General features: G+C 40.2%; 3 protein-coding genes and 1 long non-coding RNA gene across 4 annotated transcripts in view; 2 read left to right on the top strand and 2 right to left on the bottom strand.

The window, feature by feature from the left end:
- RAB22A (RAB22A, member RAS oncogene family) overlaps window positions 1–16,649 on the top strand; it is a 16,977-nt gene extending 328 nt beyond the window's left edge. The window contains exons 1-7 of the mRNA XM_063297010.1: window positions 1–6; window positions 2,437–2,516; window positions 8,203–8,284; window positions 11,280–11,351; window positions 11,428–11,534; window positions 12,387–12,496; window positions 14,039–16,649. The exon at window positions 1–6 is cut by the window's left edge and continues 328 nt beyond it. Of these exons, the coding sequence (XP_063153080.1) occupies window positions 1–6; window positions 2,437–2,516; window positions 8,203–8,284; window positions 11,280–11,351; window positions 11,428–11,534; window positions 12,387–12,496; window positions 14,039–14,136 (555 nt within the window). The 3' untranslated portion in view covers window positions 14,137–16,649. The remainder of the gene's footprint in view (window positions 7–2,436; window positions 2,517–8,202; window positions 8,285–11,279; window positions 11,352–11,427; window positions 11,535–12,386; window positions 12,497–14,038) is intronic.
- An 11,396-nt stretch (window positions 16,650–28,045) lies between these two features.
- Window positions 28,046–37,261, bottom strand: LOC134494795 (uncharacterized). Its single transcript, XR_010067692.1, has 3 exons — window positions 36,875–37,261; window positions 36,394–36,507; window positions 28,046–28,233 (listed from the first exon to the last, which is right to left on the bottom strand). It is a non-coding gene; the product is annotated as an uncharacterized LOC134494795 (long non-coding RNA).
- A 1,142-nt stretch (window positions 37,262–38,403) lies between these two features.
- Window positions 38,404–92,884, top strand: VAPB (VAMP associated protein B and C). Its single transcript, XM_063297012.1, has 6 exons — window positions 38,404–38,613; window positions 65,147–65,299; window positions 78,576–78,679; window positions 83,923–84,003; window positions 86,627–86,800; window positions 90,478–92,884. Exons 1-6 carry the CDS (start codon window positions 38,556–38,558, stop codon window positions 90,634–90,636), a joined length of 729 nt encoding a protein of 242 aa, XP_063153082.1. The 5' UTR covers window positions 38,404–38,555; the 3' UTR covers window positions 90,637–92,884.
- A 5,433-nt stretch (window positions 92,885–98,317) lies between these two features.
- APCDD1L (APC down-regulated 1 like) lies at window positions 98,318–142,327 on the bottom strand. The gene is made up of 4 exons (XM_063297004.1): window positions 142,066–142,327; window positions 106,551–106,725; window positions 104,565–105,126; window positions 98,318–99,174 (listed from the first exon to the last, which is right to left on the bottom strand). Exons 1-4 carry the CDS (start codon window positions 142,100–142,102, stop codon window positions 98,410–98,412), a joined length of 1,539 nt encoding a protein of 512 aa, XP_063153074.1. The 5' UTR covers window positions 142,103–142,327; the 3' UTR covers window positions 98,318–98,409.
- Between the last annotated feature and the right edge of the window lie 1,852 nt (window positions 142,328–144,179).

Here is a 144,179-nt window from a genome sequence, read left to right as displayed (position 1 = left end):
CTTGGGGTGAGTGGTGGGGGCGGGAGGGCAAGCGCGGCTTCTCGTTAAAGCCCCAAAGTGGTAGGGGCACAGGGCAGCTTTAAAAGTTGATTTTTTATTTCAGAGGCGCCTTCCTCTGAAGAAGGAAGGGTGTTTGCTCTCCAAGGCGCTCGGCGATGGCTTTCCCTGGTAATCATTTCCTTAGTTGGGGGCGGCGGAGTGTCACACCTTAGAACTGGGGTCGTCTGCCTCCCCCCACGAGAAGTGCTTTAACAATTTCACCCCAATTCTCGGCAGGTCTCAAAGAGGCAAATTCCAGGTCAGCCTTTTTAGGATTATTCTCTGACAATCCTTTGATTTCTGGAACTATCGATATGGATTTGGGCTGTGACGCTCCTTTTCTTTCTCTCTTTTAACTTGAAGTTGCTCCTCATAATGCATATTTATTGAGAGTCCAGCCTCAGCTTCCTCTGTAGGATTTTTTTCCAAATGTGCTCAAGGCTGCAACTTTTAAGAGGGTCTTGCCCTTTCTTGGAAAGGAAAGTTATTTCGTTGTCTGTTCTCCGACCTCTTCCAGAATCATTCAAAACACTTCTGTAAAAAAAAAATGTGTTTAAAATGTATGTGCTAACTCCTGGTTGACATATTTTGTGAGATGCCTGCTGGGAAGTTTTTAAGATTGATTTAAGGAGTATGCAACAAAATCCTTTATCTTAAAATAAAGGGGGCAATGGTTAAGACTGCAGTCCCATTTAATTGAATGAATCTTATTTCTGAGGAGATAATCATAGGATTTCGCTGTAAAATATTAATATCTAAATAATGTAATTTGAATTAAAATCCAATTCTGAAAGGTGTTTATACAGTATTTTGTTTAGTGGAATTGTTCTGCATATGAAAGAGTTAGTGAGGCAATAATTTTGTCCATTCACTCTGTCCTATGATTTGTATAAAATAATACAAAGGCAGAATATTTCATATACCTTGCATTTAAATGCAGAAGAACATGTATGTCTTTAAGAATGTTGAAAGAAACAGAAAGATACCTTTCTTTTTTCTTTTAAAAATATCAGCATTACTAAATCCCCGGATCTTCAGCTAAACATTATTATTATTATTATTATTTTTATCCTGTCTTTTCTATATATAACTCAAGGTGGCAAACATACCTAATACTCCTTTCTCCTCCTATTTTCCCCACAACAACCCTGTGAGGTGAGTTGGGCTGAGAGAGTGACTGGGCCAAAGTCACCCAGCCAGCTTTCAGGCCTAAGGGAGGCCTAGAACTCAGTCTCCTGGTTTCTAGCTCACCACCTTAACCACTACACCAGCCTGACTCTTTAGTTAAAAATATATTTAGATTAACATATAAATTTTGACCACAGGCTCAAACCATTTCCTCCAAAGGTATGACATTGCTGTTAGTGAAGTCATAGTTGCAGCATGACCATTGGATAGTCAGTTGTGAAAAAAGATAGTTGTGATGCTTTGAAGCATGGCTTTTTGTCCAGTTTAGGTTGTCTATATTTGTACACAAAAAGAAATAATTACAGAAGCATCACTATATTTTCTGAAATACTTAGTTCATACCTGCTTAATGTTTCCCCCCCCAGGTCTATTCCTGAATGCATACATAACCTTTCATTAAATAGGGAGGGGTTGAATGAATAACAAGTATTACTAACACTCTTGAACCAGTTAAACACTGTATTTCCAATCCAGATTGTTTACTATGCATATTTTTAGGGTGGATCATTATATAGCTGTTGGAAATGAGTCTTTGGCAAGGTATGCGTTGTAATGTTTATTTGGGAAAGCACAGAAGTACTGTGTTATCTAAAATAACTCTTTACTGACATGCACTGCTGTATGACAACCGTTTAACTCCTTGTTGCTATTATTTGGAGTTTTGTAGCACCAATCAAATAGCCCTAGTGTTACATGACCCAGAAAGTTGGGTTCACTGAGTAAAGTTAATCATGGGTGCATATATTATGAAAACATACCCCACATTTTGTTCACTCTTGGATAGACTACTTAATAAGATATCAATTTAATGCATATTTACTCTGAAATAAATCCCAGTGTTTCATTGGGGTTAACTTTGAAGTAATTGCATAGTATCATAGCTTTACTCTACTATTACCTAACAATATTTAGACTGATGATTACAGTAGATTCAAATAAGGTAATATCCCTGGCTCAGATATTAAGAAGTTGCTAGGTGAGATTTTAAGAATCCTTCCTTATCTCTTTAATAGTTTCAAATGAATTCAGGCATGTTCATTGGATAATGTTTAGATAAGGATATTTTTTGGAAAGAGAAATTGACTTGTCCAAATTCAGGGAAGTTGGATGGAAAGTGCAGACACTGGTGCTGCTCTTAGAAGTACAGGTAGCAGGGAGATGGATATTGTTTGAATGAGCTTAAAATTACCTTTTTCATTTCTCTTTCAGGACACAGGTGTGGGCAAATCAAGCATTGTATGGCGCTTTGTAGAAGACAGCTTCGATCCAAACATCAATCCAACTATTGGGTAAGTGTCTAAACCAATGAGCTAGAAAGCTCCAAGTTGTATGAAGTGTGAGTTTTCTTTTTTTTTCCATAATTTTTATTAAAGATTTATAAGACAAGAGCAATTACAAACTAAACTCAGAAAAGAAGGAAAAATGGAAAGAATAGAAAGTGCTAAGTAAGAAAAAGAAAAAAAGTAAGAAAAAGAAAAGAAATATGTAAAGAAGTGACTTCCAACTTCCATCACAACACGTAAAAACAAATTTGATAACTCTTCACCCCTATAAGGTTACAAACAAATATCTTTTCTTCCCATAACCCATTCCTTATCTATATGCAAATCCATAAATCATTGACGTCAGTCCTGATATCAGGGAAAAAGTTCGTAAAGGGTTACCAGAGCTTTATAATACCATGTCTTATTTTAACCTTGATCAAACAAACCAATTTTTTTATTCCTTCTAACAGTCTTGATCTTTGATTCATTCAGATGTTGTTTTAGGATTTGGTCTCTCATCAATTTTTCTTCTTCCCATTGCGGAGGCTTCTTCAAGGCTTTAGCAAACCTCTTGTGTAAGTCCAGTAAAAAGTCATTATCCAGGTCATTATCTTGGTCTGTCATTTGTATTTCCACTTTGATTTTCAAAACTTTAACCAAGGCTTCCATTAGTCCTGCCTTAGGTGTGAAAGCTTGCTGGGTGACCTTGGGCCAGTCTCTCTCTCTCAGCCCAACTCACCTCACAGGGTTGTTGTTGTGGGGAAAATAGGAGGAGGAAGGAGTATTAGGTATGTTTGCTGCCTTGAGTTATTTATAAAAATAATAAAGGCAGGATAAAAAATAAATAAATTTGTAATTCCTGAGTGCCTTCTCTATCTTAGAATCCACACTTTTTATTATTAATTAACCAGTATTTCTGGTTCTGGTATTTCTGCATCAGATTTGACTCTTTTGGACATAATCTATCCATGGAAGCAGACATCATTGCTGACATTTCTGATATTGTGGCTGCTAATATCTGGCCCCATTCTTTGAAAATTTTCTGCACTATTTCAAATGTTAAAGTGTTTTGTGTCATTTTATAAATCGTCATAGTAACCAAAAACCAAAGGCAAGTTTCCACTTTTTTTTCCTTCTCTGCCTGGAATCTTTAGTCCCCTCTAGTGCCCAATTTCTGAAATCATAAAGTCTCAAGTTTTTGTTATGAAAAAGTATACAACTAACTGGAAGACAGAACCAAAAAAACCAAAGGGCTTAACCACCATCCTTGCCCAAGATGCAGGAGAACAGCCATGTCTTTAACAATTTGCACAAAGTCAACATGGTAGAAGCAGTACAGATCTCTGGATCGAGCGGGGGATATCATTCCCCAGGGCAGAAGCCATCGCCAAGAATGCACACTTCTGGCATCCCACAAGGTGGCATTGCTTAATTGATGGGACCTAGAGCATGCCCACTCTCACTGACCCGATGTTTCCATGGGCAGAAACATGTGTAGACAGGTAGTCAGTCCCTCTTCAGCAAAGGATCGTTACCTTGTGGTGCTGGAGCTTGAGCACCTCAGTGATGCCATGAGCTAAACCGTGAAGGACCACCCAAGACGGGAAGGTCATGACAGAGAGGTCAGACTAAATGCGATCCCTGGGGAAGGTAATGGCAACCCACCCCAGTATTCTTGCTGTGAAAACTCAATGGATCAGTACAACCAGAGATATGTCGGTATACCATCGGAAGATGAGACCCCCAGGTCGGAAGATGGTCAAAATGCTACTGGGGAGGAACAGAGGATGAGTTCAACTAGCCCCAGACGTGATGACGCAGCTAGCTCAAAGCCGAAAGGATGGCTAGCGGCCAACGGTGCTGGTGGTGAACGGTGAATCCGATGTTCTAAGGATCAACACACCATTGGAACCTGGAATGTAAGACCTATGAGCCAGGGCAAATTGGATGTGGTTATTGGTGAGATGTCAAGATTAAAGATAGACATTCTGGGCGTCAGTGAACTGAAATGGACTGGAATGGGCCACTTCACATCAAATGACCACCAGATCTACTACTGTGGACAAGAGGACCACAGACGAAATGAGTAGCCTTCATAATTAATAATAAAGTGGCTAAAGCAGTGCTTGGATACAATCCAAAAAACGATAGAATGATCTCAATTCGAATTCAGGGCAAGCCATCTAACATCACAGTGATCCAAATATCCGCCCCAACCACAGATGCTGAAGAAGCTGAAGTAGAGCAGTTCTATGAGGATCTGCAGCACCTACTGGACAACACGCCTAAAAGAGATGTTATTTTCATCACGGGAGACTGGAATGCTAAGGTGGGCAGTCAAATGACACCTGGAATTACAGGTAAGCATGGCCTGGAAGAACAAAACAAAGCAGGACATAGACTGATAGAATTTTGCCAAGACAACTCACTCTGCATAACAAACACTCTCTTCCAACAACCTAAGAGACGGCTTTATACATGGACTTCCCCAGATGGACAACACCGAAATCAGATTGACTACATCCTTTGCAGCCAAAGGTGGCAGACATCCATACAGTCAGTAAAAACAAGACCTGGAGCTGACTGTAGTTCCGATCACGAACTTCTTCTTGCACAATTTAGGATCAGACTAAAGAAATTAGGGAAGACCCACAGATCAGCTAGATTTGAGCTCACTAATATTCCTAAGCAATATGCAGTGGAGGTGAAGAATCGATTTAAGGGACTGGACTTAGTAGATAGGGTCCTGGAAGAACTCTGGACAGAAGTTCGCAACATTGTTCAGGAGGCAGCAACAAAATACATCCCAAAGAAAGAGAAAACCAAGAAGACAAAAGGACTGGCTGCTGAGACACTGTTGATGTCCTGCCCTACTAATACATCTACTTGGTGTCTAATTGGTTACTGTTTTACAGGATTCTGCTTTTTAAATCTTCTTTTGTCATGCTAGGGATGTGTTCACATGTTGAAAGAACAAAATGGACTCCTTATAAATTTTACTTTTTGTAGGAATGATGTAAAAAATACTTACAAATCTTCCTGGAGAGAATAATTTCATTACTGATAAGATTATTGCTTGTTAAAAATGATTAAGCCATAACATAACTATAAGCTAATATACTTGACTATTTGGTCATGGATCTTGCCACCTCCTGTTTTGGATAATTTTGGAGATAATTGTTGCAGGCCAGCAGAGCCTAGATGTGTTTGTTCATTCTGCTTTTAAGTGACTTGTACCATAGATATGTCATTCTACTTCAATAAATGTTCTCCAAAACATGCTTGACTCCAAAGGAAATCAAGAGCCATATTTCATTCATTTAAAAAAACATGGAAATAGGATTTATAAATATTTCTCTAATTGCTTATGATTTGTCACTTGATCTACAATTATCTTAAATTTATTCCTGATCTTAAAATATAAGGTTCGAAGAGCAAACTTTGTGGAGTTGCCTAATTTTCATAGATAACTACTGAATACATTAAATAGGGCCAGATTATTTGCAGGACCACCCATCTCCTGTTGTTTCTATGTGTCCCATGAGACCCAATAGGATGGGCATGGTGCAGGTCCCTTCTATGAACAATGGCACTTAGTAGAACCCAGAACGCAGGCCTTCTCTTTCATTATGCTTGCCCTTTGGAACAAAATACCCCCACCCCCACCCCCAAGTAAGATGGCTCCAACTCTGTTGGGTTTCCATAAAAAACCTGGGTTATCCCCCAAGCATTGGGACAGAGCATTGAATAAGCCCATCCTGAATGTTAATATGTTTATGGTTCGGCCTTGATTGTTTTTATTGTGTTGTGCTTCTTGTGGTTTTTATGTTTACTGGTTATTTTGTTTTGTGTTTTTAATTCTATGTGAGTCACCCTGTGTTGAAATTTACTAGTTGGGCAGCCATGTAAATCATTTCAATAAACCAAAGTGAATATTTATTAAACCTTATTTTGAGAGCAGTACAGAAAATTATTTGGGAAAATGGATTGCTGTATGAAAAATAAAAAGTTAATGGCTTACAAGCATTGCCATAAAAAGATCTCAGAAAATTTTAAATCTCAAATTTGGATCCTACATAATGCCAGTTGTATTGCTTAATTTCATTTTGTTTAAAGTAGACTGCTAATTTTAACATAAAGTTATAGTTGGAATACTTCCGTTTTTCTCAGTAACATCCTGTACTTTAGTGCCATTGATGTAAGCTGGATTTCCATTTCATAGCTTATATGAAGGCTTAGAGGCTTCCTATATGGTAAACCACAAGTGCCTATTTCTCCAGTACCCACCCACCCCCATCCCATTTTATTTCCACACACAGTCACAGTATGCATAGATACATGGAGAATCTGAATCCTGTAGAATCAGTATATTTTTTACCTGCTTTCAAAAATCCATATAGCTAGTTTTTATCATTTTTTCCAAATGCCTTTTAAACAATAGGCAATCCTTCACATTTATTCTCCTTGATTGAAAACATCAGAGACTTTGAAAACTGAGGTTAGAGATTTTTTTCCTTCCAAACTCATATCAGTTCATAGATCATGAATTTAGTTCAACATATGAAAATCTGTGGTTTAGTGATTCTGCAATTGAAACCAGCTAATGGTACAATTGAAGCTATTATTCCTTAGGATGATTGCCCACATTTTAATAATGCAAAGAAGCAATCTTTCATTTCACAAAACATATCCAAGAATAAACATATTGTTCTGATTAATAATACACACAACTATTTTTATGTTTAGGGTTTTTAATGTTGCTATTTGCTAAAGAAAATAAAAAGAATTTATATGAATATTGCTCAAAGACAATTTAAATAGTCTTATCACTATGTTTTGATATTATACTATGGAATTAATTGTTTAGTTAAATCAGTTAATCTAACTCTAAAAGAAAAAAATAGGTGAACATTTTAATATACAGAGTAGTATACTCAGACAAAATTACTCAACAATCCTCCACTCTAGACTCTGAGTAATTGAATGGTTTCTCAAATATGCAACGAGAAGCAATCCAAACCATTATATAATTGGTAGAGTGGGAGCCCTTCCATTCTTGTAGTATAAATTGCAACACTAAGAGTATGCAGTATCAATTTATTTTGCCCTCTTGTTCCAGTTTTAGTTTTGTGTTAGTTGCATGTGTATGACTGTACTGAAGTTTTGATTGGGTGATGTTTGTCTCTTACATAATAAATTGAGATCTTTCTGTTTTACTAAATAAAGCATCTGGATGTATTGTGTCTTTGGCTTAATAAGCCCAGTAGGAAGTGAAATGGAGTAAATAGAGGGGCTCTTAAGAAAATGAACAAGCCTCAATTCCCAGTGCCCAATTTTAGTAAAATCTAGCCCCATGTAGCTTTTTCTAGTAAAGAAAATAAAGGAGCCAACATCAACTTATTTTGTGATATAAACACTAATGAAACACCTGGACCTTTGTGTGTTTCCCTCCCTATTTAAGATCTGTTATAAAAACAAAATAGAATGTGATGGCATCAATCGATTTTAGTTGTCCAAAGTATTTTTATTGTCTTTTTAATTATTCTCCTTACTTCTAGATAAAGAAAACATGAAATATACAATTTTTCCTTCCCATTTTTAAAGTTATAAAATTAATCAGAACCTTAATATTTTTTATGGGAAATATGTTGACTTTTAGTTGATGGCCTCCTTTGTTTTATGGTATATTCACACATAACATTCTTTTCAGAGCATCTTTTATGACCAAGACAGTACAGTATCAGAATGAATTACATAAATTCCTAATATGGGATACAGCAGGACAAGAACGAGTAAGTAGATAAACCATTTTTTAAATGGGGCTTGATGAAATCTTTCTCTCTGACCTACTTATAGATGGCTATATCCTTATCATAAGGGATTTTTATAAAGCTCTTTTTAATTGGCAGGAGTCACTTAGATGTGGAGATTTCCTTATCAGTTAATTTCAGAATCATTGTCCTTGTTCTTTGAAATGGTGCACTGAGATAAAGGATAGATAAGCACCTTTGTGGGTATATTACATCCCACCTAAATTTACCTTACGGTACGTTTAATGAAATTCTAGAGATAGCCTTATTCTAATACGCCCATGAATTAAGAGAAAATGAAATGATGAATCTAAAAACAATCTAAATGCATAGTAGAAAATGCACAGGAAATAGTGCTACATAACCTTATCATTTAAATGTATATTAGTAATCACTCTATGGTGTATGGACCCACATTAGGCTCTATGTTTTCTGGGCCAGTTATCCTTTGTATTTCAGTAAGTTTAGTAAGGCTTTGATGATAAGATAGCTTGGGAGTGGTATAGCATGTGAGTTTAGACTCACAGCGGAAGAATGAATACTTTTCCTCTTAAGATTGCTACTTGTAAAATCATTAGAATTTTCACTTCCCTGTTCTTGGAAATGTTCACTGTTTTAAGTAAGTTGAATTAATACTTGCCAGTAAAAGACAGGCCCAAAATCTCAGCCTTACCCCCTTGGTGACGTAATTATATATGTCAGAAAAATACTAAAAAATAAAGCCTCCAGTTGTGGAAAGATGGCTCACTTCTGCCTTAAATGATGTCCTGCTTGAGGCAGCCTTTTTCCATGCTTCATTAATATTTGCCCATTTAGGGCTTTTCCCCCCGTTTATGGATCTACGCCTGTGACTTTCTTGGAAGCTGCATATCAAGCTACGCAAAGCATTTGAAGAGGCACTTCATAAAACCTACTGGCTCATCTTGAATGTAGAGCTGCTTTGGGGCCTTTCCTTGGTCATCTGCATCTGCATGCGTAGACAGTGCTTCCACTGGGGCTGCCAGCAAAGCAACTATGCACTTTGGGTAACCCCTTGCTAGAGGCAGATCCAGCCTTCTGGAGGACAGTGTCATGTCAACATTTTGATGAGATATATTTCGCTTGTGCCAACACACTTTAAGAAATGCCCCTTCGAGTGTTTTACACAGCCCTAATATATGATTGTCAGTGCTTGGTATGTCTTCCATTTTGTTTTTGTGTTTTCTCATGAATCCTTTCCACACAGGGAATTTAATAAACAACTAAATAATCACTTGCCCCTAAAATTTAGGAGTGTCCTTGCCTCTAAGCTTCTGAAATGTCTTGTGGTTTTGAAGTATGAAACACTGGGTAGAATACAGCTTTTTGCATAAGACCAGTAGCTGATTGTCTCAGCGTCCTTAACAATCTTCAGGTTTGTCTTTGAATAAGAGAATAACATAACCTTTAGAATCCATTTTCTTTAGATCTGTCTATATGTTGCTGATTTTGCAGTACTTGAAGAAAAGAGGATCTTCTATTTTTACTTCTGAATAAAACTTGCAGCTCTTGCAACAGAAATAACATGATATATTGTCAGCTTTGTGACTCAGAATTGTGGTCTTCTCCCCTTTTGTAGCAACTATAGAAAAGGTCATTTTAGACAGCAGGCATGGTATGACTAAGAATGAAAAACATCCAGGTTCATCTCCCCACTCAGCTCTGAAGCAAGTTGCTTTGAAAAATTATTTGCATTGATTTTCTTGTGTAGTATGGCATCATCGGTAACAAAACTATATCCTTACAAGCAGCTAATATACTAGTCAGCTGCTTCAATTGCTCACTAAATTTAAACAGGATTGAAATTTACATTCAGTTATGATATCTGTTTTCTCTCCTTTCACTGCATCATCTAGTTCAGAGCTTCCCAAACCTGGTAAATTACCCAAAATTGAGTAAAAGTGGTTTTTCTTTGGGTAATGACCCATGAATTCATTAAATTGACTTAAAGTGTTTCAGCTACATTGGGTGAAAAGGACTTTCTGATAAGCGGTTTTGGGTAATGAAGGAAAAAGGTTGGGAAGCACCGATCTAGTTAAGTAATGCATTCTAGAGCTTATTTGGCTAAAGTTTTAAATTGCTCAGAACACAAATGGAAGCAAGCTTTTTTCCATGTCTTATGTAGTATGATATGCCATTTTTGTATTTCTGTTCACTTTATGTATATATCTTCCTTCTCGCAATTATATGGATATATCATTAATGAGGGGGAGCTGGGGGTGTTGACGACCGACAGGAAGCTCTGGCGTGGGCTGGTCCATGAAGTCACGAAGAGTCGGAAGCGACTAAACGAATAAACAACAAAAATCATTAATGAATTCATCATATACCATTAGTATATGCAAAATGCCCATTAGTATACTGGACACTATGCAGTCTTGCGTTAGACATGTACAATAGATTATGGCAATTTATTTATTTATTTATTCAAATTTTTATCACTGCCCATCTCTCCTGAAAAGGGGACTCTGGGCAGTTTATTACTTTATTAAAGAAAGAAAGAATAAAAACATATTCTGTATAACATAATATGGCAATTGAAACGAAGTATAATCTGCACTGTCTCCTTGCACCTTCCTCAGTTTATGAATGCTGGCTAAAACATCTGCTGTAGAGCATCAAGATGTTTTGTATTGGTTAAAGGGTTGGAGTATAGAGTTTAGAGTGCTCTAGGTATATATAATCCACTGAACTGTGAAGCTTGCTAAGCAATCAGGGCCAATCACTTTCTTTTTGTCTAAATTGCTTTTCAGAATTGTTATACCTTGGTTCTCTTTTAGTTGTGTTACTAGTTTATTAGGAGGAAATATGATAAAAAAGACTCTGATAGATGACAAGGGTGTCTTATAATGAATGTTATTTTATCTGTCTTACTCATATTTTAGCCCCCTTTTCCTTTAATATTTGATATGATTAATATGGCACAGAAGCCATTTTCATGTGCTCTTTCTCTTTACAGTTCCGTGCTCTGGCACCGATGTACTATCGAGGGTCCGCAGCAGCTATTATAGTCTATGATATTACAAAAGAGGTAAACTTAATACATTTGCAAAATCTATAGATTGGCTATTTTATTTAATTTACTGATTTTGTTGCTTCCATTTTAGGAAACATTTTCAACATTAAAAAACTGGGTAAAAGAACTTCGCCAGCATGGACCTCCCAATATTGTTGTAGCAATTGCTGGGAATAAGTGTGATCTTAATGATGTAAGGTAAATTAAACAGGATCTTATCCAGCTGTTGGTAACATTTTAATACAAATCTGCCAGTACAAGCTCTTTCTCTACTTAGTTTCCAAAAATATATGGATATTCTAATCCTTAATTAATTTTAATAGATTGAAGAAGGGGCAAGAAATAACTAGGCTGCCTCAAAACAAAGTTTATTATGTTTTTAATATTCATGGAAGTAATTTACTTCCATTTTAATTACCATTCACTATTTTAATCAGCCCATTGAATAGAAAGTTGGGCCATGTGTTAAATAACGAAGAATGGAAGGGATGCAGTATGAACCGTATTTGGGAAAAGTTAACTACAGAAAGAGTCCTGCATTGGATTAAATCCTGTTGGGAAAGGGAGAGAACAGAGCATAGCTCCTGAGCTCCTCGATAATTAGTTGGGTGGAAGGTAGAATGCCAGGAAACAAATGTAGGAAGTGATGGAATTGAGCTTAATTTAAATATCTAATTGCCATCCATGCTTTCCTGGACATACATTACAAAAATTACTGTCTTTTAACTAGCAGTAAATCATTGTGGAATCAGAATTTTATATTTTATGAAATCCAGAATCGGCCACACCCTTTTTGTTGCTTTATTTTGCCTATTATATTGAACCACTAACGTTTCAGCAGTATAGAGAGATGTACAACCACGACAAATAGTGTTAAACTTTGGTTATATTTTCATGTCTCTCAGATATAGTGACTTACGGAGTTTAGATTACTTGTAGAAATAACTGATAATGCTGTGTTGATTTGCAATTAATTTTCTTTGCTGAAATCAAAGTAAATCATTACTTATTTATTTATATGTATGTATTCTCTTCCCTCCTACCCTGCAGAGAAGTTACCGAAAAAGATGCTAAAGACTATGCAGATTCCATCCATGCAATATTTGTAGAGACTAGTGCAAAAAATGCAATAAACATAAATGAACTGTTTATAGAAATAAGTAAGTATTAATTGTCAGTAAATCACTACTATTTCTCTTCCTGCATTCCTAGTTAATAACAAAAAAAAAATCTTATTATATTAGCTTCATGTTTGGCTTGTACCAGTTGTACACTTTCTTCACATTTAGGATCATTTGATTAGGACACAGAAGTTACCTTGATCTTCTAAATCATATCCTGGCAGAAGAGGGAGAAAAGTACAGACATTAAATTTTTCATCCTGTGAAATATCTTAATTTTGCTAACAGATATGTAATGGGTTTCTTTCATATCACTAGAAGGAGAGGATGTGAAATATACAGCAAGCATTAGAGTTGTGCAAAATATTCAAAACCAGTACTTTGTTGAAATGTGTTGATGTGAGAGAAGCACCTCTCCTCAAAGTATTAAGTAGCCTAGCTCATTTAAAAGACTTGTTCTTGTTCCCAAGATTCTGTGGTGTTCTGGTAAGAAAACTAATGCCACTTCCCTTCTGGGAACAGAATTTAAACATGGATATAATCTGATAATATTATCAGAATATATTTACAATGTTTTATATGCAACTCTAATTCAAAATGTTTCTATAAATATGTTTAAGCATTTTAAATGTTTAAGCTATCCAATATCATGTATTTCTGGTAATGTATTTTATGATGTTTTGGTACTGTCCAAAATATACTTTTTTTTTTTTTTTTGGTCCCAGCATATTATCAGTTTATTGTATAAGATAACCTTTGGTCCCACGGATATATGCTTGTGATAACGTTTCCTACCACCGTCATTTATAATGTGGAATTAAGCTGATAAGACTCTGGCAATTTTGGGTGGTACTTTTGTTTAATTAAACAATCTTGAAGTGTTAATTTTATAGGTGAGTTTTTTCCAAGTAAAGCGGGATTGTCAATGATTAAACGTTCAGCTTGTAAGATGAATTCCAAGCAGTTCAAATAATTTATTAGATAATTTACCAATACTTTTAGTTTAATTCAGGAAACACATAGTATTTGGGTTTTTAAATATTTTTATTATAATTTTACAACACAATAAAAGTATAAAAATGAAAAGAAAAAGAAACAAGGTAGGAAATAAGAAAAAAGAAGTACAAAAAAAAAAAAGCAAGTCTGGAATTTTGACTTCTGCCCTTCTTTCTATTGAGTAATTGCCATTGTACTCTTTCCCCTTCCTCTTTAACCCTTTCTAATCTCCAAATCCGTAAATCATCAGTCTTTTCTTCTTTCACCAAAATGTCCATATAAGGCTTCCAGTCTTTTAAAAAAGCATCTTTATCATTTTTCCCCTGCCCTGTAAGCTTGACTTCTAAGCCGCTACAGAATCTTCCTGCGGTGTTGGCCATTAAGTTATCGGTGGTCCCGTGTCTGTTTTAATGGATGCCTTTGAGAAGACTCTTCTTTCTGTTTTTATGTATTATCAAAATTATGAATGTCTTGTAATGCAGCTAGACTCTCAGAAGGAGCCTTTATTTACCATATTGGTATAGCCACCCATCTTGCTTATAGTCTTCCTGCTAATGCTCGTGCTGTTCTTTCCTCCCTCTGCAGGTCGTAGAATTCCGTCAACAGACATCAACCCTCCATCTAGCGGTAAGGGCTTCAAACTTAGGAGACAGCCTTCTGTGACCAAACGCAGCTGTTGTTGATACTGCGACCCACCAACCTAGCTTTTATAAAGTATTTGGCCTTAGATATTAAGGGTTTATTTTGAGTATCTCTTACTGGTACTGGATTCTGATTTCCCTGATATTGAAAGACCCCAAAATGGACCAGTTCTGGCATACTTACATACATTCTGTGGGGGTCTGCAGTGATCGTGCTATCGGACTGTTTCCATGTGTGCAGCATACAGACTATCTCTTACAATCAAAGGGGATCACCTGTCATTTCTGTTTCAACCTTTGAAGAGGAGAATCCAATGTACAGGTTATAAGCCTTGATATTTCATAGTTTTGTAGGAAAACATTGCCATGCTTTTGTAAAAGGGGAGAGAAACTAGCACTTTTTATGGATTTTGGAGGGAGTGGGCGAGCCCTGTGGAAAGAAAAGTTAATCCTGATTTTAGTGCCATTCTGCACTCCTTGTTGCTGTTCCTATAAGCCTTCCTGTTTTCATTGTTGCTTCTCCAAAGGCTAGAAAGAACAGATGATTGATAAATGGCTACCAGAATAATGATGCTGATAAGAGTGACCAAATCAGCCCATTCAGTCCCTAATCTTAAATTGCACTTCTTTATTTTCTAATAATACTATAGAAATACAAATAAGATGTTTGCTTTTAAGCAAAAAAAAAAAGGGAAAGCGTAGCCTTAGACAATCTTAGCTCATTATGTATAATTATTTTATAGTTAAATAGACATAGACTCTTCTTAATAGACTTCCAATTAAGATACTAGTAAGCTTAGATGAAATGGATGAAAATAACCTGACCACAACTGACAGGTATCAGTTGCTGTCAGTAGCCTGTAGAGCAAGCATGTTAGGTGGGAAATGTTTGCAATTGCTTAGCATAAATCATTTTAATACTTATTTATGAAGCCAGTATCTGAAGTAATATAAATTATGAAAGTGCCATTGCTAAAGATCAGATTCTTGTTTATCTCCCTGTCTCATCCATGAGGCAAATTGTGAAAGAAAGTCCTACAAACAATTGCTGGGAATCCCAGCCTAAGAGCATGAGGCCTTAAATCAGTTGGCATCCTCTAGCATAGTACTGGAAAACATTTCCCTCACTATCCAGTAGAGGTTGCTACTAGTGTACTTTGAGGCTTTCTTCTGGAAGAAATCACTTTACAGAATAATCCAGAAACAGGATTCAGAGGTAACTGGGGCAGCGTAGATGGTTGCTTCCATACAGTTGAACTCATTCTGAAGACTAACTCTTTTTAGACCCTGCTTTTAAACAGACTAGCACGTAGCTTTGGCTGTGCTTTTCATTTATTTTAAACTATAAATTAATCTTGCCCCATCATATTTCTCATTATTTATTTTTGTTGCAAACTGTCAGAGAAAACATGTACATGTTTTTCCTCTTTAGAATATAGGCAGGTAAACTCACAGCATGTAAAAGAAGCTATAAGACTTTGATATTTCCTGTTCACAGGAACATATCTGTGGTGGCTTGCTCTTAATTCATTGTTTAAAAGGAAATTTCAAAGGTTACATTGGAAATAAGGAAAGGGCTTAGGCTTTTATATCCTATACCATATAATTCAACATTACCCTTAGTACACGGGAATTATTATAGTTAACCAATGCAATTGGAATTATTGAGTCAGAATAAATTTAAGCCCAGGTGATCTTATCTAATGAGTTCAAAGTTCTAATTTTGCAATGTTGTTGTATATTATATCAGAAGTCTCTGAAAAGAAAAAGCAAATTGTGGAGTATTTGGCATTCCCTCTAGCCAAACTATGAATCTGTACATTAATAACGAAATGTATTGTGCATTCCATATCTTGCCTTGTTTATGTCGTTAGTTTGTTCTGAGTTTTGATTTCAAGAATCAGCTGAGGATACTTACGTAACCTAGTCCAAAGAGCCATATGCTGGCAAAAATTATTTAGAATTGTAGATTGGAGAAGTTGGCATTACAAGTCAGTCCAATAGCTTTGATTGTCAGTTTTTTTTAATCAAAGACACCATGGTTTGTCCAGCACTGCATGTGGAATTGAATGTGTGAAAGGAAGAGTATCAGGGATGTACTTACTGGGTGTTTTCAAGGCAGTTTGCTCAGCATGGTAAACTGAAGTCAGAATAAGGATCATTTCCAAGAGTTTTATTAGGCTTCAGCAAGGACCTAGCAGTCAGTTCCTTCTGATGCTAGCATTTTCCATGCCTGAGAAGTTCCCATCAAAACTCTGTGCTGTTTCAGAGACCTTTGAAATTTGGCAAAGAACTACCATGGGGTAAAGAAAGCAAAAATCTCTGGTAAACACATACCGGCCCTTGAGTGCTTAAAAGAACTTGTTAGATTTAACCTAATACTAGTTTTAAAAACCCTCTAATGAACTGGAGATGGTCAGCAGGCTGCTTCTGTACCTACATATAGATAAATCATTGTCCCCCAGTGCAGCCTTGTATAGATACAGTATTGGAATGTCAGTGCCTAATACATATGCTTATCCAAACTGATGGTTATTAAAACTTTTTCTTTTTCACATGGTTATTTTCTAATCACTATTATGTTTCTTGGTGGTACTTTCCTGGTTAGTTTAAACAAGTCTTAAAAATAGTAAATGCCTCACATAAAGAGAGAGGTCAATCAGGAAGCTTTTTTGGAGAATATCACTCATGTCTGTACCAGCTGACTTTATCTCTGCATGATAGTAGCACCTTGCCACTATTTCTGGCTTTCATAGTTCACTTATGCCATTGTGATATCAATTAACTACCTTCTTACAATTACCTATAATTAGAGGGTTTTTTATTTCACCTTCTCTGTAAACAGAATACTTTAACATACCACCAGTTGCATCTTTTGAAAACGCTACTATAGTGTTGCCTTGTATTACCATGTGGTTATGCAGAGTGACATTTCAAATGCAAGCTGTGGCCTTGGCTGTATTTCAAAAATTTCTCTTCCAGTCCCAAGTCATCAGGTCCAGTGCCAGGTGTTAGCCTGCCTTAGAGTTCACTGGATGTACTGAATCAAATATTTGTATTGAGATAATTTAAATCTAAATCCCAGCTGTTTACTGGATAATGGGGGTTGTTTGTAGTACCTCAGTGCTGACTGCTTATCTCTGCTTGCACAAATTAATATGAATTCTGAGCTTCAGCGTCTCTCCGGTAAACATCTGGGAATCTTTAGGTTTCCACTTACTGAAGTTAAATTGTATCACTTGAGTTACTTGTATAGAACAAAACTTCTACCAACCAATCTTGCATTTATCCTAGATCTCCTCCATAGGGTTTTTCCTGGGCAGGGGATATCTGGTATATGTTCTCCTTATGTAGAGTTACAGCACCCACAAAGAAGTCCCAAATATGTCCTCTTGTTTATTATATGTTGCAATATATCAGTTTCATGCAATAGCACAAATCCTTCAAGAATTAATAGACATCTGGTAAGATGATGTTGCTCTTGCCACTCAGCATCCTGCTTATTCTAGTATAAAGTAAAACAAAGCTGAAGATTTAAGTTAGCTGTGGGATACTGAGAATGGGGCATGTAAATCCATATGAAACCACATATAATAGAAGCAAGTAACTTGCAATAAATACTGTAGACTGCTTGACATGTTCTCAAACAACCAATGAATTTGATGGGACTTATCCCAGGTAAGTGCATGTAAGATTGTAGCTTTGATGTGCATGTACTTTAAATAGTAAGCCTAAATACCTCTCCCAATATTAATCAGGTATCATCCCACCTTAGTATGAATTACAGTTTGGACACTGCAGTAAAATAATAGTTGGATATTTATGTGGGGAACTTGCTATTTGATGGCTTATCTAAAATACACTAGCCCCCATGCATATTTTTTTTTTAAATTGTATGTCTTAATATGTAAAAACCAACAGATCAAGAGAAAATATAAAGCTTTTATCACATTTTAAATAATGATTCAAGAGATAAGTAGGTATCTCTGCTGAAAATAACCTTTGGGTGGAGTCAGATCTCTATTGCTACAGTCAGGACTAAAAGAGGCCAACAAGCTACTCTCTCTGACTGGAGACATTAGAGAAAATGATAAAGGTGACAGCATAAGACTTCTGACCCTTACTTTTGCTTTCAAATGTGAACCTTATATATTTGCAGTTCAGAGGAGTTAGCTTCTAGCATTTTCCTGCACCCTCACTGAAAGGGAAGGAGGCCTGCTGCTTTGGGGAATGTACAACAGCTGCTGGCCTCCTGATCACTGTGATGATCTACTCTTGCAGGTAGTTGTATTCAAAAGAGCAAAGGCTGAAAGGAATGAAAGGAACCTCTTTCAGAGTTCTAGTTAAACACAGCATCATCTAGTTAGGTAAATATATGGCAGAGTTACTTTTGAAAGTATATCCAGAATGATCTCAAAAAACAGCCAAAAGAGTGCCAATGGGAGCCTGAGTCTGTCAGAGTTATTCCAAGCTCCATCTGTCAAGATTTAACTTTCAGATCAACATACACATACATACTTTTCAGGCTGCAATCCTATACTCACGATATGGGAATGAAGCCCAATGGAATTTAATTGAACTTACATGTTGTTATTCTATACTCAGAAGTATGAGTTCAAAGGGTTCTTTCAAGTCAAGTACTACTGCAATGTAGGGGATCATATGGTTTAAACCCTGCAAACAATATTACTAGTCACTCAGAGGGAAACGTAACATTTCTGGCAAATTATTTTTGGCTTTCCTCTTAAATATGTCTTTAAGTACTAGAAGCTGCTGACAGTCCTTAGGCCTCAGCTGACCTTGCTGCATTGACTCCCCTTACAAAGGCTGTAGCCTTGTTCCAACCTGGAAACAACAGGAAGTATACAAACCTGCAGGAAATTTAAGATGAGACTTAAGGGAATTATCTGTTTGGTCAGCCACTGTAAGTATGAAGATAGGTTGAGCCAAATGTGGAAAGCTCTCTTAAATTGCTTTGTCTTACTTTCCAATCAACATCTAATGTAGTTCTTGCTTAGGCCTTTTCATCAAAAATGGTGAAGCGTGTCTGAGTTTTATCATACCTTTGCCCTGCTGGTCTTCATAGTTACACTAATTTTGACTTCTTAAAGGAATTACAAAGCTGGCCAGCTATGCCTTTGCTACTGTAAGGGTACTTCCTGCAGTGATTGGAGGAAAGAGAACTCTTGCTATGAATAGCAGAACTATTTAGTTTAGATCCCGACCGGGTATGCCTTGCCTCAACTGAAATCTAGTGTGTCATATTGATTGCACTGCATTTCAGTGGATGTTTTCGGAACGCCCTTTTTCTGTACCGTGCTTGCTGAAGAGGAGAGGTTTTATTTTTAGTAGCTTGGATCAGCAAATCTTCCTCTGGATGATCTTGGGGGAATTCTAATTTACAGCAGGCATGCAGCCATTTGAACTGCCTAACCCACCACTCCTCATCTATAGTTTCACTTTATAAATAGCAGCAAGCAGGACTAAACAAATTTAGGACATTTCCCAGTGAAATCTTATCTCAAAAGTAGCCAGCTTTCATATAGTCACTTTGAAAAAAATGCGTCTTCCTTGAGTAGATATTTTTTTGAGGAATGTCAAGATCTTCACAGAAAATTCTCAAACTTAATCATAATTCATTCTTTCATGAGAGACACAGGCAAGCAGTAAATAATTGCCTTCAATTGATTTTTCTCCTCCTTTGAAGTCACCAGTAGGATATTTTCATTCTACCTCTTACATAAGCCATATAAACTACATTCAATTTCTTGTACACACAGAAGCTTACATCCAGAACCAGATCAATTAATAGTTCAGCATATTAAAAAAAAATCAGAACAACACACAATGATACTCTCATCTCATTCTTTCCTATTAGCAAGAACACTATTATACACTTCTTGGAAGAAATCCCCACCTCTATTTTAAAAACCTGTGTTTAAAATACTAAGAAGCCCACATAAATATTGATATTGCCTATTACCTGACCATTTATTAGAGTCTTGGATGTTAAACCTGGTACATTTTGCACACACATCAAAGGCTCTGTAACTGAGCCCCTCCCTGTATGCATTAATGCAAGTAACACTAATGTTTGGCAACCAAAATTGCATCTCAGGGTTCTGGAGAGCCACAGCTAGTCAGAATAAAGAGTACTCAGATCGGTAGATAAATAGTGTTAGTTCAGAAGGTAGGCGATTTTTGTTGTTATTGCTTTTTGTTTTTTTGCTATTGCTAGGCTATTGCTGTTATCTAACCCTAGAATCCCTCCTGTTCATTTTTAATAAAATTGAAAAGGAAGCTGGCATGCTGCAAAGCAAAGTACTAGTCTCAGGAATCATCATTATTTCTAAGAACTTCCTTAGATTTCATGTAAATTCCATAAATAATTTTAGAAAATAAAAATGGTGGGTGGCTGCAGCTTACAACTATATATACCCATTACTCCAGACAAAAAAAACCCAAACAAACTGAGTTTAGCATTATCAATTTGCCTTCTGGCAAAGTCAGGTTTGAAGACAACTATATTTTAAGTGTTTATGCCTGTCTACAACAGCCATTTTAAGTGGTCACAATATATTCTCCAAAGTGTTGGATGTCACTGTACTGGCCCAAAAAGTTGCAGGGCGAAGGGAGGACATTAGTTTAATCCATTACTTACCAAAGTAGCAGTTCTACAAAGTATTGAGCAAACCTCTTTCCCCAGCCTTGAGATCTTTCCACAAATTCTTTAGTTAGGAGCATTGGAAAATCAACTTTGTTCAGATGAGACATGTGTTTGAGCTATGAGCCTCTCCCCATTTTGTTTATTGATCACATGGTTTCACAGTTGGTTGCTGTCCTTCTGCCTGTGCATGTTAAACAGTGAAAACCCCAAGTATAAGATTAAATTTGATTATTTTGGTGCAAGTTTCATGATAATATTTGCACATGCTGAGATTAAGGGATGTTTTAAAGTTGCCCTGTTAAGAGCATGCAGTAACACACTTAAGAAACCATTTTTTAATTGGTTTTCTACAGAAGAAACTTTAAAAATGCCTTTCCCAGATTTTGCATGTAAAGGATTAATCACATTTCTTCCTGTGCCAACATTATACTTTCTATTGCACAACATGAAAAAGGTACACAAATTAAAAAGTTGTAAATAGAGGTTGGAAAATCTTTCTTTCTGCCTCATTCTTTCATGCCTAATCTGTAAGGGACCGGCAGTGGATAGAGATAAAAGTCAAATTATGGAAGGGCCACTTCTCTTTCAGTCTCTTTCTCTCTCTTTATATCTTTGTCCAACAGGCTGCTATGGAAGAGCTGTAGAGGGGCATTTGAAATGTCACTGAATGAGTACCATTCCTTTTTCTAATTTCTAATTGGAATTACTTTTTCTAATTTCTAAACAGAATTAAAGAAATGTAATGCAATCTCTTCTATTCCTAGAAAGTCCTGTAGAAATACTGATCTTGGTTAGAGGGCAGAACCTTTTTGTTTATCTCTCTCCAGATACTTCCTGTAGTTTCAATTTAGCACTTGCTTGCCTTGACATCTCTATGGGAAGCCATAGGTGTCTGTAACAGACCACAATGACATCAAAATAACATGAATGACTCAACTATGTAATTGTGTCATGCTGTCTGACACTATGCAAGTTGCATCATTTGCATGATGTCATATGTTTTCTTACATCTCCATTGTCCCAACTCCACTCTACCACCTGTAGACAGCTATGTGGGAAGTTGTTGCCTTAGTGCAGCATTGAAAGTATTACCTTCCATTTAATAGAATTAGTAAAAAGGCTAGCCTTCTCTCTTCAGAGGCTTTTGATCTGGCAGAAATGTTTTTATAAATAAGATATTTATAAGTAATAGTTTAATCATAGTAGCAGTAGCTGAACTCAAAATGTTACTTTTCTACACTCTGTGGTTCCAGCTCAGAAAAATGCTATCAATGTAGTGTTGTACTTCTTTCGCAAGATTACAGTAAGCAGGTCTTAGGAAGAAACTAAACTAGATATTCAAGTTAAAAGAGCAGGACTAATATATATTGGGATTACAGTAAGTGAAAAGAAAGGACTCCATCCTTTCTTTTTCCAGAACCTCGTGTTCGCAGTAGAAACAAATGGTTCATTAAATTTAATAGGGATTACTCACTAAAGCAATATTACTGTCATGCATGACTGCAGCTATTTGCAATAGAAAAAGCCTGGTGTATAAATTCATTGACATATTTAACGACACATCTGGTTTGGCCTTTAGACCATTTTACTTAAGTCAATTTTGGGTAGGCCATTTAATCAAGATGCACAATTGCATCTTGACAATCCCTGACAATTTTCTGTCTGGGCTCTAGGAATGATCTAAACGGAAGACAAAGGTAGTTAACGAACCTTTTCACCATGCCAACTCTGCCCAGACCACTTGTATCTTTGGCCTGCTAAATTATTATGAACATGGAATCACTGTAGTTATAAACAATTATGGTTGCAAGTCTACACTCCTTTTACTGAGATCATATTGAATTCATTTTAGACTTCCAGAGACAGAGCAGCAATATAAATTCAGAAACACCTGTGGTATTAACATTTGTGCTTATTGTGAAGAAAAAAAGTATTAAATGGCATTAAAGAACACTGCCCTTTTTCAATTTATTTACAAGCACGTCTTTAAGTCTAATACTCTGAATTTTCAACATTCTTCATGAGGACCGTATTGTGCAGTTTGTGGGGAAAACGGGGGCAGCAAGGGCCAGGGGGCAAATTATGAGGATATATGTCTTATATAATAGAGTAGGGATAAGGTTGGTATGTATCCACTTCATAGAAGGATGCCAGTCTTCAAAATGATCTCCCAGTGAAGACATGGGTAGGCAATATGAAAAATTCTGCAAGGACAGATGTGTCAAAAACCAAGTATAAAATGGTGGACAGGAATATACAGAAGTCTGTTTTAGAGAGAGATTTCAGCCTTAAAAATCAGTTATGGATGAGATGAAATAAAATAAATTTTGCTTTGGAAAAATATACTAATGAAGACAAAGTTTGAGAAGGACTTGATTTTTTGTTAGATTTGATTGAAGTTGCGTATTCAGATTTGAGTAGCGCAAGTCAAGAAGCAGATTGACAAACTGGAAAGGTTGGCTCAAAAGATAAAATCTTGGACATAAAACACATGAAGGGAAACTGGTTATGTCTACTTAGGTAAGAGATGACTAAGGAGAAAGGTATGTTGACAATTGTTAAACTAATAGAGGAGGAGGGAAGTTTTGCTAAATTCTTGGGAAGTGCAAAGGAAGAGACGTCATTCTAAATCGTTATTGTTTGACTATCCCTATTTTCTGCTACAAAATGGCTAGTCACCCTACTTTAAGATATACTTCTAAATGACGTATCAGTTCATCAGTAAAACAGATTGTGAAATATAATTTATGGGGAAGACTCGTGGTTAGGAATTATTTAGATCAAGAGAGAACAGTATGTGCCCCTCCAGATAATGGAGTGATTGCAGTGATTCCAAACTGTAAGCTAATATGGCTGGAACTCAAGCACACCATTTATTTTATTTATTTAGGATTTTATAAACTGCTTCAGTAAAGGAGACACTACAGAGTTGTTCAAAAGCAAAAGCCTCAGCCAATGCAGTAACAGCAATAAAATACAATAAAAGGAATACAATATATAATTATGGTTTTAAAAAATACAATAAATCTTTTCAACATTCCTGGAGTTGGCAGTTCTGTACCATTTAAGTCCCAAAGGTCTTCCAGAATAGCCAAGTTCTTATGAGCTTCTACCCATGCCTTGGGAGGTAAGGTGTTCCAGAACAGGGAGTCAGCTTTCAAGCCTCCTCCTATTGTCTCTTTTGTAAATCCAAGATAAGAAAGTTATTCAAGTCACTCTTCTCGTTTGTTATTTGTATGTCCCTTTTAATTATTATGACATCAGCCAGTTTCATTTGTAAATCCAGTGTAACATCTCTTTCCATATCATTCTTGTAACGTGTCATTTTTAGATCCACATTCAAAACAGCCTCAGTCTGTCTTGTCCTTTTCTATCACCTCTTTTAAATCCAATTTTAAGATAGCAGACAATCTTACAAGTAACTTCTGAGTGCAGTGTTCCCAAATATCCTTGAATTCTTCCAAAGTTAGAATATTTTGCTCCATTCTGTATTAGTGGGTCTCTTCTCCTTTAGTTATAATCTTTAGTACTTTCTGGTTCTCACTGGTGTCCAACCTTCAAAGTCCCATCTTCTCTTCCCACGGGAAGATTTCTTAGTTTCAAAACACTGTGTGTGTGTGTGTGTGTATACATATATACACACACACATGATAGAATTTTAAATAACCCACAGGAAGGATTCTTGCAATTAATTTCAAAATCTCATTTCAAATCCATCTGGCCCCTTAGTCTGTTTATAACTTTCCAAAATCAATGTTCTAATTGCCCTTTTGCTGTTTATTCCAAAATAAGAATTTTTTAAGTCCTGGAACTTGCATAGAACTTCTTTCACCAAGGATTGAAGGAAACTCACCCAGTGTAATGAATCTTGCCTTTCAGAAGGTTCTTGATATCCAAAAAGCCATTAACAAACAATTTCCAGAATTGATTAAGAAAGGAAGTGTGCAAACCCAGTTCCTTTTGAAGGCACAAACTGTGGCTTGGGCAAAGATGGCTTTCCCTCGGCTTCCCGAGCTCTAAAACCTGCCAGAGATCTGTCTTACAATCTCTTCATGGGGAGCCACTGTATGGAGCGCTTATGGCAATCCCAGGTCCTCTCCTTGTCCAGAGAGGAATTCCAAGGAGTCAATCCGTTCACCAGCTCCTCCTTCTGTTGCGGTCATCAGCTCTTCTCTCAGCAGAGCTGTCTTCAGTCCGGCACTGCTTCACTGCATCCAGTGGCTGCAGCTTCGAGGACCTGCCCTACATCTCATTCAGCACCAAATTTAACTTTGAACAGTCGCTCAATGAGTGTTTACTAAGCGAGGACTACCTGTATTCCATCCAAGAGTTGCCAAATGCATGAGCAACCATCTTCAGCGCCCCATGCTCTAAGGAGGGCCGCTATTAGTACACCAGCCTAAGCTAGGCAGGGTTTCCTGGCCGCAGCCACAGCCTGCTTTTCAGTAGGATCACTAGAGGACCCCTAGATTGCAGGCCCCATTTCACAGGGGAAGAATAAAAGATGGTATAATCACAGAATCAGTGGTCTTGAATGAATAGCCACTCTATCTTGCTTGAGTTGAATCTGAGCTGCTTCTCCCCATCCAAACTCTGTGACAGCTTTCAAGAACTGGGCTAGGGCTTCCATTGCTTCTCCCATTTGGCCTGGGGTGGAGATGTATAACTGGGTATCATCTGCATAATAATGCTGCCTTACTCCAATCCAGGAGATGACCTCTCCCAGTGATTTCTTACAGACAGCATTGAGCCCTGAAGCATTCTCTTAGGGGTACCAAGGGCCTTCCTGTGTGACCCAGGTCTGTTTTAGAAACTCTCTTGTAGCACAGATTTGAGCTAAATTACTCAAATTCCTGTCTCAAAGTAATCTTTTGCTGTGCAGAAATTAAGTGAATTGTTTTTTCCTGTATCATTAAAAGAAAAAAAAAAGCATTGCTATAGAAGTCTTTTCCATCACCCTAAAATTCAAAGATCACAAATTGCTAGTTGTCTCACTGAAATTAACTTATTAGTCCAAGGGTGCAAACTCTCATCTAAAAGGAAACATCAATAAAGGGGTTGTGAGAAACTGAATCCTGGATGAATTTCATTGAGGCTTGCAGAGGTAACCTTGCAGTAGATTGCACTGTTGGAGTGTCAGGGGGCTGCTTGTTTTTGCATGAAAAGCTTGATATTGAACTGGTAAAACATTAATCATGATTTGCCAAGCATATGGAAGTCTGAAGACTTTATTATTATTATATTATTATTATTATTATTATTTGTATGTTCTTGGGCTGGTCCTAAGACTATGTGAAAAGTGTACCTCTTCTATTGGTTTGTAAAGGGTGATGAGGGTGGAGAATTCCTAACTTCCAATGTCCTGACATTGGAAGAGTGCTTGGGTTTTTGTTTTGTTTTTATTTTGGCCATTCCTTCTTGTAGTTATAGTTTTGTAAAGAAACTTTGATTTTAACATATTAAAGAGCTTTGTGTCAGCTTAAAAATGTACTCTTACAGTATAATAGTACCCTAACCCTCAAGCTGGATGTATTGTGCAAAATAAAGTTGTAAATTATTTAATAAAAATGTTTGTAACACATGCTGCATTGATTTCAATGTGTTTTGTAGTTCTTCATGGATTCCAAAATAATTCCCATTCTCATTCCTGATGCTTATATGAATGTTTGTTTGTTTGCTGCCTTCAAGTCAGTTTTTGACTCCTGGCAACTGCCTGGACAAGTCCCTGCAATTTTCTTGACAAAGTTTGTTGGACGTGGTTTGCCATTGCCTCCATCCTAGGGCTGAGAGAGGAGGACTGGCCCAAGGTAACCCAGCTGGCTTTGTGCCTAAGGCAGGACTAGAACTCACTGTCTCCTGGTTTTTAGCCCAGTGCCTTAACCACTACACCAAACTGGCTCTCTATATGAACCTAGACATCCCCAAAGAAACTGGATAAAATGGTTATATGTGCTACTATCATTTTATGCTCACAATGATAGTCCTTTATTTTCTTATGTGATAAAAATTATGTTATGAGTTCTGAGAATGCACTCAAGCACTGTTTTTTAGACTAGCTCGACAAATTTAGGCATACATTTTGTACAATTTATAGGACTACACATACAGGAATGGACAATTTATTGACCATCAAATGTTGATGGACTATGGACTCACATTTGGCTACACTGTACTAACTAGGGCATACAAGAGCCAATATATTAACTATAACTATAGTGTAGTTGTAATGGCAAAGAAGCAGGGATATAAGCTGCTTCTTTGCCGTTACAACTACACTATAGACTTGGTAACATGCTTAGCACTGTTTGATCAAATTCCTACTAAATTATCTCCTGCCTCCTCCTAGCTCTGTGTACTAAGTGGATTATTCACTACAGGAATTGCTTAGAACAGCCATACTATCTATCTTCACTCCACAGCCATATCAAGAGGAATGCCAGCCATGATAAATGGGAAAAAAAAAACTCTGAGAATCTATTCTATAACTGCTACTGGGGTTTTTTTTTCTAACTTGTAGATTCCTTATGCTACAGGCTTTTAAAATATAAACTTACACTTCTGCACATCAAGGGAATTCCCTTTGAATGTAGAGTTAGAGGGAGTGTCCGTTTTCACTTTCAAACTGATATATACTGTACTTAAATTCCTAAGTCTGCTGTGACTGTACTGAAGAGGGAATGAAGACGGGCCAGTGTAACCAACCACAATAGGAACTGTTTATCCCAAAAAGTAAAGACGACAAATCACTCCAAGAATCTAGTTTTGCAACCACTCCTCTGCAAAAGCAGGCAGGAAAATAAATGGGTGTGATAAATTGCCGTAAGCTGGAAGGCAGAAAAGTTTTTTTTTTCTGCTGACTAAAATACAAGCATAGTGCCTGCCTTTAAATGGAATTTTCAATTTCATTGATTATACTATGCTTTAAGACTCCAATTTCAAAGATTCTATCAGGTAATACATGTTATTTCAAAGTTGCTGTGTGGGAGGGGGAGAAGTAGCTGGACAATCATTTGCTGATACGTTGCACTGTATTGTAAATGTGCTCTTTCACAACTCCACCCACTGCATTTGCAAAGCCAACTGTAAAGGTGCTGTGAAACCAATCCACATTTCCCCCAACCTCTTCAGGAAAGGAATGGCAACTGTTAACATGTTGGTCATGGTGGCAGATCATTCTCCAAGCTGAAGTTGTCCGATCTACGGGGAAAAAGTCACCCATGCTGAAAGTCTGGGGCTAATTTTGTTCTGTCTGCAATTAGGCAAGTTCTGGTCATTCCATCTTACCTTGTGGTGCAACCTCCAGCTGATGGACAGAGGAACACACATTTCCTCTGCAGCAAAACCTCTTTCTCAATGGGAGTTGAAGAAGCAGAATATTTAAAGCTTTGCAGCCTAAACTGTGCAATGGCCTGAGGCATTTCCAGCTGCTCCTTTGAGATCCTCACATGGTACACTTTATGTAGAACACAATGCTAGACAGAGTAATACAAAATGAAAGAAAGTCATACCATCATTTCAACAACAAAAGTTGTAAAAGAATGAAAAGTAGTAAGAGTGAATGAAAATGCATATCTCAAAACACAAACTTTCACAGAGTTATAGAATTGGAAGCGGCCATTTAGACCATCGAGTCCAATCCCCAAGTTCAGTGCAAGAGTCCAAAATTAAATAGTCAAATCAAGTCTTTCTTTGGCCATTGACCAGCAAACAAAACTAAATACATATGGTTGTCCAACTTCTGTTCGAACACATGCAACACAGAGGAGCCCACCATCTCCTAGACAATTGGTAGAGTTTTCAAACTACTCTTACGTTAGAAAAAGGAATCTGCCTTTCTGCAAGTCCTAATCCTAAACCTGAACTATGAGATGATAATTGTCAGGGTCAGCCTCACTCCGAATAAGACACGGACTCACTCAATAGGGATTAAGGATTTCCGGTTTATTGGAACGGTGCTTGACAGAAAGAAAAACGGGAATGGAGGTGTGGTGGCATGGTGTCCTGTTTATACCTTCTTGCCGGACCCCGTGCTCCCCCACCCTCCATTGTCCCCATTCCCCTGACCGGACGGGAGATTTAGGTGTTGATGGGATTTATGATGGTTGGTTGGGTGTTTTCCCGGCTGCCGTCTTTGTCCTGTTGGTGCAGGTGCGTCCTCCGGGGCACAAGGCGTGGGTCCTTCTGTGTCACCACTGCTTATCTGAATTACCTTGTGATGTCCTTCTATTAAGCTGTAGATTGGTTCATGGGTGTGGGTGCTTGGGTGATTAGTTGAGCATTGATTTGATTATATCCTTCCTCTTTTCCCTGATGATCATGATCCACGTTGTGAGGCTCTTGTGTGCCTTGCAACGGGGTCATGACATGCTGCCCCCCGAAGATGTCTTTAGGATGCTGGCTTCCCTGGGTATGCCTTGTGGAAGCGTCTAGTCAGTTGTTTTGCTAAGACGTGTTGTGCCTGGACCCACTCTGGGTGTGGGAAATGCTTCCATTTGATGAGGTATTGTAGTGTGCCCCTTTGCTTTCTTGAGTCCAGTATCTCCTGTACTTCAAAATGCTATTGTTTGTCTATCATGATGGGTGGGGGCGGGGGGTCTTCCGTGTGCCATTTGGAAGGGCTTGTTGATTTCAGCAGGGCACAGTGGAATACCGGATGGATCCGTCGTAAATTGTGGGGCAGTTCCAGTTTGAATGTGACCAGATTGATTACTTCTGAGATTTTAAAGGGTCCGATGAATTTCAGTGCCAGTTTCTTCGAGGGTTGTGAGGTCTTTATGAACTTAGTAGAGAGGTAGACCCTATCTCCCACTTTGTAGTTCGGTGCCTCCGCCCTGTGATTGTCCGCAAATTTCTTGTACGTGTTTTGTGCGTCCGCTAGGGCCGTTTGGATGATTGGCCAGGTTGTCGCCAGCTGTGCCGCCCAGTCGTCTGGTGAGCAGGGTGGGGCGTCCGGTTGAGGTAGTTCTGGTATCGGTACAAAGTCCCTTCCATAGACCACCTTAAATGGGGTGTGGCCAGTGCTCTGATGTACTGCATTGTTGTAGGCTACCTCTGCAAAAGGTAGTAGGTCCACCCAGTTGTCCTGTTGGTAGTTTATGAATGCCCTTAGGAACTGTTCAAGGGTTGAGTTTAGGATTTCTGTAGATCCGTCTGTGTGTGGATGCCACGCAGTGGACAGTGCCTGTTTGGTGCCAATGATTTTTTAAAATTCCCTCCAAAATTTGGACATGAACTGTGTGCCCCTATCGGTCACCAAAGGGGAGGGGGCTCCGTGGATCCTGTATATGTGTGTGAGGAACAAGTGTGCCAGTTGTTGCGCGGTGGGGATGGTCGCGCAAGGGATAAAGTGTGCCTGTTTTGAAAAGTAGTCTTCTACCACCCAGATGACTGTTTTCCTTTGGCTGGGTGGTAGGTCTACTATAAAACCCATTGAAATTTCTTCCCAGGGGCAAGAGGGGCTGGCTACTGGCCGCAACAGCCCTTGGGGTCTTCCCCCCTTCCGTTTGGAGGTGGCACATGTGGGGCAGGTGGTGACATAGTCTTTAATGTCTTTTCTAAGAGTTGGCCACCAAAATTGCCGTCTTGTTAAATGTAGGGTTTTTACGAACCCGAAATGCCCCGCAGTTTTGTCGTTGTGTGAGCATTTTAAAACTTCCCCCCGCAATGACTCTGGCACGTACAAAACTTTCTCTTTCCAGGCTAGGTTGTCTTTGAGAGATACATGGTGTCAGTTGTTTTGCAACCATGTATCCGTTTGTAGTGCTTGAGCGAGTCTTTGTTGCCAGTCGAGTGAAATTGAACGGCGGCTCCGTTCGTTTTCTGGCGTTCGTGCTGGCGTGCGTTGATTCCTCGTCTGGCTGCACGTGACAGCTGGGCAGCCCAGTTGTTGGTCCATACTGTCCCCACGACGTCCGAGGCTTGCGTGGAGTCCTGTGGCCGTCGGGAGAGGGCATCCGCCAGGAAGTTCTTCCTTCCCGGTATAAATTTCAACGTGAAATTGAACCGGCTGAAGAACTGTGCCCAGCGCACCTGCTTAGGGCTGAGGCGTTTAGGCGTGCTAAGAGCCTCCAGGTTCTTGTGGTCAGTCCAGACCTCGAAGGGGCAGGAGGCCCCTTCCAGTAGGTGCCTCGTTTCCAGAGCTGCTTTTACTGCAAACACCTTTTCCCATACGTGCCATCTCCGCTCCGTTTCGGAGAATTTGCGGGAAAGGTACGCGCAGGGTTTCAGCTGGTTGTCAGAGTCCCTTTGGAGCAGGAGAGCTCCGATGGAGAAATCAGAGGCGTCTACCTGCACCACAAAAGGCCTGGTGGGGTTGGGGTGTTGCAATACTGGCTCTGCTGTAAATAGGTTTTTTAGTCTCTCGAACGCCGTTTGGCAGTCAGCTGTCCAGTTTAGTAGCGCCCCCAGGTTTCTTGATTTGCGAGTGTCCCCCAAGCCCTTGGTCCTTAGGAGGTTAGTCAGGGGTAGTACAATCTCCGCCAGCCCTGGGATAAACCCCCTATAGAAATTCGTGAATCCGAGGAAACTTTCAAGTTGTCTCCTCGTGCGTGGGTGCTCCCATGCCAGTATAGCTTGGACCTTGCTTGGGTCCATTTCTATTCCTTTTTCCGAAATCCTATACCCTAGATAGTCAATTTGTTGTTTATGGAACTCGCACTTGGAGAGCTTGGCAAACAGCTCTGCCTTGCGAAGTTTCCTGAGCACTTCCTTTAACAGCCGTTCATGCTCACGCTCTGTTTCTGTGTATATTAATACATCATCGAGGTAAACCAGCACCCCCTTAAAAAGGTGGTCACGCAGGACCTCGTTGATTAATTGCATAAATACACCCGGTGCCCCTGCCAGTCCGAATGGTAGCACCTTGTATTGAAACGACCCCAATAGGCAGTTGAAGGCCGTTTTCCACTCATCCCCCTCCCGTATCCTTATGCGGTAATAGGCTTCCCTTAGATCTAGTTTAGAGAATACCTTACCCTTTGCCAGGTGGGACAAGATGTCCTTTATTAGGGGCAGTGGGCATTTATTGGTTACAGACGCGGCGTTCAGGCCCCGGTAATCTGTACAGAGCCGCAGTGACCCGTCCTTTTTCTCGCAAAAGAGGACTGGAGCTCCTACTGGAGAGTTTGCCGGCTCGATGAAACCCCTCGCCAAGTTATCTATAAACTCCCTTAATGCTGCCAGCTCCCTCTGGGTCATTGCATATATTTTGGGTTTGGGTAGGGGCACCCCTGAGACCAGTTCGATGGTGCAGTCTGTTTTCCTGTGAGGGGGGAGTCTGTCCGCTTCCTTCTCGCAGAAGACGTCTGCGAAGTCTGCGTAGTTGGTTGGCAGGCCGTCTGGCAACGCCGTCTCTCTGTGCTCCGAGGTCGTCGTTGCCCTTCCCATTGCCGCCCAGGGAACCCTGTCCCCTGTGGGTGCTTGGTAGCGCCCATCAGAAAACTTGATCTCTCTAGTTCTCCAGTTGATAACTGGATTATGCTGCACGAGCCATGGGATCCCTAGTATAAGTAGGGGTTGCCCCACTGGTGCCACGATGAAAGCCAATTTTTCCTCAAGGCTGCCGAGCCGTAGCGCAATCTTGCTGGTGTATTGGGTGACCAGGCCCCCTCCCGCTGCTGATCCATCAAGCTGCGTGAACACCAAATGGTGCTGAAGTGGATAGCAGCGGAAGTTAAGTGCGGCCACCAGGTCTGAGTGTATTAAGCACTTAGAGCAGCCTGAGTCAATCAGTGCCCAGACCTTTTCTGACTTTTCCCCATGGGTGAGGGTAACACGGACATAGAGGGTGGGGCATCCTTCACTCACCCCTCCGTCAGTGCACCTGTTGTCTTTTTCCACCTGTCCTCTGGCGCCCATTAGGCCAGGTGGCTGGCGTTTCCCGTCGGCTCGTCGGAGTTGCTTCCCTCCTCCTCTGAGCTGTAGGGGAACTGTCTGGCTCTGTTCTCCCCCGTCGCCACTGGTCGTTTCCTTGGCGCTGGCGTTGGCGTGGCTGGTGCCCTCTGCATGCTCTCTCTGGGTTTAGTTTTGGGGCAAGCCGCCACCTTGTGATCGTCCTTGCCGCACTTGAAGCACTGGCCCTTTGCGAATCGCCGGTCCCGTTCTTCCTTCCACGGGTGGGATCTCGCCTTCCCTGGCCCTGCAGCTGTGCGTGATGGTCTCATTGCCTCCGCCTGCTGCGCTTCCCTCTTGGCTTGGAGGAAAGTGTCTTGGGCATCCTCTGCTTCCCCCGCCAGGCGGATCCACTCAGTCAGGGAGTTGGGGTTGTTGCGGCAGAGTGCCCACCTGAGTACGTTCAGGTTGAGTCCTTCTTTAAATTTCTCAATCAGAGTTGATTGAGACCAGACTTCCACTTTTCGGGCCAGGGCTTGAAACTCCATTGCATACTCTGCCACGGGGCGCTGTCCTTGCCGGAGCGTTTTCAAAGTCCGTTTTGCTCTTTCTTTCTCCAGGGGGTCCCTGAAGTGTACTTCCATCGCCCGAAGGAAGTCATTGCTGTCCTGCAGCTCCCGGGCGCGTGATTGGCACAGTTGGACGTACCAATCAGCGGCCCGTCCTTTCAATTTTATGGCCAGGCATTAACTTTGCCCCTTTCTGTCCTGAAACAGGGGCCCCACTCTTCGAGGTAGTACCTGGCATTAGTCAGGAAAAAGGAGAGTTTCGAGGGGTCTCCGTCGAACTTTATGCCAAAGTCCGTGGCTGCCATTCTGGTCTGGCTCCAGGTCACATCTGGGCTGTGCAGCGTGCGTCGCGGAGGCTGGTGCGGGTCGTCTCGTCTCCTGGCGTCTGGTGGTGTCGGTGTCCTCTCTCGCCGGGTCTCTTCATAAGCAGGTCGTCCCATCGACAGGGTGGGAGGGTGGGATGTCGCCCATCAGGTAGGTTCCTGAAACCGGGCTCTCTTGTAGTCGCCGCTGTCCTCTAGGTCGTCCCTCTGTCTCTCCTCCAGGTACGCCTCCAATTGTCGGGTGGGCTCCTGGGACCGGACTTTGCCGTAGTCGCCGCTGTCCTCTAGGTCGTCCCTCCGTCTCTCCGCTGGGTGCGCCTCCGGACCTCTGCTGCCCTTTTCGATGCTGCCACCGCGGGATTCCTGTGCCGCCATCAGCTTCTGGAGCAGCAGCTGTACCGCCTGCAGCCCCTCCTCCAGCGCGCTTAGCCTCGCCGCCGTCCCTGAACTCCGGGCGCGCTCGACTCTCCGCTCACCGACTTCGGTCGCCGTGGACGACGGTCCGTCCCTCAGTTCCTCGGGGGTGCTTGGCGAACCTAGAGAGGATGCCCCCATCTCGTCCGCGGTGGCCCGCGGGCCCCAGGACACCTGGGTGTTCCCCCCCCCTTTCCTCTTCCCCCGAGCTGGATCTCGCGCTTACCTGGGCGTCGCGCCGCCGGGGCCTCAGGCACATCCCGCCCGAGGGGAGGGGAGCTTCGCTGCTGGTTGCCGGGTGGTCACGTCGCCGCACTCCATTGCTCTCCATACCTAGCTGGGTCCCTCACAAGTTGGTTGGATGGGTGCTAGGTAAAAAATTTTTGTCGATTCCCGTTTTTATGTCAGGGTCAACCTTGCTCCGAATAAGACACGGACTCACTCAATAGGGATTAAGGATTTCCTGTTTATTGGAACGGTGCTTGACAGAAAGAAAAACGGGAATGGAGGTGTGGTGGCATGGTGTCCTGTTTATACCCTCTTGCCAGACCCCGTGCTCCTCCACCCTCCATTGTCCCCATTCCCCTGACCGGATGGGAGATTTAGGTGTTGATGGGATTTATGATGGTTGGTTGGGTGTTTTCCCGGCTGCCGTCTTTGTCCTGTTGGTGCAGGTGCGTCCTCCGGGGCACAAGGCGTGGGTCCTTCTGTGTCACCGCTGCTTATCTGAATTATCTTGTGATGTCCTTCTATTAAGCTGTAGATTGGTTCATGGGTGGGTTCTTGGGTGATTAGTTGAGCATTGATTTGATTATATCCTTCCTCTTTTCCCTGATGATCATGATCCACGTTGTGAGGCTCTTGTGTGCCTTGCAACGGGGTCATGGCAATAATGAACAGGACTTGTCTTTCTTCTGTGTTGCACTTCTTCACATAGCTAGAAATTTGCAACCTACACTTCCTATAGTCATTTTTTTTCAAGGTTAAACATTTCCCAGTCTCCTAAGGCATCTGACCCCTGCAAAGAAAGAAAGTAGCATTGCCCATGATTTGGAAGCAATTTCCTCCCTAATATTGTATATGCCTTCTTTTTGCAGCCAAATTACACTGCTTACTCATATACATCGTATGATAAACTACAATTCCAAAATCATTTTCAAATGTATCATTGACAAGCCAAATTGAAGAATGCTGAATTGTATTTTATTATTTTCCTTCTATTTTTCTCACCAAGATCATATTGCATTTTGTCATCCAGCGTATTAGCTATCCCATCCACTTTGGTGTCATCTGCACATTCAATAATGTGTCAGGCTCAATATTATTTCTGCGCATCAAAAGGCTTCCATGATTTTCCCCAAACAATGTCAATCACGCCCCAGGCAGCCTGGCCAATAATAAGGGATGGTGGGAACAACATACACAGGGCTACAGATCTCTTTCCCTTTCTATAGATGGTTCCCTTTTTCCTTCATTTCAGGAGAAAAGCTACAGCATAAGACCTTTTGTTGAAATACTGAAAATCTGGGTTTAAAAAAATCATTACTGTATTTTTATGTTTTAAGGTTGTAAAGCAGTTTGAAGGGGGCTTTGTATCCAAAATGAAATTGAAAGTGCATTGAAACAAAACATTTGGGCAGATGCAATGATACAGCTGAGGAACAAAGACCACAGGCAGCTAAATTTATGTGTTTATTCAATTTATATGGCAGCCCATCTCAAACAAGTGACTCTGGGTGGCTAACGACAATTTTAAAAAACCAGCAAAAACTCAGAAGCCTACTGGCAATCAATGCAGCTTGTGGAGCAGAGGTGTAGCACGCGCAGATTGAGAAGTTCCCATAACTATCTCACTGCTGCACTCTGTACCAACTGCAGATTCTAGATGCACTTCAAGGGCAGCCCCATGTAGAGAGCATTGCAATAGTCCAACTGAAAGGAGACTAAAGCACGACTGACTGACAGCAGAGCCTCACAGTCCAGGACACAATTGGTGTACAACACAAAGCTGTGCAAGGACTCTCCTGGTCACAGCCACTACCTGGTCCTCTAACAGGAGCTGCAGATCACGGAGGACTCCCAGCAACCACCTCTCAAAGAAGAATTGACTACTGCCAGAGCCCAACCACATGTTACCTCCCTGAAAACCTTGACCATCTGGGAGGGACATGGGTCTAATTTGTGAGTGGCTGAGCTAGCAGTCCTGAGAAACCTGCCTATTTCATCTGAACTAACAGGGTCAAAGTCTTCCCAGATAATCAAGCAAGACTGAGTTTCAGTCTTCTGCAAGGGACCTGTCTCAAGGCCAGAGTCCAACTTGGAGTGAATCCAAGCAATTTTATCTGATAGATGCCAAGCATATTCTTCACATTGGCCCTGCAAGTAAACTTCTGAATCAATCTTCCCCCAGGGTTCAGGTTACATTGAATAGGGCAGCTGAGCAGCTATCTGTGGGTGTAATACGGGTAGAGAAATACTGGCATTTTGCCTCCCTTACCATCACAAGTTAGGCCCTAATAGCAGCTCTTGCTCAAGCTCAGTCGGGTTTATTCCTCAATGTCCTCCAGTGGTACTCTAGGCTTCTTTTCAACCATTTCATCTCCCTCACATCCTTGGTAAGCCATGGGGAATTTCAGGATCCACAGGGAAAGAGAAACCACATGGGAACATTCCAATCCAAAGTCCCTACTGCCCTCACATTCCAGGCAGCAACTAAGGCCTTGGTTGGACTGTGCACCAGACCTTCAGGGACAACCCCAAGCTCCCTCTGTAACCTTACTGAGTTCATCAGTCGCCTGGGGCAGACCAATCAAATAGGTCCAGCATCTCTACAGTATAGGAGTGGAAACATCAGATAACTTCAGGGCCAAACAGAGAGTGATATGTCCATGACAGAGGACACATAGCAGTCTCCCTTAACTTCAGACCACATGTTGGCTGTATGTTGGCCACTGCTCCAACAAAAAAACTAGATCTACCGTATAACCATTGTCATGTGTCAGGACCTTGATGACTTGGGTCAGACCCATGGCTCTCATGGTGACCATGAACTCCTGAGCCACCTCTGACTCCACCCCTGAGGAAGGCAAGTTGAAGTCCCCAGGGGCTGAGAATCTCCACTGCCAACCTGGCCATAAATAACAAAGAACACTATTGGTAATATTTGTAGACTGCCCTAATCATTAAGGCTCTGGACAGTGAACAATAGAGCAAGAAAACAGAAAAAAAAATCAGGCTAATAAAAATGCAATTTTCTCATACACCTCAAAGATAGATGCCCACGGTCAACAAGAGCTAATGGCAGAGCAGAATAGTATGGTTTTAACAGACTTGCAAAGGGGGAAGCATGTTCCATACTGTGATGTTATTATCTGTGTTATAATAATGTATAATACTACAATGGTATCATAAAAATTGTTATTAGTCTTTAAATATACATTAAATATAAAGTAAAAGTGTCCTTCAAATTGAACTTAAATGCTGGTACCTTTATAAATAAATCTGTAGAATTTTCTTGCAAAAACACAAAGTGGTTTGCCATTGCCTTCTTCCATGAATTTTTAACTTTCTACAACTTCTTGGAGGAATCCCATCCACATAACCAGCCAAGTGCAACCCTCCTTAGCTTCCAATAAGGTCAGCCAACTGGTGAACAACCTATAAGTGAAACAACTGAATTTTGTCAAGGAATTGAACCCAAAAGGTTGAGGGCACACTCTTCCCTTTCTGATGCAAACAACATCTGAGGAGGAAACAAAGTGCATTTACTCCAAGTCACGGTCCTGACTTGGCTAGCGTAACCAATAGTAAGTTCAGAGAGACTTCTATGGGATGCCTCCTGCGCGTTTTGAGGTTTGGGGAGAACCGGAATTATAACCCAAGGACTGAATGGTCTCAGAACACGTTCTCTTTAGCGATGCCTCAATCCGGTTCCTTCTTCAGTCGGGCTGGCCTTCCAACTCTCCACAAGAATAATCCACCCACCCCATTTTCGTCCGGGGTTCCTGAGGGTTTTAATTTATTACCCGGAGAGAGATCACACCCTTGCATATAAGGGTCGACCGCTGCAAACCCGACTTTCCACCAGGCGAGGCAACTTCCCCCTTCGGGAGAGAAAGCCCGCCACCGTATCCTGACTTGTTCTACCTCTCCCTCGCCGGGACTGCGGCGTTTTACAAGCCCCTTTCTCCCCTCCCCTCGCTCCTACTTGTGCACCACGGTTGCGCGGCACAGACCGGCGCAGCTTCTGCGCGCCTCCCCTTTTGCCTTAAGACCTCTCCCACGTTACGCGCAAACTTCCCCTCCCCTGACGAGCGAGAGGCGGCCTTACGGCCCCACCAGGGCCGGCGGGAGACGTCAGCTTGCAGTTCCCCTCTTGCCCTCCTTCCCCGCCCCCCGGCCCGCCCGTGCTGCAGCGTCCTCCCCGCCTCCTCGCGAGGGTGGGGAGCGTCAGCTTGCGTGCTGGGCGCGCGCCGGCTCATTCCCTGGCCGTGCCCCAGCGGGTTCTTCTGTCCCTCGCCGCACCTCTTTCCGCCCGCCCGGATTACCCCCGCCGCGGCTTCCTTCTTTTGAGGCTGTCACTGGCGTTTGCTCCGCACTCCCCCCGGCCCCGCTTGGTGCCTCAACCGCCGCCGAGGAGGAGGAGTAGCGGGAGCCAACATGGCGAAAGCTGAGCAGGTCCTGAGCCTGGAGCCGCAGCACGAGCTCAAATTCAAAGGTAAGGGGCGGCCTCCGCCTTGGAAGCCCCTTCCTGCCCCCGGATTGTAGCCGCTCTCCGCGGCTGGTGGGTCCGGAGGTGCGCGCTGCTGCAGCTGCTCTGCCGGGAAGGGCTCGGCTCCAGCGGCAGCCATTTTCCGGGGGCCGCCGCGGCTGGCTCGCTGGGGCAAAACGCCCTTCGTCTGGAAAGCGGAGCGGCGGCCGAGCGGCGTCTGGTGCTCTCCCAGCTCGTCGCCGGAGCGCTGGCAGCGGGGACGGGAGGGGGACCCGGGGCTGGTCGGCGTCTTCGCCTCCTCGGGCCTGGGCTGCTTGGGACCGACGGGGGTGGAGGGGGGGAAGCTTCCCGGATCCAACCTGTCGGGGGCCGAGGCCCAGGTCCCTGGAGGTGGGCAGGGCTGGGACCCACTTCTCTTCCTTCGAGGGGACCTTCTGGACCTCGCTTATGTGGCCTGAAAGAAAGGTTGGTCCCTCTTTGCGGAACGAATAAGATTCGCTGCCGATGTCGCCTTTTTAAGAGAGGGGAAAAAACAGCCAAAGCGGATTGTGCAACAATTGTGCACATAATCATGTGTTGGCGAGCTAGGCCAATGAGATTTACTCCCAGGCTGGTCGTTAGTTTCCCTTCTGAACGTATTAAAGGTTTTTTTTTTAAGGAAAAAGAAAAAGAGAAAGAAAAGAGCCCAATAAATAATGCTTATCTTCGCCATAGTTCTCTGGTAGCTCCTGGTGAATTGATTAGCTTGATTCTGATTATGCTTGCTTAAGAGGAAGGGACCATTAATTTTAGTAAACCCCTTTCAGATCAACATCATTAGGATTGCAGCATTTCAAGTTTCTCAGAGAAGAGATGGAAATAGCTAGGGTGATGTCTCCTGAACTGAATTTTTACATTGTATGTTTGTTGCATTACTTATGAGTACTCGGTGCAGTCCTGTGCATATTTACTAAGTTCCACCATGGCCAGTAAAGTTAAAGATGGGGGGTCCTGGTAATGGTGGATTTGGTTTGGCTAAAAGATATGGACAGTTTTGTTTTGTTAGATTTTAGTCATGCAGCTGTTGGAAACATTAGGATATATCTGTAAAGGTCACATGGTAGCCCTGGGCATGCAAAACTGGATTTGAGTTGCAGATTCTGCAACCCTCATTTTAATTAGTAACATCATACTGCAATTTTTTCTTTTCTTTCATTTGATTGTGCTGGATCAAATAAAGGTCTGACCTAGTCCAGCTTTCTGTTCCAACAGCGCCAAACATGTGTCTTTGATTAGCCTACAAGCAGGATATACTCATTGACATGCTTCTGCCTGCATCCCCAAATAATTGGTACAGTCTGAATCTTACTGTCTCAGATATTGAAGATAACCTATAGCCACTGTTAGATTTACCCTCCATGAATTTGGTTAATGTTCCTATGCTTTGAATTCCATAGTTAGTTACAACTTGTGTAACATAATGTTTCTTTTTGTCTGTTCTAAACTCCTCCCCATGTATTTTGGTCCTTCTGAATGTTTCCCCCCTGTCCATATCATCATCTTTTGCACAATTTTATACAGCTCTGTAATGCCTCCCTCTATTTTCCCTTGAACTCAAACCCTCTTAATATTGTAATCTTTTCCCTTAGATATGCTGCTCTGGCCTACTGGATCATTTTCTTGATCTTTTGGTTTCAATTATTTACCTTAGCCTGCATGCAAGAAAGCAAATACCCTTCTTAGATTTGGAAGAGAGGCAGCTTTGAAGACATTGTCTTAATTTTATGTTGGGATTTTATATTAGTTGTACCCTTCAGAAATTAAACATTGAAGTAACCTCTGATCCTGTGATGGAAAGCCTGCATGTATGATTTAAACAGTAACAGCCTTAAGTTATAATGAGTGCACCCAAAATATTTCTACTTGGGATAATGTTGCAGGTATTTTAATAACAAACTTCAGCTTTGTTTTAAGCTGCATACTTTTTAGAGCAAGGCCAATTGAATTAAAAGTCAAATACTTACAATGCTTATTCTTTAAATATGTCCTCAAATAGGACTCTATTTTGGCTAACTCCTTTGTACATTTCCTCACAATACTCGATTTGCTCTATTTTTAAGGAAAGAGGTTTCTATTTAACTTCATTGAATAATGTGTTTGTTATACATATATTTATTCATTCAATTTATATAGCTGCCCATCCAACTTTTACATGAGTTAGCATATCTGAGGAATGCCACTGTTCAGCATGATTTAAGTTAAAAAGTTGACATGGGGTGGAAGGCGCTTCTTTGTTCAAACTGTGCTTTCATCAGATGGATAAATATGCATATCCCTGTGCTCAGAGTAAATAGATGAGATTCAAAATTAACATTGAAATTTTAGAATACTTTCTGTACATAATCCAAGAGTCTTTCATCTGAAGTAAACAAGATTCAGTCAACTCTCTGCCCAGACACACCCTAAAATCTTAACTTGCATAACAACATCCATGAGAAGACAGCCATTAGTATGAATTGTTATTAGGACTTGATGTGATTGAGTAAAATCATGTATGAATTGCAGCCCTATGTAATATCAATCATTTGAGCATTTTTAACTTGCATATGTAAAAAACAGAATTGCAATATTACCATAGTTAATACTGTTGCTAGGTTTAAGGTCCAGGTCAGGTTATTCATTTTCTTGTGTAGACAACTCCCCACTCAATCTATATAACTGGGTCAGGGAATCTTAGAAGCATAATTATGGTCCAAAGTCTATTTTAGAAAGGTGTTGCAACACAAAGTCAGGAGATCAAAGGTCATGATCCAGATTGTAAAGTTTGTACAGTAAGAAGGTTTGTCAGGATGCAGGAATAACTGACCACATAGCTTTACAATCATGAGTTATCCTCAAGCAGAAAGCTTTATACTGGAGGCTGCAATTACTCTGCCCTGATTCATCTGGTGCTTGTTAAGCCTGATTTGGCTGAAGGCCATCCAGATGTATTATGTTAACAACCTTAACTCAGCTGGTGCTTGGTAATCCTAACCAGGCTGCAGGCTTATACAGGGATTCTGAATTACTGCTGAGTAGACCTTTATTCCCAGAGTATCTTCTTGCAAACAAACAGTTCAGTCCCTCTCTGGTTTCTGATATTTGATCCAGTGGCAGAGTGACCATGCTAGTGGGACTAAATCAGTCATAGTGAATACTGAGCCTAACTCAGGTCTTGCCCTGGGGCCTGATTCGACTGGTACAGAAAATTTGGTGGAATTGCATGGTCCTCCTTCTCCTCTCCCAGAGAGGTCCTCACATAAGGACACAACAAATGGCAGTTCAGGCAGCCAGTGGCATACATTTCATATGAAGTACTAAAGGTAAAATTAAGAGTTTTGGAAATACCAGGGTGGATTGTATGACATTCTTACCTATGCGCAACTGAACCATAGTTTACCCATGTTTATAGGTTCTCACAATACATTGAACTATAAACAGATGTATCCAGGCTGAGTTTATACAACAAGCTAGAATAGAATGTGATTGGCTTAATTCTTGGTGAAGGGGGGGGTGATTTCTTTATTCAAATCATTAAAATATTAATATTAAAAGCTCTTTTTTCTCAGTTGAGATTAGCATTTTGTCATCTTCATTGAGTAACCATTATGCTATCTTTCTTCTTTTCCTTTTTTTATTTTGAACATACCCAAAGAAACCATTTTTGTTGTTTTTAATGTTTGCTAGCTTCACCTCATTCTGAACTTTGTCTTTCCTGGCACTTTACTACAGTTCTAGGCTATCTGTGCATACTTTTCCTTGGTGACTTGGGCCTTTCTGTTCCTATACTGTGTATATTCTTTTTCATTTTCAAATTAAAGTACTGTGATGTGAGCTACAGTTAAAAATCAAGTCTCTGTCCTCAGAAGTATAATATGCGGACAGAATTTTGCATAATACCCCTCTCCCCCTTTATAGCATATTCTTCCTTTTCAACTTATAATATAGAAACACATATTCTGAAGATGTTCTTGCAAATCAATGACATTTTCCAGATAGTTATGAACTACGGTGATTTTTGTTCCTTTGTATTTTTTTTTTCTCTCTCACCATACCATTTTTACTGAAATGTTTTAAAAATTGAAAAGTCCTATTAGATAGCTTTGGCTGTAGTTCTCAGTCCATCCCTAATTCTGATGGGTTCTATAGACTCTTCACAGACTTGTGGAATTAAAAGGTCTCTTGGACATCTTCTACTTCAGGGGATAAAGTCAGCTCGTTTTGCAGTTCCTCTTCCTCTTTTTAGCTGGTCTTGATCCTATGCCTCTGAGTTCCTTAAACGCAAAAGAGTAATTGACCAGCTAGATGGTAGCAACTAACCAGCCTTGGCTGATACTGAGAAGCTAAGCAGAATCTGATCTGGTTATGAGACCACCAGGAAATCTGAGGGGTATAGAGACTAGAGTGGCAAGTCAAAAAATAACTTGCAAAACGTGAGTGGCAGACCACTTGTGCGTAGCTGCCAAGGAAATAACAGGTCCAGTTAGACAGCAGGAATCAAGCTTGACAGGGGGAGGGAGGACCTGACTTTACTGAAGGAGATGGATGGTAAAGTGAGGTTTCAGTTCCAGTGTGGCAAGCTGCCTCTATAAAGGGACAGTTGGATCAATAAAGAATGTAGTAGCTTTCCCTGAGTATGTTGCAGGGTTCCTAACAGCCATTTATAACACTCATCTATGGCAGAGGATAATTGCCTTCAGATAGCAATATATGACATTTGGCACACTGGCTTCCTTCCTGTTAATTGCCACAATCCGGTACGCAGCCATTTAGCGTATAAAATGGTTCATGGGCCTAATAGTTCATTTTGGAAAATGCTTGTAAAAGGATTAGTTAGCATTCCTCCTTCTGTTGTTTGTGACAGTAACCAATATCTCTCTTCAGGAGGAGCTAGAAAGAGTTGGAAATACTAGGGCATATAAGTCCATCACAAAATTCTGTCTCGTCCTATTGCTTTAGTGTGCAGTGTTATCTCAAGCAGAATATTGGAGAATTATCCACTGAGTAATCTTATGTATGCTATGGAGATAGAAGGAAAAACTGAGATCATTCTGGGAGAAGCTGAATCTTACTTAAAAGCTCATTCTGACATGCAGCAATTGCAGTGCTACTCAGTCATCTTTCTGTGCTAGAAGACAGAACCTTCCAAAATGGAATCAGAGAGGTAATAAACATAGATCTGTGTTAAAGCTATTTTAGCCCATTTTCTTTGAGCACAAATGGGTTCAAGCAGGTGCATCCAGAAATACCTGCCATTAGTTGTCAGTGAGTAGCATAATATATAATTTGGTACATTTAGAGGTGATTTCCCTTTAATGGTATGAGCCTATAGGATTTTTCCCCCATAGGCAAGCCTATTCAAATGCTCAGCTTACATTAGAGACATTCTGGTGGAATATGCCTGTCATGGTATATATTTTTCACCATCAACAAATTTACTGTACTCAGTAACGTCTGTTCTGTTGCTACCTGCTTGGCAACAGCTGTACTTGCAGAATGCGGATTCTTACTTGGAGAGATGATGGTTGTTCAATTTACCATGTGATTTTTGTCACCTTATCGTGTGTAGAAAAATTACACTTCTGAATATAGCTTAATTTCTTTTTAAAAAGAAGAAAGGGAATTCTCTGCATTTTAATGTGTTTTTTTATCTTGTCAGCACTCTCTGCTCCCTATCCCCATCCCAAAAGTCAAGGTGATGATTCAGATATGGCTTGAGGCTTAACAGTTCTAATTTCGAGGTATCACTTGTCACTGAAGCAACAAATTAGGTTTAAAACTGTCTGCTGCTTCCCGGAGACTGGGTTTATCTCCTTCCATCCAGTTAGGTCTGTCAGTTTCACAACACTGACAAGTGGATGGCAACTTTCTTGGCTTTATGAAGATGATTCAAAGTCTTGAAAAGTTAATGCTTTTATCAGCATTGTGGATCGTGACATAGTTAAAACCCATCCTAACCTTGAGGATGATTTCCAAAAATGCTGTCATCAGCCTTGAATTGAGGAGAATGGGTGCACAGCTCAAAAGTCTTTGCCATCCTATTCCTTCAAGAAAAATAAGTAGTAAAACTGGTTTGCCACTGTCTGTAGGTCGAGGAAATTCACATGAGGAAAGAAAGTCGTCCCTACTCTAGAAAACTAGCATCTCATAAATAATAGTCATGTAACCTCTAGTCTAAAGTGTTGCAATAAAAAAGGAGCTTTGCCAGTTGTTGTTGTTGTTATTTCGAACATATAAACTGCTTCTTAGTGATTGAAGGTTAGTGACACAGTGGAAGTGTGTACAATGTTTGTGAGGCTTAATTATACCACTTATTTAACAATTTGATGCTTTTTGTATAACACCATCCTTTCAACTTGACACTTTGTGAAGTATGGAATGGTCCACGCCTCAAAGATTGAAAACTAGCATAAAGTTATTCACAGAGTAATAGGGAAAAATGAAGAGAAGGATAAAGTGTGAGGGCTATGTGATTAGATCTCTTAAATGAGATCTTCATGCTCGAATTTGGCTTTGGAAGTAATGAGACACAATTGGATTATGCCACAGTCTTTAAGGAAAAGCAGTATACAATTTTTATCTCTTTAGTTTTTGATACTTTCTCAGTCATACAGTCAAGTGTAGTAACGTTATCCCAATGTAGCTATGCCTTGAATGCCCTCAAACAAAGAGCTGTAGAGGTGTGCGGGAGATAGAAAATGTGTTTTGTCCTGTGCATGAAACAAACACATTGTGGCTCAAGGTTCAACCATGCCAGGTTGGTCTGGATTAAATGAAATCTAGAACCTCTTGGCTATTTTTGGCTTTGGGCATTAGAAATTCTGCGTGGGACATTTGGAATATTCACCCAAGCCCCTTCCTGCTTGTACCCACCTGTCCCTTCCCCATCATCCTAGCACTAATAGAGAACATGCATTTGCTGAGTAGCACTGGCCTGGTAGGGTGTTGAATGCAGTCTGTGATGACTGCTTTCCTCTTTCCCACATCCATCAGTCTTCTCTTCAACTCTGAAGTTATCCAATTATATTGCCATGCACAACCACAACTTTTTGCTATCACAGTAGCTGCTTTTTCATTTGGCTCTCCTGTCTGTTCTCTGCTGCTTCTGACTGTGTTCCCTTGGCATCCTGTATATTTCTCCATCTCACTGTATTTCTGTCTGGCTTTTCTATTTTTTCTACCCTGAATATACCTTTCTCCACTCCTGTCTGAGGCTTTTCAACCTATTTGTTTCTCTACCCCTTCAAAAGAAAAAAGTACCAAGGTATTTTTCTAAATTTTTTTAGAATGGTTAGTAGAGAGGAACTGTGGTACCAAGACTCTTTCCTACTGGAAAAAAAAATGATGTCTCTCCCTCTTCCCCATGGCTTCAGCCTGGGATAGATAGAAGTATATGCTTTTTCATATGCTATAAAAACCAACTGCTTTTTTCAGTCAGTAGAAGAGGTTAATAATAAAATAATTGCATACAATAAAAAAATAAAAATAAAGAAATCGATAAAATATAAATAAATTGGCCTTATCCTTATCCTAGATATAGCTATCAAAATACCATGCAAAGCCCTTTGTGGTCCTCAGGCCAATATTCATTGTGAAAACTTGATCAGTTTAATCTGTGAATCTAACCAAAGTAAGGAGTTAAATTGTTTAGCACCCAAAAGCTGAGAAAGTGAGAAGAAAAATAATTTTCTTGCTCCTGCAGAACTTAAAACTGTTTTTTATGTTATATCCATATAAATGCTTCATGAATAGCTTATTAATCACTTTACTGAATAACTCATCAGCATACATTTCCTTTTCATTAGTAAGGTGATTGCTGATGAAGTACAGTTTATTTAATCACCCCAAAATATAGTTCCTACTTGTATGTAATGTTTGAGGCCAAATATTGTAGTGATGCCAGTGCTTCAAGCCCAGTATCATCTCAAACCATGGCTTGAGCTTTTACATACAATGGCGCCAGGATTGTAGAGCTATTTGAATGTTTTTGCTTTTCATGTACTAATAAGTACCTTCATTTCAAGATTCAGTGGTCTCTAGGGACAGAGCAGTATTGTCACTGTGTTCTCAGGATCAGTTAATCCATCAAACCATGATTAAATGTCCTCCATTGTAAACATGTTTGCACTGAGCTTTATAATATTGCAACAAAGCATAACATGGTGTGTACCTACGAGTTAGAGTTCTGATTAGCTTAGGAAACATGCTATGTTTACAGTTGTCAAGCATAGCTTATTATGTAAAAGTGAGTGTTGGGTGATATGACAATGAAGTGGATATATTTGGCTCAAAAATTGTACCCAGTGGATCAACAGGAGCATAGCTCCCAAATAATGGGAAGTAAGCTTTCCATTTCATTCTCCACTGGTTAGAACCCATATCATGTGTTCTGGTCAGTACCTCTCCAGAAATATTCAGAGAAATTGGACTAGTTGAAGAAACAGCACCAAGCATAAACAGGGGACTAAACACTAAGCCATATGAAGAGAGATTGAAGGATCTGGGTATCTTTAGGAAAAAATTACCCCAGGGGAGATAATGATAACACTGTTCAAATATCAGGTAGAAGAAGGTCAAGACCTGATCTCTTGCAAGTCATAATATTGGAATCTGCCTTCCTCTAGTTTGTTTTAAAGGAAGTTCCTAAAAGTTAAAAAAAAAAAAAATCAGCAGTGGTACCAATAATCGAGAGAGGTGACAGGATCTCCTTTTTTGGCAGTTTTCAAGCTGAGGCCACACACCTGCCTCTTAGGGTAGGGATGCTTTAATTGGGAGTGTTGCATTGGGGAGGGAGGACTGTTAGATTTGATACCCTAAATTGCCCCTTCCAACTTGGTGATTTTGTGACATACTAATTGTTACTTGAAATTCATAATTAGGAATCATTAAAATGCTAACTTACATTTCCCTATTACTTTTGATGCAAGTAAACCAAAAGTGTACAGGTGTAATGTAATGGGACTATCCTGAAATATCTCTGTGATTATCATTTGTAGATTGCCATGCCCTTTCTGTAGACCTTGAAGATCTATGAAGAATGAACATAGTTTGTTTATCACATATATTTTACTCATTTGTTCTTTCTGAGAATGATTCACTTCAGCATTGCTTGTGTTGCATTTATAAGACTTGTATGAACCAAAGTTAATATTGTCATTATCCAAAGATATTAACAACACTAGATAGGAACAGCTAACCAGTCTTGCTTTATCTCAGAAAATTAAGGTCAAATTTTTAGTACATGGAAGAGAGACATCAGGAAGTCTCAAGTTTGCTGGCTGGACTGGGAAGTTGAAAAAAAATACCTTGAAAGAAGGCAGTGGGAAACCACTCACATATTGTTGCCAAGAAAATGGTGAGGATGTGTCCATGAAATTGCCAACAATTGAGCTTGATTTGATGGAGATAATTGCTTTTCTTTTCTTTTTAGCAAAAACATTCCTAAAGTCATCTATTCACAAAGAGCAAATGTATTGATTTTGTTTAATGCAGGGCAAATCAGTTTTCTCAGAAAAGTCAAAAGTCTGCCTGATGGAGTTTACTTATAGTTGCTTTGCTTTATGGTAGTGCCAGTTTGGCAGGTGATACTAATCTAATGTGCTATTCCCCATCAACTGAGGGAAAATACATGCCAAGATCATTGGTTCCGTCCAAAGGGTGCTGAATTAGACAGATATGTCTAACCACTTGAAAAAAAAACTTGAGGGTTTTTTTTTTCTTCAACAAAAATACAACCTACTTTCTGTCTTAACGCAATTTTTTTGTGAGGCTCAGGCCAGTTCACATAATAATTTGTCCCTGGGATTTAGTTCAGGAATACTCTATATTTGCTTTTCCCAACCTGGTGGAACGTGTCTCATAAGTCCTAGGCAACACTTGGTTCTGTATTCTCCATCTCTACCTCCAATATATGTACTTTGCTTATGCATTAATAACTTGTTTGTATGAAGTTCTATCATCCATTTTATTTCATTTAATTTTACTTGTTATAATGGTCACTGCTTAAAAAAAAAAGGATTTTTCTAAAGCTAGGCTATTACTGGAGTCTTTATGATGTTGCAGTGATTCCTCTCCTTTCCCTGTGACCAGTTCCAGTCATTTTGGCAGAGGGGAGATTCAGCTTGTCACAGAGTTGGGCAGCCTTATAAATTTGATAAATAAGTACAAAATATGTAAGGAGCATTTCTGGATCACACTTGTGGAAAGAGTAAAAATTGGTACAAGTCAGTATTCATTGCTAATTGTTTTGGATTAATTTTGTCTGTGGTTTTGTCTTTCGCCACATGCCAACATCCACCAGCCCAAAACCAGAATACATGGAATTCTTCGCATATTTGTAGTCTAATGTGTATTGCTTTGATCAGTGCCTCACATTGGGATGAACTGCGTATGAAAGTACAAATCTACATCTGAATTACTAATTTGATAGGGAAGCATGTTTCTCTTGCTGTTATTAAACATCTGAACATCAGTAATCTTTGTCCTAGCCTCCCTGACTCCTCATGTTTGAATAAAATGGCCAGAGGATGTAATCAATTTCTTCTGTTGCCAACTGTGGGCTTCTAGAAGTTCTTTCTCAAGATAAATAGATTTTATAATTGAGTCTCTGCCTCAGCTATAGCATAAGGCCTTAAGTTCCAGGTAGGAAGTACTGTCAGCCCTATTAGGTAGACCAGACCAAGAAATCAACTCCAAGGGAAAGCTAAAACTACTTTTATTGAAATTGGCCACAACAACAAAACCTTGCAAGTCTGATTGCGCTGCACCTTTTACCTCTTCTCATATTTCATTGAAGTTGGGAGGTAGTTGAGCCACTTCCAAATATTATCAGTCTGTATTAAGATGTATTTCACCTCTCTGTCAGTTCATCTTTCTTAGTCTCCAGAGTACCAAAACTACCCTTGGATGCTAATATATTATCATCTATGGCACTGTCTATGGTTCTAGGAAGAACTGCAGTTTATCATCTCACCAACTTTTTCCCATTTTTATTCACTGGGATTTGATGACAGCACTGATATTAGAAATTAGAAATACTTGGAATCTAAATATGTCAGATTATGGGGTTGTCCTGGTGAACTTTATGAGCATTCAATTCTCATCCCCAGTCTTGCACATAGTGGGTGCATGGTGATTGTCAAATATGAAAAGAAGGTTGGGCATAATCAAGGTGAAGTGGAACATAACATGCATCTCTCTGCTGTTTTTTCCTGTATAGGATTGGATTCTTTTACTAAAATATACCATAGGCAACCTGGTGCTATCTAAGATATTTGGGGTTGCAAGTTTCATCAGCTCCAACTAGCATTTCCAATAGCAAAGCACTGTAGACTGAAAAACACCAGGAGGGCCCCACTTTGTTTCAGGTTTAGGCAATTGAACTTGAGTACTGCATGCTTCATTCCTGCATCCTGCCTTTCATGAAAGAAAAGGAGTAACATCTTCTTAGCTGGGGAGGGCAACTACAATTTTTAGTACATGAAAAATATATATTAGATTCTCTTTATTTGCTATCTCCAGTTTTTCAAGAGACAGCTGCCTAATGTGTAAATTTAGCTTCCATGTCTGCACAGATTCTACGATGGAAGGGACTTCTTGATTCCAGCAGCAGGTCTGTGATGTGGTTAATAAGAGTTGTCCAGTTCACAGTGTTTGTGTCATGTAAAAAGCATTCCTGACAGTGAAAGGAATAGGACAACCATTTTATGGGCTCCCTTGGGACCTTGTCTGTGTCCTGCAGTATCTTGGCTGGATAAAAAGAATCGTAATTGTGCTATCATCACTAACACTTCTTTTAACAATTTCAGCAGAGTCAGTTATAAGTCTTTTTTCAGCAAATTCCTGCTTGCTGATTAATTTTATTCTGAAAGGCATGGAGGGAGCTTGAGGCTGTGTGTTCGGTGTTGTAAAAACATTTTTCATAATTTCTACTTTCATCAGGGTTCAAAAATGAGAGTAATAGCTTTCTGTAGTCAGGAAACTTTTATAGTAATAGCCTTGCAAAGAGGCATTTGTGGGGGAAACAGGTGTTTTCCTTAATGTGGGTTTTTATTCTTACAGAAGAAAGCAAGAGTCCATCTATTCCTTTTGGTATCATTTGTTTCCTAATTAGACATATACAGTATAAAGAAAGTTCTTGGTGGCAGAGCACACCTGTCAGATTCCCCTTCACAGGGCCTGTATGGTTTTTGGAGACAGAATGGGATTTTGGTATTTGACCTTGCTAGGTTTTTCAAACTAGAATAAAAGTGTAGCCATCAGACCAGGACCTGTTCCTTTCTTTGATCACATAGTTCTCCAGGCTTTGGTTATTAAGCTCGGTTTAATAATTATGAACCGGGATGTTTTGTCTGCAGTAAAGCAGCTTATCTAGCAGTAGAGTATCATCGTCTTAAATTATCTATTGTTATTTAGTTCCTGAATGCACAATTGAGTTATATAGCTGTGTTTGGCTTAAAGTTTGATATATATTGGGCTGAAAATTATCTTGCAATCTGGTAAAAGATGATACAGAATGTAAATCTGCTGTACTCAGAAATTGCACATGTTGCTGGGCAAACTCCTTGACAGCAGCTGGCCTTGGTGGGGAAACTGATCTGAATCTGAGCATAATTCATTAATTGTAACTATCTGCTGAGTGTAGCTAGTCAGGATCCTTCCAAACTCTGGATCTGGATGAAGTTCTCCTCTGTTACTGCTAGGAAGATTACAGGAGAAGGAGAAATTGCTTCTGATCATGGAATTCTGCAGTATGAATTATTTGGACCTCAAATTCTTCATTTCTACTGTTTACCACACAAAGATCTGGAACAAAATGAATACCGGATCAAAATATATGCACATTCAAACGTAGGTCCCTAGGTTCAGAGTACATGCACATGACAGGATTGACCAACTTTGATTTCTCTACCTTTTTCTCTCCCCAGCAGCCCTGGGTGATTCTTATTTACTGTTCAGCGGGTCCTCCAACTTTATAATGTGATAGGTACGTGGTCCTTCTTCCAAATCCTACCTGGGGCCGACTAATTACTATAGCTGCTTTTTCAAGCCTGCATCAAACAGCAACATGTACCAAATGTCTCAGTTCGCTTCAGCTTGAGAGGTTTGAGTAATACAGAACCTTCATACTTCGGTTCATTCAGTGGTTTCCACTTCCAAGGACAGTTATATGTGCCAGACAACTTTTGCCAATGTTTTCAGAGGATGATGCCATCTTGCCAGCCCTTTGAGGTAGGCCAAGCTAGGAAATGGACTCCAGAATGACTACTGGATTGTTCCTTTATTGTTATTGAAGAATATAATAACAGAATATTGAAAGTTTGACAAGAGTTTCCTTCTGCCTCTTTTATACCAAACAATCAAGCCAGAGTTATCTTGAGTTTCTTTCTCACTCCCTCTTCCTTCCCAGGATTGAGTTAACATTGACTTAATGTAATGGATACTTATTTAATGGTTCTTGCATTCCTTTTTCAACATTATCTTCATACTCCTCTTCACCTCCAGTTTGGATGGCTCCCATATTTTAAGTTTTGTGCTAGCAATAGATAATAAGCAGTGAGCAGAGCTAACAGTTTGCTCCACAGAAACCTCTTTTCTTTGCTTTTTTCCCTTTGCACAGGGATCTCTTTGAGTATTTCTGTTGGATAAAGTTGTAAGCATACCAGAACTGTTAAAAATCATTGTTTAGAACAATGTCTTATGTGGGAAGAACAGTACAGTGCATGCCTTTGCTCCTTACACATACACACAATATAAACTGTTTTGTATGGATCACAGTTGTGTAGGATTTGCACATCATATGAGAATTGCTGATAGCAGGAAAACTAAAGCTACAAACTTCTGATTTAAGAAAGATTTTAATAGATGGAGAACAATAGTAAATAATATTTAATGGCTGTAAAAGCCAATGGAAAAATGGGGGTGGATGTTCCTCAAAAGAGAGATGCAAAAAGCACAATTGTAAACAATTCCCACAAGGGAAAAATACAAGGCAGCAGAAGGAGCCAGGTAGCTGAACAAAAAGTAAGACTTAAAAAAGTCACATACAAGCCCAGACTACATACAGGTATCCTAGAGTTGTAGACAGGGCATCACAAAAGCTAAAGCACAGAATGAGATGAACTGTTTTATTTTTATTTTGATTCAGTCTTCTCAGAGAAAATATGTCCTGCACCAGGTAATTGTGAAGAACCGGTTGAAGGAGCAGGATTCCAACTCAAGCTTGGTTGAATCATAAGGTAACATCGACTCTGGGAGATATGATAGCCCTCTTCAGCAATCTGGAGAGATGTCACAGAGAAGAAAGTCAAGATCTGTTCTCCATTGTTTCAAAGTATATGGCTTGAAACAGTGGTCCAAAGTTAGAAAAAGGCAGATTATTAAATGTTAGGAAGGTTTTCCTAAAAGTAAGATCCTTTAGACAGCCAAACCAGTTGTACTTCACTGAATGAATTCAAGCAGAGGCTGGGATTCATCTGTTTGGAATGTTTTAATGTGGATTCCTTCACTGAATAGGAAGTTGGACTTCTTGCCTGAATGGCTCCTTTCCAGCTCTCTGACTGTATGATTCTAGGTCTAAGGGTATTTCTTTATATTTCATGGAATATTTTGTTTGCTATTTGAAGAAAAGTCTTCGTAGTCAGAGGTCCATAAAGGATGTCTTGCCTATGTAGTCAGCTCATTCTGGGAATGGGCACTTGGCTTTGAAGCCTTAGTTGAGATGTAATGCTAAACTATAATTTAGTATTATGAGTCCTAGTGAGTGTTGGGCCTGGACTTCCCAATTTTTTAATATTGGAAGTTTTCGTTTCCATTTGGGGGGGGGAATTATTTAGTGGCAGTCATAAATCTCATTAAACTGGTTTGTTTTTACCAAGCAGTGCCTGTTTTCACTAAACCAAAATTAATCACAGAGTAAGGGTTAGGGTTTCACTAGAACTGACATTTATTTTATTTATTTATTTTATTTGTCATATTTTTATCACCGCCCATCTCCCCCACATGGGGGACTCTGGGTGGTTTCCAGAATCTGTCTTGGATACTATTGATAAAGTGTAGATAGTACAAGATACTGTAAGGGAGAGGACAGTTAACCTTATCAGAACACTAAACCATAAATTGCCCTTCTAGACACAACCATTCAGAAGCGGTGAGAGGCTTTTATTATATGTATGTTTATTAAATGTATATCCTGCCTTGCCATCAAAAATACTTCTTAGTGTCCCCAATTCAAGTTCAAGGATGAGGCTGATTCCAGACAGATATTAGGAGAAACTTCATAACGGTAGGAGGAATTTGATAGCAGTAAGAAGTTCTCAGCCACTTCCTCTTTGGACTGCGTGCTGCCAAACAGCCATTGCCTTCCTGCCTGAAGAGATGGAGAACTTTCCTTGGAGTGGCTTCAGTTCTTGGAGGGGTAACCAAACCAGCTTACCGTTTGCTTTGTCCCAGGTCAAGAGAAGGAGGGCTGATTTGACGCTGTATAGCCTTGTACTTTTGGGACAAAGTGGTGGATGGAGCTTCCAGTTAAAAACGTGGATCAAGCCTTACAGTTTAGCAGATAATGGCTTTCTTGCTGCAAGAGTTCCTGGTCTGTGGCATCATTTCTACTCTCCACCTCCATCTCTAAGAGGAAAAGCAGGGTGTTGATGGATGCAATTGGATCTCCCTTGCTTCTGCACCTCTTTTACTATGTAGTTGTTGCTGAGTTACAATTGCCAGAGGAATGTTGCAGTTTGCTACCTGGTAAAAAAAATCACGTTGGCTTCTTCCTTTACCAGTGGCTTTTCCATCATTAATTACGCCCATGGCCTACTCCATAGCTGGTTAGTGAGTGACAACTTGGGGGGAAGCAGCTTCCTACACCTCATTGACACAGTAAGTGGCTATTTGGGAATTTGCCTGCTTCGATCTCTTTTGTGTGCAAAGAGGAGCAAAGACTCTTCCCCCCCCCCCTTTTTTCCTAGTTCACTGCAGGAATTAGAACCAACAGGAAGATTCCCTGATCTCCCTTAGAAAGCAGAGCTGAAGCTGAAGGGGGTCTTCTGATAGGGACAGGAATGAATTTTGTTACAGCCTTGCCTTCTCACTGAAGAGAGGAGTTAATCGTATCTTCTTCAGGCCCATCCCTCTGTGATGAAAAGGACATTTCATAGCTAGTCCATCTGCTCTTCCTGCCTGACACGGAGTTTTCCTTTACCATCAATATCATCTTGGTCTCTGATGTATGGAGGAGGCATCTCTCTGTCTAAAAATGAAAGAGTAGATGATTGCCAGAAAGGTATTTATGATTACATGACTAATTGACAGCTTGTTAATCTTGTTTATGATGCTTGAGTGGTGCTGTGCTTTGTTGTTTAGATTGTACCAACACCATGTACATGGAAAGAAAGAGAAAGAGATCCTGTAACGTTGCATTGAGTCTAAACTTTAATAATGGATTGTTAAATGTTTTAATAATAATTCTGCACTGGGAACCCCTATCATGGCCCAGCCTTTCCAACCTGGAATCCTCTAAATTTATCAAGCTGCAACATAATGGAATTTAATAATAAGATCTTAACACTTTTTGATTTTACTGCAGAGCACTGGGCTACCTTTTAAGTGCTTTAACCTTTTTGCTTTTCCTTACATGTTTTTCTTCTCTCTATCTCTTCATGACAGCAGGGCTAGGCACTGGATAGCTTTTCATGTTAAAGCTAAGCTGTGTTTTCTTAAATGTTGGCTGTTCGAATTTGGGCCAGTGCGGGTGGAAATTATAAGATCACGTCTCCTGATGAGTGCTGTTTCGCTGCTCCTTAATATGTTTTTATGCCTCCCATCCTTTCCCATAAATTCTCTTAAGATTTCTTTTGGCTGAAACATTGAATTTCATTCTTTTAATGCTGCCCCTTCCAAACAGGGCTGCAGGGAATGGAGGGCAGTTCAGAAAGTCTGTCTCCTTCCGCTTGCATAGAATTCCACGATGGAATTATAATATGTGTATTTTTTGCTCAGGTGAAACAGTCCACTTGGGGAATCCACTTCTAAAGGTTAATCCTCTCAATAACACACAACAAGATGTTTGAAGCCAGGACCTAAACAAGCAGCCACTTTACTCAGGATAAACAATTTATGTATGTGTGTAGTTCATAACTGTAGCGACCAAATCTCTATGCTGCTTCTGCAGTCAAATAGTAGACAGATGTGTAGTGAACAAGAGGCTGGGCTGGCCCTGGGGAGATGCAGGTTCCAGTCTACCCTCTGGGTGATTTGGGGGGGCCACTGTCTCTCAGCCCAGTCTTTTCTGTGGTTGAGAAAAAATGGAGGAAGGGACACTTATGTGTACTGTACTGCCTTGAGCTCCTGAAGAAAAGGCAGGATATAAATCTAAAAAAGAGGTAAATGTTCTTGGTAGTGTTTCCATTTTGCATTGCACATAACCAAGAAGGTTTATTTCAGCCTTTTAATATTATTTTCTTTCTTTTAAAATCTGAAGCTCATTTTACAGATTGATGTGTTTTATTCTTAGGATGTAGAAAAAGGTCTCTCGGTATTTCCATGCCTGAGTAGGGGACAGGACAGAAGCAGGGGGTGGGTTTCCTAATAAGCAGAGACCATGCAGCAAACACATTTCAGCAGAACAGGATTAATCCATTGAGAATAAATAAACTGTAGAACAAAGCACAGCATTTTGAGTTTTGGCATCTGCACCTTTTAATCACATTAAGGCCTTTTGGCTTCCCTTTCCGGTTTTAATGCAGAAATTGTTGCTTGAGTTCTTAATTATGGCTCCATCATTGCAGCATACATCCTTGTTAACTGGAAAAAATTCACCTTTCTTCCCCCTCCTCCATTATGATTCATCCTTTGTTTAAAGTCCTGCCTTGGCCACACAGTTACGTTGTAAATCAACCTTCTCCAACCTGGTGCCCTCCAGATGTTCTGGGACTGGGATTTCTTAGGCGACAAGGGTAAAGTAGCTATATCAGTCTATATGCCATTTACTCCATGGCTAAAGAAAAGACAATGTTTCTTTTGCCCTTTTTGAAGTGTCATTTTAGGGTTGTGATTTTCCCCCCAAATTAGCAACATGTAAACGACTGGACGGCAACTAACAACAGCAGCAAATAATTAAGGTACTAGGATTGCTAACTTTCTCTCTGAAATGTTAAACCCTTTGTGTTTTAAAGAGTAATTTCCCCTTGCAAGTTTGGTTTCATATTTGAAAGGATTTTTTTTTTCTTTTCAATGAAGGAATTTTGGCTTTATTTTCTTGTTTGTTTGTTTGTTTACCAATATTTATGAGTCATCCCAGTCCATATAATGTGTAATGTGGCATAGAGCAGTACAAAATACGATACAGTTAAACAAAACAGTTAAAATAATAGGGACATTCAACTAACTTTGGGGGTTGCCCAAGCAGAACTCCAGACCAACAGTTCACCGGTACCAGTTTAACTTGCTTCCTAAAAACAAGGAAGGCTGGAGCGATTTGTTTCCTAAATGGCACAAAAGTCATAAACTCTCTTCCAAGCTGATTCAAGACATGCTGTTACCCAAGACGGGAAAAGATGGTGCTGCCTTCCATTCCTGTAAGACGCTTAATTAAATATAGCCTACTGTCATGTTCGCCGTTTCAATGCCTCCGAGACATCGTAACGTTTCTCATGTCATTAATTGGTTGCGTGTTTCATCTCTCATGGGAGGCTGGCACTGCTTATCTCTTGGCTTCGCTTTGGAATGTTTCCCTATTATCTGTTATGTTCAAGGTTGCTTTCCCAGGCTAGCACGTCTGACGTTTGCTAGCACCTGGACCGGGCGGGGCTGATGTAATGGGGGCGGGACACGTGTGCACTGGAGGAGTTTTAAGTTTGTATTTGGCGCGCTTTTGCTCATTCTCAGCTTTCTCTGTATTTGTCCTAAGTTCCTAATTAAATCAGATTTCATTTAGCATTCACTTGTGAGTCTGAGTATTTGGGCTGGGCAATCATTACACCTACTAATTTACTAAATGTAGGGTACTACAACAGTGAATATCATGTTTATCACTTCCAATAAGTCACTCTCTGAGTGAGCTGGGCGGTGACTAGATTTGAAAAATAAATAAATCACTGCCATTTTTATTGATATGTTTTTTAAAAATTGAAATAGGTCTGTTGTCGGTAGAAGTTATTTAAAGTTAGAATCTCCCAGAAGAGGTTCAGCATGAGCAAGGAGAACCTAACCTTCTAGAGTTCTCAGAACATTCTGAGTCTTATATATCCTAGTTTGTAGTCATCTCCCCACAACTCCAACGTTAGAACTTTCTGAGCAGGTGAACTTGGGAAGAATCTTGTGCATGACTGCAAGGATTTTATTGTAACATGGAAGGATTTGAAGGTTAAGGAAACCAAATGCAGTGTTGTCAATAAAAGAATAAAAAAGGAAATTTCTCAATTGTTGCTGTCTATGAAATAAGAGCTTGTGTGGATCTATTTGCAAGGCTACTTTAGGTGAAAGTTACTAATTAAAAATGTTAAGAATTTGTAGCACCTTAAAGTGGCTAAACTTGTACAAGCTTAAATCTGATTTAATGTATGGATAATACAAAATTGCATACCATCTCTCCTAATATTTGTATAAATAGATTTGCTTCTTAGCAATAGTAGCTTTGAACTTGGTTGCTTGGAAGCTGCCTGCCTTTCCCAGCTATAGTATGGAACTTCACCTACTTACTTGAACTACCTGGAGTAGGTAGATATAGAGCTTGTCCTTTCCTATGGCTGCTTCTCTCTGAAAGCTGATAGATGAATTGGTTTTAAGACTGTGAAAGGGCATTACAAGATATATAAGCATAAACTGACTTTATTCTGGGATAATTTTCTTCATCCTTTAGCCATTGGGAATACACTGCATTACAGAAATTATATAAATGTAATTGGTAGAGCAAAACTATAGATTTTTGGACAGTACCACTTGTTTATGATTGTAGATATACTTCTGAATGTACTTGAATCTAAAGATCTGTCTTATTTGCATGAAACTGATAGAGAACAGCAGTGTTTCTTAAACTTTTCAAGGGCGATGGAATACCATATATACTAATAAGGAACAGTTTGACAGTTTTTAAAAAATAAAATACTGAAGTAAAACAAGTTTTAATAATTTCTTTCTTCCCTTAGATTTAATGCATCAATCATAAATCTTAATAGCATATGTGATCTTACATATGACAGCATATTTCATTAGTTTCTAGAGATTAAGATTTATTTTTTAAAAAGCCTTGAAATTTGCATAACATTTAGCCTGTTTCAATATTTAATCTTGATTGTATTGCTTGCTGAAAAGCCACTTTTCACAAAGATACGATGAAGGAAACTGTAGGCTTTTGCAGTGTTGGTATAGTAGTTAAAAGTGCCAGGCTAGAAAGCAGGAGACCATGAGTTCTAGTCCCACCTTAGGCACAAAGCCACCTGGGTGACTTTCGGCCAGTCCCTCTCTCTCTTAGCCCTAAGAAGAAGGCAGTGGCAAACTACTTCCGAAAATGTTGCCGAGAAAATTGCAGGGACTTAGCTAGGCAGTTGCCAGGAGTCAAGACTGACCCAAAGGACTTTTTTTTTCTCCTTTTCATTTAAAACTCAAGGCTTTGTAATCTTCAGGCAAAAATCTTCTAGCAAATCTTCTATTTGTTTTTGACTGTTTCAGAGAGACATCTGTCAACAATGGCTCTTCATAGGTTGGACACTTGTTTAGCTAATGAAGTGAATGGATCCAAACCCATTAAAAAAACATCCCCCTTCTCTTAGACCTTGGGACCAGCTCATATTTTGAAATTGGCCTAATTTGTCTAAGTACTACCATCTAGTTGGGATTATTATTTGGAGGAGTTCACTAATAAATGCAAATGGGTGAGAGGGGGGATTCCATTGTCGTCATATTTTAGGCATGAACATACATACATACATACATATACTCTTTCCTAAGTTCTAAACTTATGAGAGACTAATGCAGGAGCTCTCTACATCATAATATTATGAATCACAATCACATGTCTCCCTGGAGCTTTTTAAGAGGGAAAATAATGATCTGGCACCAGGTACATCTGGCTGGAAAAACTATTTTACACTTCTTAGTGGCCACCTTTGCATAAAAACTAGAATAGTAGGAGAAAACCAAGTAGAATCACAGATGGGTTTAGATAATCAAATCTGACTCCCTGCTCTGTGTTGGTTGTCAAATAAAAGGACCATAACTCACCAGCTTCTACTGGAAATCACTCAGAGAAAGGGAGCCCAATATCTCATTCAACTATTGAATTGCTCTTATGTTGCCAGGCTTTCTCTTGCTATCAAGCTGGATTCTGGCCTCCTGTAATTTAAGAGCATTGTTCTGTATCCTGCATTCTAGAGTCATAACGAACAGGTCTTGACCTTCTGTGACATCCTTTCAGTTATTTCAAGGGAATTGTATTTTCTCAGTGTTCCTTTCTCAAGGAAGACACCATCTTGACTCCTTCCGTGTCTTTTCAAAGGAACTTCTAGTCCCCTGATCATCTTCCTTGCCCTTCTTTGAGCTTGTTCCAATTTCTCTGAATCCTTCAAGTGTTCAGAATGGTATAGAGTACTCAAGGCAGGGTCACAACAGAAATGTATTTCTGTTATAAAATTGTATTTATAGTGCTATCACACTGCAGTCAACTACCATTCCAAAATCTTTTATCTCAAGCATCATTACCAAACAAGGTACCCCTTTCCTAGGTGTGCATTTGATTTTTGTTTAAGTAAAGAATGTTTTGTTTGTCACTTTTACATTTCATTTTGTTATTTTCTGTCTCATTCTTCTAACCACTTAGGGTAATTTTGATTTTTATTTCTGACTTCTAGGTATCCCACATATGTAAAATTACCTTACGTAAAATAGTCTAGTATGATGCAAATTCTATATATGTTCTCTTGGTCAGACAACTTTTCAATAAATAATTTATAAATGTGAAGAAAGTAATGTGTAAAAATCTAAACTGAACTCATAGCTTACACATGTATCTTCCTTCTGCTGTTGACCAGAGAAGCCATTAACCGTTGACCTTTCATTTCTGCCCATAATAGCATCAGAAACTTCATAATTTGCAAGCTGGTATATAAAACAGTTTGCTAAGGGGCTATTTATAAGTGGTGTTAACAAGGCTTTTCATACCCTACTATTTAAAGCTGGAACTGAATATGCCTAACCCTGTACTAGAAAACATTTGCTGGAGCACTGGACAAATATAATAGTGTTAGTCTAGCAGAAAGGGCAGTACTCAGGAGATGTAAATAGAGGGTTCTCCAAGGTTTTTTATTGGGAATCAGTGCTTTTTAACTTGTTTGTAAAGACTTAAAGAAGTGTGGGCAATGAAATGATCGAGTTTAGTGTTGACTTCAGATGGTTCAGGGTACTTCAAACAAAAGAGATTCTAAAGAGCTTTAACAAGAACTCAAGTTGGGGAATGGGCATTGAAATGGCAAGTGCAGTTCAAAGGGAGTGTAAAAGCATGTGCAGCTGGCCCAAACATGTTAATTTCGCATATGTGGTAATGGAGTCTGAATCTGTTGACTGAGAAGAAAAGGGAGCTTAACAGACCGATTGACAGAAACGTGTTTCAAGTGTGCAGATGCCCTGTGGTGGAACCCTTTGGAAAAGGAATTGGAAATAAAACTGATGGTTTTGTAATCCGTTCATGCAAATCAGTGCTGTCATTATGTTTAAAATACTGTATGCAGTTCTTGTTGCTGCATCTAAAAGGTTGTTATAGAATATCCTACAATATTCTATGAAGTGAATTACAGTGAAATAAGAAGGGCCCAAATGACCAAATGATTAAAACATCAGTGAAAACATTTTTCTTTTCTGGCTGGTGAAGGTAGGAAGAGGGGATACAGAGATAGGTAGAATTGTGCAGATAAAATGAAACTTGAATTCTTCCAGTTGAAAGGTCATAGATTCATAGCAGCTGCAAAAAACTTCTTTCTATAAAATAATGAAAGGGATTTGCAATTTAAGAGTATACCAATGCATGGATAGCTTTCAGAAAGAGTTAAAGAACACTTTGGCCATTAACTTTTTAATGGTTTGACACCTTAGATATCACCTTGTGGCAATGATAATGTAGGATTTGAATGTGTTAAATAGGTGTATGAATACCTTTGCATCAGTACATGAATTAGCAAACTTCTGCAACACCTGTTTGTAGGTTCTGTAAGAAATTTGCTACATTGCAGTTTCCTGTTTGAAATATGCTCTTAAATGTGGCATTAATGGATGCTACACTCTTAGCTTTGTTTTGAGTCTTAATATATTCCTTTTTGGTCTCTTCATAGAATTGCAGTAGCAATGGCAGCAGTTAAGATGCCGTAGCAATTAAAAGACCATCTTGAACTATAAACTGATTTTGCATGAACTCTTTTTTAAAATCAAGTTTTATTTATCCAATTGTACCAGTGATAATAATTGAATGCAGTCTTTGTCAATTTCAATGTAAACTATGGAAAACAGTAACAATGCAACAACAATAATTATTTATTAAACTTGTATGCGACTGAACTCTCAGTGACTCTGGGCAGCTCGCAACAATCAGACAAAGAAATTACAATTAAATCAATAAAAGATGGCAAGTGCAGTGAAGCGAGGGATCTCACCCTCCCTCACAAAGGCCTGAGTGAAGAGCTATATGCTAAAACATTATATATATGCTAAAAGAAAACTAATCAACAGAAGGAAAAACTAGAGGATAAAATAAACAAAAAGCTGAATACAATACTGTGGTACAATACAGTAGGGATTTTTCTACTTACCTAGTACACCAAAACTAATAAAAACATATTTATATAAAACATTCGGGTTCATTTTTAAACAAGAAATTAAAGCCAGATCATATTGTCTGATTGTGCCTCTCCACCAAAACAAAGCCAATTCAAAGGCTAAGAACTGACAAATGTTGTTTGGCCAGTCTTTAGGGTCTGATGTGCACTGGACCTTCCAAGATTACGTGACCACTTTTTAAAAAAAGATTTTCTGTGACTATTGTATACCACGTGGCTCTCCTGGAATGTTCACAGCAGAGGCAAGTGTTAATAGTTCTCGTATTACTATTAATGCCACACAACTCAACAGTTTTCAGTAGTGTGCGATGTGCGGGTTAAAGGACAGAGCCAAATGAAGCCCCCTGTGCATAAGCTGTGCTTTACAAGTGGTCTGTGGATCACAGCAGACTTTCCTAGTTCTCCAGTTGGGCACCTGCACTTTCCTGAATTTCTCAAAGATGCACATACCCATACAGATATCTTCATCTGTTTATTTGCTGATACTCCACCTTTCCTCCAGAAGTTCAAGGTGGTGTACCTTACACTCTTCCTAACAACAATTCTGTAGACTATATTAGGTTGAGAGCAAGTGACTAGCCCAGGGTCACTCTGAACTTCCATGGCTAAGGGTGGACTTTGCCCCAGTCTTGGTCCAATGCCTTAACCATTGTATGACCATTCCCTCATGGCCACCTTATTTCTTGGATATATTCTAACAAGTCATTGTTATTTATTGTTTGTTTCATTATGCAAGCATCCTAACAAAACAGAATAATACTCGAATGTCGGTGGCCAATGAAATTAGCCTGATGAATGCTGTTGAGCTAGTTTCAGTAGACAGAAATGATCTTTTGATTTATGTAAGTTGATACTTCTAATTTATATATGCACAAAATATACATAGTCCCAAAAAAAATCAAATGCGATTTCTGAGAGTCTGAATTGGGGAAGTGAAATAAAACATTAAAATTAAAATGGACAGAACCATAGAACTTACTGGAAGATCACTTCTGGGGAAGAGATGGTGATGAACTGAAGACAACAGTGGTGGAATGAGGAACTGGTGAATAGACCGGCTCTTCGTAATTCCTCTCTGGACAAGGAGAGGATTTGGGATCACCCACAAGTGCTCCAGATGGTTGCTCCTTGCAAGGAGACTGCAAGACAGCAGTCTCCAGCAGGTTTAAAGCTTTGGTTGGTGAGGGAATAGCTATCTTGCTCAAATCATAGTCAGTGCCTTTAAGGACACTGGGTTTGCATACTTCTTTTTCTAATCACTTTTGGGATTTCAGGGGTGGTGGAATAAACAGCAAAAGGGTGATTAGAATTTTGATTTTGGAAAGTTACAAACAGACTAAGGGTCCAGATGGATTTCAAGTAAGATTTTGGAATTAATTATAAGAATCCTTCCCATGGGAAAATGCTTTTGTCTTGAATTCTTAAAAAAAAAAAAACCATGATCGGATAAGACTTTGAAGGTTGGACACCAGAAGGAACTAAAGATTACAATTAAAGAAGAACACTTAAATTTGACTTACTAAGGCAGAATGAAGCAAAATATTTTAACATTGGAAATATTGAAGGATATTTTTGAACAATGGACCCAGAAGTTAATTTTAAGAATGTCTGCCTCTATAGATAGACTGTGTTTACAAGTTTTACCTGACAAGATTGAGACTGATCTGAAAGTGGATTTTAAAATGACAGGTTACAAGAATGATATGGAAAAAGATACTGTACTGGACATACAAAAGAAACCCGCTAATGTCTTAATAATTGAAAGGGATATACAAATAACAAACCAAAAGATTGACCTGGATAACTTTCCGATGGTGGATTTACAAAAGAGACTTGTTTAAGCATTGAAGTATTTTCTGAGAGGGGACAAAGAAAAAAATTAAAAGAAATCTAGTTCTAAGGCATTACTTGAAGGGATTAAAGATCAAGATTGTTAAAAGTAAATGGAAGAAATATAAATTTGGTTTATTTGATCAAGGTTAAAATAGAGATGTTGTTATCTCTGGTAACCCTTAATGGACTCTTGCTGATCAGGATCAAAACAACAAGGCTTTAAGGATTTGTTTATAGATAAGAGATAGAATATGGGAAGAAGAGATCATTTGTTGTATTTTAAGAGAAGGTGATAAGTTACTAAAATTGTTTATTCTTGTGATGAAGGGGGAAGTCATTTCTTTATATATTTTCTTTTTCTTTACTATATTCTTTTTTCTTTTCTATTTTTCTATTTTTTTCTTTTCTGCACCTTTTTGCTTTTTTTTCTTTTATTCTTTTAGTTTGTATTCGTTTTTATCTTTGCACTTGTAATTTTTAATAACATTACTATTTAAAAAAAAGCTTACTGGAAGTTCTTGGACAGATTACTCACCAAGCAAACAAAGTGAACAAAGCAAAACCACAAACACTGTCTTGAGCCATTAGTAGAAAAGTAGCTTGATAATAAGGCCTAGCCTAGCCTTTCCCTAATCTAGGGCTCTCCAGATGTATTGTTCTTACAATTCCTTGAATTCTAAGGGTAGGCATTTTGAGAATTGAAGTCCCAACTCATCAGAGTAGTGCATGTTAGATAAAGTCTGGCTTAAGCAGGTTGTTCTAATCAGGCTTAAGTATTTTTGCATGTTGTGCTTGCATTTATGTGAGAGGAAATGCATATATTTATGTGAAGTTTGGAAAAACTTCAAAGTTTTGTTTATTCTGTCTGTTAGGTCCCTTCACAGATGTTGTCACCACAAATCTGAAACTTGGCAACCCTACAGATAAAAATGTTTGCTTCAAAGTGAAGACTACAGCGCCACGCAGGTATTGTGTACGACCTAACAGTGGAATTATTGATGCCGGAACGTCAATTAATGTCTCTGGTAAGTTTTTCCAATTGTTTTTCATTTCAGAAATGCATCTAATTTCCCCCACACATAATCTTTTTGGTTCCAAATACATCTGGAAGTTAAGAGAATAAACAGAAGTTAAACGGCATGTGTGAAGCTAATGCTTTGAACAACCCTATATATTCTGCAGGGTTTCTTAAAAAATCACCGAACTGTTTCAGTGTCAACACAGAATTATTCCCCTGTTTTCAGATGGAGCTATAATTGGAGAAGACTGAGCAAACAGCATAAAACAGCCTCTGGTTTTGGCACTTCCTTAGCCAGTTTCACTTGGAAACAGTAGTCTGTTGAAAATTTGTCATTCTAATCTTATGTAAGACAACCTTCTGCAACTTCGTAACTTCTAATTATGTTGGAAGTACAGTTTCCAGAATCTCTGGCTTTGGATTGTACTGTCTTGGAATTCTGGGGATTGTCTTCCCAGCAAGTTGGAAGGCACCAGGCTGGGAAAGGACAGAACTTGCTGAAAAGGATAAGCAAGGCTTCTAGATGATGCAAAACATTGGGTCTGTTGGTGACAGAAGTTCAGTAACTGCTCAGCCTTTTAAAGGAAAATTTCAGTCTCTTGTTTTCGAGAACTAATGATCTGTTACTTCAAGTTCATTTTGCAAGTATCAGGAGAAGGCATATGGTACATTTCCAGTCTATCCATATGCGTGTAGAATATAGACAATGGTATAAATTATGCTACATTAGGATAGGGTTTTTTTTAAAATGTCTTTGTTGGATATTTGCATTGATTAGTTGGTTATTGGGTGATACATTTTCCAATAATTTTCAATTACTTTTGCTAGGATTTGTTGAGAAAATATTCATAGAGAGGAAATGGATACACTTAATGTTTAGTAATTCAGTTGTACAAAACTTGAAGTGTAGCAGTTTGTAGATCCTTAAAACTCTGATTATAAAGATGAGAGACCTGAATTCAAGTTTTGAACTGCTAAGCAAGCAGAGCTGAGCCTGTGGAGTGGTAGGCTAGAAGTGTCAAACTTCCTCTCATTGAAACCCTTTGAGTCTTCACACACTGGCCCTACCACTTGTCCTAGAATAGTACCTTTTGCCACTACCTAGTTTCCAAGAGAGTGCCTCACCTGGTTTCCTCTGCCCGACCTCTGGTGTATGAAAGAGATAGTGCTCTGACACCTTTCTACTTTTCTGGTAAGTGAACATATAAAAATGAAATCATGTTAGAGCACCTCCTCCTGGCCATACGGTATTGAAATATGTGTCTGAATGAATCAGCTATTCTCCCCACCCCCCACCTTGGGAGGTATAGCAATCTCGGAAGAAATAAAGAAAAACCAAACTTTATTCATATATAGTACATCACTTTTTAACTTAAACATTTTAACAGTGTAAATATGTAGCATTGCAGAAACTAGAGTCCAGAGCTGTCCAATTCACCATATACAATAGCTGACAAATCATTTAAACTAAAAAATCTGCAGAATAGCATTGATGTGTTAAAATTCCCTTAGATTCTGAGTTTTATGGAGCAAAGATAATATCTTAGGAAAAAGTTACGATCTCGAGAGATATGAAAGAAGTATACTTATACATCTTGATATACGTATAAAAGGCTGAAGTATATAGTGTCATTGAGCTTGCGCAGAAATATAAAGAACATAGAGATAACTTGAATTCTAAAATGAAGAATCCTGATTCTTTTCCCTGGACCTCCCCTGGAAATTCTAAACATCAGAACTGTCGGGGAGACTGTGTACCCCACTTCTTTCCCTGATTCAAGGACACTGACATCTGCCTTTGCTTTACATGAATGACATCATGCCTCCCCAGTGTTGATTCTACTTGAGACAAAGGAATGTGTATTTCCAGTCTAGGAAGTTGGCTGTTGTACTTGTGAATTCAGACTGACATCATGATAATTGTGGAGCATTTGAGAGCATTAATAGCATGCCCTTTTATATGAACTGCAAATGTTAATCAAGTTTTGAAATTACAGGTATGATCCTCCCCCAATAAGTACCTAAATCCTATTAATTGGAATGAAAAAAAAATTAAACAAGTGTTTCAATATGGCCCATTGGTTTCAGTGAATCTAAAAGTGGTTAACATAGGCATATTAATACATTCATGTATTAAGGGCGATGTAACTTGTTAAGTAGCAGAAATGATGTTTTTTTAGCACTTCCATTAGTTTCAAATACTTAAGATAATAATATGAAATCAGCTTAATCATACAGTCGGTTTTGTTAAGATGTTCAAGTATAGAGACTTTAATGTTATGATTACATATTCAATACATTTAATATGCATGAGCTATCTGGACGGAAGGTCACAGAAAAGTTGGGGAATAGAATATGCAAATCTTTCCCATTTATTTTTGTAGGTGCGTATGGCTGGGGAAAGCTGGGAAACAAACCAGTTTCCTCCATCTAACTTTTTGTTTGGAACCTGACAAAAAGGTTCTGGAAGGTGCAAGTCCTTTCTTCTCCTTCAGAAAGCCAGACAAAAGCACCAAGAAGCACCAAGAATCTCCATTTCCCGCCTCCTAGCTAAATGATAAAAGGAACCCTGACAGGAGGAGAGATGTGAGAGATGACAATGGTGATAGTGTGTGTGTGTGTGTGTGTGTGTTTGGAAGCTACAGTTTTGGTTCTCAGTGGAAGGAAGAATGAAAAAAAAATCAGGCCTGTGAGAAGATGGCAAAGGGCAGTGAGGATCAGCTTGAACATCAGAGGACCGATAGGAAGAAAAGATAAGGCATCTACAAGTCTGATTAAACAGCTATTGCAACAGTAAAGCAAAGAATAGAAAATCAACACCCTGCTAGAGTTGAAGGTTGCCACCAAGTGAATCATCCAGCAGATACAGCCAGAATAAAAATCTGCAGGGAAAGAAACAGACTGGTTGCAACATGCTAGTAGGAGAAGAGGCTGTGACAGAAAAAGAAAGGCTGAAAATCAAGCTAATAGAGTGGGGCTGAAGTGAACTCAGTAGCATTTCTGAAAACCATGAAACAGCTTGTTTTCTAGGCAGTTTTGTGATCCCAAGGTGAAAACTGGACCAAGAGGGGAAAAAGTAACAGACTCACTGCTAAAGGAAATGTACTTCAGCACTCTGAATAAATGAGTAAGATAATAGAAATAAGCCTGGGAATTAGAAAGTAGGAATAAGATAAAGCATAAAAGTGGGATAGAGACTTTATTGTTGTAAGAACAAACATTTTACTTTTTAAAGTAAAAAATAAGTATCTTTTAAATAAAATATTTTTAAAAATCAGTAAAGTCACCCCAAATAAGTAAAACACAATCCTACTCACTTTCCTGTTTATGTCTTGTACTATCCAGAAACAAACCTATGACAAGCTACTTTTAAAGGCCTCATTACAACTGGAGCCTCATTTTGTACTATTGTACTCAGTTAATGTGGGCAATTTTCAGCAGGTGCGTTGGAATCTTAGTTGAAAAAAAATGCTACTGTATATTTTAGTGTGGTGTTTCTCCAAACCCTGGTTCTAGAATGTTCTGTGATACCGTAAGCACCGTAATGTCCTCTGGCAAAAAAGATGCCTAGACATTCTCAACTCTCCAGATCTCTCATTTATGATGCAGTTTATTAAAAGCAAAGCAAAAAGTATGTTTCTTACTTTCCTAAATCTATTGTAAATATGATAAGGCCTTCTTCTAATCTCCAGATGAGATTAGAAACAGATTGGATATGGAGAAAACAAATAATCAGCTGGTACATGTCATGTGGTGGTGCCCTGGTACTCACCTATGCCTGGGCAGGATGGTATCCACAAGATGTTGAGGACCTCATATCCTGTCATCCCCAGCCATAATGGCTACTGCCAAGAAATGCTGAGAGCTGTAATCTAAAACATACAGAGGGCATAAGGAGCCCTTTCTATGCAAAATGACAAATGGTGTAGCTTGGATTTTGACAATGCTCCCTCTTGCCTGCTTGCAACCCCAAAGGAGGTCCCAAGCCATAGTCTGGGAACCCCTGCACTAAGGAGTGGCATCTGCTGCCAAACCAAGCTGGCCTGACTATGAGGAAATGTTCTTTTGATCTGTTCCTCCTTACTGACAGAGATTCTGAATATGGCGGCTGGAAGGACAGCTGCGCAGGCATTTTCATCAGTGTCGCCAGTTTAATTTTGCTTCATAGCATCCATATTTCCCACATGTGCAGCATCTTTTTGAGTAGCTTATTTCTAACCATTTCATCAATCTGTGGTCCTAATTTCTTCTACAACTTTCTATAAAACTTGCCTTCATTAGCATGTTTCCTTTTATCCTTCATGCCTATCCCCCTCAAGCTCATAGCTGAGACCATAAAATAAACTTGGAATGACAAAGCATTTAACTAAAAGTAATAAATATCAAATGAATAAGAGCCCCATCTGTTGACTCTCTGCTGGATCACAGCCATTACTATTTCTTTCCTTGTCTTAACAGCACTATAGGAAAGGGTGGCCAGTGGTGGCCCTTGACAAAATTTCAAGGAGATGGGATTTCATGACTGCAGAGAGTTACCAGGAATGTCTTGTTATCTTCCTTCAACCCTAAATCCATCTTCCCTAGAGTTAGGACAGAAATGTCCCAGATAACTCTGTTATCTGTCCCTTGAGAGCATGTCATAATAATGCTGAGCATGGTATCCGTTTCATAGATAATAAAAAAGACCAACTCCTGAACAACTTCTTCTGTAAAGGGACCATTCCTAAAGATATATCCAGATCACTTGAGCAGTGAATTGCTTTAACTTAAGTGAGCTCTTTTGTGGATGTACTGTTGCTAGTTGCTTAACCATGGATTAACAGATTGGGGGAGTGGTGTGAGACAGTTAATGACTTCAGATTTAGGATTAAAGTGGAAATTCTAGTCAGTTTTTCTAACCATAATTTGCGTCATTACAAACATAATTATATATGGGTTAAGCTTAGCAGGAAAATAATACTCTTAAGAACTCATGGTGAGCATTAAAGGGAAAAGAGCACATAATTACAATAACCTGTTCCCTGTTTTTAAGTGTTTTACATAACATCTTCTATCTACAGAGGGCTTGGGGTCCATCTGTACTCAATATAGCATTCCAAGTATCCCCAGTCACCACAGACAGGAACTATGTTAGCTTTGAATTTTGGACCTGATAGTTAAGCACATCTATTCTTTTTCACAGCAGTGAAGTTTTTCTTAACGAAATGCAGATTGCTAAAGAGAGAATTTCTATTTGCAGGCTTCTGAGGTTTCTTGCGTGGACCTCACTTCTTAAAAAACAGCTAGTATGTCCTGTACAGCCTCATCAGCACTTCCTTGCCTGTTCATGTGATTTGTTACAGAACTGCTTAACTCAGTCCTTTTCTCCTTTCACAATATTTTACTATGCTGCTGTTTCTCTAATCGTCTCTTCTCATTTTCCCCTAATGCACTAGCAGGGAAGGGTGGGGTCCTGCAGTCAGAAGCATTGACAAAGTGCAGAGACTGGGCAGAAGATCAGTTTGGCTTGAGTTATAACGGATTTAATAGGATTTCCATCACAGGAAGGTTAATGGAAGAGAAAGACAAGCCTAAGAGGAAGTATGTTACCAAATCTCAATACTTAAAAGAGAGGGCTTGGTAGGAAGTTTGGGGTGCCAGAGAAAAAGAGAGCACAACTGGTATATGTAAGAAAATGTTACAGTATGGAAGAGTTCCCCCCACAAGGTCAACTGGCCAGGCCCACTTAGAGAATAGACAGTTACTCTTGTTCAATGTTCAGTGTCCACTGAATATCCTTGATTCTTCTGCTGGTGGTGGTGGTGGTGGTGGTTGTTATATTGGCCCAGTCTTGTTGATAATCTGCCTCTTGAGTGTAGGTTTTGATGCTGTTTTGGGTACCTAAGCATTTACATTTGGATCAACAGTTCTCTTCTATGATATTGAAGTAAATTCTATCCTGTCTGCAAACTGTAAAAGTAATTCATTTATGGCAAGGATAGACAGACTTTTTGGCCTGCATTTTGTTTGCATCCCTGCAGTGTTTCAGGCACCCATTTTGAACCTTAACATTTCCAAACTAGAAGCTTAAAAGTTTCAACCTCACCAACTATGTGGAATGCTAGGGCTACAATGGGGTGCTGGGAGACCATTTGTAACTGACCCCTAATCTATGCAGTAAGGTTTAACAAGTTTAGTTTAGTGAATATTTGTACCAAGATTTTATATTTGACACATTTATATGCTATTATTTAGGGTGGGGTTATTATGTCTTATGCTTTAACCAAGACCAAGATTCATCACTGAATAGAGGCAGCTGTGGATTTTACTTGTTCAAAGATTTTGGCTTGTTTTATTCTTTTTTTACTGTTAACCACTTGAATTTGTTCAGAATTTGAGTTTTCCTTTGTTTAAGAGTTAGTTGTTTTGGGATATTTAACAGAAGAACATTTAAAAATATGTTCAAAATATGTTCTTTAATCTAGTATTCATCCTAGCAAATTGTGACCATGCTTTTTTTCACAAAGAAATCTTTCCTATCTGCCAACTTGAGAGCAGTCAAGGGAAATTACAGTATTCACAAGCATCATGATAGAGGCCACCCCTTGTTGCAGCATTGCTAAAGATAGCACAATGCAACTTTCAGAGCATATGCTGCAGCTGAGCCTTGCAAGCTTAGAGGTGTCCCTAGGGATTGCTATAAAATGTGAGTCACCACTGTTGTTTTCCAAAGCTGTAAATATGATAGTAGGTCTCAGATTCATTCAGAGTAGAAGTCTGAGCTCAGGTCATAATGGTAAAAAGCTGAGTTCTTCGTTTTAAGTTGGCTGTGAGTTTATAGAAATATCTGCGCTCTTCAAACCTGTGTCTGCCCTGCATAGTTCTTGTCTAGTTCAGCTCCCTTCCCTTCTCCCCTATTCTTCCTTTTTGCCCACACTCAGTCAGGCCTTTGCACCCTTTCTTCCATCCTTAGCAGTTATTTGAATTTTGCAATCTAAGGTAGGAGCAGAAACCGTTACCTTTCTATCCCCTCATGGGAGGAAAAAAGGAATCTCACCATCATATACCCCAAGGATGACCTTTTTTCTATCCTTTGGAACACTTAAACCCAGTGTAGAGAATAAGGAAGATGACCTTGATGGAAATATGCAGGAACCATTACCTAGGCAAAAAGGACTGAAACATTTTTTAAAATCCAGAACAAGATAACATATGGAAGCGGTTCAGGCAGATGCCTCCCTAATTCACTGAACTGTAAGAAGGAAGAAGAGGCATAGCTCTTTACCCAGACATTCAGTGAGGGAGACTGAGATCCCTTGCTTCATCGCACTTGCCATCTTTTGTCTTTATTTTTTATGTTGTATTGATTTTATTGAAATGTCTTTGTTGTGAGCTGCCTAAAGTTGTTGAGAGTCAGGTGGCATACAATTATTATTATTATTATTATTATTATTATTATTATTATTATTATTTCACAATCAGACTGATTCTGTTGTTATAGCCAATCTCAATAAAAGTAGTTGTAGCCTTCCTGTGGAGTTGATTTCCTGCTCTGGTCTACCTACTAGGGCTAAAACACAGGGATTAGAACAGCCCCACCTGTGCTAGTATTCCAAAAAGTGATTAAAACCTAGTGTTTCTGGAGGACCTTTGAGGATGGTGTGAATCCTGGTTATGCCTGATGGGTGCTGGTGGTGAATTAAATGTATATGTTTCAGTTTTTTGTTACGCCGTGTTTTAATCTTATTTATTATTTATTTATTTATTTTCTATCCCACCTTTATTATTTTTATAAATAACTCAAGGCGGTGAACGTTTATTATTTAAATTTATATCACTGCCCATCTCCCCCGACAGAGTACTCTGGGCGGTTTACAATAAAAATGATAATAAAAACATCTAAGCCTAAGTTACAAGCTAAAAATATAAATATAATAATAAATATAAAATCCAAGTGAAAATGGAATTGCGATCAATAAGGGGTGCTATGGCACCAACCACCCCCAGGTGGAGCTACCCTCTCCATCCCAAGTGTGGCGGCAGAGCCAGGTCTTCAATTTCTTCCGGAAGTCTGGGAGCAAGGAGACCCGTCTCAACTCCAGGGGCAGAATATTCCAAAGGGCAGGCGCCACTGCCAAGAAGGCCTACCTCCTGGACCCTGCTAGGTGAAATTCCTTTACAGATGGGGTCTGAAGCATGCCCTCCCTGCCTGACCGGGTGGGGTGGGTTGATGTTATTGGAATGAGATGGTCCCGCAGGTAACCTGGTCCCATGCCATGTAGGGCTTTAAAGGTAATAACCAACACCTTGAATTGGACCCGGAAGCAAACTGGTACCCAGTGCAGCTCGCATAACAGTGGTATCACATGCACTGATTTTACAGCGCCAGTAACTGTCCGCGCATTCTGGACCAGCTGAAGCTTCCGGATACTCTTCAAGGGTAGCCCCATGTAGAGCGCATTGCAATAGTCTATATGTGAGATGACAAGGGCATGAGTGACTGTTGGGAGGGCATTTCGGTCCAGAAATGGACGTACCTAATACTCCCTCCTCCTCCTCCTCTTTTCCCCACAACAACAGCCCTGTGAGGTGAGTTGGGCTGTAAGAGAGCAACTGGCCCAAGGTCACCCAGCCGGCTTTCATGCCTAAGGCGGGACTAGAACTCACAGACTCCTGGTTTCTAGCCCACCACCTTAACCACTAGACCAAATTTGCTTGTTTACTTAAAGAGTTTATAAACTGCTTCAACCAGCTGACTCTGAGTGGCATTCAATTCCCCAAATCCATAATTTGAAATTAAAAACAGTTGGATAAATAATCCCATTTTAAAACTAAAACATTATTTATAATCAGTAATGTTTTAGTTTTAAAATGGGGTTATTTTAAAACTAAATACTAAAACAAGGAATCAGTATTCACTAATTCATAACTCAGGGATAGTCACAACAACCCGCCCAGAGACTTTATGGAATATCTAAATCTTCACCAACTTTCTGAAACCTAGGAGGGAAAGGGCCATTCAAATACCTGGGCAAAATATTAATTCAGAGGAATGAGATGGCAACTGCAAGATATTTTTCTGTGGCCTCTGAAGATAGCAGTCTCTAATTAAGGCTGCAATCTAATCATTCTTCTAGACTTTATTGAGCAGGCACATGTCATCAGAGAAGGTAATCTCTACAAATATCCAGGCCCTGAACCACAAAAGGCTTTAACGGTGACACCGCCTTGAATTGCACCCAAATGGCAGTTGGCAACCAATGCCAGCTCTTCTGATAAGCTTGGAATATCCCATTCTAGTGTCAAAATGGAGTATTTGGGGGTTAGAACATTTCAAGCTCAGCGTGTTTTGCATTTGTGATACTCACTTTACCTTCCCAGAGAGAGCCAGTTTGGTCTAGCAGTGAAGGCACCAGGCTAGAAACCAGGAGATTGAGAGTTCTAGTCCCGCCTGAGGCATGAAAGCCTGCTGGGTGACCTTGGGCCAGTCCCTCTCTCTCAGCCCAAGAGCCAATCAGGTGTGGTATGAGAGTTCTAGTCCCGCCTGAGGCATGAAAGCCTGCTGGGTGACCTTGGGCCAGTCCCTCTCTCTCAGCCCAAGAGCCAATCAGGTGTGGTATGAGAGTTCTAGTCCTGCCTGAGGCATGAAAGCCAGCTGCGTGACCTTGGGCCAGTCCCTCTCTCTCAGCCCAAGAGCCAATCAGGTGTGGTATGAGAGTTCTAGTCCCGCCTTAGGCCTGAACGCCGGCTGGGTGACCTTGGGCCAGTCCATCTCTCTCAGCCCAACTCACCTCACAGGGTGGTTGTGGGGAAAATAGGAGGAAGAAAGAGTGTTAGGTATGTTCACTGCCTTGAGTTATTTATAAAAATAATAAAGGCGGGATAGAAAATAAATAAAATAAATGACTCCACTGTATTTATAGACAATCAGTAAATATTTTCTAGTCTTTTGCTTTCCAGTTGTATTTGGACTTCAACTTCTATAATCCTTTGGTCCTGCTAACAAGCAATTATGAGGGTTTAGAGCCCAACAGCCCAGGAGCTCATCAGGTTGGGGAAGATTGCTTTGGAATTGCTTTTTTGTAAACTTTACTGAAACACACGTATAGTAGCTTTAAAGCAGCCTGGAGGAACCCTTGAAATAATCTTCAGGTCTCAGTGAATCCCTGCATAGAAATCACAGAAATGACACAATACAATTCACTTCTAATCTACACAACCCATATTTTGCAACATTTACAGCAACAGCAAAGCAGGCCAGCAACTGAGTCACATGGCGCGTAAAAGTTCCCAACACTACAAGTGCTAGTACTGCACAGTGTGCAAAGTTCAAAAAGCTATGTTTATTTTTTTCAATTACAATCTCTCATGGAACCACTAGAAATTGCTTGCAGAACCCTAGGGTGCAGTGGGACCCCAGCTGAGAAAGGCTGCTTTAAAGTTGTAGCTTTAGTCAAGATTTGGTGCATTGTGTTTTTAAACGTTTTAACTGCCCCATAGCTGACTTTTCTTGTACGAGAAAGTTGTCTGTTGCTATTCACGACAACGGTGTCTGTATTTGTGCCTTCAGTTAGGAGAACAAGCAGATGGCTGTTTACAACTTTTATGATGACTTCTCTTTGCTTGTTTATAACAGCATTACTGCATGTTCCTTTGATGTAACAAAATTATAAGCTTCTCGTAAACAGTTTCTGTTGATAAATTTTCAGACTTGAAGTTTTTTCTTTTACCAGTTCAGTGTATGATTTTCTCAGCTGTAGTTATGTAAAATTTGAGATTATAATAAATGATAATGCAGGTATTTAAAAAATCAGTTTATTGACAGTTGCAATTCCCTTAAATATTTTAAACTTAGATATTAAAAAGAGTAAAAAAAGAACAGGCTGTCAGTCATATTGAAAAGAAATAATAACAACAGTACATGATTGGGAGTTCACAATTATTGCCCTCCAGTCATCCTGACCTCAACACCAAAAACAAAAAGCAAAACAGGTTTTTAGTGCCTTTCTAAATGCCCAAAAGCTGGGGGCCAACCATATGTCGGAGGGTGGGGGGGACACATTCTGGGGGGCAGGCGCCATAATAGAAAAAGCGTGCCTCCCGAGTCCCATCAGATGGCATTGCTTCAAGGAAGGACCCAGAGTCTGTGTATTCTGCTAGAGTTTGTGGGCCAAGTGTGGAGAGGCAGCCTTGCAAATAACCTGATCCTGTGCCATGTAGGGCTTTATAGATGACAAACAGCATCTTCCATTTAGATTTTTCTTTTTTAAGCTTTCCATGTCATCCAAATATTGGAAGCTGCTTTATGGATGCTGTTAAGATAGATGAACAAACTCAGGCTCAATTTAGTAAGGCGGAGCAGCTGTGGGTCCAGAAGCCAATCTCCATCACAGATAGGAGCAGACTCCCCTATGCTGAACTGGTTAATAATTTTAGACCCTTCTGGACTCATAGTTCCTGTTTGACAAGCAGATAGTGGGGGGATTTGCGTAATTACATCTTGTGTGCCAACTGCAACCATTCCTGGATCAGGGGAAGGGAACGTTTTTATGGTCACTCATGGTTTGGTCACCTCCTTTGCTTCAGGTTTATTTTCTCCTGCTGCAGGAATGTGGGGTTGTTAGTGGACACTGTTCCTAGGTGCTTTGATATAATCATTACCTTGTGCTTATGTTTTAATTTTATTATTGAATTGGAGAATGTTGGCTGCTCAGAATTCTGTGCAATTGGAGTAACATACAAACTTTACTAAATAAACCTAGAGATGCATTTTGAACTGTGGTGTTGGAGGAAAATTCGGAGAGTGCCTTGGACTGCAAGAAGATCAAACCAGTCCATCCTCCAGGAAATAAAGCCAGACTGCTCACTTGAGGGAATGATATTAAAGGCAAAACTGAAATACTTTGGCCACATAATGAGAAGACAGGACACCCTGGAGAAGGTGCTGATGCTAGGGAGAGTGGAAGGCAAAAGGAAGAGGGACCGACCAAGGGCAAGATGGATGGATGATATTCTAGAGGTGACGGACTCGTCCCTGGAGGAGCTGGGAGTGTTGACGACCGACAGGAAGCTCTGGTGTGGGCTGGTCCATGAAGTCACGAAGAGTCGGAAACGAATGAACAAATAAACAAGAGATGCATTTATTATATGTAGCTCTTTACAGGTTGCAAGGAATTCTACTCATGACCTAAGATGTATAGAAACCCTTGTTCTGTATGGTCTAAGGATGAAATCTTTAGAAGTAGAGTCTTTCAAGAGTTTATCCACTAATTGTGCTTTAAATTAGCTCTCTAAAACAATACATACTAGTTAAGGTGTTGAGTTCTTGGTGTTCTCTGAGCTTGGTTGCTTTCCTGCAGATGTTTCACTACCAGCACATTGAAAATGTTACCTACCCTGGTAATGAAATGTCTGCAGGAAAACAACCAAGCTCAGAGAAAACCCAAGAACCCAGCAGTTCCACCCTGAGTTACATATGTTCTCTACTATTGGAACTAGTCAAGATTAGGCACCCTCAGCCAGAGAAACTCATTGGGTGAATTTGGGCCACATAACGTCTCTCAGCCTATGTTGTCAGCCTCTCAGTCAGCTTCTCTTTCCTTCTCTCAGCGCAGCCTACCTCACAGGATTGTTTTGAAGAAGATTGGAGAAAGAAAAGCTTATGTGTGCTTCCTTGAGGTCTTGGAGAAAATGTAACAAATGAATATTATTAAAGTAGAAAACTATTAAGGCATATGTAGTATAAAGCTTGTGAAGGCTCCAGATCATTGTTAGATGCTGTTCATTTACTAGATGTATTTGTGTTGATGGAGCTACCATACTATCTTGTGTGAGATGATAGATCAAGTCCACAGCAATTTGAGATGCTTATTGGATGTATTTTTTCCAGCAAAGCTGGAAATGTCTCTGCGTTTGGCGTGAGTTGCAGTATCCTTAGATCCTATTGCATTATGGTACATCCAGTTCTGTGCCGCATCATTGCTTTGCGTGACAGCTGTGGCACAACTGCTGAATCATCTATTTTAGTGGGCAACATAGGTGTACCATGTAATACTGCAGTCACTCCCTGGCTGGCTTAAGTGCTAGCAAAGTTATCAAAGTTAGGGAAATGACAAAGCATTTATATAGTGATCCATTTGGGAAATCACTTTGGCACAGAAAGCCAGATTTTTCTCAGCTTTCCGGGAAAGAATATACACTGATTTCACTAAACACTATGTGTTAGCGTATGCTATCTAGGCCATTGAGAATAACTATATGACAGCCATGTACATATCCTGACGCAGCAATGATTTCTTTTTCAGTGATGCTACAGCCTTTTGATTATGACCCTAATGAGAAAAGTAAACACAAGTTCATGGTCCAGTCGATGTTTGCACCACCTGATACTTCAGACATGGAAGCAGTAGTAAGTATAAGCAGCTTTTCAAAGTTCATAAATATCTTTTCTCTCAAAATGTTTGTGATTAGCCATTTTCTGAAGCATGTTAAACAAGTGAGCTAGGGGGAGATATAGATCTAACGTTGGCCTCATGCTATATTTGCACAATGTGATGGTACTTCCACACTAAAACACATGTTTAGCTTGTCATAGGAATGGTGTGGTTATGCCTCTTCCACTGCAAAAGATGGAGATCAGAGGAGCCTTTTCAAAAATATCAGAGTATTCATATTTGGATGTAGCTTAATATCTGTGCATGTTGCATCTGTCACTAGTGCTTGGTGTTGCCACTACTATATGGAAGTTTAGATTAATAGTGCCAAACAAATAATATTAATGTTCTGGTGATGCCCAATGTCAGTTGTATGATAACATGCCTGTTTGACCCTATTTTGCAGTACATAACATGGCAATGAAAATTTGCATCTTGTCAGTGAACTGTGTTTATGATAAATTAATATCCAGAGATTGTATATCTTTGGTAATCAGTAGCATGTGAGGGAGGGGGTATAGAATCACTGATTCTATATCATGGTTGCCACTGTTGCGGTATGCTGTCCAGAGTGGAGAATTTTAACAATATCTGTTAATTGCACATGTGGTATCTAGGTCATTCACTTGGATTTAAAATACGTATGTATTATCCTCTGCTGAATTAACCAGCCTTAATGTTTCTACTTTCTGAATTGCTGTCAGAGCATCAACTCATAGCTAGGCATAAGTGGTGGAACAAGTTACTAATCACCATTCCACTGTATTTTTGCTCTTTAGCATGCTTCACCATATAGGTAATAAAACAGTATGCAAAGAGAACTGATCAGTGCAATTTGCCTTTAACCATCTGGTGATAGGATTGAGTCCAATGCATTAACATTCTGGTGGAATCGTGAACCCTTGTGAATGTATTTTCATCTTGATTTAGAGATCTGCAAATTTTGATGAGCTCAGTCTTTAGTTGTTGTTGTTGTTGTTGTTTTTGCATTTCCTCTTCAGAAAAGCTTCCCTCTGCTTCTTCTGGGCTTTCCAGTGTAAAGGGCTAGCATGCATGGATAGGTGCCACTGCTCAAAGGTTTAAGCAGCTGCACATGCATCCCATCTTTGCTGGCAGGGAGATGATCCAGCTGAATTACAGAGCCAAGTTGTAATGGCCATGCAGCTGCCAAACGATCTTCAGTCTCCTTCCAACTTGGATGCTGAGGAAATGGCTGGATTCCCTATTATTTCCTAGCCCTAGATGATCTCTTCCCATCTCTGCAGCATTAAAGTTAGGAGCCAGAGTGGTTTTCTATCTCATGCCCCAGAAACTGCCTCGAGAATGCTTGGTGGTTCTCTTGGCTTCCGGTGGGGAATGGCAGACTGAGCGGCTGTGCCCGCGGGCTTAGCGGGCAGAGCTGACAAGGCGGTAATTTTTTTCAGGCTCGGGCAGGTTCTCCTGAAGCCCAGAAATGTTTTCCCGATAAAGGAAAACACCTGGAATCACCCCATCTGTCCTCTGGATGGCTGTTTGCAGCCAGAAGATTGCAAACAGCATTTCAGAGCTAGCTGGGAGGTGGGGGCGTCATCATTTTCCAAGCCGCACTGTAGACTTAAAGGGACGCTAACACCGGCCACCCCATTTCTAGATCACCAAATTGAGAGTAAACAATTGTCTTCCTGTTATTATTTTTGTATTAAATTTGAAAATATTAGCATTTTCCTACATGTTCAATCAGCTGATTTGAACCTTCAGCTTTCTATTTTCACTTTCCCTTGGGAACTGTCTGCTTATCTCACTTTTGCTTGCATAAATACATTTTGGAACTTTTTCATATCCTTGACTTTCGCTGGTTAAGCTCCTAGGGAGCGCCATAATCTACTGCATGAGACATGGAGAATTTTAAACAGATTTTTTTCTGACTTCCACCAAGATTTTATGCAAGATATCCAGGACATCGTGGAAAATCCTCTGCCATCAGGTTGGGGATGTGGTCGCTGAAACTGAGGAATTCAACAATATAAATGTTTCTTCTAAGAGTGAGATTGGGATTTTTATTGAGATGCTGGATGAAGATTGGATAGTGGACTTGGAGAAATTTAAGGGAGAGAGAGATCTGCAAGCCACAAGTGAAATTGTCTTTCTGGTGGAATGCCGTGAAAAGCAGTTTTTGAGGGGGGCAGTTGGGCTGTTTGATTCTTTTAAGAAAGAAGCTCTGTGCATATTGTGGGGATATGTAAATGCTCTGGTTTATTTTGAAGTAGGATAAGAGTTGAAGAATGTCTATCTGGTTTGCTTTAAGGGTTTGATGTCATTTGCTTTTAAAGATTTGGATTAAGATTAAGGTTAAAAAATGTGCTTATTTGGATGGTTTTAAGGATTTGATTTAAGGTTACTATTTTGAATTTTTTTGGGTTTATTAAGACTAAGATTATTAAAACTATTGTATTAAGTATTATGGCAGACAATCTATACGCTTTTTAATTTGATTCTTACTTTATTAGACAGAAATGTATAGAATACACTACATGCACAATTATTAGGCAAGTTGTATTTTTGAGGATGAATTTCATTATTGAACAACTACAGTGCTCTTGGTCAATCCAAAATGTTAATAAACCTCAAAACTGAATATTTAAGAAAGTAAAAGTAGGTTTTGGCTTCCTTAGGAGCATATCTATGTGTGCACAATTATTGGGCAACTATTAGTGTGCAGAATTATTATGCAACTAAATGAAAAATGAAAATTCCCCCATCTCACTCGTTTATTTTCACCTGTTAAAGTGAGAATAACAACTCAAAATTTACAAATAAACATTTCTGACATTTCAAACAAAAAATCAGTGACCAATATAGCCACCCTTCTTTGCAATAACAGTCATAAGCCTTCCATTCATGGAGCCTGTCAGTTTCTTGATCTGCTGATGATCACCTTTTTGTGCAGCAGCAACCACAGCCTCCCAGACACTGTTCAGAGAGGTGTACTGTTTTCCTTCACCATACATCTCCCATTTGAGAAGGGCCCACAAGTTCTCAATAGGGTTTAGATCAGGTGAGGAAGGGGGCCATGTCATTATTCTTCCATCTTTGAGGCCTTTACTGGCTAGCCACACAGTGGAGTAGTTCGATGCATGCGATGGAGCATTGTCCTGCATAAACATCACCGTCTTCTTGAAAGATGCAGACTTTTTCCTGTACCGATTGAAGAAAGTGTCTTCTAAAAACTGGCAGTAGGTTTGGGAGTTGATTTTGAGTCCATCTTCAACCCGAAAAGGTCCAACTAGCTCATCTTTAATAATAGCAGCCCATACCAGTACCCCACCTCCACCTTGCTGGCGTCTGAGTCAAAGTGGAGCTCTGTGCCCGTTACTGATCCAGCCACGGGCCTATCCATCTGGTCCGTCAAGAGTCACTCTCATCTCATCAGTCCATAAAACATTTGAAAAATCTGTCTTCAGATATTTCTTGGCCCAGTCTTGCCGTTTCAACTTACGTGTCTTGTTCAGTGGTGGTCGAGTTTCAGCCTTCCTTACCTTGGCCATGTCTCTGAGCACTGAACACCTTGTACTTCTGGGCACTCCAGGTAGGTTGCAGTTCTGGAATATGACAGCACTAGAGGATAATGGGTTCCTGGTAGCTTCACGTTTGATTCTTCTCAAATCTTTGGCAGTTAATTTGCATCTTTTTCTCTCAACACGTTTCTTGCGACCCTGTTGACTCTCTGCAACAAAACATTTGATGGTTCTGTGGTCACGCCCCAATATCTTAGCAATTTCAAGAGTGCTGCATCCCTCTGAAAGACTTTTTACAATTTTTGACTTTTCAGAGTCAGTTAAATCTCTTTTTTGGCCCATTTTGCCTGAGGAAAAGAAGCTGCCTAATAAGTATGCACACCTTGATAAAGGGGGTTGATCTCCTTAGGCTACACCCTCCCTCATTACACAAATACACATCACCTGATATGCTTATATCCGAAGCATTCAGGTTTATACAGCTTGGAGGTGGAAAATATGCATAAAAATGATGATATGGTCAAAATACTCACTTGCCTAATAATTGTGCACACAGTGTAGTGGTAGAAAGGGAATAATTAAATATGTGTTATCTTTTGGAGGGGAGAAAGATGTTTAGGGGGTTTATTTGAATTTTTTGTTTTATTTTAATATAAGGGGGAGGAGTAACTGTACTTAGTGATGTGCCAAAGTGGAATGATTTATAGAAATAATGTGGTTTTTGTTTAATACAGAGTAAGAGATTGATTATGGAAATTTTTGTATATCTTTGCTGTTTAAAGTCGGAAGCCACATCTTGTAAATTTGAAAAAACTTTCTTTTGTGTTTTCGCACCTTTTTAGTTCTTTTTTTCTTCTCTGTAGTTTTGTTTTGTAGTTTTTACTCTTTTCTTGAAACTTACTAAAATTTATTTTAAAAAAAAATGTTTGGTGGCTCTCTTTTTATACATTCTCAGAGGCTAGATGACACTATACCCATCTCTTCCAATATAGGTAGTCCTCACTTAACAATGGTAATTGGGCCCGGAATTTTTGTTGCTAAGTAGCGCGCTTGTAAAGCACAACATCACATGACCACGCCACTTAGCGCTGGAAATTCCAGCATGCCCAGTTGCTGTCGTTAAGCTAATCACCACAGGTTGTTAAATGAGGATGTCTTGTGATCGCCATTTGCAACCTTCTGCTGAGTTCCTCATTGACTTTGCTCATAGGAAGCCAGCAAAGAAGGTTGCAAATGGTGACCGCAGGATGTTGCAACCAACGTAACTATGAGGACGGGTCATAAGGACCACATGTTCAGCACCGTTGTAAATTCTGATGGTTGCTGAATGAGTGGTCATTAAACAAGGTCCACCTGTACATAATTTGGCCCTTTTTTCTGGCTCAGGCAAATAAGCATCCTTTCTGGAGTTGAAAGAAAATAAGACATTAAACATATATCATGACAAATGTTCAAGGTTTCTATGATATAAAATCTTGCATTCCATCTGGAGAGTACCAGGGGACATTGGTGATGCTCACTTCTAAACAAAAACATAACATCCATAGTTAAGAAAAAAGTAATCTTTTCTTCTGGATTTATTTATTTATTTATCCATCCAATGCAGTCAAGAGACCCTTAGCAGGTTACAGTCTCAACGATAAAGTGTCCACAGTATAAATAGTTTAATACAAAACTGAAAATTATTTTATTTAATAACTTTGTTACTTCTTCTTGTGCTGTAGTGGAAAGAAGCAAAACCAGAAGAACTCATGGATTCTAAACTTAAATGTGTGTTTGAGCTGCCAGCAGAAAATGATAAACCCGTGAGTGCCATTGTATTTTTATGTGGTTGATAGAAAGGCAAGTAAGAGATGATAACTGCAGTTGAACCTTCTTGAATTAGAATTTAGCTGCAATTTCCATGATCTCAATATTGGTTCATGATTTATTTAGAAACTTTCTTTTCTATCTCGCCTTTATTATTTTTATAAATAACTCAAGGCAGCTAACATACCAAATACTTCTTCCTCCTCCTATTTTCCCCACAACAGCAACCCTATGAGGTGACTTGGGCTGAGAGAGAATGACTGGCCCAAGGTCACCCAGCGGGCTTTTATGCCTCAGGCGGGACTAGAACTCTCATACCACGCCTGATTGGCTCTTGGGCTGAGGGAGAGGGACTGGCCCAAGGTCACCCAGCCGGCTTTCAGGCCTAAGGCGGGACTAGAACTCTCATACCACGCCTGATTGGCTCTTGGGCTGAGAGAGGGACTGGCCCAAGGTCACCCAGCCGGCTTTCAGGCCTAAGGCAGGACTAGAACTCACAGTCTATAAATAAGTAAAAAAACTCAGTCTATAATAAAAGTTGGGCATTTCTATGCATATTTTTGTGTATGTATGCATCTGTATTCATTTTTTTTAATGATTTGTTCATTAAAGTTGCTCAACTTTAGGGGACAAAACAATCACCATTTATTTGCTTTCTTTCATTGGATTTTGATTCCTGAGATATACAGGATTAATTGTAGCAGTAGCAAAGAACATATCCCTTTATTCTGGTGTTTGCCACCTGCTGTTCTTAAATGCTCTTGGATTAAAGAAGGATGTGGAAACCTCTTTTTATACAAATTGGGAAGAAATCCTTGATTTTCAGCATTGCATTTAAAAAGGCTGAAGTTCTCTCAGCATCACATTCTAGCCTCTCTCCATTTGAATGGAATCATAGATTATATGCACACACAGCTCTCAAAACTGTAAGGTAGGGCTATATACGTTGCACTCTCTGCCTTATGCTTTTAGAACATTGCATACCTGAAAAACCATGTTGCAATAATGTTCAGGTTTCCTTATCCCGCACCTAAGATATAAGAATGGAAAATCCTGCAGAAGATGGAAGTTATGATACTGTGTAGCCCTTTCCTAATTGCTTTGGGAATGCTTCTCCAGAACCTCCTAGCCAGTATGGTGAAAATTTCCCAAGATGGCTCAAAAGTCTTGGAACTACAATTCCAGCACATTTGGAGGATGGCAATTGAGAAGGCTGGCATAGGAAAAGAGAGAAACATTGATTGCTTTCTTTTTCTGATCTCTCAAAACATTGAATGACAAAACAATGACTTGCATAAGCTTAAAGTTATATAAGCTTAATGACTTACAGTAAGTAACAGGAACATTTTATTTTCCATCATCAGTTTTAGTATGTCAAGCTGTAACTTAAGTTTCAGTGAGAAGGAATACGTCATTCTAGAGATTTTATGGAGAAGTGGGCAGGTGATTAGGGAGCAGGTGATTGGTCTGAACAGTGGCCCTTCCTTTGGTGTTCTATCCTGCCATTATGAAACACCAGAACAGAGATTATATTGGCTCCTGCCAGCATTAAGAGTTTGATTCCAAAACAACAGTGCTCCTAGAGGTCCACCAAGTAGAGACTAGTGATCACCTCCACTTTGTGAGTGATAGCCCCCTCAAAATCAGTTCCCCATAGCTCTAAGATGAAAGGAATGGCTTGTTTGTACAGGTTAGTGATTTCCCAACCATGAATTTGGGGCAGCAGTGAGAAATGGGAAAGAATACTCTTAATTTACCAAATATTTTAAGGCACACACTTTAATAACGGACACCACTTTAAAACATCCCTAGACAGTGGTATTCCAGAATTTTGGCCTATTGCTCCTAACATAAGGATTATTATCCCAGTATTTTCGCGGGGTAGGGGGAGTGCCCTCCAGCTGCTACTCATTTGTATTCTACCAAAGTGTGTGCAGTTCTTCACTTTTAATGGATGTCCAGGTCTGAACAAATGCATTTGAATGACCAAGGAGTCCTGAGTTATCTATAGCTACAATTGAAACTGTGTTTACATTCGTCCACTGTTTTCAAAGTCTGATTCTTACAATTCACATTAACTTCTAAGTATGGTTGGGTAGACTTTGGGTCTTCTCTCATGTTATTTAACTATAACTCCCAACATCTCTACCAGGACACACAATTTACAGCTGCATTGGCTTCCGGTATGTTCCGGGCTGTTTTTTCGGAATATGTCAGAATCCTAGATGGGGTGGGCCAAAGGTATATAAGAAAACATCTGCATGTGTGTGCATGTACTTATTAGGGGAGACTCTTTACAGCAGACCACTAGTATTTAGATAAATCTTTTCAGGATGTAGAGAACAGCTTTCTCATTAGGCATGCCAATTGTGGCATTGTCTGTTTCAAGAGGTCCATTTGGCTATTTCTTCATTTCTATTTTGGGCTTTGCTAAGGCATTTTTAAATTTTAGTTGGAACTGTAATAGTGAATGTTGTTATTGTAGCATTAATTTTGTATGCCTTATACTTTAATTATTTTGTTGTGAGCCCCCTCTGCATGCTAAAATTACAATAGGAGGACTAATTATAAATTACCATTAAACAAAACTTTCTCCTCTTTTTTCCATTCTCTCAACAGCATGATGTAGAAATAAATAAAATTATATCCCCAGCTGCAACAAAGCCAGAATCTTCTGTAATGTCAAAATCATTAAGTTCTTCGGATGACAGTGAAATGAAGAAAGTAATGGAAGAATGTAAGAGACTGCAGTTAGAAGTTCAGAGGTTACGAGAGGAGAATAAACAATTTAAGGTAAACTTAATTATGTTGCCTATGTAGGTGAGAGATTTAGGAACATCCAGGTGTAAGGGTTTGTTTTTTGTATCATAATGTAGTCACAGCTGTATATCACATTGCATTATTGATCCTTCACAGTTCACCCCTTGTTTTTATCCATAGTTTGTAGAATAGTCCATAGCGACCTGATTTATACAAAACTCCAAAAATTATAAAACTTTTTTTTACGAACTACAACCTTCATATTAACTCAGAAATAAAGAACCTACATTGGTTTAGTTCACATGATGCTGAGCCACACCTTACCCAACCATCATTTTGCTTAATGAACTAGTCCATGTGGTTAGCTTATGGTTCAGCATGTTGTGTGAACATGATTTACTGATTTTCTTGGACTAATTAAGGATAAGTATGTCATGGCACCAAATGAGTGTGATTTTGAGTTGATCTAACAACAGTTCTGCTGAATAGGAGAGAAATTGGGTAAATGAAAACAGTGATAATTAAATGTATCCCCTCACCTTTTTATGGCTATGCAGATAAAGGCAACTATAAGTTTTAGTTTAAAAATAAGTGACTTGGTGTTTTAAAAAGTTAGGGATTAACTATACCTATTAAAATACTGGTTCAGGTTTAGCAGAAACCTTTGGTATAGTTGGAGTTTTGCTTGGAAAAGGAACACTTGAGGAACTGGTCATTTGTAAATTCATACAGGTCATCTCCTGATTCCAGAGTTTACTGTATTAGGCTTAAGAAATAAAGGCACTAGAAGAATCCGCATGAAGGGATAGACAGTGCACAGGGAATGCAGTGCACTCCACCTGCCCCAAATGGTTAAGCTCTTGAACATCCTGAGTTAAGCTCTGTATAGGCGCAGAACCCATGCCTATTAAGTCACTGAAGACCACCCAAAATGCCACAGTTACACGTAAGGACATAAAACAGCCCTGCTGGGTCAAGCTCTAAGTCCAACTTGCCCAGCATTCTGTATCCCCCAGTGGCCAACTAGATGATTGAGGAAGCTCACAAGCTTGGGCCATAGGGTGAGAGGAGAGCTCCCTTTCACTGGAGTTTCCTAGCAGCCAGTACTGAAGGCCTGCTGCCAATAATTCAGAAGGCAGGAAACTGCCATCACATTTAATAGGTACTGATAGCCAGTCCAGTCCCCTTTTGAAATTATTCACATTGGATGCCATTCTTAGAATTGCTGGTAGCAAATTCCATTGTTCATCTATGCCCTCCATGTATTTCCTTCTGTTGGTCCAGAATCTCTCTGAATTTAGTTTCTTTTTTTAATAAGAATTTTATTAAGTTTCAAGCAAAGATAAAAGCTACAGGAAAAAAAAAAAAAAAAAACAAAGAAAACAAACTAAAAAGGAGTGAAAACACAAGAGAAAATTTTTTCGAAGTTAAAAGAAGTGTGACTTTGACTTTTAACAGCAAGGATATACAAAAATTTTCCGTGATCAATCCCTTATTCTATATTAAACCAAAACCACATTATTTCTATAAATCATTCCACATTGGCACATTATAAAAATCACTAAGTACAGTTTCTCCCTCCCCTTATATTAAAAAAAGAAAAAAGAAAAATTCATATAATCCTCCTAAACAACTTCTCCCTCCCCAAAGATAACATCTACTTAATTATCCCCTTCCTACTAGTGTTCTATACATTTGTGTCTACTATAATAAAAATCAAATTAAAAAGCACATAAATTGTCTGCCATTATACTTAATAATACAACAATTTTAATGATCTTAATAAACCCCAAAACTTCCAAGTAGACATTTTTATACCTTATTAATCTTAATCCAAATCATTAAAGATAAATGAAATCAGCCACACTGTGAAAGCAATCCAGATAAATATTCTTTAACCCTTATCCCACTTGAAAATAAACCAGAGCATTTACATATCCCCACAATGTACACAGAGCTTTTCTCTTAAAAAAATCAAACAGCCCGATGACCCCCCTCAAAAATTCCAACTTCTTTCCATGGCATTCCACAGAAAGTCAATTTCACTTGTGGCTTGCAGATCTCTCCCTCCCTTAAATTTCTCCAAATCTACTATCCAATCTTCATCCAGCATCTCAATAAAAATCTCATTCTCAGAAGAAACATTTCTATTGTTGAATTCCTCGATTTCATCCACCACATCCCCAACCTGATGGCACATTTTAAATCTTGTATTTTCCACGATGTCCTGAATATCTTGCATAAAAACTTGGTAAAAGTCAGAAGAAATCTGTTTAAAGTCCTCCATGTCTCACGCAGTAGATTATGGCTCCCCCTAGGAGCTTAACCAGTGAAAGTCAAAGATATGAAAGAGTTCCAGAATGTGTTTGCACAAGCAAAAGTGAGATAAGCAGACAGTTCCCAAGGGAAAGTAGAAGCAGAAAGCTGAAGGTTCAAATCAGCTGATTCAACGTGTAGAAAAATACTAGTATCTTCAAATGTAGTACAAAAATAATAACAGGGAGACAATTATTTACTCTCAGTCCTCCTTAATATTTGGAGGGAAAACAAGGTCCAAAACTGGAAAAGAATCTTTTTTTAAAAAGTAATCCCAAAAATAACGGTAAGCACCAAGAAAGCCAGCTTCTCCTTGTGGTAGAAAGCCTCTCTTAGGGTATACATACTTAAAAGAAATAAAAATTCAGTGATTTAGAACTGGGCTGGCCGGTTTTAAGTGTCTCTTTAAGGCTACAAGCACAGCTTGGAAAATGGTGATGTCTCAGCCAGCTCTTACCAGTTGAACGTGAAACTTTGTGATCTTCTGGCTGCAAACAGCTGCCCGGAGGACAGATAGGGTGATTCCAGGTGTTTTCCTTTATCTGGAGAACACTCCTGGGCTTCAGGAGAACCTGCCTGAGCCCGAAAAAACTGCCACGTTGTCAGCTCTGCTGGCTGAGCCCACAGGCACAGCTGTTCAGTCTGCCATGTCCCCACGGGAAGTCCCCTCTGGATTTAGTTTCAAGTTCTAACACTGTGAGAAAGGGAGAAGAACCTTGGCCTCTCCATGTTCTCTGTGCTCTGCATGATTGCATATACTTCCCGTGGGTCGCCCCTTACCCTCCCATGTTGAAAGCTAAAGAGCCCCCTTGCATGCGTGCAGCTGTAGCCCTTTGCTAGCCCTTTTGTGCATCTCTTCTAGCTGTATAATCTTCTTCTTACAATGCAGCGACCAGGACTGCACACAATACTCCCAATTAATACTAGCCATAGATTCGTATAAGGGCATTACATTGACAGCTTCAGTTCCTTTCCTAATGATTCCAATTAAGGAATTTGCCTTTTTCTCAGGTAAGTTCCCAGTTTCTTCTGCTTGGAAAAGGAACTGTTGATCTCAGTCTGGTTTGCACACATTTCAGCGCATCAGGGATAGTCAGTCTCTTTTGGGTTGAGTGAAGGAGTTGACCAGGCAGCAGAGGGTGGGAAGTGCTTCATTGGACAGGTCCAGGGACCAAAATGGGTGAGGCCATGCTACATTTCAGACACCCCAAATTGCAAGATGGTTTTTAAAAGTTTTTTTTAAATTTGTTGAACGGCTGAAGCACAAAATGTTTGATGGTGGGAGAGCCACATAGGATGTGGGGCAGGCATTGATTGTTAATCCCTTCTCTGCCTTAACCTAAATAACCATGTTTTTTTAAAAAAAAACAACCTTCAATTTAACCTTGCAACAGGAAGAAGATGGACTGAGGATGAGGAAGGCACCCCAGTCAAACCATCCAAACTATGCTTCCGCTGCTGCTGTGAAGGAGGAGGGTCTCAGCACAAGACTACTCGCACTGGTGGTTTTGTTCTTTATTGTCGGCGTAATTATAGGGAAAATCGCCTTGTAGAGGCAGCATGTGGAGAATTGTAAATTGGATTGATGGATTTGCCATATCATTGGATTAAATTTATTCGTAACAAATGTTTTAAAAAAAAAGTGTATGACATCTCACAGGTCTTGCCTTTTAAAATTTTTACCCCTGCACAAATATAACATTAGCATAACATAATCTACTAGAAAGTTTAAACTGTATACAGAATAAGCAGAAGACAGGAGGGATTATCTTGATTGTGAGGACAGAGGAAGGAATCATGTATTTAACACTATGAAAGTGCATTGTTTAAAAAAAAGTACCTTAAGCTTTTCTTGGACTTCGAAATCTATTCCTAGAGTTCTCTCCTTTGGAGAAATAAATGCCCATCCTTTGGAGGAGCTGATCTGTTTGGTTCTTTAGAAGTTGGCTTAAGTTGCCGAGGTGGATGGTTTTCTGTAAAATATACTTAACCCACTCTGCCTCCTCCATAAATCTAACGGTTCTGCCCAATGGGTGTGACTGGTTTCTGAATCACAGCAATGTATCTCATTAATCAGGTATTGATTCCATTATGAACTATGTAAGCATGGCGGTCTTTCTCTAGCTCCCATGTCATCCTGTGCAGCTGTGGAGGAGTGGAACAAAGAAAGGGGAAGGGGGAAGGACTCAGGACAGATTCATGGGACAAGAGGGGAACAAGGACTTCTGAGCTGACAGCGTTGCTGCAGTTGGTCCCAGCCAGTCTGTGTATGGCTTGGACATCACCAAAGGCTTTTGGAATGTTCTAGCTATGTCTGGGAGTGGGAATCAGGAGAAATGGAAGTGGAAGGGCTCAGTTGCACACTTAAAAGTTCTGCCGGACTAGTAGTGAAAAAAATAAAATTGCTTACTGTGGGTTTGAAAACATTGGGTGCCCAATTCCTAGTCGTCTTCAGACAATATGTTGCACTAAAGTGCTCCAAGCTGAATTGGGGGTGTGGCACTTATTCAGACTGGCTTTGCAATAAGAGGGAGCATTATATGGGGCCATTGCACTTAGCACCCCGACCCTCCCCTCTTGCAGTTAATCTGATCAGATAAATTCCTTTTGACCATCTGTTTTCCGATCCAGATGCAAGTGTTAATGGGGACCATATACTTCTGCCTTCTAATTTTTTTTTTTTTTGCATCCTGTTTGTCCCATCCTCCAAAGATCCTTGCCCTTCAGTGTTTGCAGCCATAGCAGATTTTCATGGGCCTTCACCATACACAACATTAGGTGTGTGCAAGTCTTTCATCCCTTACGTAATTTGGCATTTCTTTCCATTAACCCATATTTTGAAACTTTTGCAAATCAAGTTTCTGTCCTGAACCCAAAGACAATGGGCGATCCTCTCAAGATAACAAGGCTTGTTTTATGTGTGCCCTTTGCTAATATGACTTAGCTCAGCTTCTGCTTTTTTCTCAGCAGCCCAGCTAGAAAGTGAAACCGTATGCATCCTCTTTGTGCCCATCAGCTGATTTAGTAGCTGAGTTTCTATTAGCATGCCATATAGATAGGCAGTGGTGCAACCTGTGCTGAAAAAGCCAAGGATCTGGGGACAAATGCATGGGGGAATCAATGAGTGGAATTCCTGACTCCAGGTCACCTAACTGTCCTGTGTGTAGGAGGACATGTCTTGACACACAGCATTGGTAGGTCTTGCTTGGTGAATTTACCAAGCTATTTAAGTAATGAAAGGCTTAGAGGAAGCAGATACAATCCCACCACTGCAAGGTTGAAAGTGCTGGGCAGTTGACTGTGTGTTGGATTATATAGAATGAGGATCAATGCCTTGTTCTTCTAAAAGGGGACCAAGCTACCATTGCTGTTGGTTCATGCCGCTGAGTTAAAACTCTTATATCCAGATGTGTATGCATATTTAACTTATTTAATGTATTTCATCTCATGTTTTCTTCATTGTTATGGAAATTTGACTACTGCTATAAATGGTTAAAAAAAGAAAAAAAACAAAGAAAGGCACCTGTTCAGAGTTGGTGAATAGGACTAATTTTTCCTTTTTATTGCTGTAGTGGTGAAGAATTCTTCTGCCTCCTAACACTTAGGGCACCACATAATTCTCAGTTTTGGTCATCTAAACATTGGGGAAGACAGCGGTCAAAAAACTGTTTTTGTATATAAAATAAGTCTATGTAGGGGAAAAAATTAGTAGGAATTAGTTCTATGCTGTTAAAAAAAAAGACCAATCCTGTTTGACTATGTAGTATCTTTAAAAAATCAAATAAATCTACCCCAAATTAATACATTTTGTTGCTGTCTGATTACTTCCAGTTTATACTTTACAAAACATGCATCTTGTTACCTGGTTTTGATTCCAATTTCCTTGGCTTTATTTTGTTGTCTAACATTTATCATGAAATAGTTCAAGGTGTACCTTTAATGGGGGAATATGAAATTCAGGGAGCTTTCTGGAATTATCCCAGTCAATAGATACAAGAAGCAATTTGGCAAACTGGCTGAATGGCATTCAGTTCGTGAATTGGAATTCTGCCACTAAATTGTTAAAATACTTCTGCAGCAGGATCATAGAACCTTTTAGTCAGGTTCTTTTATTGCTTTAAAGTTTTTTAAAAGGGAGAGAGGAAAAAAGGGGGGAAGCATAAAGACAAAGGAGAGAAAAAGAAAAAAAATGCCACATATAGGAAGTAATTTAGCCTAATAGTAAACACATCATTAAACCTTAATCACAATAATATTGATCAGTCTTTTATAGTGTTTCTCAACCTTGGCAACTTTAAAATGTGTGAACTTCAACTCCCAGAATTCCCCAGCCAATATAGCTAGCTGGGGAATTCTGGGAGTTGAAGTCCACATATCTTAAAGTTGCCAAGGTTGAGAAACACTGATCTAATACATAAAGAGTTGGTCCATAAACAGAAATCAAACAGCTGTTTGCTAGTTCCAAATTCTTGGTATATAATCCAAAAGTATTTGCACATCTTGAAAATATATTGATGTCTTTATTGCCATATTACCAAATTTACAGATACTAAACCAAATCATACAAATTTCCTTCACCCTTTTTTCATTTCTAACATAACGAAGTTGGAAGCCAACTCTTTTTTAAAGGTTCTCTGTAGTGTTCAGTAAATATGAAAAATATTACAATGAAGTAGTCTCAGTTTAAAAGGTCAGTTGTACTTAAAGAATATTAAGTATGTTTCATCTTTTAAGATGGGACTACTTCCATTTTCATTTCCATAGAACAAATTAATAGCTGAAGGTCTGAAAGAATATTCCCTTAGCTATTGATTTGTTCATATGGACATTTCTAACTGTTTCGTTCCAAGCTTGATGCTTGCAATCTGCAGTCTTTGATCTTCATCTTACATCAGCATGTAAGCTACTCAGTGGTGGCTACTTAAACATTGCAGATACACAGTGGGAAGCATTTCTCACACACTGTACTAAATCATGCATGGTTAAGAGGAACCCATCTGATCCAGCACTCTGTGTTGTAAGAATGCCCAACCTCATGCTTTTAGGAAGTTCACAAGCAGAACCTAGAGGGTGATAGTCCTCTTCCACTGTCACTCCGCAGCAGCCAGTACTTAAGTCAGGCTAGCAGGGGGCACCTTCAAGTCTGTTTTTGACTCCTGGTGACTGCCTGAACAAGTCCCTGCAGTTTTCTTGGCAAGATTTTCAGAAATGGTTTGCATTGCCTCTCTCCTAAGGCTGGGGGAGTGTGACTGGCCCAAGGTCACCCAGCTGGCTTCATGCCTAAGGCAGGACTAGAACTCATGGTCTCCCAGTTTCTAGCCCAGTGCCATAACCACTACACCAAACTGGCTCTGACCTATAGTTCAGGAGGTAGTAAATAGACTCCATGATAAATTTTCTTCCATAAATGTACCTAATGTCCTTTTAAAACTCTCTAAATTTGTGGCCATCATCACATGAAATGGCAGTGGATTCATAGTTAAACCATGTGTTGTAACCATACTTTACTGAAGAAACCCATAATTTGCTGGCTTAACACACAAAGCCACTTGTTATTGCTTAACACATGTAAACCAAGTCTATGATGTTATCCTATCATTCTAGTAATGAGGCCATGTGGCAAACCAACAAGAAAAATAAATCCAGTCTGAAGTGCAGTATCCTTAAAAACACACTGAACATCATTCAGGGATCTAGATTCCACTCCCAAAATTCTCAGCAATGGCTATGTTGGATGGGAAACTTGAGAGCTGAAGGCCACATTTCCAGATTAAGGAAAGTTAGGGAAATCTGCTTTAAAGGAAAACTGTATGGGTACATGTGGCGTTTTTTTGATCAATGTAGGAACAGCTATAGAGGCCTTAAACATGGAAGTGGGAATGGCTGGCACATTTGTTTTATGACAATTTTAAAGGATATTGGTTTTTTTTACTTGATTTGTTTTCTTGAAGAAAATTTTAACACATTTAAAATAAAAATAATCCAGTCCCATCCTGACCAAGTGCCGAATGCCCATGTGGAACTAGAAGCTAGCAAAAACTCGGGCTGTAAATCCTGAATAATTCGTGAGCTGTTTACGGGATTGAGCATGAACCCAACATAAATTCTCCTGCAAGAATGTAACACTCAAAGTACTATGCATTCACACATTTGTGGTTTTGCATGGAACAAAAGTATGCAAATACAATGTTCTCAACTCCACAAACAAATGATTTAGTCACGAAATCATTGATGTCAGAGGGATCTTGGGCAGAGGTACAGAACAGATATGTGCAGTGATGATCCTGAATAATGCTACTCATGACTCATGCTCTATGAGTAATGCTGACAAGCAACCATCTGAATTAATACAACAAATGGGCCATGGTGTATAAATATATTGAGAAAGGGAAGCCACACTCATACTGTGTCTCCGAGAAGTCCACACTACTTAGTCCCAGGATGGGCAAGAGTTTTGTATCCGCAATGTTAATGCCTCGTTCTTTTTTTCCCACCACCATCCCATTTTTCTTCCATTTTCAGTCCCAATTCTCTGACAAAGGGCTGGCATGGTCTTTGTTCCTACTGTACCAGAAGCACAGTAACTATTGAATCACCTGGAGACCATTTGGAGTTAACAACTCTAGAGAGTAGCAGCAACTTTTTTTTTTTAATTAGTGAAATGCTATGATCTATTAAGCTATAAAAGAGGAACACATAATTGGAGGGCCTCCAGGCTACATGTAGCCTTCAGAGTAACCCCCCAAAATTACCACCAAATGGAAAATTTAATGTAACAGAAGGGAATTTTTAAAATGCCAGAGTGGCTTACATTAACCATGTTTAACATTTTAACTACATACAATAGTTTTCCTGGATGGCTTTGTTTTGTTTCCACCTACTTATTGGAGTACAAACCCTGGGATCCTCCGGAACAGCTAAATGTGGCCCTCAAACTTAAAAGATTCATTTCTTGTGAATTGCAACCCCATTCAATCTAAGCATTGCCTATTTTTTTTTCTCAGATCTATAATTTGACATCCTTTTAACAGAAGATCAAAGGTGGAAACTTCATAGGCAGAATGCTATCTTTCATCTTTGAGAAACCACCCTTATGATTTAAATTTAGAGTTTTATACTGGGCCATACAAAATCAAGAATCTCAAACAGTAAGTGTTAGAAATTGCAAAGAATAAAAACTCTGCTCCGTTGCTGATCAGAAAAAGGAAAGAATGGGCTGTTCCAGGAACAAAAGACACACATATTTAGAAGATGAACAGTTGTTTTTATGTACACAACATCTAAAAACTTCCCTTTGAATTTTTTTTAAAAAATCTGTTGAAATATACTTTGTTGTAATAATTGTATATTAAGAAAAGCATTATATTTTGTGTCTGTTGTAAATGAATTTGGCTGCTGCTATTTCTATAAAATCCCATTAACCTTTCTACATATTAATCATAACCTCATTAATATAGTATATAATTTGCAGTCATTGTATAGTTCTTTTCATTAAAAAAAGAAGCCAACTGGCAAAAGACAGACTTACCAAAAAAAAAAAGCTTATTAATATACAGAGCTAAAAACAAAATTACAGCAGCTTTTTTATTATATTACCCCATATATATCATCCTGAGTTATTTTAGGTTATTTAGGAGCACCTATTCTTCCTTAAGTTTTAGATTGCCTATTCTTCCTGCAAAAGAAAAAAAAAAGCTACTTGCATAGAATGAAGTGGCTGCTGACTCAGACTGGATCTCCAAAGAACTGAAGAAAATTTTGATCAGTGTGACACCACTGGTTGTCTGCTTTGTCAGAAGATACATCTCTGACAGAACTCAATTGAATGTTGCTTTGCTGAATAATCAAGAAAGCTAAAATGAGCTAAAAAACTCAGGATGGATATGGGAAAAAACTAGAGGACATCAAACAGCCTCCCAGAAGTGTGAGAGTCCAGTGCCCCTCATTTTATGCCATGCTGTCTGGGAACTATGGCAGATGTAGTCGTCATATCTGAAATCTACCAATTTGAGGAAGTTGGAGACAGATCCTCCTAAGCATTTTCTTTTCTGTTTACCAAAATAAATCCCCTTTCCTACACATTACTACTGCTGCAGAACATGAGATGGAAGCTTTAAGTTTCCCATCACCAAATCCCTTACCCAATCCGAGTGCTTGAGGAAAGTCCTCTGGCCCCAGTGGTAGTTATATTTTTAAGGTGCTGTTTGTAGCCCACGTGAGCAGGAGCTGGTGGTCATGACTGCAGCCCACCGCCTGATCCTTTTGTATGCCTGCAGTGTTGACACCCATACAAAATGGACAAGGCTTTGATCATGACCACCATCTTGACCTTTTTTTACCTCTGCAGGTACCACTGCACATGCGCCATTTTTGACAAGATCAGAAGTGGAGGCTTCATCTCTCCTTTCATGAGCACTGTTCTTAGCACAGCTGTAAGCAACATGTTCAACAAAATACAGAACTTTTTAGATAAATAAGCTGGCATCCATGAATTGTGACCTTGCTGACAACTCTATTTCTTTTGAGCTTATTCTCCCTGAGGACTGAACCATACAATTTTTATTTTAAAGACAATTTAAAGCTGCTTACAGCTGGCCACTAGAACAACAATTAGGGAGCATCATCACCTTATGTATCTGCTCTACCAAGAAAGGTACTTTCCACTTGCTAAGATGGACCATCCACCCTGGCAAACTACCTCCTTGCTAAGGATTTTAATTTATGCGTGCATTATATCACACAGTTCCTTCTTGTGGCAGCTAGAATTCAGCTTCTCTAATCCTTTATTGTTTTAACTGCTTTAAAAAAGTGTTGACCACATATCAAAATCCCTACAAAGCAATGTCAAGAAGAAAAATAAGTGACAGTAATATTGCTTCAATACACAACAGAACTTTAAACATTGGGATGTCTTGGAAGAAATTAAAAGAAACTTTTCCTATCTACTTGGGCCCTTTAGAACAGTGTTTCTCAATTTGGCAACTTTTAAGATGTGTAAACTCCAACTCCCAGAATTCCCTGGCCACATGTCTTAAAGTTGCTGAGATTGAGAAACACTGCTTCAGAACAGGCAGTTTTGTGTATTGAGTCACCTGATGAAAAGTGAATGACTTCCACTTCAAATACCAAGAAAGCCAATTCACAAGTCCATGTCTGTACTTAAGCAAGCATGGCAGGGGAAAGTTCAGCTGTCAAAGAAACACAATTTTTGTAATGCAAAACAAGGAAAAAAAACCACCTCTGAACGTGCTTATTTTTTTGGTCTGGCTACACAAAGCCTGAATGCTAAGGTTATCTGCATTTTCTGCAGCTCCATGAACAGGCTTTTAATCCCAGTTGACCAACAATGTAGCTAGAAACACCAGCAGAGATACAGGAGTCTTTGGTGCTCCATGGTTCACTTGGGCACTTAATCTTTCTGGATCGTGTGGCATAATATGTCTTGCCAAAGTTCCCAAGTGCCCACCACACTGGAGGAGAGGGGACTGGTAAGACGTGGGCCGCTTCCCGCGTGTGTCTGGGCTTGACCCATCAGTTGGTCTCTCGCCAATAAAGAGCAGGCTCCTCTCTTTTCCATCTCGTTCGAGGCGAAAGAGTTCATACTCGGTGTGGGGGAGCGTAATACCTAAAGCTGCGCATCCATTGGTGTGAGTCACATCTAGCTCCTGCCCAATGTGCCAAGATCCAGCCTCTCCACAGCTCCCAAAATCAGAGGAGTTCAGCATTAACACGGTGACCTGATCCATTGGTGTCACCCGAGCATGGGTCACCTTGAAGACCAGCTCGGTGCCTCCTCTCACAATGAGGGAAGGTGCGCCCTGGCTGTAATGACCCGAGGCATAAACGGTAAAAGTTGGTTGCTTGCAGAGTGGGTCAGAGTAGTGGTGATAGTAGCCTTCCCAGCTGCGGTTGTTGGCATGGAAGATGAAGTATCTGGTCAGAAAAAGCACGGCTGGGCGGACTTCACAGTGAGAGCTGGCCCAGTGGCCGCTCAGCAGCATGGGGAGCTCAGGTCTGGCTGGTAATACTGGTGGGTTATGTTCGTCAGCTCTGTATATAATCCCACAGGCAGGGCACGGATGGATGTGGTGCTGTGGAAGAAAATGACACCAACATTTTAATTGCATTGTTAATGTCTTCTATCATGGAGAATATGTTTCGATAGAAAAAATTAGCTTCTGTTTTTCAGACAAATTTGAAGGAACAGAGGGCCTTTTAGCTGTTGATGAATCAGGGTGTCCGCATGGTATGGTCAGGAAATATGGTGGCTGTGATGTGCAGTTGAAGGGCTGTGTTTTATATGTGAAGCACAGGTGGAGCTTTGATCACACCTGCAGACACCCCTGTGCTAAACTGTAACTCACAACAGCCGTTTCCACAATGGCCAGAGGTGAGGGATGCTGGGAATGGAGTTGGATGGAACACATTCGAATTCCAAAGAACTGAAGTATGAAATATTAACAGAGCTTGGTTGGGAGCACAGGAAATGAAACATCAATGGACGGGCCAAAACAGTTTTCACCCCCCTAATTCCAGCAGCTGGCATGTACTATATTTAACAACACATGCACTGTTTATTCTGACTACCCTCAAAATAAAAGATTTCTTGAATATTCCAAGCCTAAAGAACTTAAAAATGTTCAGAGTTTACTGAACTTTGCATGAAGAAGTTCCTAACAGAGATATAGGCTGAATTTCAACATCCTTTGTTCAGCTAATGAAAATAACAAAATGGTAGTCACCCTGGTTGTAACATAGTAAAAATTAGAGCGGCTGAATACCAGTCACTTCAAGACAGTCATCAGTGTCTTAATGGGCAAAGTAATATGATGCCAGAAGTTGAAATGTTGCTGTTTGTGTGCTGAATTACAACTCTGATCTTTCCAAATCAGCCCAAGTAAATGATAGGAGCTGTAGTGAAACACATCTAGAGAACACCAGCTGGGAAGGCTGGTTCAGAAGCCACCTTATAAAAATTTGTTTGCTTGTTTTAATTCACAATAAAAAGGGTGTTTTTCTAACCTTCCTGGACTGGGGAAGTATAAGTAACTATGTATGTAGTCCCTCAAATGGTTTCTGGTCAGCATTAGATGTTATTCTTGTCCTAATTATCATAGTGGGCACCGAACAATTTATGGTGAATGGTATCTGTTTTTATAAGCTATGAGCTGTTCTCTATGGTTGATTCTGAGAGACGCCAGCCGTGTTTGTATGGGAAGGAGATGTAAGTAACACTGTAGTTAGCCTAGCACCACTGCAGTTTGACATGTTGACTGAAGTCTGCTGTAATTCAACCATTTTTAACCCACCTTATTGTAACTGTCACTCCAAGGAGCATTGATGCTATGCAGTCTGTAATAACTAAATAGCCCAGCAGTTACTGAAATATGTATGTTCTTTTTTAAAACAGGAAATACTTTAATAATGGAAGATAATTTTCCAAATGTGGTTTTTTTTGTTAAAACAGACAGATTTGGGGAAAATCAAAGAGCTATTTTTGTGTAGGAGCAATTTGGTGTTGGGGTGTGTGTGTGTGTGTTGGTGTAGATGTATAGATACATTTTTGAAGGGAAGAAAAAAATAGCAGTGCCCTGGAGAAGTTTCTTACAACAACTGGTATGGTGGAAGGCAACTGGTTTTCCTCCAGGTTGTAAGAATGCTCCATTTCAACGAAGTTTGAGAAAAAGGTAGAATGAGAATATCTCAGTAGAAACCACCTACTACTGAGAAGACCATCACTAGGTTCATGCTTTACACTAAACCACGGCTTGTTAAATCAACCCTAACTGATCAAGTTCACACAACATCCTAAAGTAAATTTTAATGAAGTACGTGATTGTGTAGCACCATGGAGGAATCCAGCTCATACATGTGTGTGCTTGGTAATATTTGTTTTGCCTAGCAGCGATTTTCAAGGTTCTCATTCAGAATCTAAGACTATGTAAAATTCCCTAAAATTGTGTTTTTCCCAGAGCTGCTATCCAAGACTACTTAAAGTTTCAGGTGCCTGGAACAGAAGCTGAGACCTTCTGTATGAGAAGTATGAGATCTGTTTTTCGAACAGATCTGCCTCCTTTTTTTCCACAGCTCCTTTCAGGGTTCTTGGCCTTCTCCAGAACGGCCTTCATACTTCATGCAAGTATGTATAGTACAGGCAGAGAAGAGGTTGGGAACATCAGATGCAGCGTTGTAATGAATGAGAACACTGCTCCGCTTTACATCAGCTTCACAAGGAAGGGTTTCAGCCTAGAACAGTGTTTCTTAAGGGGTGGTCCAAGGACCCCTGGAGGTCCCCCAAGACCCTCTCGGGGTCAGCGAAATATAAATTATTTACCAGATATTGAAGACATTTTCAAAAATTTAAAACAATATTACCCTTATTTTTTTTAATTTGTTAAAAAAAACACGGTTTTTTCATGAAAAATATATTATGTTAATATCTAATGAGCTGTTATTTTTACAAGATTCAGTAAAATAAATTATGCTATGAATGAGTCAATTTCAATCTTTAATATGGTAAGTATTGATAAGTATAACCCATACAAACAAAAGCTCTTTTTGGGTCCTCCATAACTTTTAAAAGTGGGGAGGGGTTCAGAGAGCAAAGAGTTTAAGAAACACTGGTTCATACTTCCAAAAATGAAAAAGTACAGCATACTTCCAAGTCCTAGCCGGAGGTTTACTATGCCAAGGTTAGGGGCTACTGATCACTTCAGAACAGATGAAACTTGCAAAGCCTTGTTTCCAGCCAAAAATCTCTCAATTTCACTTAAACAAAGCTCTCTCAATAGGACAGCATATAACTCTCTCCAGGCAGTGATATTGTCGATGGAACATAAGCAGTGTAGAGCTGTTAGCTGATTATCTGAAGTGCTGTAGCGAAGTCCCCATATTTCAGCGCACCTCAGACTGATTTTAAATTAATTTTACAAAGCATTCCTGCTTATCATCTGGTTTAACTCACACCTCCATGGTTTGGGCCCAAGATAACTCTGCTTTAATGCCAGTTTGAACATGTGTCTCGGGGGTGGTTTGTTTGTGTGTGATTCTACAACCCCAGTTGTTGCAACATTAAATAGGTGGAAAATCCATTTTTCTTCCTTCTCTCGCTACTCCTTCTTCCTGTTCCCATCTGGTAATGCTCATGAGGGTTTTTCTGCTGCAGTGCGACGAACTTATCTTAAAGATCAATCACCTTTCTGAATTGATTAGTTATGATTTTGATAAACACACACATTCTGGCAAGGAAACCAAGCTTCTGAGCAAAAACAAAGCAAAATAGGAACCAAGGCTGGCTGCGTAATCACATTTCAGCTGCACGAGAGTTGGGTTTCCAGGCCTGCTGTTAATTACATTCAGACCTATTTCCTCTACTAATGACATTTTCCTAAGGAATAATGGTGTACTGCATTTTCCTTGCTACCCCTTCTTCCCTAACCCTCCTCCTTCCTATGGACTTTTGGTGGGAACCAACAATAAAAGGCCAAAGCAATCATATTGCCTTTTGAAACACTGTCTTTTTGTTTTGTTTGTACCTTACAGACAACATGTTTCAAACATCAAAGCAATGTTTCCTGCTGAGCTAGGACATCAGGAATTCTCACTCCTACAACTGGAGTGCTGGGAGGGCTAGACTGTACCCCAGTAGTATTTTCATCCATAATTAATGGATTTTACTTTGGGCTCAGACCTGTGGACTTCAACTCCCAAAATTCTCCAGCCAGCCTTACTAGCTGGGGAATTCTGGGAGTTGAAGTCTACACACCTTCAAGTGGCCAAGGTTGAGAAACACTGGTTTAGAAGCAAAAGAGGACAGGTACAGTTAAGGAAACTACCTGATCCTGAAAATATTCTGGATGTTTTCAAACAGGAACTCTTGAGACATCACATTTTTATATAAGGTATTTCCGGCCCCCTACACCATTGCCATATGCTTGTTTTCTCCCTCTATTTTTGCCTTTATATTAGGAATTGGCAACTTTTTAAAGGGTCCCTGTGCTCATTCCGAAAACTAGAAATGATTTAAAAAATAAAATGGCACAAATGTCATGAAACTGTCAATTCCTGTAGGGATTTTAACAATCTCATCCCTGGGTTCTTGTGAAATTTTGGTGCTTTTGTGAGTTTTGCCGCATAGCTATCTGAGTGTACATTTGCAATGTGGTTTTTCATAAGATGAATGGGTTACCTATGTGGAACCCAAGGTAGTTGACTTCCACATGTAATGCTCTCGTAATTATAATTTACTGCCCTTTGTCTTTTCAAACCCATTCAGAATAGTCATGATATTGAGTTGCTGTGACTGTACAGGTAGTCCTCACTTAACAACCATTCATTTAGTGATGGTTCAGACTTACTACGGTGCTGAAAAAACTGACTTACAACCGGTTCTCACACTTACAACCATTGCAGCATCCCTGCAGTCATGTGATCACAATTTGGGCATGCATTTTGGGCACTTGGCAACCAGTTCTAATTTATGACCACTGCAGCATCCCATGGTCACATGATCGCCATTTTCGACCTTCCTGGCTAGCTTCTGGCAAGCAAAATCAATGGGGAGCTGCGTGATTCGCTTAACAACCACATGGTTCGCTTAACCCCCCGCTGTGATTAACTTAACAACCTCTGCAAGAAAGGTTGTGAAATCAGGTCAGATTCACTTAATGACTGCTTCAGTTGTGGTCATTAAGCAAGGACTACCTGTATCATTCCAGACTGCAAGGAAAAGAAGGTCTGCTTCACTTCCTTCTATTTAGAAAATTAACACTTATTTTGTTTCACACATGCACACTCACAATGCTTTTTGTTGTTGTTTCTTTTTAATAGAATCTTTTACATGCAATAATGAACTGTGAAGAGCTGCAAGGTATGTATCAGCCCTACAAGGTGGACCAGATCAGGAAACCGATTCCACATGAAGACTAGAAATATAGTTTATTGAGAGAGGCCACAGTAACAGTCTGATTGTGCTTTCCCCCCCCCTCCCTCTTATACCCCAGTGAGCCTGGGAGGAGCCAGCCTGAGTATCTTCTTAACACTACCTCATTTTCCAGGCTTAAGAAATGCTTCTGTCCTTGTTTCTCTAACAGCTTCTGAATATTCACTTCAAGGCCATTTCCATGGCTCTCTACAACATGCTTGTTCAGAGCCAGTTTGGTTAGTGGTTAAGGCAGCAGGCTAGAAACCAGGAGACTGGGAGTTCTAGTCCCGCCTTAGGCCTGAAAGCCGGCTGGGTGACCTTGGGCCAGTCCCTCTCTCTCAGCCCAACTCACCTCACAGGGTTGTTGTTGTGGGGAAAATAGGAGGAGGAAGGACTATTGAGTTATTTAGAAAAATAATAAAGGCGGGATAGAAAATAAATGAATGAATGAATGAATGAATGAATGAACGAACGAACGAATGCATGCATGCATGCATGCATGCATGCCATTCTGGGCATGGTTGACTAATGGACATTCCCTAAAAGCAGGGCTCTTACCATGGCGTTCTGCAGAGGGCGCTGATATCCTGTAGGCCGATAATGAAGCCTCTCCGACCATTCGGTGTGAATGTCCCCAAGATACAGCTCCTCAACCTGCCTGCTCCCTTGGTTGTGCTGGAGGAGCAAGGGCTGGTGGTATTTTTCCACTCGTACCAGGCTAAGCTCATGCATGGCAAAGCCAAGGCCAGGGGTGCAGTCCTCTTCCCCTTTAGCGCTCAGAAGCTCATAGAGGGCACTGGGAACCCACGTTCGTCCAGCTGGCAAAAACCCACTGCAGCGCACCCCCAAAGAAGTCTGGTTGATGCGGGCAACCGTTTCATGCATGGCTCTCTGGCTGTGGAAGACAATGCCAACTTTATGAAGGTGATAATCTGCTTCTGTCGCCCCTAAGGTGATCCAGGACGCTTGCCGAAGCCTGATTTTCCCTTTGATTACCAGAGAGTAGGTGGGCTCTCTGCAGGAAGGGTCACGGTAGTAAAACTGGTAGGCTTTGAAGAGGCGGTTGGCGAAGAACATGTATGACCGAGTAAGGAATTCAGGTCCGGGCCGCACCTCACACCTGAAGACAAGGGGAGAAGATTCCTGTTGTGTAACACTTACCAAATGTAGGTATGTGCCAACACCATATCATTAAACCAGTTAGAGATCAAGCATGATATAGTGGTTAAGCTGCTGGACAATTCAACAGAATTATTAAGAGGATAAATTTAGAGGGTTGAGTAGACCTCAGCAAAACATCTTGAGTTCCAGGAACAGCAGCCCAGTACCTATGGTTCCCAGTGTCACATCTGATTTCTTTCTTTAAAAAGGTTATTTTAATTTCAAACATTAATAGAAAACAGGCATGCTGCAAAGCAAAGTGTCAGCCGCTACCACCATATGTATTTACTAGAATACTTTTTGATCCCACAAAGTCCACTGCAAAGGGAGAAAACATCCTTGATAGCTCATTTGCCTTCTGGTAAATGGGTGCTTTGTGAATGGCCATGGTTACCAAGGCAGCCATCTTGTGACTTATTCAAGTCTGTGGTGCTTTTGCGAGTGCATGCACCAACCACTCCCCAAATCTCCTGTCCTGACAGAAAGAGAAACAAAGGAATAATTTACGGAGCAAAAGAAATCCACTATTTTGGAACAAGAATTTCATCACTTGTGAAATTCCAGAGCCAGCAAAAATCTGGCATTGTCCCATTTTTCCTCACAAAATGTCTGGTCTGCCAAGTCTCCAGGATTGGCTTAAGGAAAATATATGTGGCCGTCTGGATGGCCATGTGACAAATATTTTCCATTTTACCAAAGACGTTTAAAAATGGGAAGGGAGGTGATAGAGAAGCATCTGTGAGCTCTGAATTCCTACTTTAAAAACATGACTATCTTGTCAGGCAAGAGTGACATTCTGCGAGTTGCAGTCCATTGCATTTTGAGGGCTCAAATCTGGAGAACGCTGCATAATCAATAGCTTTGAAGTACAGTAACCTGAGGCTGGGCACTTAGGGAAATGCTTCTGTGTCCTTTTTCATGAGAAGTATTAAAGATTCTGCACCAAGACGGGAAGGTTCACACAAACCTATCTGGAAGTGGATCAAATAAGTGATCAAGAAACTTTTAGAGAACTTTAGAACTTTTTCAAATTCAAAATCTGCTGATGTATACAGGCTAATACTTTTTAAAACCTGGGATCGGGCGTAATGTCAAAAAAGCAATTTGCAGTTTTATATTTATATATTTTTCTTGCCTTCCTATCTAGAGGACTTTAAAGACCAATATATAGATACAGTAATCAGTGTCTTTAAAGTGCCATGAGATTCTTGGGGTTCTACTACAAGAGAGGAACATGTCTACCTCCCTGGAAATAAATACTCTCCACATTTAATAAATCAATTCTAATGAATGCAATGAATGAATTCAAATGCCCTGAATGTATTACACAGACATAATCTCTGTTCTGTTCAGCACCTCTGCATTTTAATACAAGCTTCATACCCTGTTGAGATCCAGTGACCTTCTAACCGTGGAGGCAGAACAGCTGAAATTCTCGCACCGTCCTGAAGGTGGCGCAATTGGTACTGGCACTGAGGCTCCCACTGTAGTTTTTCTGGACTGAGCTGGCTGGTATGTGATCTGGGGACATCCCATAGTTTCTTTCCAGATGCAAAGGCTTGAGAGAGAAATTAGATGTTTTAGGGTACGGATGTAGAGAACTCTCAGGAAACAGTGTTTCAGCTCATAAAAAGAAGTGACAGCATTTGCTAATAGATACTGCCTTTTTTGTCACCCATTTATACATTTTTTTTCAGGCTCTACAAAGTATGATCCCAAGATGTCACTTTTCCTCTGCAATTATATAGCAGGTCACAGTGATGTCCATTTTACTATTATGGAGAGGATGGTAAAATCAGGGTCTTGTTTGTAAGAGAACTGAAATAGCAACAGTAATAACTTTTAACATGTCATACTTTAATAATAATAGTTCCAGAGTACCAACAACATTGTCTCTTCTCGCATGCATCATCAGAAAACAAAACAAGCTTTTATTTTCTTTCATCTTATTTTACTTTTGCTTCTGAGCTACTGCTGTTACTCATAGGAACACGTAACTGCATTATTTGACTAAGATTTCTTTAATTGGTTAGCAGCTTCAATACGGTATTATTTATTATCATTGTTTTGTTATACTAATGTCTGTGAACTATGGATGGAAGTGGTAGATGAAATGAAGTCAATCAATCAATAACAAGCTTTTGAGTTTTATATTTGATTTGTATTTTTGGTAAGCCTCCCTGTACGTAAACCATCTGTTGCTGAAGGACTGTCCAGTGGAAAGTGGTAGGGGGGAGAGAGACATAAACAAACCTAGTACTGTCTGCAATGCTGCAATCAATCTCTCATTTTTTATTTTATCTCTGCAGGTTGAGCCAAGAGCTCGAAATTAAATATGCTGACCTCCATTTCCAACTACCGTGTTCTATTTACAGGAGGTAATTTTCTGGTGTTCAGCAAGGAACATCCTGGCAACACTTTTTAAAAGTTTGGTTCTAATTAAAGCAGCAAGAGACCAAGTCTGGCCCTCAACTTCCACTCTGTGGATAAAACCAGAGCAGTGCTTTAAAGCAGCCTTTTCCAACCTGGCACCCACCAAAACTTTGGCTGCTGCAGTCCTAACACCTTCTGGATGACACCAGTTGAGAAAGGTTGTTCTCCTCTCTTGAAAATATTTATTGCCGACCACTATTACAGGCATAACCAAAGAGAGCCATGGAGAGAGAGGAAAATCTCAAGGCCTGTTCCTAAAGTAGGGATGAGCAACCCGTGGCCCACATGTAGATCTCCAGCACCCCAAGACTGAGCTGTTAATATCTGGTGACAAAATGGCGATTTGGGGTGGTACTATTTTACTTTTCTCAAAAATAAGTATAGCAATGTGAGTAGGATGCCCATGGGTAGGTTTCCTCTCTCATTTCCATCCTTAACCATCTACCCCCTCCACAAAAACAAAACAAAACAAAAACCTGGGATGAAAAATTATCCCATAATTGTGGAGTCCTTGGTGCTCTCTGAGCTTGGTTGATTAATTGCAGACGTTTCATTACCAGACTAGGTAACATTATCAGTGCATGTTACCTCATCGGGTAATGAAACATCTGCTAACAATCAAGCTCAGAGAGCACCAAGGACTCCACAGTTCAACCCTGAGCTACACTTATTCTCTTCTATTGGTATCCCATAATTCCCTGAGATGTTGCCATTTTTTGAATGGCCTGGTAGACAGTCGAGGACTGAGTAGCGGCTCCCCGTCCAGAAAAGGTTGTCCTTTTCAAAAAGGCCAAAGGATGACAAGGGAAGAAGCTCAAGAGTCACGTGCCTAAAAAGACCTCAATCCCCAAGGCCACTTCATTCTCAGCTGGCCATAGTTCCTCATCCTGCACTGTTTACAAGACAAACCCATATTATTACTGGAGACAGCTGTCTACATCTGTGTGTGATCTGCAACAAAAAATGCAATGAATCTTCATCCAAATAATAGTGACTGCTTCTGTAGAGTAATATAAATCCAGCTCCTTCCCTGTCTGATTTTGGACAACTCCCACATCAGCCTTAATTACAGCCAAAGTGGTATGATGGGAACTGCTATCCATAACATCTAGCAAGCTTCGTGCTTGGAAAGATGACTATAACCTCTAAAAAAGAGAAGGCGGCCAATTTTCCTCATATTTTCCATAAAACAGTTCCTGAGATGTGCCTGAAAAGGTTCAGTTCTTGTTTGGGAGCAAAACTTTTCACTTTTTAAAAAAAGTATTAGCCAAATAAAGCTTCTGAATTACACAAGAGTTCTTTATTCAACACAATAAGCTCTTAAAAGCTCTGCAAATTCTAACTGAAAACATGGATTAGGTTTTGGACAATTATACCCCACCTCTATATCCCCTTAGATCTATTTGTTGTCTTTCCTTTGGCAATTTGCTGTTCAGGAACAACAGCTGAAGTAGAGAAATCGCAACATAGGAACATTAAAATTTTCCCGTTGTCTTTCCACAAGGAGAGTGCTGTAATTTTGTCACTTACCTCATTTCCCAAAGCAGCGGATGTTCCTGGCTTGAGCAAGTCCTGCAGCTAAATCAAGCCTTTAAGTGGAATTTTAATACCACTAAACAGTTGTCTTGGTGCGGCACACTGTTATGGCTGTCCTTTATTAAATTTTCTTCTTTCCTTGGTTCTTCAACTTCAAAGTAAAATCCCAAGTATTCAGGGAAATTTCTAAGAGATCTATTGGTTTTCCTGCCACCACCATCACTTCCTTTTCTGGTTTGGAAGTTCATTTGTTTTTCCCCCCCTTTATTTACATGCATCACATAACACCACTTGTAACATGGGGAGAATATGGAATAACACACTTTTTTATATATCATATGAACAAGGAATCAAATTAAGTTCTATTATGTAACTTTTATACAGGTCCCTTTAAGATCACGATTTAAAATTTTAAACTTTTAATCAAGTCTCTTTAAGATTGCAATTTAGATTAACTTCTTTAGCGTCTTCTCTTAACTCTCATAGCAAGATGATTCCTAGTAACTCATATCGTACTAAGAGTATGTATCGTTCCTTTCCATGGCCATAATTACCTATTCCAAAACCTGTTACTCTGATGGTTGGAGGATTTCTTTGGGCTAGGACTCTGAGCCTCTCTCAGATGCATCCTTCTACCCACACCTCCAAAATCACTCTCTGTTCAGCCCATCATCTCTGCAGAATTTAAACTGGGCCTTCATGTCCTATCACCATTCTTTAAGTGACAGTTCTGATAATCCCACCTCTCTCTAGCAGAAGATCCAACCCCCATCTCCCGACACCTTTGTATATCAGGCTCGCTTCCTTAATATTTTGCAGACTTCCAGCTGAGATATCTCATTGGTGGAGCTAACTTGCTTCCTTTAAAAAAATCCATATGGTAGAACCGATACTGTACAACAGGCTGAAATGGTCATCAGTGTTGGGTCATAAGATACGGACAACCCCAACCTTACTGGCCTCTCAGAAGGTTGTGAAGACCTGGCTCTTCTTCCAGGCATTGGGGGCCAGGCAGTTAGTCTGGGAGTTCCGATATGGATGGATGTTGTAGGTATTGTGTTTTTAATGGAAGGGAGTTGACCCGGGTTTTGTTGCTGTTATTTTGTTGAAAGTTTTATACAGTTACAGTACGTTTGCCACCCGCAGTTTTGTCGTATAGATGGGCAGTCTTATCAATTAATCAAATTAAAAAAAAAGTCTTACAAGGTGGACTATCCCAAAACATGCAAGTCATTCCTGCCACTTTCAGTTCTCCCATCTATCAAAGCAAGAGAAATCACTCCCCACTTAGATTTCTCTCTGCCATATATTACCTACTGGAGACTTGGTCCAGAGGATTGCAACATTGATCCCAATGCCAAATAAATGCAGGGGGGACTGATGCAACTTGACTCACCCCAGAAAAACCTTCCTCTTTTTATCTGAAGCTCCAAGGATGTTACAGAATAAGGAAAAGGTGTTGGAAGGGGCAAGTGAAATTATTATCATTATTATTATTAATAATTTTATATCCTGCCTTTATTATTTTTATAAATAACTCAAGGTGGTGAACATACCTAGTACTCCTTCCTCCTCCTATTTTCCCCAGAACAACAATCCTGTGAGGTGGGTTGGGCTGAGAGAAAGTGACTGGCCCAAGGTCACCCAGCCAGTTTTCATGCCTAAGGTGGGACTAGAACGCACAGTCTTGTGGTTTCTAGTCCAGCACCTTAACCACTAGACCAAACTGGCTGCTATCATCATCATCATCATCATCATCATCACCATCATCATAAATTATCAGAGACATGCAGCAGTTCAAAGGGGAAAAAAAGAGTAAGGATTAGAAAGATAATGAGCACAGCTTAGGCACATTGCAACATTTTCACTTCAAACACTGGTTTCACCATTTAGGAAATTTAGGAGATATATGTTTCTGCTTCCACTGAATGGGCCACTACCCTTGGGAGGGATTTCCATAAAGGAGGGGCTGCCACTGAAAAGGCCCTGTCTAAAACATTGAGCAACTTGGCTTCTCCAGAGAATGAGAAATATAAAAAGGGTCCCAATGAGGATGGTAACTTGTGGGAAGTTTCATAGGAAAGGGTTGTGTATTTCTTATATCATTTAGGGCTTTGTTGGTTGAAGCCGGTAACTTGAGATAGGCCCAGAAATAAATGGGAAGCAGTATAATAACCAGGATAAGGTGCTCTACCAAGCAGACAATTGACAAAACACAGCTGCCACATTTGATTGGAACTGGAGTTTCAGTACATTTTTCAAAAACACTCTGTATAGAGTGTGTTCCTGTAATCAGGATGAAAAATGATTAAGGGCAAATCAATGTGGCCAGATGTTTTCTTTTTCTCTAATGTTAGTAGCAACCAGTTCACCAGGTGAAGCTGAATAAAGGCACTCCTGGACCAGACAGCCCCTAGGCTGCACAGCTGGTCTTTCAGCAGGGAAGATAACACATCCGCAATAGCTGGTACTAAGGCTTCATTGTATTCACCCAAATAAGTATCTTGTTATTTAGAGTCTCTTTTACATCTACTGGTAAAAGATGCATTGCAAAGATTCCCGCGGAAGTCCATAAAACCTCCCTGATACATATTTTCCAAAAATGAACTAGAGTTAGAAATGAAAAGAGAACAGCATCACTCATTATAATTAGCAGCTCCAGAATAAGGCAAACACAGAGTAGTTCAAATTCCAGAATAGTTACAGATAATTATGGGAATACTGTTAAGTACAATCTATCCTCAAATCTCCCAGCTTTTAGCTGGAAATTTAAACAAGACAAATACACATCTCAAATAAAAATACATGTAAAAGAAGCTAACATAAGTTTAAAGGAGGCTACATTATTGTGTTCGGCTCAATATTTTATATAATAGCTCCCAAGCACTCCATAATCCCTGTTTGATCATCTGCAACTGTTGTCATCAAAACTGGTAATTTATACATGGCTCCTACCAGGCACCAGTAAGTTTGTAAAAATGCTGGCAGCACAAACCACAGCACATATGGAACCAAGATTTGGAATCAACAGGGCCCTTTCTAAAGAGTAAAGACTGCTCTCTGAACATCTGAGGCAAACAGACTACTTTCCACCAGCAAGTAACAAAATGGTTCAGAGAAAGAAACAAGGAATTCTGGAACTGAAAAAGGGGATTAACCCTTCTTTCCTCGATAGTGCTAGGAAAGAATGACAAAGAATGGTCTAGGAGATAAAGTTAATCCCTGATTTATCTTAGAGCAAAGAGGATGTCCAGATTAAAAAAAAAAGTAGCAAAACTAGAGGAGAAATCTAGATTTCAAGGCAAGACATGCATATGGGCACTTTACCCTGCTACCATTTTCAGTCCCTAAATCTTCAGAAGTAGCTGGAAGCCAATCTGTGATCATCTTCATTTCTGCTGGTATGAAATGGCAAGAAAGAAGAATGGAAATCGCTGTCCTGCACTGGGTTCCTCCACGTCCTGGAACAACAAAAGTCCTCTCTCTACACAAAATGAAAACAAGGAAAGTGAGTAGGGACTTTACATACGGGCTCATGGGCTGCTGAAGCAAAGAAGGAAATTGACAAAATTCTTGTGGACTTCTCCCCCACTCCCTTGTCTGGACTACTGATGGGGAGCTGCAAAGCCTTCAAGTTAGCATTTCCCTTAGAAGACTTGAAGCTCAGGAGTCAAAAGAATGAGGCGAGGCAAGAATTCCGCTGGGAAAGATGCCACAGTATCTCAAGGAAAACCACCTTAGCTTTAGAGCAGTTTCAGCTGCAACTGAATCAACTGAGATCTAATGCTTCTAGACCTGGTCTCAGGATTGGCTGAAACAATGGAATCAATAATTTCACCTGGAGAGGAAATTGCAGACAGAATCTTGGCTTCTTGACCACTTCACAAAAGCCATGCTACAATTGCCAAATATCATTGGTCTCAACCAAACAGTGCCATTCCAGGTTGCAGATGGACATGCTTCACCATTGTATTATTTTCTTTCTCAAGGCTATTGACTTACCAAGCAACAGATTAGTGGACTGGCAGTTGATTTTACCTGTATCAGCAGTTTAGTAGGAATAACTCCTTTCGAGCAAATCAGTGCAGGAAACCTGCCTCTTTTGAGACTGATCAACAGATGAGATGTATCAACAAAGAGGCTCTGGGATCTTGGTCTTTTTTCAAGCCTCTGGCTTGGCTGTTTGTTCCAGGACAACATGCATTCTTGAGCAAGGCATCAGGTAATGTCAGGAAAAAAAAACCAAGGCACCACTACATAGGAAAAAAGAGCCGGCCAACCTCCACTCTTCTAATGAGTGGCCCCAGATCTTCAGGGACCCTCTACAGGCATATTGTCCAGCATCTGTTCCAGAAGACACTACAGATTTAATCCAGGATTCTACAACCAGGTGCTCTGCAGATGTTTTGGGATAACAACTCTCAGAAAAATCTCAGCCATAATAGCCACTGATATGATTGGGAATTCTTAAGAGTTGTAGACAAAAGCCACATCATCCTGGTAACAACATCTGAAAATGCAGTACTAATGGACTAGAATCATTGTTTACATCAGTAAATGCCTCAATCAATGTGATTATTTTGGTTGTCTACTGATGATGGCTTATGGCCCAACTATATGCACACTAACATAGTTGAACGGGTGTGTACTGTTGCACTTTGATTGAATCCTTATTATGTGTCCTTGGCAAATGCATCAAGCCAGCATTGTTTTATATCTCAGACACTTTGAAAAGATGATCATGGAGTCTAACACATTATTTTTAAAAAGCCTCTTTTTTCTGAATTAGAGATAAGGGGAAAAAAGAAAAGCACAGCCATTAAGATGCTTTTCTTTCTGTGGAATTGGCCATTAGAGTGAAGTAAGCAGCACGGATGGGATGAGGTAGGAGAGAGCGTTCATAAACATTCCAACTGCTAAAACAAAGCTCTGAGAATGTATGCAATCCAATTTCTTTAGGAAAGAGAGAAGGGAGAGTCAGTTTGGCTGAGATGGAATTTTAGACAACCCTTACTGGTAGGAATAGTTTTGTGGGACTGAGGACTTCCAAGAAGATTGGGGAATTCAGAAAGCAGAGAGTTTAGAGGCAAAGTAACACCACAAAGGAAGCCAAGTATGGCTTTGAGAAAGCAGGGGAGAGATGAGAGTGTAAGGGACTGCAACTTATAAAAGAGGGATTAACAAGTACAGAAGGAAGTAATCTAAGAAGAAAACTGTGGAAAGCTAGCCCAGTCTTTCCTAATGCAATTCCCAGCCAGTCCTCTGTTGCCTAGGAATTCTGGAAAACATGCTCCTGGTGTATCTGGAGGGCTTCGATTTAGAATACGTTGTGCTCTGGCATCAGTTTAAAGTCACTGAGCTAGATTAAATGCTGACTCTTGCAGACTGCCTGCCTAGCTTCCCAAAGGAGGAAGACTGTTTATCATGGTTTTCCCTCTAAATTCATTTTGTGACCTAGATTTCACATAGTGATAGGAAAGAGGGTTGGAGAAGAATTTTGGAAATGGCAAGGTTGGAACAAATCTCTCTGCATTCAAAACCTGCTCTGCTGCTAAGCTTCAAGCTCAAACCAACTTAGAATCTCAAGTTGGTTTATAATGGTGCAGAACCATACCAGGAGTTCTCATTATCACTTTCTCTCCTCCTTTTCTTCCCCAAATTTAATAGACAGTAAATATAACAGCAGAGAGCCAGTTTGGGGTAGTGGTTAAGGCACTGGACTAGAAATCGGGAGACGGTGAGTTCTAGTCCCACCTTAGGCACAAAGCCAGCTGGGTGACCTTGGGCCAGTCACTCTCTTTCAGCCCTAGGAAGGAGGCAATGGCAAACCACTTCTGAAAAACCTCGCCAAGAAAACTGCAGGGACTTGTCTGGGCAGTCTCTGAGAATCGGACACGATTGAATGAATAAAAAAAAAGGTAACAGCAGCCAAGGCTGTAGCCAAGGTCCATTTCTAAGCTGCAGCTGCTCTGCCAACATGATTTTTTAAGATTTCTCTTTTATATTGATTCCCAACTCTTTCCTTTATTCTGTAGTGGAGACTTCTGAGTGTATACAGAGCCTGGCCTGAGGCTTCCTGGCCACTTCCATTTACTGAGAGCTTCAGTCACCTGGCCCCTGTCTTGAGAAAATGCAGGTTGAAGAAATGCTTCCTTTACTGAATTTTATTTTGTTTATTTGATTTCTATAGCCTCCCATCTCAACAAGTGACTCTGGGCAGTGTACAATCATTATTATACTTGGAAAAAGTCAAAGCTTCTGCACAAACTTTTATCAAAGATCTGTACTGCGAAAATCGTGTAGTTTGATATGAAGCCCTTCAAAATACTCCACTGCAGTGTTTATTCAAGTGTGGCCCCAGGACCCCTGGTGGTCCCCTAAGACCCTCTCAGGGGTCCACAAAATCAAAATTATTTGCCAGCCTATGTTGAAAAATAATACAATATTAAAATCCCATCAAATAGTTTTTAATATGGTAAATATCGATAAATATAACCCATACAAACAAAATCTCTTTTGGGGCCTCCCATAATTTTTAAAAGTGAGGAGGGGTCCTAAGAAAAAAAGTTTAAGGAACACTGCTCTGTTGCAATTATAGCTAGAAACTCACACAGACTTCCTATTTCCACCACACGAGGGCACCTCCAAAATCAGTTGTTGGCAATGAGTGACACAGAGCTTATACCAGAGTAATTTAAAAATTAAGCTGAACATTGAAGTGGAAAGTAATGAAAAATAAAGATAGCTGCAATAAGACAGCTCCCTAACAATGCCTCCAAAGTTAGCTCTTTAAGTGGTAAAACTAAACTCAAGCTCAACTCTTACTTATTCTCCTTGTTGGAAACAGTATTCATTTCCTATCTCCAACCGGAGAATTTTAGGTAGCTTCCTAAGCGCGCAGAACAGAAACAAAAGCAGCATGGCAGGGGAGACCAGGAGCCTAGTCCATAAGGTTTCAATAAAATGCTTTGCTTAGGAAAGCAATGGAGCAAAACCTAAGTTTACAAAACGAGATTTTAAATGAAGAAATAAGTGCTTTAAAAACACTGAGCTCTTACACTATTGCAAAACAGTCAGACTTGGCAGAGATTGTAAACGGATGTCACTCTGGAGTACAGGCAGATAAAAAGAAAATGGAAAAAGGTATTATGAGGAATAGTGAAAAAGAATATACACATCATGAATATCATCTATAATTGTTGTTAAAAGTATATATCTAAAAGCTACAAATCAGGCCATTACACTCAACATCCTGGAAAAGAACTAAGTATTATTTATGCCTAAACTGGCTTAATGCACTGCTTTCTCTGGGAGGCTTCCTTTATATAATATTTGGAAACAACAGCTGGCGCAGATGGTGACCAGAACACTTTGAGATGCTTGCTTTTTACATCTTACTATACTGATCCTGGTCAATCCCCAAGAGTTCACTCTTAATATATGTTCCCAATTAAAGCAGCAGGTTGTTATTTAAAAATAACTTGAGGGTGTTCTATAAGAATTGCCTACTACCATCAATTTGAGGGAGCCTTGTATTTCATCACTAGCTAGCCATTATATATGATTTTATAACATCAGGGCCTATTTGGTGGCTGCACCCTAGTTATCAAGCTTTCACCCTACGGTGATATGGTGATTTAGGTAACCTCTTCCCTGATTTCTTTAAGCAGATAATTAAGACATTTATATTTCACCAGATGTTTAATGAGTTTCAACTATGTGGGAACTTTGTTGGGTTTTAATTCCCTTTTTGTGTTTGCAAAGGGGTAATTTTTTTTTAATTACACCACAATGGGGCTTTAGTGTTGTGAACCATCTTAAAGGCCTTTGCAGGGCTGGAAGATATTATATACATGATTCTATTAAGAAATACTCTTTATCACAAAAACAGTTCGGTATCCTTGGAGAGATCTTGAATTTGAAATGGAGAAGCCTCAGGCAGGCAAAGAGATTGCACTGTAGCCTCTTCACTCTAAGTTCTCTGTTCTTAAATTGCTTCTCCAGAAGTGGAAACACAACGATCAGCTATCAGGGTTTCTGTGTACATTTATGTGCAACAAGTCATTAGATCAGTTGTTTCTCAACCTTGGCAGCTTGAAGATGTGTGGACTCCAACTCCCAGAATTCTCCAGCCAGCCTTGCTAGCTGGGGAATTCTGGGAGTTAAAGTCTACACATCTTCAAGCTGCCAAGTTTGAGAAACACTGCATTAGATCCTCAATTCATATACTGCGCCAACTGGAGTACCACTAGGATATATGGGAAGTAGTTAAGTACAAGCATTCTTACTTCTGACTAGGCTTATTTATTTAGCTAAAAGTTCTGTGCTTTTCCCAGCCCACACACTACAGGATGCCTGGGATGGTTGTCCCACAGTGGGAAAGCGTGGTGAAGTTAGCTGGACTTCTGAGTGATAAAAAGAGAAAGCACACTCACTTTTTAAAAAAGTATTTATGTATTGGATCTATGTAAGAACACACCATCAAGATAAGCCTTAACTGGGTGTCATAAGAATGGATTTAAAAACCCCAGTGAAGGAGAACCAAATCATATGAGGAAATTGCATTGGTCTTGCAGTTAAATTTGGATAACAGCAGCAGCTCTTAAAATAGCTGAAGAACAAAGTAGTCATAGTTAGGTATTTAAAAAAAAATGTTTTGTGCAGGGAACATAAGCCATCCCTACGAATTCCAGTCTCCCAGTCTGAATGTGGTTACAGCGCACCTCTTCCATTCCGAGGTTTAGAGAAGACTGTACCTGCGTTCAACCAAACATGAATAGTGATGTTGTCACTCAACAGCAGTAGACCATGGTGAAAGGATCAGTACGTGGAACCCCATGTCCTTCTCATAAATATATATGAATATTTTGTGTGGTCACAATTTTTTTCCTATATATTACATCTATAACTGAAATGTCACCTTCCTGCTGCAAAGACATGTGTACTTTTGGTATGCACAGTGTGGGCAAAGGCCCTTTTTACTACTTGAAAAGACCCTGCTAGCCCTTTGAGTAGTCCAGACAAGAAGCACAACAATGAATACTAGCTCTATCTTTATTGTAAGGTACATTAACAGAATCTTGCAAGTCTAAAACTATTTCTCCCCTCCTTTCCTTTTACTCTCCAAAAAACTAGGGAGGGTCTCTTCTGAAACACTTCCCATGCTGCTCCTGTTTCTATGGGCTGAGACACCTTTTGCATGACAGCTATCTGGTCTGTGGCTCTTCCTCCTATCTCCCAAGGTCATTCCCACATACCATCACATCCTCACATTGTGTAGAAACAGCTTCCCAGTCAAAGATACTGCTGTCTACAGACTAAAGGCCAGCTGGAAATTCAGACCATTTTACTTCCTACCTTTTAATCCCATTTTGCAAATAACTGTTTCCCAAAACAACTCACATAATTTAAAGTCAGACCAGATTCTCAGGTTCACAATCTTTTAAAAAATGCAAAACTCACAATGAATGGGAAATGGAGGGGGAGAAGTTCTTCAAGGCCAGGAAAAAAAAATTAGGGAGCAAAATACTATTTCTATACCGTCTAGGATGATCTTCTCCTGCTCATGTTGTTGCTTCACCAGCAACTGATGGCTCTACTTCTCTGACAGATAGATGAAATCAAAGTATGCTATCCATAACAACTATCTTAGAAGCTGAGGGTTTCATCTAGTAGAGAGGGCAAAGCAAGCTTCTCGTAGTAGCTGCTGCAATTGGGGCCAATGCAGCTGGTCTCCCCTTGCCATGATGATCTTCCCAGAAAACAAGTACAGCATCCATGGCCCCTCAGCCCCATGAACCCCAGGCAAAATCAGACCATGATGCTTTTTGAATCTGCAGACCAGGGAAATCACCGATAGGAAGCAAGAATTGGGAGCTCAAATCCCAACATACCTCAGTGTCGCCAACTGAGGGGAGGCCAAATTACCGGACATGATTTCAAATGTGGGAGCTTTTGAAACCAAAGTAGTTAAGTCCCTTTCCACTAAATGATGTTCCCAGACCTCCACTCCCTTGCAGAAGAGACAGCATCAAAAGGAAACAGGACTGCTTATTCTGGAGTTAAATATGTCATCCTGGCATATACCGGGATGGAACCTCTTTATTAGTGGTGGCTGTGGTCTTTGATTTTAAGGACATATACATAGATGCACGCTTTTTCCCTTCCTTCTCTGGAGCGTTTTGAACAGTACAACTATTAATCAGATTTCCAAAATGTTTCCCGTGTGTAAATAATTAAGCCTGATCGCAAAAGTAAAAGGAACACCTACCACAGAACAGTAAAATAAATAAGAGGTTTAGTCTGACTGACAGAAACTGATGGCAAAACTAAGGCGCAGCAAAAGGATTTATTAGATGGTGGGGAATGTTTTTGATATTAGCTAAAATGGAAAGAACTTTAGATGAACTGTCTGACTAGCACATGGGATGGAAACTGATAAATATTCAAAGGCTGCAATCATGAAATGATTTTTTTTTTAATATGGCAGAAAGAAATGTTTCAGCAGGATGGAATTACAAAAGGCAAGATCCTCTCTGAATAAGAAAAGGAATATCATACTTATTCACCCTGCCAAACCTCAGAGAAAGATTGCAAGAGAATTCTGATTCGGTAGCATGATTTTAAAAATGAACCATGGCATAAAATGTTCAACAGGAACAATGCAGTGACTCTGTTCATGGGACATCTGTAGCTAGGTCAGGAGGGGAGCTTGTCATGCAAACTGCTAAATCCACTCATGCTGGGGTTAGAGGAAGTTTATTTTAGCCCAAAACAGCCCCAGGATTGTTTGGATTAAGCTGACTTCCATGGTCAGCCGCATGGTGTGATCCAGCAACAAAGGTTAAGCTTATCTTCCCACTGTCAGCATAGAGATGAAATCCTAGAGTAGTGTTTCTCAACCTTGACAACTTTAAGATGTGTGGACTTCTATACCATCTAGGACAATCTTCTCCTGCTCATGTTGTTGCTTCACCAGCAACTGATGGCTCTACTTCTCTGACAGATAGATGAAATCAAAGTGTGCTATCTATAACAACTATCTTAGAAGCTGAGGGTTCTGGGAGTTGAAGTCCACACATCTTAAAGTTGTCAAGGTTGAGAAACACCGCCCTAGAGCAACCCCACCAAAACAAGGTCATTCTAAGGACTCAGTCTCTCTTTCCACTTTGCTTTTTGTTACCCCCAACACAGTCCTATGGAGAGGCAAAACAGGTTAGAAAAGGGTGAGAGCAAGCAAGCCTCCTCCAATTCTGCTGATGGTGGCATTGATCCTGACTGGGCCTCCAAAGATTTGCAAGCATTTTTGTTGGGCTATATTAGAGCAGTGTTTCTTAAAGTGTGGTCCTAGGACCCCTTGGGGTCCCCCAGGACCTTCTCAGGTCTTTTTACTCTCTCCATGTGGTTTGTATATTTTAAATTTTGGATATATTTTTATTTTCGATAATGACTTTTTATATTTTTATAATGATTGTTTTTTATATATTTGTTGTTTTATTCAATTGTTGTATGCTGCCCAGAGTCACTTTTTGTGAGATGGGCGGCCATGATTAATTTATAAAATAAATAAAATCGAAATTAATTCCCAGCCTATGTTGAAAAATTATACAATATAAAATCCCATCAAACACTCATGAGAAATGGTGGCTGTAGTGAATGCATCAATTTTAATTTTTAATACAGTAACTATTGATAAATATAACCCATACAAACAAAAGTTCTTTTTGGGTCTTCCATAATTTTTAAAAGTGGGAAGGGGTCCTGAGGGCAAAAAAAGTTTAAGAAACACTGCTTGAGAGGAAAGGGACACCAGACACAGCCCCTCAAGTGCTTTTAGCTAGTGGAAAGTCATTGGAGAGGGCAGCTCTGCTCCCTTTGACGTGGTGACCCTCATTTGAGTGGACAATGGGGCTGGAGCACTTCCCCCACGGTAGTAGCCAGCTGAGCCGGCTCTGGGGTGTGAACACAGATCATCACAGCAATACATTATGGGCAAACCCAGAGAACTGTTTTTCACCATCTTTTGTTGCAAAAAAAAAAATCCCACCAAACTTTGTGACTGTGACATGCTTGAACAGATCAAACTATGCTAGGTGGAACTGAAAAGTTGCCTTAATCATTTTTAAGGCCAGCCTCAATAAAATTGCAGACGATGCTCCCAACAAGTTCAAAATGAAAAACACACAAACAAAATGATGGGGAAGAACACATCAGTTTTTCACTATTCCAAATTGTAATCAACTAAAGCTTAGCTGATTTTATGATGAGGGGCCAATATCTGTTTGTTAGATTTACTGTCTATCCTGCCTTTCTTCCAGGAGCTCAAATCCATGTAGTTAGCATTCCCTCCTTCAGTTCTTCTTCCTGCAGTAACAATCATGTGAGGCATGTTGGGTTGAAAAACAATGACTGGTTCCAAGTCACTCAGTGAGGTACATTTTGGGTCTGTTTAATCCCTACATCACGAGGGGAAACTGAGGAGCACAAGTTTTAATAAAGAAGATTGAAATTTAAGGGTATTCTTTAATTTTTTTTAAACTAGTTTTAGTTCTCATGTTCTAAAATAGAATGGAAATGATTACCCCCCTACACACATACACATTTAATAAAATATGAAAGCTTTGGTTCATTAAATTTGAAATTCTTATGCAGATTACTCCATACAACATGCTATTGCATAAAATGGCTAGTTTGGTTTCAGTTTAGTGTGTGTGAACCTAACCAAGGTCTTCAGTCCTTCAAAAGCAACAAGGGGTCAAATGAGTAATAAGTACATTTAAATTTAAATGGACTAATTGGGCATTCAGCAGATGATAACAAAATTAAAAGGGTTGTGAAATTACTTCCTACCTTGGCCACTTCACCTTCCTAAAGTGGGTAACAGTAATAATTTTTCCCAGGTAGATCGAACTGGCCATACATTTTCATGCACTTGTTTTACAGTAGTCCTCGCTTAGCAACCACAATTGGGACTGGCAACTCTGTTGTTAAGCACCACAGTCACTAAGCGGAAAATCACGTGACCGCGACTTACAATTTTATTTCCAAGTTCTCTATTAACTCTGCCTGTCACAAGCCTGTTGGGAAGCACACAAATGGCGATCACACGACCACAGGAGGCTGCGACAGCCGTAAATGCGAGGATTGGTCACAAAGTGTTTTTTTTACAGCATTGTAACTTTGAACGGTCACTAAACAAGGCAGTTGGTAAGCAAGGACTACCTGTAAAGTAGCTACAATCTAAAGTATCCTCTCAAGAGTTTGCAATTTACAGTACTTTAAGAGTTTCTCATGCTTACTGATAACACAGCAAGGGATGAATTTTGATAACACAAAAGAGAGCTTTTCCGTTCAGAATGTGTACTATGCACAAAGCACATTAGAGGTTGTCAAGGAAAAACCTAGGCTTAGAAAGCTATTAAAGTGATACATGCCACAGCACCAGTGACATAAACCAAAATAAATGAGAGAGGGGACATGTTTCACTTGGACTTAACAACGGGCTAAAAGGAAAAATGCTTATTCAGTCGAAGCACAGAACTGATGTTGTTTCAAGAGGCAGGTTCTGGGGGGAACTGTTTGTTAGGGTGTGGTTTGTAGATAGTCTGAAATTTCAGTCTACCGTTTTGCCTGCCAGCAGTGGCCACTACTGATGCATTCCAGCTCCCTCGAATGTCATCGACAGACATTTCAATTAAACTTCAAGTTGACGTTCAACCTGGCTTGAACATAATCTAATAACAGAAGCTGTGCTCCCTGAAATTATACCAAAGCTTAGGACTTCCTCATCACAAATGCAGACCCTCATTTAGATTTTGCACTGATTTTTCCAGGTGGTCTATTTTTGATGGAATGGGGACGTCATTCAGTAACTGAAAAATATGTCTATATTGAGGGAAAAGGGTAGTGAAAATAACCACACCAGAGTTCCCCACCAACATATCATGAACACATAGAAAGGTGCTTAGTATGCTGTTAGGACACTGATCCTTCTCATCCCCTAAGGTAGGCAGGAGATTGTCTAGATAATGCTAACATCAAAAGTAGGAACTTTCTACTGATTAAAAAAAGAGGATGACTTATTCAATCACTGAGCTACCATTTCTGCTAGAGATATAGTAGTCTGTTGGCGTGTAGGGATTTGGATGTTTGTCCTTCTGCAGGCAGCCTGATTAATCTGGTTTACTTGCCCTTATACAAATTATAAATGTTTAGAATGAATCATCTTCTATTACTTGATACTCCAGGCCAGGTAGAACACACAGATACCTTCTGTTTAACAAATCAGGTGTTACGGACATTGCTGATGGAGAGGGAGGGGCCCCTCTCCAGGGGGAGAAGCGCAGGCGTCGTTCTGATTCTCTTCAGCTTCCTTTCATGAAATCCCGAAGAGAAACGCCTTAACTTTCTGAGCTTTTCTAGTAGGAATCGCTGATACTTTCTCAGTTTAGCAGGATTCTGTACTACTGTATAGGGTAGAACAATAAACACTAGAGCTAAGCATCTGATCTCAGCGTGGTTCTTAGTCCTAAATCTTGACATCAGGCCTTGGTCCAGGTAGCTTAAAACTATCCACACTATTTGGAGGTGGTTCTCTGGAATTTAGTCAAAAGTCTTTCTCAGTCCTACCTAGAAAGTCCCAACACTGAAACTGAGATCTTAGCATGCACACCAAGTGATTGATTGATTGATTGATTTTCTATCCCGCCTTTATTATCTTTATTAACAACTCAAGGCGGCAAACATACCTAATACTCCTTCCTCCTCCTATTTTCCCCACAACAACCACCCCCTGAGGTGAGTTGGGCTGAGAGAGAAGGACTGGCCCAAGGTCACCCAGCTGGCTTTCATGCCTAAGGCGGAACTAGAACTCACAATCTCCTGGTCTCTAGCCTGTGGCCTTAACCACTAGACCAAACTGGCTCTGTTGATCTTGGTTTCTTCCACATCAAAAGATGGTGCAAGATGCTAACTTGTAAGCCAGTGCTTTTAAACAGGGGGTAATTTAGGCATATCCTGGGGGTATTGGGTCAATTTGTAACTCCTTGATGGTGAGTCAAGTTTGGATCCAGTTTGGGAGTGCTGCTGCTGAGAAACTTGTGTAAAACAAAAGACTCTGGGTTTTTTGTGCGGGTAATAACATTATTTGAGACAAATTAAGAACTACTGCTATAAGCAATGTTCTCTCTAGACATCATATAATTACACATTGTGAACAACTTTGGGGAAACTCTCAAGGACAAAAAGCCAAAGCTATTCATGCAAGATGCAATCTTCTCATAGTAATTCATAGAACACCTGAGGAACATCTTAGTATCACAGAATTCAAAGGGGTTGTTGCTGTTGTTAATACAGACTGCCAATTCCCTAAGGACTCTCAACAATGTATAGATAATACTGTATATAAGAAACAATATACAATAAAAAAGTATACAAAATAAAAGGCCCACAAACTAATGAAAATATATAAAAAATTAAATTAATCACTCCAAACTATAACTAACCAAGACAAAATCAAGGCCCAAATGCCCTCTGGAAGAGCTGTTTTGAGCAGTTGCAGAAGGCAGTCAGGGCAGGAGCCAACCAAATGTCTATTGAGATGCTGTTACAGAGAAGTGGTGTAGCTGAAAAGCATTGCCACTGAGCCTTGGGCCCCTCACTTCCTTAAAGTGAGGCACCAGTGATAGTTTCTCCCAGGTAGATTGAACTGGCTGGGCCAATTCCAATGGGAGACAGTTGTCCTGTAGGTAACTAGGTGGCAAGCCAGGTAGGGCTTTATAGATCAGTACCAACACTTTAAATGGCACTCAGAAGCCACTGGAAACCAGTGCAGCACCCCCAGCACTGCTGTATTACACTCCCACTATCAAATGGCAGTCAGCACATGGGTCGCTACACTGAACCAACCCACCAATTTAGGTTGTGCAGGAATCCACATTAAAGCTTTGCCAGCAGATACTTGTCTAGCCTCCACTTGAACCCATTCAATGAAAGGGAGTCTACCCCCTCTCTGGATCACTGGTTCCACTGTTGAACAGAAGTTTTTCCTAGCATGCAACTGGAATAAGGCTTCCTCTAACTTAAAACCATTATTCTACGTCCAAAGAGACTAGGTCATAGACTTTGCTCATGTGACAGCCTTTCAAGTATTAAAAACAGTAAGATTTCATCCCTCAGTCTTCTTCCCAAAAGAGTGCTTCTGTTCACAGGTTCAGTTTAGCCACAGTCTCAAGACCCACCACTTGAATTTTGAAACACACGTTTTGTTGTTAGGACTGCTTATACAAATGCATTTAAATTTTAAAACAAAAAACCAAACAAGGTAACATTAAGTCTTTTCATCCCATAGGCTTAAATGCATTCTTCCTTTCTCACTATTTATGGGAATGCCAGATCATTGTTACAGTTTGAATTGGAATGCAAATGAACCGTCCAGCTAAAGTAGAGGTCACTGCTTTTCCCACAAAGCAAGAACTGCTAAAAGTCTGATTTGTGAAAATTTCCACAAGAAAAACTAATGGAAAACCCATTGATTTCCCATCAAATTAGAATGCTGCACAGAAAATGGCAAGGATTCCTGGATTCCCTTCCCACCCCACATAAAATATACTTTATTAATTATTTCTATCCCTGAGAATAGCAAGAATATATTTTATATATTATGCAAACAGCGGTCTGGCATTTTCCCCCTGCCAAGTCGATTAGCACAATGGGCTTAGGCATCCAGGAAGCCATCTTATAATAAATAATTGTTGCAGCTCATACAGCTTTACTTAACATAACAGCATGAGATTTGGAGAAATATTTATTCATTTACTTTTTTACATATTTAGTTTTAGCCTGCTGCAGTCCATCAACTCTCAGCAGGTAACAATTAAATATTAGCAATAGCATATCCATGGTACAGTAATCAAAAATAAGTAATTACATGAGAATGGTAACCACAAAATATATCAATAAATATAAAATCAAAAGACAGGGGGAAAAAACAGCAATAAATAACTCGATAGCATGTTCAAGGTTCAAAAGACCTCTTGAGCAATTCAATTTTTAACTATTTCCTAATGCTAAGTAGAGAGCCAGTTTGGTGTAGTGGTTAAGGCACCCGGCTAGAAACCAGGAGACCATGAGTTCTAGTCCTGCCTTAGGCACAAAGCCAGCTGGGTGACTTTGGGCCAGTCACTCTCGCTCAGCCCTAGGAAGAAAAGAATGGCAAACCTCTTCTGAAAAACCTTGCCAAGAAAACTGCAAGAACTTGTCCAGGCAGTCTCCAAGAATTGGACATGAATGAACAGATTTTTAAAAAATTGCTAAGTAAGGTGGGATCTGCACACATTTGAGGGAGAAGAGTAGCAGCGCCACAATGGAGAAGTAACACCTGCAGGCCTATATTCTTCTCATCTCCCCAAAGTGGGGAATCATTAGGAAATGCTCCAGTAACTGGCAGATTAAGATCAAGTGGAGAAGATAGTCCTGAAGATACCTCAGTGCCTAGCACATCTTAATGACATCAAGCTGGGGAAGAATATGTGAACCAGCAAAAAAATCTCCGACTCAGCTCCTCCCAGCTGTACCATGTACTTAGTAGTCAGGGCACAGCTTCTCCATACATGCTGAGGGTCACCATCTTCTCTGCAGACTCTGCAGACCCTCAGTACTGCAAAATATTAGATATCCAAAATATTCAATATCAAAATATTAGAGCCAAGACTTGGCATCTGAGGTAGCTCCAAGCTCTGTTATCAATGTCACTGACTGGCACTGGGAATATGTGCTAAAACTGTAGTTCTTTCCAGGATTGCTGAGGAACTAAAACAGTTTGCTCTGAGAAGGGATTTGAAGCAGTGAGTAAACTGATTTTGAGTGCCCCATTTTGTAAAGAGCATTTATGTCCTCAGTCATCCACATCCTTTTATAATAAGTAAGCCTCATGTTTTTAATGTTATTTACTTATTTTTTCATGTTATTTATTTATATCCCACCTTTATTATTTTTATAAATAACTCAAGGCAGTGAACATACCTAGTACTCCTTCCTCCTCCTATTTTCCCCTACCTGCAGATTCTGAAAGACTATGTAAAACAGTCTTTGCTGTGGCAAAAGAAATGTTCTGAATTTTTCAGATGATGATTGATTCTAGTATATTTGCTTTTTTCCAACCCCCTCACTTCCCATTTTCAACATATAGCTTTATAATTCTGGATGAATCCTGAGAAGCTGTTTTGGGCACAGCTTGGCAGTTCAGCTGGCCCACATTAAGCATGCATGACTTCAGCTGAGCATTTAGAGTATAGTTTCAATGAGAAAAAATATAGATGTTGATATTGATACTCTAAGATAACATGCTGGTGGAGTGCATTAAGCCAGCAGAAAGAAAGAATGCTCTATTTTAATGGACCATAATTTGTTTACAATCATGGCTACTTCAAATTAACAGAACTTATCCATATAAGACACGTGGATGTAATGGGTAGAACAAATAACCTTGAGAAACAGGAGGAAGAGCCACAATCAAGACAACGGTCAGAGATTTGAGTCAAGGGCAGAAATGTAATTTGAGGAAGTGTCTCAGACATGACCCTCCCTAGTTCTCATGAAGATACAGGAAGGGATGGCAAAAGCACACTCAGACTTGCAAGATTCTGTTCTATAACCTTATAATAAAGTAGTATTAGGTTGCGTATCTTTGGTTTTCAAGTTTGGTCTACCTCATAGGGTTGATAGTTGAGCAAGGTATCATCCCAATATCTAATGCAAGTACTGCCAATCTACATCATGGAAAGACTCAAGGTAGCTTGCACAGGTCGATGAGATCATCAGTCAGGGCCAGCACAAAGGGTCCACCAGACCAGCTCTGCAAAGATGGCTGGCAACAAGGAAGAGTGTTGGGCAGAAGTTACATAAGCAAGCTGTATATGATATGTTGCTGTCCCAGGGTCACTTAAGCTTACAGGTTCCCTGTTGTGTGACATGTGTGGTTTTGGCTTAACTGTGTAAACTCAGCAATTGTGGTTCATAAAAAAAAAAAACCCTAGCCCATTATTCCCTAAAAAGGCTGCCGGAAATTAAGAACTTTTCAACACCTACGCCCTGGACTATATTATTTATTTAAGGAAGTTTTTATTGTATTTTTAACTAGTATTTATTCTTGCTTTTATTGCAAACCGCCCAGAGTTGCTCAGTGAGTGAGATGGGTGGTGACTAAATTCGGAAAGAAAGATGGAAGGAAGGAAGGAAGGAAGGAAGGAAGGAAGGAAGGAAGGAAGGAAGGAAGGAAGGAAGGAAGGAAGGAAGGAAGGGACTCACTCCATGCCATGAGTAAATCTGTGCCTCAGTGTAGCGGATTGTAGAGATAAAGTTGACAAAGGAATGCAAACAGCATCAGCAGAACCATTAAGACACAATATGAGAGAATGTAAATGACAACATAATCCTGGAAAGGAGGAAACATGAGAAAAAGACTCAAAATAACCCTGCCTTGATTCTCTTTGGTATAAGAAAAGCAGTCAGAAACTCTCACAGGCTTTCAAGATGCTGTTATTATACCCTACAGCAGTGTTTCTCAGCCTCAGCAATTTTAAGATATGTAGACCAGTGACCAACTGCCAGAGTTGAAGTCCACACATTTTAAAGCTGCTGAGGTTGAGAAACACTGCCCTGCAGCAATAGAGTCCCTGTAGTTCTTGTAGTGTCAACTTCCTGGCTTGGCCTACTTTGAAGGGCTGATACTTGGGCAGTTTGGTTTTGTCTGTGGAGCCAGCAGCAAAACTTGGGCCAAACCTGACCACTACAGGTCATAATAGCACTATATACACTGAGTCAATTGACTCCAGCCAGCCCAACTTTACAGCTCATTAATACAACCCATGGATTACAGCAGAAGGTTGCAAATGAATATTAACTGAAGATAGCATCCTAGATAAAGGAGGTCATATGGTGTGACTGGATCTGTGGGAAGCTAAGTCTTTTGGCCACTCCTGCCTCAGTCAGCAGTCGTGCTCCCATACCACCGTTGGCCTAGAAAGCTGAGTTGACTTGCTTGTGGCTCAACTGGGGTCTACCACAAATTGCAAGATGTCAGTTTCACACATGTAAACACTGGAGCTCCACATAGCTGAGGAACAGGCCATTCTCACTGGTGGGAATGCCTTCAAATTCCTACCTCCCACATCTTTGGCTCTCCTTTTGCCCTACAGCTGCTAAACCACTGTGGCACCATGATTTTGCCCTAAGCTTGCACCAAGCTTCAGAACAGTAGGTAGAAGTTTGCAAAGAATGGCCATTTCCCCCCCACCCAAAACAAATGCAGCAAGGGAAGGATGGGGACTCCCATTTTTGCACTCCCCAGAGAACTCAGCCCCTTTGGAGTTACAAGTTACTACTTACAGGCTGAAGATTTGTGAAGTGTTTGGCCAACAATGACAGTGGCTATGTGGAGGTGCCCTACATAGGAAAGACAGAAATGAGAGAGATGGTGTTCTTCATGTGGGAAATGATCAAACTATTTTCACACTTCTGCCAAAAATAACAGCAACAATTCTCTGCAGATAGACCACATGACACAAGAGGACAAGATCTGAGTCAGCAGATCTCACCCCAGTCTTGCTTGCTCCAGTCTTCTCATGGTTTTTTTGTAAAGTCTTAGCTTATTCACCTACCACTGAATTCAAACTGCTATCACTGGGACATATTTCACCTGTCCGATCTGCTGAACTGCAAATCTATTTAGCCCTTCAGAAATATGCTTTGGCCCAGCTTTCCCCAAACTGCTATCTTCCAGATGTTTAACACTACAACTCTTACCATCCTCAAAAACCTTGACCACAGTTGGAATAATGGTTGTGGCTAATACATCTTCAGGGAACCAGTCTGAAGAAGGCTGGTTAGCCTCACCACCTTTCTGAAGCTAACCCATCAAAGGTTTGCAATACTTTTTGAGTTCTTGGTCCTGCAGGGAGGCATTAGATCAATCAAAGAACAAAGCTCATTTTGGAAATAAGCCCAGTTCATTTCAAGCCATTAACTTCTGTTTGAGCTGAATATATATCTGTACTATGTCTCCCTGAAATCCAAATACTCATTGATCAGTGACAATTTCCAAGTATCACCAGGGAAAACCCACAAAGAATGACCATGCTACATTTTAGTGACGATGGATGGAAAAGCTATGTAAACATCCCACATAACAGTAATAACTACAGCTGTGCAACTTCTTAGAAGAGATGCTTTGGAACATGTGGGAGAACCCCCAAAGTACCTCTTTTTGAATATTTAAAGCAGTTCCATCTTTTCCTGGGGTCACACAACTGCTTTATAGGCTCTCTTCCAGCCATCTCTGTATGTGTGTTCATGCATCGGCAGTTGCTTCACTTGGGGAAAAACCAAGTTCCAAAACACCTACTTCTAACTATTTGTACAGCCCTAGTAATAACAACTCTAATGTCGCCAATGTTCGTCTCCTGTTCAGCACTTAACCACTCTTCGTTGGAAACACCACCAATAACATGGCCAAAATTCTATCTAATCTTTCATTAAGTAGTGGAATTCCAGTGCGCTATACCAACTTTTTTTATGCAAGCCAGACCATCTTAACATAAAAGAACCCACACTGTTTATTTAATCCTTATAATTTCATGTCTGAAAAACATTTGGTACAAACTGGTTAACAGTTGTGCATTATTATTTCATGTGGAAAAGAATTAAATGAAACAACACTGAACAAACAAATCACATTTAATAAGCATAATGCACACTTTCCAACTGCTGCTCATGTTTAATTTGGACGTCTTTTTATTCATATATTTTACCCTTTAAAAACAATTTCATGCAGAGAAAAGCATGAAATGATGAATGGGCTTCCTTTGGATCTTCTGATCTGAAGCTGGTTGTTCTTCACTCTGAGGACAGTTTATGATCAGAACAAAGAATAGGGATACAGCTAAAAAAACCAGTATTCCTATAAAGTAGATTGGGAGAGATGCAAATATATTGTGGTTTTTCGATTTTTCCTCACAAGTGTAGATTGATGAGTAAGTAGATTTTTAAAAACCAAAAATTGCTAGGAAAAAAAATTCCTACTACTGGAACCCTTATTCTAGGAAGGTTACATCTGGCAGAACAAAAGTTTGGAAACTGATTTGGCTCTCACTGACTTCCTTAATTTCCTGAACAATATAGACCGTATCATATTAATACTGAACTCATCATCGGAGTTTCAATCTCCATGTAGCCAAAACAGCACCATTATACGCTGGAGGGGGTATCAACATGCCGGGTGGGTGGGGGTACCTTTCTGCTTGGGGGCAAAAAGGTTATGGAAAACTGATGACCGTTCGAAAGGAGCAAAGGGGAGGGAAACTGAATAGCATATTCTAGAAAAGGGCATGGGTGACAGGTTGGCATCCTGAATATTTGTTCCCTGCAATATAAATAACCAAGCCAGATATAGTTGAAAACCTGAGTTCTGCTTGGAGTAAGAAGTGTGGATGAAATTAAGGAAGAGCTAGTAAATTAATGCAGCCAACAAACACAAAATACTTTTCCTGGCCTGTCCCACATCAGCAATCAAGTGGAAATAGCATCTGTCTAGTATTCCCTCTTTGTACCAAAAAGGCACATCAAGAGTGGGTTAAGCTATTCAATTCCCCCAAGCATGGGTTTACCATTTGATTTTTGCTTGAATGTACTGTAATTGCTATCTTCATGTTTAGCTAAATAGGCAGCTTAGTTCATATTTACAAGTAAGGGCCAATTAATTAAAATCAGCCTGTATACTCTGCTGTGGTTGAGCTACAGCTGGCATGAAAAAACCCAACAGATGTTCCAGCAATGGCAAAAACTCTATTTGTCTATCAGTACTCGCACCAAAACTCTGAACAGTATTTCCACTTAAATCATGAGAGCCAGCGTAGTATAGTGGTTAGGGTGCTGGACAGCAGGGAGACCCAGGTCCTATTCAGCCCTCAGCCACAGAGTCTCACTGGGTGACTTTGGGCCAGTCAACCTGTCCTAGATCAAAAGACAGTTAGAGTGGCTCAGGTGTCACACTAGGAGTGGGGAGACCCAAGTTCAAATCCACTCTCAGCCATGGAAGCTCCCTGGGTGACTGTAGGCTGTTGTTCTCACTCTCAGTCCAACCTATCTCACAGTTAAGGGAAAAAACTGTAGGAAGAGGGAGCACTGTATGCACTACTTGAAGCTCAAAAAAGAAAGGGAGGATATAAATTTAATAAAATACACAACACAACAAAGTCAAAGACCATTATGCCATACAAATGAGAATGGGGTCAATGACGTTACCTTCCTCAGCCTGATAAGAATTCTGCACCACAACTCCTGCAGTCTAAGCTAATAACCATGATGGCAAGGGAATTATTGGATCACAGAGTGGGCCAGGTTGAAAAAGCCATTTAAACTCCTTTTTCATCTTTGTGGAATCTCTTTCAATCCTGTTGTTTTGGTCCTACCAGAGGCAATATTTTGTATATAAGCAAAAGAAAATGATAATGTTGAGTACCACTGAAATATGGAACACTGGGAGAAACATAATATTCTGAAACCCCCTTCATCACAGTCAAAGATGAGTCCTAAAAAGTATATAGCCAAGATGAAAAAGTTTACTCATTTACTCCATTTCTATTACCTGCCTTTCTGTTCAAGTTCCCAACCTCGTGCTCCAGGGCTTTGATGAAGCAGATCTCCAAGCCAGCTTGCAGCGTGTAAGGGAAGTGAGACTTGGTGTTGAGTGCATATATGCAGGTGGGAAAGAATGGCTGTTTCCTTCTTTCTAACTTGCCACTCTCTGATAATGTTATTTTTGAAACTTTCAGATAAAAATCTAGAGCTCAAAATGAAGTGTGAGGCAATAAGGTCCAGCCACCAGCAATCTTGTTGGATGGGTGCACTGGGCTTAGTGTAGGCCCGTCTTTGATCTGGCATCCACACGTTTCTCTTTGAATGCAGCCAAAAAAAACCCTTTAAATGTCAACTTGAGAAGCCAGTTAAAGCTGAAAACTTACTGACTGAACTTGCCAACCATATTGTTTTCTAAACATCATCTCACCAGTATAGTTAGTGCTTTCCAGAAAATAACCTCCGATGCAGATGTCTAAAAAAATTTTTTTTTAATCAAATTACTACTACTTAAATTTAATAATTGCAAAGGATGCAGTCACTTTGCCTCTTACAAGAAGAGTAATTTCTGAGTAGTTTCTGTACTGACAATTGCCACATCATCAGTCTCACAGGCACAGGCCAAAAGATGATGTCCATTTATATAACATACGTTCCCAAACTGAGAGAACACATGTTGGGAAGTATGGAAGATTCAGCTCACACCAACAGCTTGTTTCCTTGAAACCACATCTCCACTCCTAGAAGTGTTTATCCAGGACTGGACTAGCAGGTAAAATGACATGACTAAAAATGGTGGAGGGAAGATGAAGTATCTCATGCCAGTTCTCCCATTATTTATGACACAATGGCAACACATGTCTGGAGAAAATTCTTTACACTGTCTCAATAATCAGATTTATTACCGGGAAAAAGAGGTTAAGTTACAGAATCTCGGAAACCAGATAGCCTCCATTTACCAGTGAGTATGTTAAGGCACAGCTTTCTTGATGACTTTGATCCTTTTCCTAACTACCTCTTGATGCAGTTGAAATGTTGTTAACCATGTGTCTGATCAGGAGGAAGGAATGAACAACTCTTCTGGTCCCACAATATTTTGCAAGTGTCCATTCCCTTTCCCAGGCTCAGAGAATTCCAGTACAGGGGTATGACTCCAACTTAAACATAGAAAATAGAAAAATAAAAAGATCACTCTTTATAAAACACTTCCAGCGCATGTAGGACTGTGGTTACTGGTTGCATTGTGGCTTTAAGGAGGTCCAGATTGATAGATACCAAACTGTGTGAGATGCAGTAAAATGACTGCTATTAGTCTTCCACAACCAGCTTCCTTTCAGAGAATTTGGCTGTACAATCTCTAGAATTGCCAGCTAGCCCATACTGTGGCCTCCACATACCTCAGGGGACTATGTTGGAGAAAATAGTGAACCAGTCTTTTCTTTCTTTCTTTTGAAGAGGACAGGGCAATTGTCCCAGGCCCCATGGAACATATTTAAAATGTTTTCCAATGGACCGATACTTTTCCTTCAAGCAGCAACACTGAAAATTTGTGATAATATTCCTTTAATAATCATTTAATCCTTTTATAATGACTGTTTTTATTTATTCAGTGTTTTTACCTCATTGTCGTACAGTATGCCACCCAGAATCGCCTTGTATGAGATGGGCAGCCATATAAATGTGAACAATAAATAAACAAAATGGTTAAAGTTCAGTTATTTTGGTATTTTCTCCTGCACTTCTACCACTCAATCTCTCTGAATCCTAAACAAGGCAGGGAAAGTCTGCAGGGGGCGCCTTCTGGAAATTATCCCAACCCTTTACAGTACCAGCAACAGCCACAAGAGGCTTCCGTATTTTCTTCTAGCATAGCAATGTGTTGTGTGTGTGCATGTGTGTTGTGTGTGCATATGTGCACACACACACACTTTCTCCCCAGGGTCTAATCAGATGAGTATAAATGTGTTTTTCTGTGTCTGCATGTGGGAGGGCCTCCAATCAAGCAGCTTGCATAGGTGTTCCTGTCTGTGTTTGTTTCTGCTATCCCCTCATGTTGCATGTGTGTGTGTTTGTATGGATACATGTCCTGGGAAGCAGACCTTGCACTGGGTCACATGACCAGGAAGTAGGAGGGGGGGGCTTCAAATGAAGCAATCACCAACGTTCTGACTTCTGCTGCATTGGCTCCTGTTTTCATATAGAGTTTTGCTTGACTCTTCCTGGGTCAAGGCATTCAAGAATATATGCTATGTATAAAATATTATTGGCCCTTTGTAAGGTCTTAAAAACCTGGATGTTTTTTCAGGCATTTGAAGCGAGAGGTTTAAATAGCCCTGTGGGTGGATCTTCCTTGTCCTTGCCTAGTCTAATTGAAAACGGAATGATTTTCAGATCCCAGGCACATGTTATGTTATTACTACTACTTTGGATTATTGTTTTGGATGCTTATTTTCTAAATTATTCTGTTAGCTTTTGGTTTAAATTATTTGTGTGCTGCCTAGAATCACTACTGTGAGCTGGACAGCTGTGCACATTGTTTAAATAAATAAATAAACTGCTGCTCCCTTGGGATTAATTAACTGGGGGGAAATTTTCTGGATTTTCTTTTCTCCACAGACCTTGGCCAAATCAAGCCCATTTTCAAACTCAATCTTCCTTTTGCTTTTCCAGCCACACCCATTTAGATCCTATTCTGTCTTCAGAGAGTTATCCTGCAGTCAAACAGGCAGAGTCCCAACCCCACTTTACATCATTTCTTTCCAACGTTCTGTTCTGTTGCAAAGAATAAAAAGTCCTGAATCTATTAGGAAAATGCACTATTTGAATGAGTCCAGAATGCTGCTTATAAACTAAAATCACTAGATTTTAGTACACATAGACGTGTGTGTATCCATCCGTCCATCCGTTCTACTCTAATAAGTAAGCTCTGAAGCATTCTCAGTATTAAGTGATTGTGTTCTAAACAGTTGCTGGTTAAAAGCCTGATTCTTCAAACTGTCTGGGTTTATATCACATGCTAAACCAGTGTTTCTCAACCCCAGCAACTTTAAGATGCTGGCTGAGGAATTCTGGGAGTTGATGTCCACACATCTTAAGTTTCTGAGGTTGAGAAACATTGTGCTAAACCTTAAACTCATCTTACGAAAAGGTAAATCCTATAATCACTTCACGTGCTACGCACATATCATAGCTTAACATGCTGACTTGGTTCACACAACATGCTATGACAAAACCCAAGCCCTGCAACACAATGAACCACAACCCACAATACAAACCCATTTAATTTTAGTATAGCACCTTATCTCAACCCAGACAAGCTACTGTTTCTTCCACCTACTGCCAAAGAATGTAAGGAGAGGTAAAAAAAAAACCCCTGAAACAATAAACTTCTATTTTAAAATTCAGCCAGCTCAAAGTAATTAGCACAAAACCGCAGTGCACAGCAGCATGTACAATAAAATCACATCAGTTAAAAACTATTTGAGAGAAGTGGTTCTTCCAAGCCCATTCTGAATGCCAGGAGTTAACCACACACCCCTCGTGAAGAAGTTTCATGGAAGAGGACCCACCACAGATGCTAAGAAAGAAAACAGCAGGCAGAGAAACTACATAGCTTAATATTGGTCCCATGTTTTAAAAAACACACACATGGAAAGCTGGTACAGATTCCAGGATGGTTTTTATGCCAAGCAACATTTTTACATACTGGGGGAGAGGATCCTTAAAAGTACAGCAAGTTGCCTACATTTCTACAGCCCAAGAAAACTGTACCAAGTAACTTGCTTTCTCATATACAGTAATACATCAGAGGCTCAACCCATGTTCCCAAGTCAACCTGCTTTCTTTGATTTGGTAATTTGTACAGCTCCCCATTTTATCTTTATTTAGATGTAACAATAACACAAAATCACAGAGATTTCTAGCTAATTGTTTCCAAGCATCTTCCTTCAACTCTGCCCATCAGCAGGAATAGCTAAATTTACCAAACACTGATGAGGAAGTCACTCCCACTGGGAAGAATAGTGAATCAAGACAATTAACTAACATAGGTAGGTGTGAAATGTTGAAAAATGCCAGAATTCTCAGCAATTTTCATGTACCGTCACAGGTGCATATGACCAATATATCTCATTTTAGTCCCAAGCAGCCAGTTACCAGTTCACCGTCCACTTTATTGACTGGACAAAAAGACTCCATCTTTCCCTTGGTTCCTCTCTTTCCTTGGCATCTCATCAAGTTCACCACTGTGGTTCTCCCCCAACCCAACCTGTCTGAGCTTCCAGTCTTACCTGCCAGCTCTCTCACCTGCATCAAAATAATTTGCCACAGATCTTGCAACCTCCACCACTACTCCATATCCCAGATGCAGCATAAACTCATTCTTAGTTTCAAGACCCTCCAGAGTGTGCAACCCATCAAAATGCATTCACACTCACAAGAGTAGGGCGTGAAAAGAGCTTGCTTTTCAAACTCTGATACAACCAGGCCTACAAGCTACGCTATTTCCACTCCAATGGTGATGTGAAGACAAGAGTTCAAGGCCGCCACGCACCAAGTAACTGAAGTGATACAGTTATTATCTAAAGCCAGGATAGCCTACCTATATTTTAAAGAGTTAACCTCACTCCACTCTAAACCCTGCAAGTGATCAGTGCACACATTTGACAAGAGCCATCTGTCCTTTATCAACAGTTTTTTCTTCCATCAGAAACAATGAGATGGATGCCCACCGCCTACTGCTTGTTTCAGCTGCATCCACCAGTGGCATACAATGCATCTCTTTCAATGGAACAAATGTTGCCCACCTTTGATCTAAAAAGACGATCAACCCTAACACCAATAAGTCCAGTTTCTATTAATTATCCGACTGCCTAGGTCTACCATTGCCCATCAGTCTTCTGCATCCTTGAATGACTCTCTGTTCTTGCCCCCGATGCCTCAAAGTCCCTCTCAGAAGACCTACGCTAAGCCTGAGCAACATGCAACTCACATGCCATTCAGGCCCTCCCTGTGGCGGTTTGGAGGCTAAATTCTCTGTTGTGGGCTAGGAAAATATAAATATAGGTGGGCTAGGAAAGCAGGTGCCTTCAGTTGTCCTGCACCTATTTCCCTTTAATAAATACATAAATAACCCCTAACCACCACCCGTTATCAATGGGACAGAAATTCTCACCCCAACCATACATAACCCCCAGCCCATCTACCAAAGGAGCCATTATTAATATTGCTGTTCTCTAATGAAAGTGCAGTTCTCACAAAGGACTACATCAGGGTTCCGCAACCCTGGCAGCTCTAAGCTGTGCAGACTTCAACTTTGCTGGCTTTGCTGGCTGGGGAATTCTGGGAGTTGAAGTCTGCATAGCTTAGAGTTGCCAAGGTTGAAGAACCCTGGACTACATGACTTATTTTGTAAATCCACTAGCTTTATAAGCAGCCTTTAAATATGAGGGGAGGGTGAGTAGATGAGTGAATGTATCTATCTGACCACTTAGAAGTGTAGCATGAAGCCCTAGATCTTGTCCTTTTCAGAACAATGAAGCTCGCAAAGGCATTGCTTAGCATGTAACATTCAACCAGGACAAAAAGAAATCATACGCTGAATGCCTATACACATTCATTAGCAGCATTTGAATATCTGCTCTGTTTAGGCACCAGCCAAACATAGCCTCAACTTTAGTTTAGCTGCTTAAGTGTCCAACCATTTAAGAGTTTACTGACAAATATCTCTGAAACCCTGTCCTACTGTGTTTGAAAGTGCACACAGAAAAGCTTTGTGTTTCAAAAACTAAAAAGGTGGAAGCTTACAGTTTAGGGTAAGTCCGTGGCCTGTAGGCATGGTTTACAATCAAAAGATCTGTATACAGGAATTGAAATCTCCCAGATTTAATTTTAGAAGGAAGGAATGAAGGCAGTGCTTGGGGGAAGCCAAAACATTGCACAAACAAGAGCATGGGACAGTAAACCTGATTTTGAACTGCTTTGATGTCATATTATCAAATCCTTGGTGTTGAAAAATCATTTTGATGCTTCAAAAACTAGCAGGTCACTGAGAAGGCTAGGCAAGTAGGCATCTCTGTGACACATTAGTCTTCTACAGACATATTTATTGCTTTATCTGCTATTGATGTGGATTATGACCACAACAACAAAGACCACTTTCTCTCAGGCCATCTTAACCTTCTACCTGGATCTAATATGACATATGGAAAATTGCTTCCCTTTTATTTATTTAATTTATATCCCATCTTTTGAACAGGAACTCAAGGCAACGTATGTAGTGTTCCCTTTTCCAGCCTCTCCCCACAACAATGATCCTGTGAAGGAGGCTGGGTTGAAAAAGAGTAACTGGTGCAAAGATGCCCAGTTTCCATGGCTGTGGGCAGAACCTAGATCCCTCCACTCCTAACCCAGTGCCTTGGCCACCACACCACAGTGCTTCTCTCTTAGCCACCAGTCACATTGTTACCAAATGTGTTGAACTCCAGCTTTTAAAATGTGAATATCAGTAAGCTCAAATTCTGTATAAGCCCAGAAGTCTATTATTAATGCATTTTATTTATTAATTCAATTTGTGTGGCCACCCATCTCAACAAGTGACTCTAGGCTCCATCTCTATACCTCCCTTTCCAGACTAAGTAAATGAATGTCAGCCATGTTCGGGCGGCTTTTCCGATTTTACAACCCTTGCCAGGGAATGTCATGTTTATATACATGAATGTCAACTATCATCAACATTTGAGCAACTAGCAATTTTCCTCTGCCTCATGAATGCCCACTGTTTGCATACAAATATTCTTCTTTATATAGCCGGGCATGTCTTTTAGATATTCTGTTATACTAAGAACATTTTCACATAGCTGAAAGCTATAAAGTACAAATACTGCAAGCACTGGAAGAGATTGCCGGGGCAGAGGAAAAAATGCACACAAAGAGAAGGGCAAAACCCCAATCTTAAAAATCCTCATTCATTCAAACACGCCCAGTACCGGACAATAATGGGAAAGGATGATAGCAATGTCCCCCCACCCCTCAAAAAAGTCTTCCCACTCAGAACAGTTCTTCCACACAAACTTTAGGTGTTTCATTAAACTCAGCAGCCACCTCTACTTCATTACTGAATCTGTTATTTTATTAGCTGCTCGCAATGGGAGCTCCTTTTCGAAGCCAGACCCTAACCCCAGCAAACATAAGCAGAACCCTAACACATGGTTTGTGTGTGCCTGGAACCCTTTCCTTGTAATATAAAATCTGCAGGCCAAGAGACCAGTGACTTGGGATTTCAAAGGAAAAGAAAAAAGACCAAACAGCACAAGAAAATAATATTTTTCCCACTGAAGAAAATCATCCATCTGGTGAAGGAAGTTCCTCTCCACAAAAAACAAAAAAACAAAAAAAAAACAACCCCTCAGGATTAGGATTTGTGTTTATACCACCTCCAGACTCTTTGCTATAAGCTACCATTGGTTATTGTGGCCACTCTTCTGGAATTGGCCCCAGATGCCTTGGTCAGACTGGAGAAAACCATCCAGGCTTAAAACTTCAGCCAAGCCTCATCCAGGCTACCCACAGGGCCTGCTGTCAGCCCCAGAATGTGGGAAGGGAGAAGGAAGAACAGAATGGCTTTGAATATGACATTGTCTTAGATTTAGCCCGCCCCCCCTCGCCATCTGGTATTCTGGGGGCAAGAGGCACAGGAAGCATTATCTACTCTGGGCAATGGAGAGGCGTGTTGGATCCTTTTCCTGGTTCTCTATCCATCCCGCATTACAAATAGGAGCCCAGGTGGCTCAGCCTACGCAGGAAACAGATTTATTAACTCCGGCAGATTATGCTACTTTTGGAGATGATTCCCCATATTCCCAAGGGCACAATACTGTGAAGAAGCATCCTTTAAAAAAGGAAAAAAAGAGTGCTAAAAGCAGGGAACAATGTTGCCAAGATCTCTTAAAAAGGTGGTGAAGGGAAGTCTATGTTCATCCCAAAGAGAGATTTGCTCTTGAGAACTGCACCCATGATTAACTTTTGCCTGGCATTAGTGGTCTCCTGGCATCCTCAATGTAAGTGGTCAGCTGTCATTCTTTTGCCACTTAATTCTGTTCAGAATTTACTTTTTTAAAAAAGGCAAGAAAGTCGACATTCTCCCACTCTCTCAGTACATACCTGTGGCTAGGGAGTTAGGGTAACTGAAATTAAGGGCAATGCTCCTCCTAGACCAGTATTTCTCAACCTTGGCAACTTTTAGACATGTGGACTTCGACTCTCAGAATTCCCCAGCATGGCTGGCTGGGGAATTCTGGGAATTGAAATCCACACATCGGAAAGCTGCCAAGGTTGAGAAACGCTGCCCTACACTAATTAATGGAATAGCAGCCAAGCAAAATGGCTCATCAGCTGGTACCCCTATTTCAGTTTTTTGCAAACAGGTGTATTCAGCTTCTCCCACTTCTGACTGCATTATATACTACCCCACAAAGAACAACATGCTTTGAATTAATCAGGAGGAACCACTACTTTCTAACTGCACAGCATGCACAGTCATTATCACGGATCGCCATCCCGGTCTCCAAACACCGTTGGGAGTGGATTTCCCTTTGTAAGGATAACCATCTCGGTTTACTAAAGCAAAACTAATAGAAGCTTTGGTGCCATCTTGAAGGTCAACACATTTATTTTGACATAAACTTTCACAGATTACCCACTAAACATGCCCTTTACAGTACTGCTTTTCCTGGTTTCCAGGTAAGCGGCCTTCCACTGCAGTCTTGGAGGAATTCAGTGGCTAGTTTCTCACAACACGCTTCAACCTTAAACTTCCCCAACCCCGTTTTAGACTAGACCAGCGCGTGGTACAAGTCCAACTAGCGGAGACTTATCTTCTGAGTAGTCATGAACGGGACCGCTTTGCTATTCTGGCAGCGCGTTAAACATCGTAGTGTGAGGTTAATTATCCGCGTTAGGTAACCTCTCGAGAAAGGTGACCAATTCTCCGCAGCGCGATCTCCACCCTCTCCTCGACGGCAACCCATCGAGAAAGTTGCACGCGTGACCCCTTCCGACTCACGCTCGGTTGGATCAAACCTTAGCGTTTCTACGGGGCCGATAAACCAGGGCCCGTCCCCGGCAACCCACAGTTCGCTGCGTTCGAAAAAAAAATCACTTTCCCGAAGGTAGTCAGCAGCCCCGGTTTCAACTCGACGCCAGGGACGCTAGTTCCGGGCCGGGTCAGGTCGTCTAACCGCACTCCCAAGCAACACGCTCCCCAAACTTAGCAAGCAGCCCAGCCTGGCGTAACTCTCACCTACGAAGAGGGCCACGAGACCCCAGGGTGGGAGCATGGCCAAAGCGGAGCCTTCTCTTCTTCGCCAGCCGACCCCGGAAAGAGCAGAAGGGCAAGCAGCAGCCGCGGGGACGCTCAGCGCGCGCTGCCTCGGCAGGGAAGCCAACTGGGGTCCATGTGCCGCTGCGGAGCGGGAACCGGGAACGGAGGGGAACCCCGGCAAAGGAAGAGGCCGAGGGTCGCTCTGTCGGCCGCTGGCTCCGAGAGAGAGAGAGAGAGAGAGGAAGAGAGCGAGAACCGAACGCAGCCCGCGCCGCCGCCTCTTCCAGCTGCACAGCGCGCTCCTTTGCCGCGAGCCCCGTCTGCGGAGAGCTCGAACGCCGCTTGGCAGCTCCCCGGGCCCCGCGCCAGAGGAGGTGGAGACTCCCCAGCGCACCCGCCCAACGGGCGCGGGGCGCCGTCGCCAGAGCTCTTCCCGGGGCCAGCAGGCGGAGAAGGGGAAGGTGCCCCGCCGGCCTCGGCGCGCGCGAGCGGCGGGATAGTCAGCCGGGTCAGGTAAATGCCCGCAGTTGCGTTCCCACGCTAGGCTGGGTTAGGGTTTTCGTGGCCTAGCGTCTTGCTCGAACCCAGCCCGTTGGGTTAGTTTGGGCAACGGACTGCGCGAACCCAGAACACGTGCAGAGCATTCAGGGAACAGTAGAAGGCAGCACGTATGTGTCTGTATGGGGAGGAAGAGGGCGGGTGGCGCTCTCGGCTGTCGAAGGAAGGCGATCGGCAGCTGCATTTCAAAAAATCCTTTGTACCGCGGGGTATGGGCAAAAAAGTCAAAATGGCAGCGGTGAGCCATGTTTTCATAGATATTGTGAAGATTTCCAGATGTGGTCATTACAGGGGAAGCCACCTTGCTGTTAGGACACCATTCCTTACGTTTCTGTTAAAAGCCCTTTTCTAGTTGTGAAAGTGAACGGGTAGAATGGCAATCATGTCTCACAGTAGTTCTGATGGTTGATTGGTAGGTTGATTAGTGATTTTTATGGGCGGGAAGACAGTAATGCTCACTATTGTAGAGACTGGGAGGGGGACAAGGCAACATGTCAGGGCATGTTGCTTATATAAACAGGCAAAATCGATCTGGATAGATTTTTGTTTCACAGGGACCATGAACCTGACTGAAAGGATTTCTTTGGGGTTTGCTGATGAGGTTGCTTGCACTCCTAGGTAGGGTGCATCAGAGGCCGAATGAAGGGTGGTTTGTGGCCAGGAGTTGGGAGGCATGATCAAGCATAAAAGTAGAGAAACTGACTGTCCAGAAGCTCCAGCATTGCCCTCCCCACCCCACAAAAAAAGACTAGTTTTGCTTCAATTCCAGAAACAACAACTCAGCTGTGAAAATGGGCCAACATCACAACAACTCACAAGCAAGTGTAGAGCTGATCTGGAAGCAGCCCAAAGAATGTGTATGAGCCCAGAGGCTACAGGGGTGAGCAATAGAAAGAAGGAACCTTAATACATCTCTCCATTATTTATTATTTATTTATTAGTTAAATTTATATTACTAATAATATAAATTATAGAGAAATATTACTGCTGTCTACACATGAGACATGGGAGATAGTTTAAAACAATTTTCCATAGCCCTGGGCCTTCCAATTGGGCTGAATTGTGAACCCTATAAACTCCAGCCAGACTTGCAGTTTGTGTATTACAGAAGTAGTCCAATGCATCTGGACAGCACCAGGGTGTGCAAAACATGGCTATAGAAGAATGCAGGTAGATATCCCATTGCAGTCTTCATGTATTATACCCACTGATCAAATAATTAACCATGCTGTATTAACATTACCTAAGGCTATCAGGAGTCATACTAACTCAAGACTTTAACTTGAGTCAAACTCAACTTCTGGTGACTACATCAATGTAGCTTTTGTGATGACAGCAACATGGAAGTGGTTTGTCATTGCTGTCCTCTGGGATGTTGGTGGATTTTTTTTTTTAATGTGGTTTGAGTTTTTTACTACCCAGTCTGGCCAACAGCTTTGGGATTCTCAGGTGGTTCCCCCATCCAAGTGCTAATCAACATTTAACCTCTTAATGTCCTAGATAAGCCAAAGTTGTCTCAGGTCTGCCACTTACTG

This window comes from Candoia aspera, chromosome 3, assembly GCF_035149785.1.
Source record: "Candoia aspera isolate rCanAsp1 chromosome 3, rCanAsp1.hap2, whole genome shotgun sequence".
NCBI classification, from domain to species: Eukaryota; Metazoa; Chordata; class Lepidosauria; order Squamata; family Boidae; genus Candoia; species Candoia aspera.
Note: the sequence above shows the minus strand (reverse complement) of the source record. Positions and strands in the feature narration are given on the sequence as shown.

Excerpts from the sequence above, each read along its gene's own strand:
- APCDD1L (XM_063297004.1), bottom strand. The coding sequence starts at position 142,102 with ATGCTCCCACCCTGGGGTCTCGTGGCCCTCTTCGTAG. Across the intron at positions 105,127-106,550 it reads GGTCACTGGATCTCAACAGG|GTGTGAGGTGCGGCCCGGAC; the intron begins GTATGAAGCTTG and ends CCTTGTCTTCAG. Across the intron at positions 99,175-104,564 it reads GCCCTCTGCAGAACGCCATG|CACCACATCCATCCGTGCCC; the intron begins GTAAGAGCCCTG and ends TTTCTTCCACAG.
- VAPB (XM_063297012.1), top strand. The coding sequence starts at position 38,556 with ATGGCGAAAGCTGAGCAGGTCCTGAGCCTGGAGCCGCAGCACGAGCTC. Across the intron at positions 65,300-78,575 it reads AACGTCAATTAATGTCTCTG|TGATGCTACAGCCTTTTGAT; the intron begins GTAAGTTTTTCC and ends TTTCTTTTTCAG. Across the intron at positions 78,680-83,922 it reads CTTCAGACATGGAAGCAGTA|TGGAAAGAAGCAAAACCAGA; the intron begins GTAAGTATAAGC and ends CTTGTGCTGTAG.